Genomic DNA, 122,092 nt, shown 5'->3' on the forward strand with positions numbered 1-122,092 from the left:
CCTCTTTGCCTCATGCCTCAACATCATCCTTCTACTAATATACTCTCTATCCCTCCTCAATAAAAACTCCTCCAAACCATCTCAATCTGACCTATCTCACTTAGTTCCCAAAACGTCTGACCAGAGGTGTCCCTCTTATGTGCTCATTCCTAACCCTGTCCATTTCTGTCGCTCCCAAAGAAAATCTCATCATCTTCAGCTCTACCTCATGTCTTTTGGTCAGTCCTAATACACAAAGACAGTACCTAGCATTAGCATTAGCTATGACAATCAGCACACAGTATACATTAGGAACAGTGAGCTGCCATTGAAAGTGCTCAGGGACCAACCCCAGACCTTCATCAATTCCTTGGTCAGGCTGGGTTTTCTTATTATTTCTATTAATAAAGTAGTCTGAATCTGAATCTATTAGTACATATAAGGAATATACTGTACATTTCAAGACAATGGTCACTTTTGATGATATGATTGGAAATCTGTTATTTTAAAATTTAGGTTTGTAAATGTGCTTCTGATACTCATATGTCGATTCTGTTTTGACTCCATTATTACAAGCTTAAGTCTTTCAAAGAAAAAAAAAAATGTGATGAATACATTAACCCATAAAGACCCAAATATCCACCAGTGATCAAAACCATCTACTAATCTAAATGGTTTAGTAACTTCTGATCCACTAAACCTACCAATACATGTCAATAACTGGTGTAAAATACAGTTTGTCATCTTTTCATGGTCATCAGATATGACCCATTTGGACGTTCAGAAGCTCTGTAGTGAATGTGGAAACACCGTCATCTTCAACAAGATTGATTCACTAGTAAAACCCATGGAGTTGGATCAATGACAGTAGTTGGAGACACTTGGTTTATGTTTAGTTAATGATATATTTTGTTGGAAAAGTCACTTTTTCCTCTGTTTTCCCCTCATTTTTTATCCAATAACCTTTAAATTTACTCTGAGCTTTTGTGACCATCTACATGATCCGCAAACTAATGCAAGAAAATATCAGATTTTCACTGAAATAACACAAAACAAGTAAGATAACATTACAATAAATTGTGATAAATCAATTAAGAAAGGTTATATATAGAGAAAAATTGATTTGGAACTGCCACAAAAGTAGCACTGGGTCTTTATGGGTTAAATACTGTAGGAGTACATCACAAGTGTGTTTATCGTAGATGTTATTGGGAAAATGTTGATGAGCGTAGCTATAAACAATGTACATGCGTAAACTGTGATAGAATAAGTTGCCTTTGCAGAAATTTTTACTGTTTAATGTTTACTACTTACCAGCACCCCATCTTCTCTTTCTCCAGACCACATAACCTATAACCACCAGAAGAAGCAACACCACTATGGCAATCACAATTCCAGACACCGCTGAAGAGGATGAGGCAGCTGCAATAACGAAATCAGGGTGAAAAGATTAGGGATATTTGAATAAAGAAGACAATACCGGCAAAAAAAAAAAAAAAGAAAAAAAAATCCATGTAAGTAGTTCTTACCAACCACAGTGACTTGAATTGTTTTTGACGGAATTGAGCAGAAGTTCTTTGACGAGATGTTAACACCATAGACACAACTATACGCTCCTTGGTGTTCATACTCTATTGCAGGGAATTCAAAGGTTGCCAGATAAAAGATTTGGTGGCCAAACGCTGCTTTAGCTTCAGTGGAGCTGATGTTAGACTTTGTCAGATAGAAGTAACCTCCAGGATATATGGAATGAATAGAGCAGGTGATGGAGAAGCCGTCGCCTTGGGTGACTGATATTTCATTAGGGCTGTAGATCACCATTGCATGAGGCGATGTCAGGGAAATGCTGGGCTTGTCCAGTTTTACTGCAGTGCAGAAACAAATATTTACAGATTGCAATAAAACACAAAATAAGTACAAGTTGTTTTATTGTTTACTTTATTGTGTATTCATTTTGTGTTGCCTTCAAGGATGTATGTATGGATGTATTCATTTACTTTTCTGGTATGTAAATATAGGTGTGCATGTGTATGTGAAGATGATAAGTGAGATTAACCCTTTATCGGGCAAGTGAGTATTTTTGGTCATTTCCACATACATTACAAGACAGTGACAGCAACAGCTACAGTGAGGACAGTGAGTCAACAATCTCAGTTCTAATGTGGTCTACAGGGTCTGTAAGGACCACCTCTGCATGAACAGTGAGTGTACTTGCTTTGTTAGGTACCATGAAGTAATGGTACTAATGTAAGGAATGATGTTCAAAGGGATAATGTGGATATGGACAGGGGTCTGGATCAGCACTTATGTTGGTCTAATGTTCTAAAAGTGATATTCTAATGTTCTAAAATACATGTTCCTTTCACCTTACATGTGTTTTTCTTGTACTTTTTATATTTATTTCTTGTTTTTGTGTGTGTGTGTGTGTGTGTGTGTGTGTGTGTGTGTGTGTGTGTGTGTGTGTTTTGCCACTTACAGGTAAGGAACCAAATATGGTAACTTCACTGACCTTGATTTTCTGCATGACAGTACTTTTTTTTTTTAATTTCTCAAAAGCAATAAAGTCTTGTTCAGTCCAATAACACACTAAGGTTGAATTTTTTTTAATTTCAGAGAATTTCTATGAGTGCCTATAAAGGGTTAACTATTTACAAAAGATCCAAGGGAATTGATTTTCCATACATTATGCTGATAGGAAGCTAAAGGATGGACTGATGTGTGGAGAAAGACTGGGACTAATTAAGTTATACTTATTCCCACTCCTGTTTGAATATGTGAAGGAAGTCACATTCTGTTTTTATGTATATGTTTTTTCATGTTTTCTTGCAATCTGTTTTATTTCTAAGGACTAAGTAGGATTAGTTTTGTTTTGTTGCATATTCGAAACAAACTAAACTGAGCTAAGTATCAAAGCATGTGATTCCTTACCTGTAACAGAGACTTCAGCAACATTCCCTTGAGGAAAATAGATGACTTGATTTGGCAGTTTCTTCTTATATTCACAGAAGTATGACCCCGCTTGGCTGAAGTCAACTTTAAGGAAGGCAAAAGTGGCAGCTTCATTGTCAGAGTATCTTTCCATTTTAAAAGATCCTTCACTCTTCCTTAGCACAAATGTCCCACCCAAATGTTCTGTCACAACAGTGCAGGTGATTTCTAGTCTTTCTCCCCAGTTTACCTCTGAAGAGGGACTAAGACTAATCTGGGGCTTCACAAGAGCACCTGAGACAGACAAGAGGTGGAGATACATTTCATTACTCAACACTGCGGCATACAAAGATTAAATTGGTAAGAATTCATTGTAGATTTAAAATAAACCTCTTACTTAAACAGATAACACTTGCATCTTCACCATGCCCACAATTATGTTCTCCAAAACCATTGTGTGAACATTGCGTGAGAGCCGACTCTTCACCTGTGCACCCCACATTATCCAGCCATATTGGACCAGTGCCTCTTCCAAAGTGGGCACTTGAGGGTGCAGAAATCGCATGACCACATCCCAGTTGTCTACATACCACATCAGCATTACTCATTTCCCATTCGTCATCACACACAGTTCCCCATTGACCTTTATGAAAGATCTCCACTCGTCCAGAACATTCACTGGAGCCACCAACAACCCGAATCTGCGCTGCATATGAAAACAGAAATGACAATGATAAAAGTCAACCACTGATGATGATAACTGATGTTGGAAAATTTAAGTCAGATGCATCTACAGGGTGTATCAGAAAAAAGTAGACTCAGAAAAAACAACATAAAACCAAAATGCGAAGACATTTTGAAAATCTGGTCATATGTGTTTATTGACCATGTATTTCACCAGTATCCTGGGTCAGTTTTCATGCTTCAGTGAACAACGCTAATTTGAATTGTGCAAAATAAAAGTCTTTTGCGCATGGAAGTGTAAGGGTTAATATGAAATCTGTCGCCATGGACAACAAGTTCCATTGGTCTTTTACTTGCACATATAAAACAGGAAAAAAAATAATTACATGTTATCCCTCTTCCATCGATAGAAAGATTTCACACATCGGTGAGAAACTGAAAATTAATAGCAAAATTTACTTAGTGAGTCAAGATTTGGGTTTTATACTTCAGGATTTTAATTGAAGGCACACACCTCCGTTGGTCGAAGGATTCTAGCATGTTTAGTCTTCCATATGGGCCCTGTTACATGCCACGCAAATTTGTGCCCTCTTCAACATATCTGCAAAAATACGCCTAATCATGCCCCTGTCCTGTTTCTAACAAATAAAATTACCAAGAGGGAACACCCAGATGATGCAATGAATTGTGTATGCTGACTGAAATGTTTAAAATTTCAAATGGTCAGCTCAAAAGAAGCTTAAAGAATCCTCACTGACAGCATTAACCTTTTGCGTTTGGTATGATCGACTCAAATCTGTCAGTGTGAAATCTTTCTATCGACGGTAGGGTGTTAACATGTAATTATTTTTTTCCTGTTTTATGTATGCAAGTAAAAGATCAATGGAACTTGTCATACATGGCGACAGATCTCATATTAACCCTTACACTTCCATGCACAAAAGACTTTTATTTTGCACAATTCAAATTAGCGTTGTTCACTGAAGCATGAAAACTGACCCAGGACACTGGTGTCAATCAAGGGAGAATTACATGGTCAAGAAACACATATGACCAGATTTTCAAAATGTCTTCGCATTTTGGTTTTATGTTGTTTTTTCAGAGTCTACTTTTTCTGATACACCCTGTAGTGTGTGTTAATTCACACGAATAACATATATGCAACCTTTATAGTTTACATTACAAGTAGATTACATGTTGCAATATTGGATTATAACAGCACAAATGGAATATTTGTCTCTCTTCCTAAAAACTAGCTATGTGAAATATGGCTAGGATACATTGTAGGTAACTTTTGGCATGAAAAATAATAAATTAAAAGAGGTAAATTGAATAATTCTGCATTACTCAGAATATACTAGTGCAAACCAAGTACAATCGAGAAACAATGCACGGTGAAATAACTGAACACATCATTTTCTTGCATTTACCTGCACAAACAACAGAAGCGCTGCTGTTTTCATGTCCACATGCTGAAGTTCTGAAACCTCCCACTGAGCATTGTTGAAGAGTTGTCACATTAATAAAACATGAATCAGTTACTTCCATCAGTGGTCCAGTGCCTTGCTGAAATTGGGCAGCCTCAGGAACACTGACAGCATGTCCACACTCCAGCAGCTCACACACCACTTCAGCCTTATTCATGTTCCAGTCTGTGTCACACACTGTTCCCCACACTTCACCATTAAGAACCTCTACTCTGCCAGAGCAGTGATCCGAACTGCCGACCAGTCGAACTGCCAAACTTTCTGCAAAGTAAGAAATAAGAGATAAAAAGCAGAAAGCAATGAGAAAATGAACTCAAATAGATCAAATGAAGCATGCTGTACAAAATTTTAACTTTAGGCCATAGACAGAATGAAGGAAATGGATGAAGCCATCATGACATCAACCATTTATTTTAGGTTACTGCTTTACAGTATCAATCCTAAAGTTTTAGAGACAAAAATTACCATATTTGAACAAAACGTTGGTTGTGCGAAAGCATAAGGAGAGATGCTCACATAGTAAAATGTCCCATAACACTTGTATGACAAATGTTTATGATGTCAATAATGTAACAGTTCTCTTAAAGGAAGTTTGAAAGTCCTATTTCGGAAGTGAGAGAGATAGCAGATAGCAGATATTAAAGCCGTCCTTCCATGGCCCTTTTCATACCTGACATTAACATCCATTCTGAGCGATTTGGACATAATTGGAGAGTTGTAATGTATACTGAAGGTGCTTTGAGGATGCATTCAAATCCAAATTCTGAAGACACATTCTCTTTTTAATAGTCTGAACAGGAATGTGTCCTGAGTTGGATTAAAGAACCGCCTATTGAACTCAAACCCTCCATCTGTGTGGTAACAGTATTGTATTAATATATTTTAAAGAATTGACAATTTAAGACCAGCAAATATATATCAATAGTGCTTTATAAGTTTGATATTACCCAAGAGCACAAATGATGCTGACTCACTTTTTTCTCAGAGGAAATAACTTATCCACAGTTTTTGTTTGTTGTTTTTTTTTTCTTTTTTATGTCTGTAAGCCTTTGCATGATGTTAAATTATTTGTTTGGATGATTTTTGTTTTTTTCATGTTGTTCAAAATTTCTCAATGTTTTGTATACATATATTTTTTCAATAAATTTGGGAATTAAAAAAAAAAAATCTAAAGTTTGCATCATCCAGTACAAACATCTAAATTCTTGAAGATTCAATCATCATAAAACCTATACCATGCATGAAAGCAAATAAAACCACTTCTATGGTCAAAGTTGTACCATCGGAATGTAAGATTTACTAATTAATTTGAGAATATTAGCTAATGCAGTGAGTAAAAGGCAAGAAAACACATACAAGATGCCACCGGTAGCTTTCAAACCTAACAATGAAAAAAATTAGCAAAGATGCATTTCAAATCCAGCCTTGTTAACTTGAAATGAAAATTCTGGTATGTTTTAGGCATTTTTATTTGTCGGGTGAGGAAATCAGATCTGATCAGAAGTGATCAACCAAAACACATTTGGAGATGTGTTTTTATGCAGGGATGAGGCTAACTCAGGTTATATATCTTGAAATAGATTTTAATTCCAGGTCTGAACAGGGTCCATTTGTCATAAATTTAAGTTTTTATTTCTAGAGGTCATCAGCAATATTATGTTTTCAGATATTTCCATGTTCCCTTTTGATTCTACAAAATACAACAACATGTAGATAATAAAGCCAGAAATCCTAATGAATACAATAATAATAAAAATGAGGTTTCTCATACCTGTACAAGTGACCCCAGCAACCGAGGTGACATTGCAGGTTTTATCTCTAAATGGCCTTTGTTGGCATTGAGAAAGTGTCGACTCCCGTCCATTGCATTCAATCTGATCAATCCAGACCTGTCCTGTGCCATGGCCATAGTCGGGCATGGTGGTGATTTTGTGAACTCTCCCACAATTCAGTTGTTGACACACCACTGCTGCATCATTCATATCCCAGGATTCACCACAAACTGTCCCCCACCGACCTTTGTCGTAGAACTCCACTCTTCCAACACAGCGGTTGGCTCCATCTGCCAACTTTACATTGCCTGTAAATCACATTATGTGGGCATACGCATTAAAAATGTCCATCAAAAAATGGAGGACTGGATAGAGGTTATATGAGATATCTATAGGATAGAGATGTTGACTTTCTCTGTCAGACTTGATTCAGACAAATTCACCAATTACTGGAAAAACTGGGTTGATTTTCTAACACTATAAAGAGCTGATTTTACTTGATAAGAGAAACGTGCATATGTAAACCCTTGGTTCATGCTACACACTTTAAATGTTCGGTGTTAACCTTATACAGGGGAAAAGGGTTTCTGGAAGGAAAAATGGAATGGAAAAACTACTCGTTATTTCCCATTAACTCTATTTTAGGTTACTGTATATACAGTCATGGAAAAAAATATTAAACCATCAAAAGTCCAAATCAATGGTTATGCAATCAAGTACTAACTCCTCACTGATTCTTGAGATTTTGGATAAAACAGGATTTTTTTTGTGAAAAAAGTTTAATTTTTAAAAAATCTTAAGTCTTATGGTCATAGAACTATTTCTTGGCCACCAAGTTTTACAGGGATGCAACCTCCCCATTTTGTAATTTTTTTCATAAAATGTGTTTTTCCTGTCATTACTTTGTTTTTGTCAACACCGTCAGACACAACAAAAAGCTAATTATTCCTATGTATTTAGTCAAGTATGGATTTTGAACCTTTAAATAATTGTGTCTGACACCATATGTACACATATATGCTGCTAAATGATGAATATTCAGTTTTGTTAATTTTTTTACCACTTCTCTCGTCCTCCTTAATTGTGCAACAGCATCATGCAACTTTCATCTTTACCTTTAAACAGACAAAGTAACAATATTGTAATTAAAAAAAACACAGGACTGTGTGACCAAAACAGACAGAAAAGAAAACATGGAATGCCTAAAAGTACTGTTTTTGTCGGTACAGTGCCATAGATATTGATGTAAGAACTGAAGTGATTTTGGTTATTATCAAGAAAACATGGAAAATGGTTAGATATCAGCTCTGAAATTAAACTCTTATGAGCTATTTTTGTTGTTATCATTATATTTGTCCAAACAAATGTACCTCTAGTTGTACCAGGCATTAAAATGAACAAGAAATTGAAGAAAACAAAGGGTGGTCTAATAATTGTATAATATTATATTAATTATTAATTAATTTATTATTATTGTTGTTGTTGTTATTATTATTATTATTATTATTATTATTATTATTATTATTATTATTATTATTATTATTATTATTATTATTATTGCTATTTGAGTCATTGCTCCCCTGTATGAGTATGTTTTTGTATTTTGTTTGTTTTTCTTTACATATATAGAAGTTATATAAATGATGTTAAATGCTGATAAGATAAGGCTGCCTGAAAAAAACGCATTAAAAGATAATTACAAAAAAAAATGTCCATCAGTTGCTCTCTTCAAGATGTGTCAATTCTTACCTGAACACACAACACCTGCGTCATCAATATTATCACTGCTGGTCCTCACATATTCTCTGAGTGTGCACCGTGTCAGAGACGTCTCCCTACCGGTGCAACTGACTTTATATCCTGTCACCTGTGGTCCTTGAGGAGATGATCCTGTGACCTTTACAGCATCTCCACAGTTCATCTCTCTGCAAACCACCGCAGCTTCATTCATTCCCCAGTTTAAATTAAGAGCTGGTGACCACTGACCACCATAGTAGAACTCCACTTTGCCTGCGCACTGGTCAGTCCCATTTATTAGTCTGATAGTAGCTAAAAAAACAAAACAAAAGGAGTTAAGATCAGGAGATATTAAACTGGTACCTGGTATTTAGAGGACAGTTATGCAAATGTAGATGTTGGCGGTTCAACAAGTTAACCCATAAAGACCCAGTGCTACTTTTGTGTCAGTTCCTATATTAATTTTTCTCTCTATTTAACCTTTCCTAAGTGATTTAATACCATTTATTATAATATTATCCTCTGTATTTTGTGTTTTTTAGTAAAAATCAGGTATTTTCCTATTTTTAATTTACTGATCATGTAAGTGTTTATAAAAGCTCAGATTAAAGTTGAGGGTTATTATTTCAAAAACAGATAAAATTGCACAATCTATCATTAACTGAACATAAACCCAGTGTCTCCATCCACTGTCAATGATCGAACTCCATGGGTTTTACTGATGAATTAATGTTGTAGAAGATGACGGTGTTTCCATATTCACTACAGAGCCTCTGAACGTCTAATTGGGTCATATCTGATGACCATGAAAAGATGGCAAAGTGTATTTTACACCAATTATTTACATGTATTGATAGGATTAGTGGATCAACAGGTATTAAAAAGTTTACATCAGGGTCCGATCAAGCGGTATCACATGGACACATTTCGTGTTCAACAGTTTCCTTCATGTAAGCAGAGTAATTTATATGCATGTATTATACATATTTGAGTAGGTATTTATAAGCACTTTAACATTATGTATAAGAAAATTTGGGGAGATCAAATTTTTAGGTGAAAAATGTCAAATTACTGCTCGGTAACACATGGACTTGAAACGGACATCAAATTTTTAAGCTTTACGCAAACAATCAAAACATGCGGTTCTCGACAGAAATTGTTATCAAGCAGGACAAAACCTTTTAGATACTATGTTCAACTATGCTGAAAATAAATTTTGGAGTAAAATATTGAAAAGTCTCTGTTTTATTGAAATGCATTGCCCAAAATGTTGACTTATTTTTTAAAACAACAAGCCAGACATAATCACAATGCTTTATTTAATGTATTTAATACTAACAGTGTTATTTACAACTTGTGGTGGTCCACACTGATATAGATAAATTACAAATAAAGAGTCATTTCTCTGTAACAGTTCACAGATAGTCTTTTTAAATATGACCACTGTATGAATTCACTTCATCACTCAGAATTTTAATCTCTAATAGACAGTCTTTTGCATGTCTTTTTGTTAATTTAATGCAGCCTATAGCAGAAGATTCAGAACTTCTCCTGTACTGTGTAAGTGGTATTTTAAAAAGGAGAACAGCTCCATAAAATAGAGATCTTTAGCTAAAAAATGAGCCGACTTGATAAATGATGTGTGCAAATGAACTTTTTCATGTTGACGCTCACTTTCGCTTCATCGGACCCAATGGTGAATGTTTGGGTCTTTATGGGTTAACTTGAATATGACTGAGTGATATTCTGAGAGTTACAATATCAAGTTCAAGTATGTTTTGAGTCAAATATGAAAAGCAGATAATAAATAGTGTAATGTACCTGAACACACCACACCAGCATCTTCACTATGTCCACAGTTATTTTCTCCCATCGAGGGGCGCTGGCAATGAAGCAGTGACGATTCATTACCAAAACAGTTGACGTCATCCAACCAGATGTTTCCTTCTCCTTCACCAAAGAATCCACCAGATTTGGCTGTCTGAGCTGTTCCACAGTCCACGGCTCTGCAGACCACCTGGGCATCTCTCATGTCCCACTCATCATCACACACTGTTCCCCACAGACCTGCATGCAGAATCTCCACTCTGCCTGAACATCGGTCAGTACCATTGACAAGTCTTAATGGTGGATTACCTGAAGAAGAGAGGCACAATAGTGTTAGAAGTGCTGACAGACTAAACCAGTGGTTCCCAAACTTTTTTGACTTGTGACCCCATTTTAACATCACAAATTTCTGCCGACCCCAGACTTTCAAAACTGAGACTTTCTTTTGCTAAAATTAATTTGTTTTTGATCATGTAATAGTTTGCTTTACTATGTTAATTTTAGACGACATTTAGTCTATATAATGTATATTATTATGGACAATGGCAGAAAATCCAGGTGTAGATTATGGCACAAAGTGAGGATTTTATTTTCCTTGGTCAGGATATGTACAGTCAGTCCAGCTGTGATTTACAAGGCTGACAATTAATACTGAACCAACAATAACTCAAACTATGAATTATGAAAGAGCTGCAGCATCTGAAACCGACCACAATGAACATTTGACAGATAAACTGTACCACAGTGCTTCAGTTTCAGCTTCAAAGTTTGTCATGTCTTTTATGCATTGGGATTGTCTCTCTTAACTCACCATATATTTTTTATTAGTAAGTTTTTATTTTTATCAATTACTAGAAATTTCAGGTGACCCCATTTGAATTCCAGGCAACCCCACATGGGGTCCCGACCCCAACGTTGAACAACACTGGACTAAACTCATATAATTCATCTCCAGTTTTTGGCTACTGGGCCAAATGAGTTTATCATATTCAATCTTGCAGTGAAGCTGAAATTGTTTAGAGTTGACAGGGTTTCTGCAGGTATCAGCAAATCTAATGTAATGCTTTTTAATGCAATTTTAAATACCACTTTAAACAAATTTAATGCCCATGTCCAACTGCAGATACAGTTTCATATATAGTTTTATGTTTCGACAGGCTTTAACCGGGTTCTGAATAGTTCCTCCTCCAACCACTTCTGCCGAAACTTGCATTTTCCCATTTTTCTGACATTTGCTAATATCCCCTCCACTCTTTTGCCACAGCATGTGCACGCTCACAGCACGTTGCATTCCAAGCATCCGGTGTTGTGACTTCGTGTATCGGCCATAAACGATAGTCAATTAAAGGGTTCTGCCTGTAAATTACACGATACTTCCGATTAAAGTTATTAAGTGTTTATAAAATCAAAATAAATCGTGAATAACAATGCTTTTTGTGCATCCAGTGTATTTAATTTAATATCTCTGGACTTTTTAATGCCATTTAAGGCCTTAATTTTCACAAAATCTATTTAATGACTTTTAATGCTTCTTAATGACCTGCAGAAACCCTGGTTGAAGAAATATATATCTCATCAAAATAACTGGAAATCATAAATAAATGAGCCTAGTCAATATAGTTTAGAATTTAGGCCCAAAAACACAACTTTGGAAACACATTCCAAGTCTGATTGTTCTGAAACTGGCCACACATGTGTAACTCATTGTGCTCTAAAACGATGATGTGCGCACTTTTAAAAATCATCAAGTGACATCTACTTGTTGGATTTAAACTTGATGAACTTATGTAATTCTATACATATAGAAATTCGGTATTAAATATAGCTACCATTGATCAAATGTCTTTTCAACGGAACTTAGCAAAAAATTAAAACTCAGTGACCATCAGAAATCACTACAAACGTTGGTATATACAGTTGGAAAAAAAATTAGTAGACCATCAAAAGTCATCAAAAACAATGGTTATGCAATCAAGGACTAACTCCTGTGTGTGTCATGTGACTAAAACAGACAGAAAAGAAAACATGGAATGAATAAAAGCACTGTTTTTGTCAGTACAATGCCATAACTATTGATGTAAGAACTGAAATGATTTTGGTTATCAAGAAAACATGGAAAATGGATAGATATCAGCTCTGAAATTAAACTCTATTGAGCTATTTTTGTTGTTATCATTATGTTTGTCCAAACAAATGTACATTTAGTTGTACCATGCATTAAAAAGAATAAGTAATTGAAGAAATGGTCTAATAATTTTTTCTGACTGTATCTACACCAAAAATCTAAATTTTACCTTTTACTCTTAATTGTATTTTTCTCATTTCTAGTCAAAATATCTGATCACACTTACAATAAGACGTAATCACTTAAAGAGTAACTTGTCAGTGAGATATAAGAACTTAGTTTTAGACAATAGATCTTGGAAATCTTATTTCAAGAAATCTTACCGAGATAATTTTCACTTGATCCATTGGCAGATTTTGTTACTTAACTCACGATTTTTTTTTTTTTTTTGCTTAATTCAAACAAAAAAATCTGCCAGTGGAACAAGTGAAAATTATCTTGGTAAGATTTCTTGAAATAAGATTTTCAAGATCTATTGTCTAAAAATAAGTTCCTATATCTCACTGAAAAGTTACTCTTTAGGTGATTATGTCTTATTTTAAGTGTGATCAGATATTTTGACTAGAAATGAGAAAAATACAATTGGTAAGATTTAGATTTTTTTTCCAGTGAACAGCGAGAGGTAAAACAATCACAAGTAAACTATTTAAAAGGCCAGTCCACCAGTATTATCAGTCATCAGGACTCAACTCAGTGTAATATGCCCAGTGTGAAATACAGTAAATTGAGTGAAACCATCACTTCCACTGACCAGTAAAACTCAGCAAAAAACAAGATTTGGCAGGGACTCAGCCAGACTCACTGACCTTTATTTTGCCATGTCATGATACATTTTATTAGATGCACTCAAGAAATTATCATAATTAAAAAGTGGTGTATGTGAGCAAGATATATTTTCACTCTTCAAATTTGACCCAAATATACAACCAGACATGCTCTACAGAAAGGTCTCAAAGGATAAATGCCAACATGATGGACCTTTAGTTAATTTGCATTCAGTTAAATAAAGTCTACATCAGAAGTATAGTTGTACTTTGTGGGTTTCAAATCTAGTAATGTAAATTTGGTATAGTGCCGTGCAGCACTGAATGACACAATTTTAGGAAAATGCTGATAACTGGTCTGTCTTCGATTAATCCTTATTAAAGTGGATTTTGGTCAATCATTAAAAACAAACTTGTATTTGACAAATATTATCCAGCTGACTGAAACATTGAAAATCTGCAGGTAAATTCATAACTACACTGTTCATATTATCTTGCACCGTGGAAAAAGTGGAGAATGAGTTAACTCCAGTCATGCTAGAAAATAAATGGAGTTAATAAGTTCAATTGATTAAGATTATTTTTACTCACCTGTACATGTAAGAGAAACCCCTTCACATGCCCCTAGGCTTTCTTGAACCACACACTGTGCAATGGAGCTCACATTTCCAGTGCAGCGACTCAAGTATCCTCTTTGTCCACTACTTTCACCGTAAAAGGGCCTGTCTAGTGTCTTTTTAGGAGAACCACAGTCAAGTTCTTTACAAACCACTTTTGCTTCATTTAAGCCCCAGTTATTGTCACAGACTTTTCCCCATCTGCCACCATGGAAGACCTCCAATCTGCCAGAGCACCGATCAGTCCCATTGAGCAATCTGACTGTCTCTGGATGGGAAGGCAGTAAAAAGGACATTGACGTTAGAAGTTTGTGAACACCTTATAGAAAAAAAATCACTTGAATTTTCCTCATATAAAAGATGCAAAATGTTAGAAATATTGCACAGTTTGAAATACTCTATTGAAATGGAACACATAAACTTGAAAAACTGTACTTTACTTGGTGGAAATTTGAGGTACTATACTATACTGTTGGTGTACTGTACTTGAATATTTGCACTTTAAGCAACTTTCTTCTATCTTGTTCTTACAGATAAAAAATACATGAACTTAGTGTGTGAAAAATCACATTGAGTTCACTTGATCACATGACTCCAGGCATATGTGAAACATTAAGCTGTCCTGTTTTACTGTTTTTCCATAACTACCTTTTCTGCATTTTGTAATTCCAGTGGCTTAGACGAAACTCTACCCCTTTCTATAAACTCTTTTTAGCTGTAGAAAACATAACTGGATAATTATAGGTGTTTCTAGACAGGTAGACAGATTGAATACACTGCAATAATCAAAATCTTACCAACTTAATTCAAGATTTGTTTTTTTGCTTAATTCAAGCAAAAAAAAATTGCCAATTGAACAAGTGAAAATTATCTTGGTAAGATTTCTTGAAACAAGATTTTCAAGATCTATTGTCGAAAAATGAGTTCTTATATCTCACTGAAAAGTTACTCTTTAGGTGATTTTGTCTTATTTTAAGTGTGATGAGATATTTTGACTAGAAATGAGAAAAATACACTTGGTAAAATTTTGATTATTGCAGTGTATGTAATGGTCATTTAAATCACTGTTCAGTCTGACAGGACTGCACTGTTGTACCCCACGGCTCAACACAGAAACTTTTAAAACTGACGTCAATCCTACACAGCACTGTGAAACAGCTTCAGGTCATGTAAATGAATATTTAGTCTTTTGGTTGAAACCAAGAGAACAGAGCTGCAGAGGACAATTGTGCATGAATGAGAATAAGATGAAAAATAAATCACGTGAAATCCCAACATCTCGTCATGTTTCTCTGGTTTTTTACCCTGCTTTTGGTTCAGTTTTTTCTTTGTTAACACTTTAGCAGCAAAACTATTGGTTGAATTCATAACAAATTGGGTTTATAGATTGCCAGTGACCCAGAATAGATCTGATTACATTTTGGAAAAAGTAGGTCAAAGTTCAAATTTTTTATGACTTTTTAAAATCTTTTTTTTTTCTTCCCATTTACTTGGAACAGCCTGTCTTGTACTTTAGAGACATATTGATGTGTTTTGCCCATATGAACACTTATTTTAGACCTGTACTTTACATGATCTCATGTGCATTTCGTCATTTCTTTCTGTGGAGTACATGTGTATTTTCTGTAAAACGAGACTAAACTGATAAGGTTTTTGAGAATACGTTCAACTTTACTTATCCTTAGGAAAGGAAATTTGGTGTGCAGCAGGGATTATAAACACGTAAGCACATACACAAAAACACATACACAGAAACAGCACCACCAGATGCCACCCCAAATAAAATTACACAATACTGGACAGTACAACCCATAGAGAAACAACAAAGCAAGGATGTTATCATTACCCCAAAAAAACACATTTGATTATGCCGTTGTGTGTTGTGCTTGCTGATAAGTATGTAACTTAATCTAAAAAAGCTTGGAAAACTGCAGGACATATTACCTGAGCATATAACACCAGCGTCTTCATTGTGGTCACAGTCATGTTCTCCAAAGCCTCTGTGTCGACACTCAGAAAGGGATGCCTCATTGCCAACACAGTCAACATCATCCATCCAAACCTGATCCTTGCCCATGCCAAAAAAGGCCCTAAATTTCACTGTCAGAGCATTCCCACAGTTCATCTCTTGGCATGCGACAGTTGCTTCCTCCATCCCCCATCTGTCATCACAGACTGTTCCCCATTGTCCAGCATGGTAAAGCTCCACTCGACCAGAGCATCGATTAGTCCCATTGACAAACCTTATTGGTTTACTACCTAAAGCATTGCCAAAATAAGATGTCAATTATTTGAGAAAAAAAACAACTCAACAAAACTAGCAAAAAATACAAAAACTGGCAATAAAATATTACAAAGTGTGTGACTTACTGGAGCAGACAACAGTGGCATCAACACAGTTTGATGGGAATTCCTGAAGACTACATTCAGAGAGAGAGCTCTCATTTCCAAAACAGTTGGTTTTGACTCCGGACAGCCCATGTGCTTCTCCAAAAGGTATTATTTCAGTCTGAGGAAGAGGAGGGCCACAGCTGATCTCCCTGCAGACCACGTCAGCTTCAGCCGTACCCCAGTCACTATTGCACACTCTTTTCCAACGACCATCATGATAAACTTCAACTCTGCCACTACACTTCGAGCTTCCATTCATCACCCTTACGTGTTCTGGAAATTGGAGAAGAATAATATTTAGAAGGTCACAAACAATATAAAAAAAATGTTGTCAAGTTTGTTGCTTAAAACTTAAAATGTATGTGGCAGTAAATCCACAATCATAAACAAATCTTTTACTTTAAAGTAAAAGACATTAATCAAAAGCAGATGCTCATTTATAAGAAGTTACTACTCTGAAATATTACTCACATCTGCTTTGATCTAAATTCTGTCCAGGAAGTCACTTGGGCATCTTCAGAATTTTGTCGCGATGTGCGCTGTGGGAAGCAAAGGCTCGTGCAGCCACCTGACAGCGGCAGCTGGAACAGACGCTGAAACGGCAGGAGCTCCCTTCCCTCTATGCATATTCCTCCAGCCGTTTCCGCGTTTCAGCTTTTTCTGCGTCGTGTTTATTTCATTCATATAATACCATATGATTGCACTCCCACTGCTGCTGTCAGGTGGCTACGCAAACCTCCCTTTCCCACAATGCATGTCGCGACAAAATTCCGAAGATGCCCGAGTTACCTCCCGGCTCGGTTTGTAAACAAATGGTTTGTTTATGGTGGATGGCACTTCGAAATTGTTCACCATAATGCAAGAGATTCAGGTGAGTAACCACAGACAGACTTACAGATTCATGATACTGAGGATATAACTGAGGTTTTACAGATTTGATTAAAAAGTGGTCATGAAAGTCTCCCGCGCCTTTAAGGGAAGTACAGATTTCAAAAATTTTGATTGCCTTTCGCTTTTCAGTGTACTTAATTGAGATAATGTATTGTTTGAAATTATTACATTCCCGGGAACGGCCTGCGTGGACCCCCGCACGGTACGTTGTCGTATGAAAGCGATCCATGCACGAGACCGGAAATGACCTAAACACCACCCCGACATCGGAAGTGACCTAATCACCATGAGCCCATAGACAGCGCTCCTGCTATCTCCTGAAAAAGCACCGGATTCGTGCAGCACGGGCTCACCTTATCGACCAAACCACTTAGTGATATATAAGAGACAAAGCAGGACGCTCTGCTTCACTTCACCTCAAACAGGCTAACAGGTGGAAAAGTATTACCGCCATTGTAGACAAATGCACAGAACAGTCGCTCGGTTGATGACGTAAGGGTTTGTCTTCTTCTGACTTCTTCTGGCGTTTGATGGATAATGACAGAATTCCTTCCACACCGCCACCTACTGTTTCGGCCCTGTAAGCGAATTTGCGAAACGTAGGACGGTAGAGGAATGTACCGCCTTTCTTGCCTCTGATTGGTTAGAAAGGCTCCTCTCTGATTGGCTAACACTAGGTCAATTTAATATCAAGACATTCTGTTTTATTGTGTTTTGAAATATATGAGGAACCAACAGACTGACAGACAAATGCTATAAAGATGTGTCAGAGAAAGAATAATAAGAAGAATAAAAATGGTTCTTTAAAGTTAACATCTATGATTAGGTCAACTAGTGATTTCCACATTTTGGTTTATCACACATCTTTGCCACATCCACATGCCCTTTGCACTTTACTTTTGCAGCTGCAGGTCGTGTGCTGAAGTGACTGGTTTTCCTCCACTGCAACAGGTGACAGTGAGAACAAATTGGGTAACAAATAGCCATTTGTTTATGGTATTGCAATGATACAATCAGTTATTAATGGAAATGGTGTGTAAGGCTGGGTATTTACAGGGCTCCCACATGTCCTGGAACACCTGGAAAATGATCAACCATTTTCCAGTCATGGTAAACATGGAAAATGAAAAAAAAAAAAAAAAAGTCAAATGTCCAGGAAACAGTTAAGTTATCCTGGAAAATTATTTAGCCTCCCCCTGCCTTGTGACCTTGTGTACCTAACCTGAGATGAAACAAAGGAAATAGTTTTTCAGTGATTTATTGAAACTATCCTAATATTTTTAGAGAAAGTGCAGAAGAGAATAAGAGAGAAGAGAAAGTTGAGTTGGGAATTGTCCAGTTGAACATTGTAACTCCAGTTTGTCATAGTAATGAAGTGCTACGCTGTAATCTGTGAATGTGTTTGCATTATTCTATGATAGATTTGTCATTATTATTTTTCATAGATAAATTTTAGCCATAGACTGCACATCAAATGTCTGAGTAATAAACATAGAAACAATCTGGGTAAATGCAAGTTACAACTGTAGAAAAGAACACTTCCAAAGTATAAGGAGACACACTGGAAAAAAAAAATCAATGAATTAAGCAAAAAAAAAAATCTTGAATTAAGCAAAAAAAAATCTTGGTTTCAAATTTCAAATCCTGTGACCACAGATCAGTTTTCCTCTGTATTAAAATGATCTTTGGCACAGAGTAGATGCACTGCAAAAATGAAAATCTTAACAAGTGTATTTTTCTCACTTTTAGTCAAAATATCTGATCACACTTAAAATAAGATATAATCACCTAAAGAGTAACTTTTCAGTGAGATATAAGAACTTATTTTTAGACAACAGAGCTTGAAAATCTTATTTCAAGAAATCTTATGAAGATAATTTTCACTTATTCCATTGGCAGATTTTTTTTTTTTTTTTTTTTTTTTTTGCTTGAAATAAGCACAAAAAAAAATCTTGAATTAAGCAAAAAAAAAAATCTTGAATTAAGAAAAAAAAAATCTGTCAGTGGAACAAGTGAAAATTATCTTGGTAATGTTTCTTGAAATAAGATTTTCAAGATCTGTTCTCTAAAAATAAGTTCTTATATCTGACTGAAAAGTTACTCTTTAGGAGATTATGTCTTATTTTATGTGTGATGAGATCTTTTGACTAGAAATGAGAACAATACACTTGGTAAGATTTTGATGTGCAGGGGAATGGATTAGTGTATGACGTGATAATTTGTCTCTGTAGCGGCTGAAAATGTCCAAGAAACTAATTTCAGGGAAAAAGTGGGAACCCTGATTTAGGTTATTTCACATAATACACCAAGTACAAGTAAGCTGAAAAATACTAGTAGTGGTCTGTGGTCGAGAACCTGAAAACACAACAGATAAGTAAACATTTACCGAGTCTTACCTGAGCAGACCACCCCAGCATCTTCCCCATGTCCACAGTTGTTGTCTCCTGGAGGTTTGTGCTCACACTTGAAAATGGAAGACTCATGACCAGCACACTGTACATCATCCAACCAGATCTCATCTTTTCCTTGTCCAAAGAAGGCACCACTTTTGGCCTCATGAGCTGTTCCACAGTTTGCCTCTCGACACACCACCTCAGCGTTCTTAATGCTCCAATGGTCATCACAAACCGTCCCCCAAGAGTCTCTGTGGAAAACCTCCACCCTACCAGAACACCGTGAAGGCCCCACCAGCCGGACTTTGTCACATTCTGAATCAAAAAGGAAATCATCATATCTTAGAGCAAAATAAACACACTTACATAACATTTACTACAATATCACAATGCACTGACCTGTAACTCGTGGTAAACTCAGCAGACCTACAGCAGAAATATAACAAATATGTAAATATTTTATAGTCATTAGTCACAAATTTGTAAAGAAGTTTGTCCATCACTTGTCTGTATTTACAAAATATTTTTATAGCCACACTGGTGATGAAATAAAAACTCACCTACTGACAAATAAAAAGCAAATTGAAGTTTTTCTGCAGAAACGAAGATCATTTTGAATCTTCTCAGCAGGTGAAATCCTGTCCAGGTTAAAAATATACAGAAAATTTTGAACTGCTGTGTTGTTTTATCTATGTATAACAGAGCAAGAGATTTTTTTTTTTTTTTTAACTAAATGTCAAGATAAAACCCTTACCTTTTCAATTCAATGAGCCCACGTGGCTATTTAAGTAAACTCACAGTTCAATGTAAAAAATGATCATATCTGAAACATTCGGTGCTTAAGCGGCAGAGATCCGCTTTGGACTAACACTACGGCTTGGACTTGGACTACAGACTGGACACATGTTGACTTTTTGATCAATCATTAAAAACAACAGATGAGAAGGGATTTCATTTGGTAACACACAGAACGGTATCTACATGACGGAAATATAAAACTATCAAACAGTTCTTTACGATTTTTTGTTTGCTGACAGGATAAAAAAAAATCTACTGTATTTTCCAAGGAGAGCTATTGCCTTGTGTTTTTGGCCTTCCATGGTGAAACAGTGAATATTATCATGGATATTATTTACTATTATGGCACCTGAAGGCATTGTCAAGCACTGTAAGTTCTTTTTCAGTATATGGGACTGCTGCTGCTAGATTTTAGGCTGCCAGCTCACTCATAATGACATATGTCTTTTTTTTTTCATATCTTTTTATTTTATTTTTTTTACATAATTAACAAAAATACCTATTCCAACATACCCATTCCCCACCCATTCCCTACCCTTGGGGAGAGATAATAAATAAGATAAGATAAGATAAGATAAAAAAGAATTCCATATATGTACATACAAACATACATATACATAAATATATATATACGTACAGTACATACATGCAGACACATACACACGTATATGTGTGCGTTCACATTTGCATACATACATATACATACGTGGCATACGTCTTATAGCAAAATGAATATAAATTAAGATTATGCATTGAAAACACGGTGATGATCTCAGATTTATTCAATACTCTCAAGTTTCATTTCATGCTCTAATTACCTCCACCGGAGGTTATGTTTTCATATGGGTTTGTCTGTTTGTTTGTTTGTCTGTTAGCAAGAGTACTCAAAAAGTTATGGAAGGATTTTGATTAAATTTTCAGGAAATGTTGATACTGACACAAGGAACAAACAATTACATTTAGGTCATGATCGGGGGGTGGGCTGATCTGCCTTGGCGGAGGTCTGTGCTTTCCAAGTGCTTTTCTAGTTTTTAACTGATATTTACCTCCACCAAGTGTAACAGCAGAGGATATGTTTTCATGTGGGTTTGTCTGTTTGTTTGTCTTTCTGTTAGCAAGATAACTCAAAAAGTTATGGACGTATTTTAGTGAAATTTTCAGGAAATGTTGATACTGGTACAAGGAACAAATGATTAAATTTTGGTGGCGATGGGGGGGACTGATCTGCCTTAGCAGAGGTCTGTGTTCTCTGAGTGCTTTTCTTGTTTCAAACTGTCATTCAAAATATTAAAGCCTTGTTGTCTATATTTTTAGTATTTCAGCTCATATTTAAATAACGTAAGTGTGGAATCATTTTAGTTCCCCTGATGCTGTGTAAGTTGTCTTTATTTGACTGAAATTAAGGCTCCTTTATAATACTCACACATGATACTGCCCCTTCAATCTTTGCCATTTTTTCCTCACAATTCTCACATAATTTCATGTTTACTTCTTTGCACAATGTGTCCTTTGAGTACAAATATTGCACAGTACTTATATATGCAGTTCTTATAGTTCGTAATTGTAATGTCAATCAACAGAATTGTCTCATGTTTTTCTTTATATGTTTGGGAGTGCACAGTATATCTATGGTGCTTGAGATTCACTGTGATTTGACAATAACAGAAACAATACATTCAATTCATTCAAAACAATTCAACAAGTCATTCTAGACTCCAACAACAAGGCCAGGGGTCCTAAAGGTAGACCTAGTGACCCAGTCACTGTCACTCTTCTTTTAATACTCTTTTCATGAAAGAGTCTCTGGTTTCAGCAGGACAGCGGGTTAAACACATATTTGTGTTGGGTAAATCATTACAAGAACAGAGACATGATATACTCTGATGGTAAATGACATTACAATGCATCCTGGGCAAGAGGGCACTGTCTGTGGCCTGACGAACACCATCAAATTCAATAACAATGAGGTGCAAATACAACCTCAATTCAAAAAAATATTTGAATATATGGAGATAAATGCTGTGTAGAATGCTGTGATTGGCAAATCTCATAAACCCATATATTCCTAAAAACAGGCCATAAAATGCATATCAACTGTCAACTGAGGAAATATACCAGTAAAAACAAGAAAAGCACTCGGACAGTTCTGCCCCCCCCCCCAATCACCACCAAAATTTAATCAGTTCTTCCTTGTGCCAGTATCAACATTTCCTGAAAATTTCATGAAAATCTGTCCATAACTTTTTGAGTTATCCTGCTAACAAACAAACAAACAAACACACACGCATGCATGCACTCACGCATGCAAACACACAAAGCAAAGTGATCACAATACCTCCTGGAGGTAATAACAAACAAAAACAAAGTGGGACAGGGCCACAATCAATACTGTGTAGTATCCTCTCTTAACAGTCTGTAAATATAAAAGAGACCAGTTACTGGAGTCAAGGAAAGGTTAACATCTGGTCGAAAAAATTTATATATAATAATCTACACCAAACATATATTTTTGGGTAGGCAATGACTTATATTTTTAGGAAAATGTATTTTGAAATGAGAAAAAATGTGTGAGAAAAAATTTGAGGAGTTTTATGAGTGTGAATGTTTGGAAAAAGTGACAAAGTTTTCTGTCATCATTCTGGGTTCATTTTAGAAACTCTCATAAATAAACTAAATAATAAATGCATAAATCTATGCAAAATACATTTGAATATAATGTTAACATTAATTGTATGTTGTAAATATTGTTAAAAAAAAAAGTATATCATATTGATAATTGAAATAAAAAATGTTTAATTTGATATTTACTTTTGTTGTCCATCCGTGACGCTGCCATCTTGCTATTTAGGTATGATAAAACATTTTTTTCCTCTAACCAATTATTAGGTTGTAAAATAGAGGGTTTAACATATACACTGAATAAACTTTAGGGTGAAAATATCATAGCAACTTCACTTTTGAGAACTTTGTAATTCTTGCAAAAAAATAGACGTTAATTTTTTGTCCACCCATGATGCAGTAGTGTTTGGTATTTTTCATTTAAAAATATTTGAAACTACATTTTGCCCTTTGAGTATGTTTAAGATGGTTTTTAGACCTTTGCAATTATGTGTAATATTTGTCTTAAACTTGTCTGGTTCAAAAGTTATGAATCAAAAAGTAATGGGCGGTCCATCCATGACACCCTTGACCTCACCCTGGAGTTTTGGAACATGAATGTTGCCCTATTCTTGATATAAGATTTTGGCTGCTCAACATTTATGGTCTTCTATGTCATATTTTCTGCTTCTTCTGGACTGCAGAAAGGCCACTTCAGCACCGAGACTCTTCTACTACGAATACTCGCTGTTGGAATAGATGCAGTATGTGGTTTAACACTGTTTTACTGAAATATGCAAGAGTTTCCCTTCAAAGATGTCATCTGGAATGGTACCTTTCCAAATGTAAAAGCCGCTCACAGGGTCCATAGGCACTAATGCACCCCCATACCATCAGAGATACAGGCTTATAAGAAGTTGGATGGTCCCTGCGCTGCAAAAAATGATTTCAAAGAAAGTGAAAAAAGCCTTATTTCTAGAACATTTGTCTTATTTTTCATCTAAATAGAATAAAAGCTTGCCCCCCCCCCCCCCCCCCCCCCCATTCTCCAGCATGGTAGACTTCCAATAGGCCAGAGCATCGATTCCTCCCACTGACCAATCGTATCAGTTTAGTATCTACAAGATTAAATGAATAATGAAGTAAGAATGATATTGAACCTACCTCTTGTGTTAGTTTTCTGTTACCATCTCTTATGTTAATGGGTCGGTTTTGACCCATGATCTGCTATTTATTATGAATCATTAGAGAGCAATCATTAAAGCAACAGATGACAAAACTTTTCATTTGTTGACACATTACTACCAATAAAGAAATTTACAAGAGGGCAATATACTTCTTGCTTAATTTGTGAATACCAAAATTTGATTTTTAAATTATTTACTAAAATAAAAATAGCCTAAATAAAAAACACTAACAGTGACCATCCACACAGCATCATATATTTAATAGAAGATAAAACATGACAGTCTATTAATGACTATCTTCTGTATTCTTGTGTCTCTTCTTTTGAGAGGCACGTACATAATCATATTTGTCATACAATAAATTAGGTTGTTTAACAGTATGAATATTAATTTTGACCAAACAAATACACTGTGGCCCATAAAGTTGGAATTCTCCTTGTCATTATATGATTTTGACAATGGGATTTATTTTTAACAGATAAAAATGTAACAGATACTTTGTATATGATCATTTTATCTGGTCAAAGGTGATTACTGATGTGTATGAATGGGAATAAAAAGAGGAATGTGTCTGAAAACAAAATTATTCCAGCTCTATGGGGAACAGTGCATATACAAATATACAAATAATAGTATGAGAAGCTCGATTTTCATCAAAATGTCACCTTAACAGCAGATTTTGGGTGACATACATATGGCTGTGTTCCATTCCACTAAATAAGTTTCTGTTTACATCAGATTTGGAGAACATGCTAACTTATCATACACATGTAGGTTAAATTCCCCCACACACAACGGCTGAGTGTGCTGATGCATGAAAAACCATGGAAAAGTGTTTGATGGTCTGGCATCGATACGCACAGTTACAGGTACTTGTTTGCTTGTGGACTGGTACAATTGTCCTGTCCTTTCCCACTCCTGTCTTTTTCTGCTGACAGTAGTAAACTTGTTTCAGTGAAAACTTCAGTTTCCTCACCATAGTTCATAAAGAGTCATCTTCAATTCTAAAGACAACTACAGATTGACTTCATCAATAGATTTTTTTTTTCTTGCCATTATGAAGCTACAAACACTACACAAGATGTGAAAGTGCCTTATACACTGACCTGTATCAATCCTGAACTATCCAAGCGTTCGTCATTGTTTTTCATGTATCCATGCAGTCAGTCATGGTCTATAGAATATTTAACCTACATGTACATGATGTATTGACATGGTCTCTAAACCTATTGTGAATGTAAACTTGTGAGGTGGGACATAGCTACATGTATTTCATCCAAAATGTACAATTATTGCTTCAGGTGTTTTTGTACCAATGTCTGTATATTTATATATTTAACTGATCAAGATCAATTTTTGGACTGTTAAAATACCTCTTTTGTTGCATATAAATAAAAACTCACATCACAGATTAAAGCTTAGTGTCTACTAAATTTGAATGTATACCGTTTACATCAAAGCAGTGAAACAGACGCTTCCTTACCTCACAAAAATGACTGTTCTCAGAAGCTCTCAGTTGTTCTGACACAGCTGGAGGTTCTGCTACATATTATGGTCTTGTCCTCCTGTTCAATGGGTTGCGAGAAAATGCAGAGTTTGCTCATTTTGCTGTAGGAACAAAAATTCATCCCCACCCCTTGATGGTCAAGTGATCCCAAAGAAGACATGTAACAGCACAAAACCAAAAGCATTTGTCATAAATTCTTGCAGTTAACTGTTACATCAGATTTACAGGGTTTCATTCATCGGTGGTAATAGCTGATATGTTGTATATATTTACTATATCATGTTAAAGATGGTCAGTATCTCCATTGTATTGTACAGTCACAGACTACATTACATTTTTCTGACAAGCCATTGTCACCATTACTGTATTATTTACCATATCTCTGATGTTTTGTTATTTTTTTTTATGTACACCTAGGGTATGAAGTACAAAATTAAAAGAACCAAATTTTACAAGCTTATGAAAGATGAACATGATGTTGCATAACTGACATGTCCATTCAGCATTTATACAGGGTTAATTTCGTGGTTAAGTGTTAACACATGCACTTTATTTCCTAAAAGTTCTTCCGGTCATAGCTCTATCCAAACTCCCTCTAACCACCAAACAATACACTTCCCCTTTTTGTAATTTCTTCTCACATTCCTTATTTAATTTCACACTTTTACATATAAAATTAAAGGTAAAACTATGAATGGTTAATGTTAGAACATTGTGTTAAATGTTAAAAATTGGTTGTTTTGATTGAGCACTAAGAAGAGATTTTTCCATGTTCACTGACCTACTTAATTGGATTTTGTAAATATACAGATATGTGAAATGTACAAGTTAAGATGGCTTTGCAATGATACGTCAGATGATTAGTAGTAGTAGTAGTAGTAGTAGTGCTTTGTTTGTTGTGGTTAATTTTACTGTCCAACCAGTCTTTCTCTATGTCCACATTAACATCAATATTTTTCTATTTTAATATTTTAACAAATGTTTTCTTCCCCATATATGTGTCTACACAGTCTTTATTGTATAAAATGTCCCTGTCCATATTACAACTACAGACTGGTTCAAATTCACTTGCATCTGTTGGACTTAAAACTATGGACACTGTGGATAATAGAAGATGCAGAGACTGTAATCTGTCATGATGGTGAAGCAGCAAGTTCAGTTACAAACTTAAGTTACCTTAACTGTTGGTTGGGGTTATGGATGTGTATGTAAGTGGATTTGTCCATGACGCCGGTCTGGTCCATCTTCCCAAGGCATCCATCCTGGCCTCCATCTACTGCAGATCATACACTGATTTATACACCTGGATTTGATGTTTCAGGTGCAGCTTCATCACACAAAGACAGAACAGACGTGCAGAATAGGTAGTGACGCTATCATTTTCCAATCTCTCCATTCTGCCAATGCACTGTCAATATAAATGCTTGATCTGTAAAGTACAGTTTAGTATTAGTTCATCCACCACCCTTCATAGCTCTGATTCCTTAAGTTCCCACAGCTCTACCCTGAGGTGGCAAAGGTACACACATTATTTAGTCAAGCAGACAAACAGATAATAGTGTCAAGTAATACTCAGATAAAAGTTGAAGTACTGATTCAGGTACTTTACTCAAGTAGTTATGTTTTGTCAGACATGACAAGAACACTGATCCAGAGTATTTCTCGGGGTCAGCAGCAACATAGTCTACAAATTGTCATTCAATTCATGATCAGATTTTTCTATCAACACACACATACACTGATCAATTAATACTTTTCTTTTTTTTCCCTTTTGTTGCGATGGGCATATAAGCATTTATGTGACATCACTGCAGAATACATATTTTAACAGTTTAGGTTGTCTTAAATAGTTCAGCACAACTGTATTTATACTGTGGTTGTACAAGCATTAGCTAGGTTTATGGACTGAGCAAATATCTGGAAGTTACACACATCTTGGCAAGACCACAAGAAAACATTCCACCTGAAAAGCTGCTGCCAATAGTGTTCGTGCACCACAGTGAATTAAACTTGCAACTATCAAGCAGGAAATTCACATCCAGTCAAAAGTGATGGTTTGAGACACATCTGGTGATGCTTTTTAAAACCTAAGTGTGAGCAAAGTTTTAACCAGCCACTTGTGTCCAGATATCTCAGGACATGTTATTGCAAGGTCTGAAATATTCACATAAATATGGAAGCATGTGCAAATGATACTGTACATATTAGACTTTTAACATGTGTGCTGCTGTAACCTCTTACATTCCCTCCATGACATGCAGGGTAATAAATACACTTCTTAAACCAGGTGAAACAGATTGGGGCTTTTTTTGAACAAATTTATTAATCATGCCATGCAAAAATCATCTTCAAGGCAATCTGCACAGCCAGCAAATCTACTATTTGTTATTCGTATCTCACAGATGTCTACAAATATTTGTGATTTAGAAGAAAAATGATAATCATAGCAAATAAACAAATCATGTTAAAAGTTGCTTTTGTATCAATTCATAAAGAAGCTCTAAATCTGACACATTTCAGAATAAATGGTTTACTGTAAAAATATCAATAAACATTTGTACAGATCCCTGTCAGGTGTGGTTACATGTACAGCAGACTTGAACCTGTCAGCAAGTAAGGTCAGTGATACATGGCCTTTAAGCCTCACTGGGTTCCTCTGATGGTGAAGGGACGTTATTTCTTGAGTTTGTTCAGCATCAAGAGAAGACAAGTGGCTCATGATCATAACACAGTTTCCCAGTCAGGTCTTGGGGGATTTTCTCAACACCTTCTGAGTCATAATTAGGATTCTTACCATCCACTTCTTGACTGACTCCATGCTGCTCATTGCCTTGAGTATTGTGGTCTCTGAAAGGGAAAAGGAAGGTGACTGCTGATCCACTATCAACATCTCTATACTATGTGAACATTCATACATCACAGCTAGTGACTTACTTGTCATTGTATCCCATAAGTTGTTCTATTGCTCCTCCAAATCTGCTGGTAAACCTAACAGTGGTATCTGGAAGATGAAGACAAACAGAAAAAGGCATTTTCACAATTGTAAAATACTAGGACACGTCATGTCTAAACTCATAAGATGTCCTGTTCATGCTGATATGAGATATAAACATCAGTATTAATAATCAAAATGATATTTACCACAATATAAAACTATACTAACATCTGTCATTATTATTTTGTATCCTAGACTCCCGTTAGACAAAAAACACCTGAATTCAACGTGTCCCTATACTTTTGCCCACATAGTGTATGACTTAGGCAATTGTGCTATGAAGCTAACCACATGTAACAGACACGTGTGGCTGCATAATAAATTCAAGTTCACCTGTAAAAAAAAATGTCAACAGATTGTGGCAAAATAAAACACTGATGTTGCAGTGTGTTTCACATACCAGTACTCCTTCTTTTCTTTCTCCAGACAATGTAACCGATAACCAGCAGAAGTATCAACACCACAATGGCAATCAGTACTCCAGAAACAACTGAAGAGGACACACCACCTGTAATAATCAAATGTTAGATAAAGGTTAGTGAATTTCATACATTAAACAGGGTAATGGCTACATTTATTGTTAAAACCTAGATAATTGATCCAGGACTCTTACCAACAACAGTGACTTGGATTGTTTTTGATGGAACAGACGTGAAGGCCTTGGATGACAAATTAACACTATAGACACAACTGTACTCTCCTTGGTGTTCATGGTCCACTGAGGGGAATTCAAAGGATGCAACATAAACTAAACCACGACCAAACGCTGGTTTAGCTTCAGTGGTGCTGATGTTAGACCTTTTCAGATAGAAGTAACCTCCAGGATATATGGAATTAATAGAACAGTTGATGGAGAAGCTGTCGCCTTTGTTGACCAATTTTTTGTCAGGGCTGTTAATTATCATTGCATGAGGCATCGTCAGGGAAATGCTGGGCTTCTCCAGTTTTACTGTAGCACAAAGACAAGTTTTTAGTTTTCAGCCACGCACATTTTACTAACCTTATCAACAGTTTTGTTCAACTAAAAGCTTTAAGTTATGTACCAGTAACAGAGAGCTTAACAACATCCCCTTGAGGAAAATTAACCACTTGATTATACATTTGCTTCTTATATTCACAGAAGTATGACCCAGCCTGACTGAAGTCAACTTTAGGGAGGAGAAATGTTGCAGCTCCATTTTCAGCGTTCCTCTCCAGTTGAAATGAATCTTGACTTTTCCCCAACACAAACGTCCCACCTGATTGTGCTGTTGCTATAGTGCAGGTGATTTCAACTCTGTCTCCCCAGTTTACCTCTGAAGCAGGACTCAGAGTGATTCGGGGCTTATGAAGACGACCTGAGACAGAGAAGAAGTGAAAACATATTTTGTTAATCAAAACAGCTGCATCAAAACAGTAGATGTTGTGAACTAACTGCTTGATTTAAATATGTTTCTCACCAACACAGGTAACACCTGCATCCTCATCGTGCCCACAGTTATTTTTTCCAAAACCATTGTGGTGACAATGTGTTAGAAATAGTTCTTCACCTCCACACATCACATCATCCAGCCATATTGGACCGCTGCCTCTCCCAAAGCGGGAACTAGAATGTGCATAAATTGCATGACCACATCCCAGCTGTCTGCATACCACCATGGCATCAGGAGTACCCCAGTCATCATCACACACAGTTCCCCATTGACCCTTATGAAAGATCTCCACTCTACCAGAGCATTCACTGGCGCCATTGACCAACCGAATCTGTGCTGTATAAGAAAATGGAAATGACATTAAATTAAAGGAATGAAAACATTTAAAATCTTTCATTATTTAAATTATTTAATGTGATTTGAAATAAATACATTTTTGTTAATTCACATTATATTAATGCACAAAAGTTTTCAGTTTAGCTGCCACATATTTATGCAAAATGCTAATTCCCACTGGAAAAAAGACAAACTGGAAGTCAGAAGTAAACCGGAAATTTTTAATACATATTTTATTAGGTTTTACCTGCACAAATAACACCAGCATCCTTCTCATGTCCACATGTTGATGTTCTTAAACTTTTAGCTGAGCATTTGTCAAGGGATGTGGTATTAGTAAAACATGAATCAGTTGCTTCCATCACTGGTCCAGTGCCTTGATGAAAGTGGGCACCACCAGGAACACTGACAGCATGTCCACAGTCCAACAGCTCACACACCACTTGAGCTTTATTCATGGTCCAGTCTGTGTCACACACTGTTCCCCACACTTCACCATAACGAACCTCAACTCTGCCTGAGCACTGATCATTACCATTGACCAATCGGACTGTCAAACCATCTGTGAAGTGAAAAGTACACACACATGCATACATGTGTAGAACCTTTTATAATAATAAAGATGCAACAAAACACAATACAATAAAAGGTTATGGCTTTTTAGTACAACAATATAAGAACATGTGAAACAGGAATACTAGCAGATATTCAGGAAATATAAAGAATAGTTTTGACATAAAGGCAATTAAACATCAGTCAACATGCTGTTGAGCCTTTTCCATCGTTATGGGTTGGTTCTGCTGCCTGTCACTATAGGATCAACTCCCCATTTGTTAATGCGCGACAGTAACTCTACTTGGACAACTTGCACAAAATGCATTGGCAGAGACGTTCAGAGTCATTCTTTGCTGCAGATGCATTAATTGCATTAAAATTTTGAATCAGATGAATCATGATGATGACGTTAACGCTTTAATTTTGACAGCCCTAGTTTTGACATAAATGCAAATAAACATAGAGAGATGTGAATTTAGTGGGCTCAATTAACTGCTGATCGTTCTTTTACCTGTGCAGATGACACCAGCAATTGAGTTCATGTTACAAGTCCTGGCTCTAGATGGTCTTACTGCACACTGTGACATTGTGAACTCCCATCCATTACATACATAATCCTCAGTCCAGACCTGTCCTGTCCCAGTACCATAGAGAGGCGTAGTGGTGATTTTATGAAGCATCCCACAATTCAGATGTCGACACACCACTGCTGCATTATTCATGTTCAAGGAATCGCCACATGTTGTCCCCCACCGTCCATTCTCAAACAACTCCACTCTTCCAACACAGCGGTTGGGCCCACCACTCAATTTAAGAGTACCTGTAAATAACAAGACATCACTTAATGTGAATAATGTACAGTTTCCCCCTGTAAAATCCCCCTCAGTCCCTCTCTTCAAGATGTCTAGTGATCTATCCACAGCCGCCGCCCCCCCCCCCGCCAGCAGATCAGAATAAAACCTGGTCCTGTTAACCCCTAAATCAGCCTGTTCACACCAGGACAGTGAGGAGGTGGACATAGGAGGCTGCTGATGCACTTCAGGATCGCTATGAAACAACAGACTGGAATGTACACTGTGATCCACATGAGGAGGATATTGACCATATGACTGATTGTATCACAGAATACATCAGAATATCTGTCTATCTGTCTATCTATCTATCTATCTATCTATCTATCTATCTATCTATCTATCTATCTATCTATCTATCTAGTCTTGAAGTCTTACCTGAACAAACCACAGATGCATCGTTCATATGATCACTGCTGGTTCTGACATATTCTGTCAGTGTGCACTGTGTCAGGGAGCTCTCTGTACCGGTGCAACTGACTTTATATCCTCTCAGTTCTTCAACCTGAGAAGATGATCCTGAAAACTGTACAGCATCTCCACAATTCATCTCTCTGCAAACCACTGTAGCTTCATTTATTCCCCAGTTAAAGTTAAGGGCTGGTAACCACTGGTCATCATGGTAGACCTCCACCCTGCCTGAACACCGGTCTGTCCCATTGGCCAGTCTGATGGATGCTAATAAAGAACAAGAAATAATATCAGGAATTGGTGGTATTTGGATGGGACTGATGGCAATATAGATCCATATAGTTATATTAAATGACATGATGGATGTTCTGAAATGGAAAAAGTTGCAATATCAAATTGCATTTCTTAGAAAGAATCAACAAATAATTTATTAATTGTATCAAAGGTGAAAAGCTAATTAGCCATTTTGTGAAATAGACTGTGTAAATAAAGCAAAGACAAAAACACTCACGAACATTTCCAGAAAATAGTCTTCCATACCTGAACACACCACACCAGCATCCTCACTATGGCCACAGTCACTTCGTTCAAAAAAGATGAGTCCACAGTGTGAAAGGGAGGACTCATTACCAAAACAGTTGACATCAGCCAGCCAAATGGGTCCCTGACCTACTCCAAAGAAGGCACTGGACTTGGCTTTCTGGGCACTTCCACAGTTCTTGGCTCTGCAGACCACATCCACATCTTTGATGTCCCAGCCATTATCACACACTGTTCCCCACAGACCATTATACAGAACCTCCACTCTGCCTGAACATCGGTCAGTACCATTGACCAGTCGTAAGGTTGGATCACCTGTAGAAAAGTCTCATGTTAGTGGTGCAGTAGAATTCTGTGCAAAAAAAGTGTAGACAGTAATGACAATAGTTGGTCATACCTGTGCAGGTGACACCAGCAACTGAGTTGATGTTGCAAGTGTTGTTGCTAAATGAACTTCGTGGGCAAACAGACAGTATGGACTCTTGTCCACGGCAGTCAATCTGATCAGTCCAGACCGGTCCTGTGCCATGACCATATTTGGGCGTGGTGGTGATGTTGTGAGCTATCCCACAATTCAGCTCTTGACACACCACTGCTGCATCAAACATGTCCCAGGAGTCACCACACACTGCCCCCCACTGGCCTTTGTCATAGAGCTCCACTCTTCCAACACAGCGGTTAGGCCCACCAGCCAATTTAACAATACCTGTAAATAACAAAACATCACCTAAACTAAATATACCCAACAAATATCATCCCCAGTCTGTTAAAATGTCTGAAATCTTGTCTGAACAAACAACAGATGCATCGTTCGTATGATCACTGCTGGTCCTGACATATTCTGTCAGTGTGCACTGTGTCAGAGAGCTCTCTGTACCGGTGCAACTGACTTTATATCCTCTCAGGTCTCCAACCTGAGAAGATGATCCTGAAAACTGTACAGGATCTCCACAGTTGATCTCTTTGCAAAGCACTGTAGCTTGATTGATCCCCAGTTAAAGTTAAGAACTGGTGACCAATGGCCACCTCGGTAGACCTCCACCCTCCCTGACCACCGGTCTGTCCCATTGACCAGTCTGATGGAAGCTAAAACAGAAAAGAAGAGACTATCAAGCATCACCAGTATAGTCCTTCTAACACATTTATGTAAACCCTTTTAAGTCCATTAAAAATCTATATCTATATTCTAAAAGCCAAGTGGCCTCTGTGTGCATGCGTGCATGTACGTGTGTCTGGGGATTCACACAAAATCCACAAAGAGCTGTCTTCTGCAGTTGAGCATACATATGTATTTTTGGTCAAGGAACAGACTAGCGAAAATGACAACTTATTAGAACCAATATTTTGGGAGATATTAGTAATTATGGAGTACAATAACCTTACAATCACGCTGGTATATTGCTTTGGCGGTGACTGCTGGACAAATGTGGTACAGGATGCACAAACACACAACAGCATAAACTACGACATCTAGAACCCGTCCTGAATATATTGTCTATTGTGCAGTTGAATGCAGTTCAGTCAGGACCACTTTGATCATAAAAAATTTACACTTATTTTTTACCACGTAGTGTGTGTAAAGCCAAAAAATGTCCATCAGACAAGAACCAAGTTAAACTTTTTTTTTGTTTTTAAATACAACATCTAAATGAATTGTAATGCCTTATATTGAGGAACTTTTGCAAGACATTAATTCATGAGTTTGCAATTGTTAACAATTTTCTATAATTAAATTTGAGACGTAACTAATTTACCTATATGGTCATTCTTGAATTTCTTTTTTATCTCCCGAAGGTAAATACACACTTTATTATAAATTTTTTTATTTGGCATTCAATAGATGTTTTTGAGTCATCAAATATTTATCTCATATTAAATGCTTAAATCTGTGGGAGACTTTCGTCGCCAATTTTTCATCAAATCTGTCAAATCTGTTGCAACGTGCACTGTGAGAAGCGGAGGTTCGCATAGCCACCTGGCAGCAGCAGCTACAACAAACATGACACGGAAACGGCTTTAGCTCCACTTCCCTCCAGCTGTTTCCGCATTTCAGCCATTTCCGCTTCGTGTTTCTTGCAGCCATATATCATATGGTTACACTGACGCTGCCAGGTGGCTGCGCGAACCTCCGCTTCCCACAATGCACGTTGTGACAAAATTCCGAAGATGCCCGAATTACCTACTGGCTCTTTTTGTAAACAAATGATTTGTTTATGGTGGAGTACACTTCAAAATTGCGTACCGTGAGGGAAGAGATTCAGGTGAGAAATCACAGAAAGACTTACAGATTCATGATACTTAGGCTGTGACTAGGGTTTTACAGATTTGATAAAAACTGGTGACGAAAGTCTCCCGCACCTTTAAGTAGTTTAGTCACTGTGTTATGAAGTCATACTTACCTGAACACACCACACCAGCATCTTTGTTGTGACCATAACCACTTGATCCAAATGAAGAACGGTTGCAGTTCACAATGGAAGACTCATTACCCAAACAGTTGATCCTATTCAACCAGATACGTCCCTGACCTTCACCAAAGAAGGCTCCAGATTTTGCTGCCAAAGCCGTCCCACAGTCCATTTCTCTGCACAGGACATCGGCATCCAAGATGTCCCACCATTCATCAGTCACTGTTCCCCACTCACCGTTGTGCACAACCTCCACTCTGCCAGAGCATCGATCAGTGCCGTTCACAGTCCTAAATGGAGTACCTGAAAAGAGGTTCTATCAAGTTTCAATTGTTCACACACTGAATGCTTATAATAGTTGTATTATTTTTGAACACATTCAGCTTATGTAGGAACTTAGCAGAGGTGTAAATATTGAGACATTGAAAACATCATGGAAAAAGCCAAAGTTTAAACAAAAATGTATTGCATAAAATCCACATTAGAGCCTTTACTTTTCTGTCTGAACATGCTGTCTTACCTTTACAGGACAGAGAAACACCCTCACACCTCTCTGGGTTTTCTGTAAATATACAGTTTGCAATTGAGTTCACATCCACAGAGCAGTTACTCAAATAACTCCTTTGTCCACTGTTTTCTCTGTAGATTGGTGTGTCATGTGTTTTGATAGGAGCTCCACAGGAGAGTTCGTAACACAGCATCTTGTCTTCACGTGGGCCCCAGTTATTGTTACAGATTTTTCCCCATCTGCCACCATGGAGGACCTCCAAACTGCCAGAGCAGGGATCAGTCCCACCAATCAATCTGATTGATTCTAGGTAGGAAGGCAAAAAATTGAACTAAGATTCTTTATTTATCAGTATACATGCATCACACACTGAAACTGACCTTCTGCTTTTAACCCATCACTAGAACATGCAGGAACACACCACACACTGCAGACTAGGAGCAGTGGGCTGGCCATATCAAGCCCCCCGGGATTATTAAAACACCCAAAGAATAAGTAAATATCAAGTTAAGAAGAAGTAATAAGTTAATATCAAAAATCTGCATTCCATAGATTAAAACAGCTTAATTCTTTGCTTCAGTTTTAAAATCTTTTGCACATAACACCGTATATAATTAATGGACAGAGGAGCCATGTTGTCAACTATTGGTTTCTGAACTGCCATTCTAAGGCTGGTAGTTTGAGTTCAGACTGTTGCAGTGTTAACTGTTTTGGAGCTGGAGGTGACCATATTTGAATGAAAGAGGCAGAATTATGGGGTATGAGGGTGTCTGATAGGGTCATGGCCAGTGCAACTTATTAACCATAACTACAGTGGAGCTGTCTGTCAGGAGAAAAAAAAGTGTTTTAATTAAATAAACACAAGCTCCGACAGTCTGACGTACAGATCTGTCAGTTAAATCCCAAAACAGCAGACATGAAACCCTTTTATTCAACCTGAAATTTGATGGGGGGTTAGGAGAAAGAAAAAGAAATGCAAGAAGAAAAAAATGAATCACCAGGGCACTCATTAGAGGTTAAAAATAACACAAGAGAACTGAATGATCAAAACATAATTATATTAACTGTTTCTTTATAGAAATGTTGGGTATAAGTTTATGGTACTCAGGGCTTTTTGGAGCCAACCCCAGTCACCATCAGTGCATTGGCTTTATTTTGAAGCCCTTGCTCTTTCCATCAAACATTATTATTATTTTTTTATTTTTTTTTTTTCTACTTGTCTTGTCCAGCATCCTAAAACAGAATGGTAGTCTGGCTGCCTTTTGGTGCTGAACAAGTTTGCTTTGCCAAGGGTAACTTCATAAAGTATATGAAGCTCCACTTGATATTCTACTGTGTTTATTATGAGTTTTGTTGAACCACATTTCGATGCTGGACCTGACGTGTGTGTGTGTGTGTGTGTGTGTGTGTGTGTGTGTGGGGGGGGGGGCAAAGACCCTCACAAGGAAGTATCAACAATACAAACAGTAACAACCATGGTGATAATTATAATGGTAAGAGTAACTACAACCAGAACTGAGTAAACTGGGCAGAAAAGAGAGAAAAAACAAAACAAACAAAACTACAAAAAAATACAATAAAATACATAAGACCTATTAAATGATGAATATAAGAAAAGACAGCATGAACAAAATATTGTATACCACGTTCACACAAATAATACCTGTAACAAATAATACCAGTAATAAATCCACACAACATCAGTTGTTCACATTCATCTGTTGTGACAGAGTGAACAAGGCAAAGAGACTGAGGTGAAGAACACAGGCATGCAACCGCAACCGCACTCCCTCCAGGGATCAGGGACCGACCAAGAGGGCCCCAAGGCCCGGCCAACCGGCAGACACCACAAAGAGGGGGGATCCAGCCTGCCCCCCCGAGAGGCGACAGTGCACCCGCCCCGGAGATGGTCGAGGGAGGCCCCCGCCAGAGGCCCCACAGCAGCCGAGCCCAGGCCCCAGGGGGCCAGGGACGCCAGCCACCACCCCCACCAGGGGCCGGCCACCCAGGGGCAAGCGAGGCACCGGTCCCCAAGCCCCACAAGCCCAAGAGCCACCAACGTCCTCGGGCAGGGGGTCCCAACCAGCACACTGGGCGGCCGGGCCGGCCCAGACAACCACCCGCTGCGGGCCAGTGCACACCCCGATGCCATGGCCAAGTGCCCTGGGGACCCGGGGGCCCAGAGGCCCATCCCCCCATCCCTACCCCATGTCCCACCAAGCCCAACCCCCAAACCCCACATGCCCTCCAGTCCCCCACTCAACCACACAAGCATAAGCACACACACCCACTGACACCCAGACACACACGCCACCCATCCGACATGTTCGACCACTCACTCACACACACACCCCCACACAAACACCTCCTATACACCCACCTACCCACATGCACGCCCACACGCACACACACCTACAAAAGTACACACATACCCACATATGTACCCACACCCATCAACAGCCCCTCCCACCCACCTGCACACTCACCTGTACACACCAGACACAAGTATCCGGAGCGCCGCCACACCCCCGGCAGCGAGCAACACCACCGGGAGTCCCCCCAAGGCGCGGCACCCGAGCACAGCCCCAGCGCCAACCATGACCCAGAGCAGCAACACCAGCCGCCAGGAATCCCACCGCGGTCCACCACCCCGCCAGCAAACCCCACACCCCCAGTGCCCACACACACACATCTTTCCCAGTCCCAACACGTCCTGCGGCGGGCAAGAGGGCAGCCAGCCCAGCCCCCCCCCACCTATCAGTGTATTGAAGTGTGAGGTGTGTATGCAAGTGGTTAAAATTGAGGAGCATCAACTTCCATCAAACATTATAATGACTGTCATGAAATCTGTATGAAAAAAAATTTTTTTAAGTGTTTTTTGGAGTGTTGACAGATATTAATTTTGATGCAGGCCATTCTTAAAGGTGGGGTATGAGATCTTAGGAAAACAGCTGGAACAAGTTACATTTTGAAAATACTCAATTCAAAAGTCCAAACCCCTTTCTTCAGACATCCCGCCTGAAGCCACACCTCCAGAGTACTAGCACACGCAATGCTTGTTCTCGAGGGTTCACGAGCGCTGCACAGCAACAATTCACCTGCCTCCGGCGGCTCCGATCCATGCATACCTCATTCAGTCTCCTCCAACACCTCCACTCTTACAGAACAGCCCCAGTTCATACCTATCTGGCTAACGTTACATTTCCTAGGGATTTATGTTGGTGACAAAACAGTTTGCCAGTGAACTTTCCATCCTAATATAACTAACATAGCCAAGCTCTGGCTTCGTTTCCTGTTCAAATGCTCCATACCACTGAGAATGCACAATTCATGCACAAAGAGGGGTACGCGCAGAGGGGGGAGGGACAAATGGCAGTTGAGTTTGATAGACAAATCACTGTTCAATCATTTCAATTGGGAGCTCAAAATGATTGGATGGTGTGTTTTCAGTCCTGTCCGTTCCACAGGTGACTAATTTTTTTTTACTTTTTGTGTTAGAGCATTTAATTAATTGGTTGTAATCGGGGTGTGAAGGGGATTTTAAGCAATATAGTAAAACATGCTCCTGGAAAACATCTCGCACCCCACCTTTAAGTAGTGAAACCAGTATAAAATGTCAAACCCTTTCAGGACTTCATAGGTCTCTGCAGCATTGTCTTTGATTCTCAGTCATACAGATGTCCAGAACTACTCCTCTCACACATTCACACCTGGACATTCAACCAGCAATTTTCCCCTACACTTTGTAACAATTTTTCAGAATCACGCAGTGGGTAACAAAACTGTCATCCCTGTCAGATACATTACCTGTGCATATAACCCCAGCATCTTCAGTGTGCCTACAGTCATGGATACTGAGACCTCTATGACGGCAGTCAGAAAGGGATGTCTCGTTACCAATGCAGTCAATTTCATCAATCAAAATTCTGCCTCCACCGCTGCCAAAAAAGGCACCGGATTTTGCACTCAGAGCATTCCCACAATTCATTTGTCGGCATGCAACCATCGCATCTTCAAACCCCCATCCGTCATCACAAACTGTTCCCCATTCTCCCATAGCATACATCTCCACTCGACCCGAGCATCGATTATTCCCACCGACCAATCGAATTGGTTTAGCATCTATGACATTGAAAGAATGAAAATTGATGTTATATTTGATTTAAAATGAATGGACAACAAAGACTGTACATTTTGAAGACAAAAAGAAAATGTGTAACTTACTTGAGCAGACAACAGTGGCATCAACACAGCTTTCCTGAAATTTCTGAAGAGTGCATTCAAAGAGAGATTCCTCATTTCCTGAACAGTTGGCTTTGACTCCAGATAACCCATGTGCCTCTCCAAAATCTAACACGTCACTCTGATCCACAGAAGAGCCACACTCGGCCAATCTGCAGGCTAGATCAGCTTCTTCCTTACCCCAGCCGCTATTGCACACTCGTCTCCACTGATTATTGTGGTACAGTTCCACTCTCCCACTGCAACGATTACTTCCATTGACCAGCTTCACATTGTCTGCAAATGATGGAGAATAATATTGTAGTTGTCAAAGATAATGCTAAATTAATGTAAAAGCTGAGGCTGCACTGCAGTGGGTCATGCATTTACTACATTGCTTCAAGCTGAAACACAACGGTATGAAAGACTGGTAGCATGATAATGAAAAACCCCCATTAGACAAGAATTAGAAAAAATATGCTAAGTGGTGCACAGTTTTTCTCAGCATCCCAGCTCCTTTAAACCACTGAGAAAACCTTAGGGGGTTTGACTGAATTCAGTAATACTGTTACTGTGGTCATGACAGACCCCATCACTGACAGTAATGAGCTGAAAATGACACAGATTTTCAGGTCATAAACATGCACCAGGGGATTCTGCACCTACTCAGATTCCAGAAATAATTACATAATTTTTTAAAATCAGGACTATGCCAAGGCACTGAGACAACAAATACATCAAAAACTTGTTAGCAAACAAGAAAATGATTTGGTTTAAGGTCCGACTTCACCACATGCCCTTTGTGTTTTACATGTGCAGCAGCAGGTTCATTTGCTAACGTGACTATTAAGCTTCTGTTGCAACAAGTAGGCAACTTGGTAAAAACTATTTGTGAACTGACTTTGCCCTCTTTTTATTATTAAAGCTGCAGGGCCTTAGAGTTTGTTTTTTAGCATCTGTGGGCAAAAATTTCTCAAGGACCTGAATACAAGTCCTCTGAGCAGACACAAGACTTCTGCACTTACTCTTTAGGCTGGTGTGGATCAATCTCTTTCAGTGCCATAATGTTTCATATGTCACTGGAAAAGCGCAAAGTCTTTTCCTCCAGCGGCATTTGGAACTTTTCTGATTGCACAAATTGTAACAGAGTTACGGTCATTGAAAACCGGATATTTTTGCTCATTTATAAACCCTGCCCAGACCGTACGGAAAGGAAAAGAGGAAATGTCCAGGCAGCAGAGGACGTTCGATCACCCTATTTATATTTAGTTTTTGATTTGGAGCAAGAGAAGAGAGCTATAAGAGAAAGGTGTGACATCCCCCAAGTTCAGCTCCTGCAGATACAATTCTTAATTTTTATTTTTATTTTTTTTCAACAGATGCATTATTGGTCTTGGCTCTGCTTCTTGGTTGCTAGAGCTAACCCAGTGCTTTCAGGTTATTTTAAATGTAGGATACCAGGCACAATTAAGCTGAAAATCATGACAGGTGGTCAAACAAACAAAGAAACAAAGAAACAAAAATAAATAAATAAATAAATAAATAAGTAAATAAATATATATATATATATATATATATATATATATATATATACACACACACACACACACACACACAGAACGGTACCTGAACAGATAACACCAACATCTTGTCCATGGTGACAGTTATGAATCCCTACACGACTGTGTGGACAGTTGAGGATGGAAGACTCATTACCAGAGCACTGTACATCATCCAGCCAGATGAGGTTACTTCCTTGTCCAAAGAAGGCGGCTTTTTTTACTTCGACAGGTGTTCCACATTTAAGCTCTCGACACAACACTTCAGCATTGCTCATCTTCCAATGGTCATCACATACTGTCCCCCAGCTGTACCTGAGGAGGACCTCCACTCTACCAGAACAGCGTTCAACTCCTACCAGCCGTACTTTTCCACAATCTGGATCAAAACATAAATAACTGCAGATTTTTAATGAAGGCAGGACTATGGCAAAATCTGAATCAGATGCTTCAGTCATTAAACCTAACTGTAACATACTGACCTGTCAACAGTGGTAGACTCAGCAGACCTACAGGTGAAAAATCACAACCATCAGTCAAAACATCGATTCTGTATTTAGAGAATTTTAAAGGCGAAATTTTTAAGGCGAAATTTTTAAAGCCAAACAAAATGAGAAACTCACCCATTGACAAATAACATGCCAAATGTAGCTTTTTAGCAGAAATGAACGTCATGTTGTTCTGAAGTGAAATTCTGTCAAAAAAGTAACATAGTAGAAAGTATTTTTACAGAATTAACAGTTGTTTTACTTTTTGGCTATGTTGTTTCACCATTTTGTTCTATGCTAGAATAATAAATTCCTGCAGTAGAATAGTTTATAATGGTCGCATAACTGTCACTGTCATTGTTGAACTTAGACATACAGTATGTTAAACTATCTCCATTCTTTTCTGTCACATTATGTAGACGAAATTTAAGTCTCAGTGACCATCTGCACAGAATCATAGTGTTAACAGAGCACAACACATGATTTGAATCCAAATCCATGCCATCTCATAATTACATTAAATACTAGAGGCACTCAGAGAGCGCAGACCTCCGCCAAGGCAGATCAGTGGCCCGCCCACTCCCCCAATCACCACCAAAAGTTAATCATTTGTTCCTTGGGCCAGTATCAACATTTCCTGAAAATTTTCACCCAAATCCGTCCAGAACTTTTTGAATTATCTTGCACACAGACAGACAAACAGACAAACCAACACCAGTAAAAACATAACTTCCTTGGCGGAGATAATAAAATTAGCAACATATTATTGATTGAAACTCGAGCTCTTAAAATGACCTGCATTTGTGGTCTGAATTTACTGAAATAACATTAATTTTGAGTCAAAATGTGGTATAGACACTGAGCTCTAATCAGCAAGAACAGGTTATTAAACAGTGGTACAACAGTGGTGAAAGTATTTTCCTTACCTCACAAAGTCTGAAGCAGGTTTTTTCACATCACAAAAGTCCTTGTCTGGCAGCAGCTCTCAGTCCTTCAATAAGGGACAGAAGAAGTGATTTATTACTCTCTTGTCTTCTGGTTAAATGTGTTGTAAGTTTCTTCATTACACATTTGGAGCTAAAACTTATACCCACCCCTCCCACCTCACGTGTTTCATAATAAGACATGAAATGGCACAGTGCACAGTAGGTCCTAAGACCTAATATGAACCGCTCTGACAGTAGAGCCTTTCCTAATGTTTCAGTTCAAGCTAACAGGTGTTTTGCACAGATTCATTTATAAATGGACATGACTTGCAGTTTGTATATATTTATTCTCTTGTTTACAGTATGTGATGTGATCAGTGTTCATTAACCTCTACCAAATAAAATAACAAACAGCAAGGTGCATGCACATGGCACATGGATGACACACTTTTATGCTCAACATAATCATCACTGGACCCTCTATTTGATATTGATGTTAATGAAACGTGCATGTGAAGGTATGGTAATATGAATTATATAAAAAAAAGTGTTGCAATTGTGTTAGGGATGAGCACGATGTTGCATAACTGGTCACTGTCCATTCAGCATTTTTATATGATCCACTTCACTATTTGTTACCACATGCACTGTATTTCCCAAATTTGCTCCAGCTACATCTTCACACCAACCCCCTGCTTAAACACCACATGGTGTATTTCCCCTTTTTTCCATTTTATTCCCAGTTCCTGAAATCTTGTGTTGCTCCCCTGGGTAGCGGTCCAGGAGGGGGCAATGTATAGATATGAAGTCAGCACACCTGGAATAGAAGTATACACACAGCACACATTTCGAGCTTTTACTTCACACAGAGGATTTTTATTTGTTCTTTTTAAATCATTGAAATGACCAACATTGACTAACGTTACTATCAATGTCCATAGTTTCTCTCTTACTATCTAATCACATTACTGTCAAGCAAAAACCAATCATGTTCATTTCCCACAATTTTCACTGACATGAACTGTATACATTTACCTTTTTAACAAATGGCCTTTATCATCAAATGAATTACTATTTTTAAATCTCTTCTAAATGTATGTAGTTTTTAACTTGTTCAAATATTTATATTTTTAACAATAAAGCATGAATTAATATTTAAACTAGAAGCACTCGGAGAGCGCAGACCTCCGCCAAGGCTGATCAGTGGCCCCCCCTGTGGGCCCCCCCACGCCAAGGAGGTTATGTTTTTGCCAGGGTTTGTTTGTCTGTCTGTCTGTTTGTCTGTCCGTTAGTGTGCAACATAACTCAAAAAGTTATGGACAGATTTTGATGAAATTTTCTGGTCTGCGCCCCACCCCCCACCCCCACCCCCGATCACCACCAAAATTTAATCATTTCTTCCTTATCCCATTTCCAACAAACCCTGAAAATTTCATCAAAATCTGTCCATAACTTTTTGAGTTATGTTGCACACTAACGGACAGACAAACAAACAAACAGACAGACAGACAGACAAACAAACCCTGGCAAAAACATAACCTCCTTGGTGGAGGTAACTAGTCATTTTGAGCACTATCATAAATGTCCAGCATTGTTCTTAACCATGGCATTAAAGATAGGGTACGAGATCTTAGAAAACCGGTTTGAGCAAGCTACATTTTGAAAATACTTAATTCAAAAGTCCAAACCCCTTTCTTCAGACATCCCTCCGAAACCACGTCTCCAGAGTACTGGCACACACAATGCTTGTTCCTGAAGGTTCATGAGCACTGCACAGCAACAATTCGCCGGCTCCGGCTCCATCCCTGGCTCTGGCCTCATAAGGCCCCTGCTCGGGCACCAACCCTGGCTACGTCCCAGCCCCAGGTCCAGCTCCAACACCGGCTGAGGTTCTGGCCCCAGCTCCAGCTTGTAGATCCAAGCATACCTCATTCAGTCTCATCCAACACCTCCACTCTTACAGAACAGCCCCAATTCATACCTATTTGACTAACGTTACATTTCCTAGTGATTTTTTATGTTTGTGACAAAACAGTCTGCCGGTAAACTTTCCATCCCTATATAACTAATAGAGCGAAGCTCTGGCTCTGGCTTCCCTTCCTGTACAGTTGCTCCAAATCTCTGAGAACGCACGATTCACACTCGAACAGGGTGACGCACAAAGGGGGGAGGGACAAATGACAGTTGAGTTTGACTGACATATCACCGTTCAATCATTTCGAGCGGGCTCTCAAAATGATTGGATGGTGCTTTTTCAGTCCTGTCTGTTCTACAGGTGACTTTTTTTTGTTTTTTTTTGTTAGAGCATTTAATTAATTTGTCGTAATCAGTGTGTGAAGGGGATTTTAAGCAATATAGTAAAACATGCTCCAGGAAAACATCTCGCACCCCACCTTTAACGTGACTACCCTGTATTTAATACAGTGTTACAATAGCATTTCTGGTATATGGCAATAAACCCAAAATATGCACATTTGGTGGCAAATAAAAACCAGTCAATGTCATATCGCATGAAAAACGTTTCATAAATGTCTTTAGATAACGTAATCAAACAGTTCCTGACATCTGGGTGAACTCTTCCCCTGCTGCACTCCCCATACTCTTAACCGTTAGCATTAGCAGGTTAGCTTATAACAGGATCTCAAATTTAACACAAACACCTTTACATAAGCCCGTTTCTGGCCTCGCATTCCCCACAATATAATCTCCGATATCTTACAGTTTATATTGCACTCTTGAATCATTCGTGTTTACAAACCTGTGATAGAAGAAGACAGAGCACAGGCTTCGTTCTGTTACTTCTCAAAGGATTACTACTCTACCATTGTGTGACATGCGCCATCTATTGGTCGGTATAATGAATTGCACTCAACTCAAATGAGTTATAATGGAACCAGATGAATTACAGATGAATTGCAGAAAAATAAAGATTTTTTTTTTTTTAATTATAGGGGTACCTTTCTTATTGAGTCATGACCATGGCAGCCACAGTCTCGTTTCTTTTTTGTCACACCTCGTATGTGGTAAAATGTATTATTTTACATTATTTAACTGTTTTTTAATCATTAATGGATACAAGCTGATGTCTTTATGAGTTCAGTTACTTAATATTGTTCCACTGAGGCTGGGATAGTCGATGTTAACGTTAGCTACCTTCTTAGCAAGGAGATAAACCGTGTTTCCATTTTATCGTGAATAAATTGTGCTGTGGAAGTACAATCAGTGAGTGTTGTACAAGTTTACACATCACATGAACTACTTCAAAGTTCAGTTCAAGCAGAAAAAAATTAATTCTTTCAACATTTGTTTTAACTGAAGAAAAACTAAGTATTTCTGTGCTTATCTTTCTAAATACACACTCTACATATTATTAACCATCACTACTATCCCCAACTGTTGTGAATATTATTTAGACCTGTTTTATTGATCACAGCTAAGGCAGTAACCCCATTTTACCAAGATTTTATCTGGACCTAAAACATTCAGAATCTCATAAATAGACTGAGGGACGCCAAGCTGCTGGAAGAAGTGAAGGGAGTCCCCCCCAGTTATGGAGGGGTAATTCACACTCTGGTTTAAATCTATAGATGACCTTTTAATTTGGATATCAAGCAGGAATTTAACATGCAATCACAAGTGATGGTTTGAGACACATCTGGTGATGCTTTTTAAAACCCAAGTGTGAACAAAGTTCTAACCAGCCACTTGTGTCCAGATATCTCAGGACATATGTTATTGCAAGGTCTGAACGACTCACATAAATATGCAGACGTGCAAATAATACTGTACATATTAGACTTTGAACTTATGAACTTCTGTAACCTCTTACATTCCCTCCCTGACATGCTGGGCAATAAATACACTTCTTAAACCAGGTGAAACAGTGTGACACATTTATTAATCATGGACAAATCATCTTCCATATATAAAGACAATCTGCACAGCCAGATGTATTAATGAAATATTTGTGTTCACCAGGATTTGCAAGAAAAACAAAAATAAAAGCAAATAAACAAATCTTGTCAAAAGTTGCTTTTGTATATATTCAAAAAGAAGATCTAAACCTGATACATTTCAGAATAAATGCTTTACTGTAAAATTACCAATAAACATGTCTGTCTGTGGGTCATTTGTACAGATCCCTGTCAGGTGTGGTTACATGTACAGCAGACTTGAACCTGTTGACAAGAGAGGTCAGTGATACACGGCCTTTAGGCCTCACTGGGTTCCTCTGATGGTGAAGGGACGTTATTTCTTGAGTTTGTTCAGCATCAAGAGAAGACAAGTGGCTCATGATCATAACACAGTTTCCCAGTCAGGTCTTGGGGGATTTTCTCAACACCTTCTGAGTCATAATTAGGATTCTTGTCATCCAGTTCTTGACTGACTCCATGCTGTTCATTGCTTTGAGTATTGTGGTCTCTGAAAGGGAAAAGGAAGGTGACTGCTGATCCACTATCAACATCTCTATACTATATGAACATTCATACATCACAGCTAGTGACTTACTTGTCATTGTATCCCATATGTTGTTCTATTGCTCCTCCAAATCTGCTGGTAAACCTAACAGTGGTATCTGGAAGATGAACACAAACAGAAAAAGGCATTTTTATTATTGTAAAATGTGTTGAACTGAAAACAAGCTCTTGTGAAATTACTCACAATATTAATGAATGTGTTTCACTACTTGTGAACTGTGCAATGAACGTCATGCCACATATGAATGTATTATTACCTCATACAGTTTTCAGTTGAATATTTACACATCGTTAGCCTCGTAGCATAATTGCCTAAGTCACACATTATATGGACAAATGTATTGGGACACATTGAATTCAGGTATTTCTTTTCTAACAGGGGTCTGGGATATAAAACAATAATGACAAATTCATACTATAGTTTTATATTGTGATGAATATCATTGTGTAGGTTTGTTTTGTTTAAACTGTTATCTTTGCGATAACAGTCACTCACTTACCTAGTGAGTGAGAGCTTGCTGCAAAACAAATCTACCCATGGGTATAAATAAAGTAACCTTGAACGTTGCTTCTAAAATGCCTGAGACTGATTTTACTTTCTCAACTCCATACTCAACATTTTTTCCATGATTATGATTATGAATGTTCTACCTTTAAATTTCTAAAATATTTTTAGTGTTTTGAGTGTAAATAATAATTTTGTAACAGAACTAACCATCTACTTTCTTCACATCTCACTTTGGAAGAAAAATCTCCCATTAAACTCAAAAAGGAAATGTTTTGATGTTTATAAACTATGTGAACAAAAATAGTGAAACACATCATGTCTAAAACTCATAAGATGTCCTGTTCATGCTGAGATGAGATACGAATATCAATATTAATAATCAATATGACATTTACCACAATTAGGGATGGGAATCGATCAGAATTTAATGATTCCGATTTCATTATCAATTTTGCTTATCAATCCGATTCCTTATCGATTCTCATTGGGTGAAGAAATAAAAGAGTACAAAAGGGTGTGTTTGCATTAACTGTCTTATATTTTCATCTCTGGACAGAAAATATAACATATTCAGTATGCACAAATAGTAATAACAGATGACGCCGGGCCTGGTTTGGGGTGCAGTGAAAGTGAAACTGAAGACGCCTTACTAATTCCTCTATTGCCGCATGTCCACTACGTGAAACCAGTTCGACTCGGCTCGGCTCATATCCCATTGTTGTGCACCTCATTTCCTTTCCCCTACCTTCGAAAAATTGTATTTGAGGAGACACAACATTTGTTGCCCGCACTAGAATGGAAACCGAAACTGGGCCCAGTGTTCACTCTGCCGCTACATTCACAAGTGTCGGTAAGTAGCGTATCAAATACGTGACATTCCTGTAAATGAATCACATGCTGTGAACAAATGTTTGAGCATACTGGAGGGATTCCACCCTTTTGAAGAAATGGAAGCTTTGCAAGTGTTACAAGTGGACCTGGTGTTGTCTTTTTAGACCATTTCTGCCTCAACACCATGTTGGCTACGTTCTGACCAAAACAATACAGCGTACACGTGACGTCACCGCATATGCGCAACGAAGGCAGAATTGATAAGTAGAATTGTTAAGCAGACAGGCAAACGATTTCAAGGAATCGGGCTACTGGAATCCGGTTCACAAAAAGAACCGATTCTCGATTCCCATCCCTAACCACAATAAAAAACTATACTATAACATTTGTTGTTATTGTTTTGTATCCCAGACTCCTGTTAGAAAAATTCAACGTGTCCCAATACTTTTGTCCATATAGTGTACGACTTAAGCAATTATGCTATGAGGCTAACCACATGTAACAGATACGTGTGGCTGCATAATAAATTCAAGTTCACCTGTAAAAAAAAAATGTTGACAGATTGTGGCAAAATAAAACACTGATGTTGCAGTGTGTTTCACATACCAGTACTCCTTCTCTTTCTCCAGACCACGTAACCGATAACCAACAGAAGTATCAACACCACAATGGCAATCAGTACTCCAGAAACAACTGAAGAGGACACACCACCTGTAATAATCACATGTTAGATAAAGGTTAGTGAATTTCATACATTAAACAGGGTAATGGCTACATTTATTGTTAAAACCTAGATAACTGATCCAGGACTCTTACCAACAACAGTGACTTGGATTGTTTTTGATGGAACAGACGTGAAGGCCTTGGATGACAAATTAACACTATAGACACAACTGTACTCTCCTTGGTGTTCATGGTCCACTGAGGGGAATTCAAAGGATGCAACATAAACTATACCATGACCAAACGCTGGTTTAGCTTCAGTGGTGCTGATGTTAGACCTTTTCAGATAGAAGTAACCTCCAGGATATATGGAACGAATAGAACAGCTGATGGAGAGGCTGTCGCCTTTGTTGACCGATTTTTTGTCAGGGCTGTTAATTATCTTTGCATGAGGCATCGTCAGGGAAATGCTGGGCTTCTCCAGTTTTACTGTAGCACAAAGACAAGTTTTTAGTTTTCAGCCACTCACATTTTACTAACCTTATCAACAATTTTGTTCAACAAAAAGCTTTAAGTTATGTACCAGTAACAGAGAGCTTAACAACATCCCCTTGAGGAAAATTAACCACTTGATTATACATTTGCTTCTTATATTCACAGAAGTATGACCCAGCCTGACTGAAGTCAACTTCAGGGAGGAGAAATGTTGCAGCTCCATTTTCAGCGTTCCTCTCCAGTTGAAATGAATCTTGACTTTTCCCCAACACAAACGTCCCACCCGATTGTGCTGTTGCTATAGTGCAGGTGATTTCAACTCTGTCTCCCCAGTTTACCTCTGAAGCAGGACTCAGAGTGATTTGGGGTTTATGAAGACGACCTGAGACAGAGAAGAAGTGAAAACATATTTTGTTAATCAAAACAGCTGCACCAAAACAGTAGATGTTGTGAACTAACTGCTTGATTTAAATATGTTTCTCACCAACACAGGTAACACCTGCATCCTCATCATGCCCACAGTTATTTTTTCCAAAACCATTGTGGCGACAATGTGTTAGAACTGGTTCTTCACCTCTGCACATCACATCATCCAGCCATATTGGACCACTGCCACTCCCAAACCGGGATCCAGAATGTACATTGATTGCAGGACCACATCCCAGCTGTCTGCATACCACCATGGCATCAGGAGTACCCCAGTCATCATCACACACAGTTCCCCATTGACCTTCATGAAAGATCTCCACTCTACCAGAGCATTCACTGGCACCATTGACCAACCGAATCTGTGCTGTATAAGAAAACAGAAATAACATTAAATTAAAGGAATGAAAACATTTAAAATCTTTCATTATTTAAATTCTTGAAGGTTATTTGAAATAAACACATATATGTTTATTCACATTATATTAATACACAAAATTTTCAGTTTATGTGTAATATTTATGCAAAATGCTAATTCCCACTGGAAAAAAGACAAACTGGAAGTCAGAAGTAAACTGGACATTTTTAACACATATTTTAAAAGGTTTTACCTGCACAAATAACACCAGCATCCTTCTCATGTCCACATGTTGAAGTTCTGAAACCGTTAGCTGAGCATTTGTCAAGGGATGTCATATTAGTAAAACATGAATCCGTTGCTTCCATCACTGGTCCAGTGCCTTGATGAAAGTGGGCACCACCAGGAACACTGAAAGCATGTCCACAGTCCAACAGGTCACACACCACTTGAGCTTTATTCGTGGTCCAGTCTGAGTCACACACTGTTCCCCACACTTCACCATAACGAACCTCAACTCTGCCTGAGCACTGATCATTACCATTGACCAATCGGACTGTCAAACCATCTGTGAAGTGAAAAGTACACACACATGCATACATATGTAGAACCTTTTATAATAATAAAGATGCAACAAAACACAATACAATAAAAGGTCATGACTTTTTAGTACAACAATATAGGAACATGTGAAACAGGAATACTAGCAGATATTCAGTAAATATAAAGAATAGTTTTGACATAAATGAAAAAACATAAAGATGTGAATTTAGTGGGCTCAGTTAACTGCTGATCTTTCTTTTACCTGTGCAGATGACACCAGCAACTGAGTTCATGTTACAAGTCCTGGCTCTAGATGGTCTTACTGCACACTGTGACATTGTTAACTCCTGTCCATTACATACATAATCCTCAGTCCAGACCTGTCCTGTCCCAGTACCATAGAGAGGGGTTTTCGTGATTTTATGAAGCATCCCACAATTCAGATGTCGACACACCACTGCTGCATTATTCATGTTCAAGGAATCGCCACATGTTGTCCCCCACCGTCCATTCTCAAACAACTCCACTCTTCCAACACAGCGGTTGGGCCCACCACTCAATTTAAGAGTACCTGTAAATAACAAGACATCACTTAATGTGAATAATGTACACTTTCCTCCTGTAAAATCCCCCTCAGTCCCTCTCTTCAAGATGTCTAGTGATCTATCTACAGCCACACCTCTTCCCCCCCTCAGCAGATCAGACCACAGCCTGGTCCTGTTGACCCCTAAGTATGTCCCTCTTGTGAGAAGGCAGCCTATTAACACCAGGACAGTGAAGAGGTGGACACAGGAGGATACTGATGCATTTCAGGACCACTATGAGACGACAGACTGGAATGTACATTGTGATCCACATGAGGATATTGACCATATGACTGACTGTATCACAGAATACATCAGAATATCTATCTATCTATCTATCTATCTAGTCTTGAAGTCTTACCTGAACAAACCACAGATGCATCGTTCATATGATCACTGCTGGTTCTGACATATTCTGTCAGTGTGCACTGTGTCAGGGAGCTCTCTGTACCGGTGCAACTGACTTTATATCCTCTCAGTTCTTCAACCTGAGAAGATGATCCTGAAAACTGTACAGGATCTCCACAGTTGATCTCTTTGCAAAGCACTGTAGCTTGATTTATTCCCCAGTTAAAGTTAAGGGCTGGTAACCACTGGTCATCATGGTAGACTTCCACCCTGCCTGAACACTGGTCTGTCCCATTGACCAGTCTGATGGAAGCTAATAAAGAACAAGAAATAATATCAGGAATTGGTGGTATCTGGAAGGGATTGACGGAAATATAGATCCATACAGTTCTATTAAATGACATATGATGTTCTGAAACGAAAAAAATTCCAATATCAAATTGCACTTTTTAGAAAGAATCAACAAATAATTCATTAGTTGTATCAAAGGTGAAAAGCTAATTAGCCATTTTGTGAAATAAACTGTGTAAATAAGGCAAAGACAAAAACACTCACTAACATTTCCAGAAAATAGTCTTCCATACCTGAACACACCACACCAGCATCCTCACTATGGCCACAGTTACGTCGTCCAAGCAAGATGTGTCCACAGTGTGAAAGGGAGGACTCATTACCAAAACATTCGACATCACCCAGCCAAATGGGTCCCTGACCTTCACCGAAGAAGGCTCTGGACTTGGCTTTCTGGGCACTTCCACAGTTCTTGGCTCTGCAGACCACATCCACATCTTTGATGTCCCAGCCATCATCACACACTGTTCCCCACAGACCATTATACAGAACCTCCACTCTGCCTGAACATCGGTCAGTACCATTGACCAGTCGTAAGGTTGGATCACCTGTAGAAAGGTCTCATGTTAGTGGTGCTTGAGCATTAAGCTTAACTAACTGGTATTACACTTACACAGTAAAAACGTTGTAAACTATAAACCAAATACAATGAAAGAAGAAAGGCTCATTATGTTTGTTTTTTTTCCACATAGTTTATAAGGTTTTACCTGCACAAACAACACCAGCGTCCTTTTCATGTCCACATGTTGAATTTCTGAAACCTCTGACTGAGCATTGTTCAAGAGATGCCACATTGGTAAAACATGAATCAGTTGCTTCCATCACTGGTCCAGTGCCTTGAAGAAACTCAGCACCCTCAGGAACCTTTGCAGACCTTCCACACTCCAACAGCTCACACACCACCTTCGCTTTAGTCCTGGTCCAATCTGTGTCACATACTGTTCCCCACACTCCACCACTGAAAACCTCTACTCTGCCAGCACAGCGATTGTTACCATTGACTAATCGGACTGTCAAACCCTCTGTGAAGTTTAAGAAAAAAAAATCACTTGCATCATTAGAAATATTGCATTCTTTGAAAATACATCAAAAGAATTCAAGTGCATGGCAAAACAATTCTTGTTCATTGTATACAATATAAGTTGCAACAGAACACAATTGCAGGTTGTGCATTTTGCAATTCAATGAAAACCTTGTAAAATAGGATGAGAATTATTAAGTGCACATGGATATGAATTTACAATTCCGTGCAAAACAGTGTAGACAGTAATGACTATAGTTGGTCATACCTGTACAGGTGACACCAGCAACTGAGTTGATGTTGCAAGTATTGTTGCTAAATGAACTTCGTGGGCAAACAGACAGTATGGACTCCTGTCCACGGCAGTCAATCTGATCAGTCCAGACCGGTCCTGTGCCATGACCATATTTGGGCATGGTGGTGATTTTGTGAGCCATCCCACAGTTCAGCTCTCGACACACCACTGCTGCATCAAACATGTCCCAGGAGTCACCACACACTGCCCCCCACTGGCCTTTGTCATAGAGCTCCACTCTTCCAACACAGTGGTTAGGCCCACCAGCCAATTTAACAATACCTGTAAATAACAAAACATCACCTAATATAAATGTACCCTACAAAAATCATCCCCAGTCTGTTTGTTAAAAATGTCTGAAGTCTTACCTGAACAAACAACAGATGCATCGTTCATATGATCACTGCTGGTCCTGACATATTCTGTCAGTGTGCACTGTGTCAGAGAGCTCTCTGTACCAGTGCAACTGACTTTATATCCTCTCAGGTCTCCAACCCGAGAAGGTGATCCTGAAAACTGTACAGGATCTCCACAGTTGATCTCTTTGCAAAGCACTGTAGCTTGATTTATTCCCCAGTTAAAGTTAAGAACTGGTGACCAATGGCCACCTCGGTAGACCTCCACCCTCCCTGAACACCGGTCTGTCCCATTGACCAGTCTGATGGAAGCTAAAACAGCAAAGAAGAGACTGTCAAGAATCACCAGTAAATTTCTTGGAACACATTAAAGGAAACCATTTTAAGTCCTTTAAAAATCTATATCTATATTTTAAAAGCCAAGTGGCCTCTGTGTGCATGCGTGCATGTATGTGTGTCTGGGGATTCATACAAAATCCAGAAAGAGCTGACTGCTGCAGTTTAGCATACATATGTATTTTTGGTCAAGGAACAGACTAGCGAAAATGACAACTTGTTAGGACCGATATTTTGGAAGATATTAGTAATTATGGAGTACAATAGCCTTACAATAACACTGGTATACTGCTTTGGCGGTGACTGCTGGACAAATGCGGTACAGCATGCACAAACACACAACAGCATAAACAACCACATCTAGAACCCGTGAATCCCCATGGATCAGCACACTAGTTTCAAGGTATTTATTTAGTACTAGGAGCATAATAAACATGTTTATCAGCTTTGTATAATTGATTGTTAAAATCACAAATCTACTGAGATTAATTAACCTATTCATGTCATTGTTAAACCATTACTAAGCAATTTTCAGGCTTCATCCTGAATATATTGTTTATTGTGCAGTTAAATGCAGTTCAGTTAGGACCAATTTGATCATAAAAACTTTACGCTTATTTTTTTTTTTTTACCAGTGTGTGTAAAACCAACAAATGTCTATCAGTCAATAACCAGGTTAAACTTTTTTTTTGTTTTTAAATAAAACATCTAAATGAATTCTAATACTTTATATTGAGGAACTTTTGCAAGACATTAATTCATGAGTTTGCAATTGTTAACAATTTTCAATAAATATATTTTAGGGCTGGGCAAGTTAACGCATTATTACCGCGTTAACGCATTCATTAAATAATGCTGACAATTTTTTTTAATCTCACGTTAATGCTGTTTTATTATAACTCATATTATTCTGCCTCTGCTTGTGTGCGTGTAGCGATTAGCTCGGCAGATAGACAACAGGTGGGCCTTTCTAAACTAAATGACGAATGACATGGAATAACGAATGACCACGTAACATTTGGCGTAACAACTGCTCCTTTGTCATTCAGAATAGTTTGAATGGAATGACAGCTATAACGGGAACGACGGATGACTTCGAGTAACGGAAAACGACGTGTCGGTTTACTGGCTGGCTAGCTGGCCTCTAGTAAATACAGTGAACAGAATATGGAAGTAAGAGCATATATCCCCTTAAGTTAGCTGTCGGTGTAGCCCTGGCCTCAGCTGTAAGTGAAGCGCCAGAGAGCTGCGCGAGCCCATCTAACTTGATTTTCAAAATAAAAGCGTTTCCGTATCAACTTGACGGGACTAAAGCATCCACTGTCGTCTTCCTGATATATTAGAGCCAAGGCATCACGCATGTTGTTCTAATGTTTAATAGGTACACAGAAACCTTTTAGACAGAGACGGAGTTCAGCCATGTTCAAGTTAAGCACAGAACCCTTTTATTCCCCTCCTCTCCAGGAACATACCAGGAACAAAGGTTCCTACCCAGCCTATCACTACATCCCCCTTTCTTTTCTTTACAGGAGCAAATCATAGGGTAGAAATGCATTTGCTAAAACGTTAAAGTAGTGTCTAATCACATACATTTTACAGTTGGATTGTATGTATATGCACATTCCAATTAGTAAACTCTGTAAACAAGAGCTTATAACTGCTTAACACTTTTTTTTTTTTTTTATTAAACACAAACCTTTTTTTTTCTTTACCCGATGACCACTATAACAAAACTGACATCTTTAGTAAAATTTGGCATGAATGAGGGAATGGGGTAGACTACCCAAACCCTATACTGAACAAGGGGATTATTCTGCCCCACAGTCATTTCAACTCAAGTAACATAGTCTTTTAGGTACTCTGGTGTTTTTCTGACTCGAGCAGGATAGCGTCTCTCAGACTCTGGTGTCTGCTGGTTAGAGTCATTGAGTACTCCAGGTAAGACTGGTCCGTTCACAGTCTCAGCAGGGTTGTTTTCAGAAGTATCCGGGATGGTAATATGTGGCTCAGGAGCTAGAGGGGTGCATGAGAGGTGGTACCTGTTTCTCCGGAGGATGTAGCTTGGTGTTTCCACGATGTAGGATCTGGGTGTGTCTGCTATGGACACCACAGTTCCTCTCTGCTGCATGTCCTTGACCCACACATGATCTCCAGGAAGCAAACTGGACATGTTGTGAGCTCTGTGTCGTTTGTCGTAGTTCAGTTTTTGTTTTTGTCTGTAACTCTGTTCTCTCTTCTTCACCTTTCCTAAGTCAGCTCCCCTTGGATTGAGCTGAGAAGGAATGACAGGAACAGTAGTACGTATCTTACGCCCCATGAGCAGTTCCGTAGGACTATAACCATTGGCTAAAGGTGAGGCACGGTAAGCCATTAATGCTAAGTAGGGATCACTAGACTTCTTTAGTAAACTTTTGATAGTCCGTATCACACGCTCCCCCGCCCCATTACTCTGTGGGAAGAGTGGACTGGATGTGACATGTGTAAAACCCCACATTTGTGCAAACTTTTGGAATGCTTCAGATGCAAATTGTGGACCATTATCTGAGCCCACTACCTCAGGTATAACCGTGTCTAGCAAAAATAGACTTACAGTGTTCAATAACAGCTTCTGAAGTTGTACATGAGAGTTTGGCTACCTCAAAAAACCTCGAGAAATAGTCTACAATGGTGAGGTACTGGTTTTTACCAAACTGAAACAGATCTACACCTACTGTACACCATGGTCTGGAAGGAAACTCAGTTCCTAACATAGTCTCTTTGTTGTGAACTCGCTCTCGGGCACATGTGTCACAGTTTTCAATGAGTTGTGTTAGTTCTTTGCTAAGACCTGGCCACCATACAGATTGTTTAGCACGCTCTCTGCACTTTGTTATGCCTAAGTGGCCCTCATGAAGTTTGTTCAGTATGTTACCCCTGAGTGTTTTTGGTATGACAAGCCTACAGCCTAGTAACAACAAACCGTTCTGAACAGTCAGTTCACCTGCAAAGGGTAAGTATGGTTGAAAAGACTTTTCCAATGAAAACTTGTCTAGCCAACCATCTGCACAAAACTGCTTGAGCTGGTGCAGTACTTCATCCTTGTCCTGGTGAATCTGTATTTCCTTGAGTCTCTTTTCAGTTGCAGGGAGGCTGGCAACGATGGTGTTGGCGTAGAGGTCGATTTCCTCCTCGCGCAGTCGCTCCTCTGAACATGCCATTGGTGCTCTTGACAGCACATCGGCTGTTGCGATCTCTTTGCCGGCCATGTGTGATATAGTGAATGAAAATCGCATGAGACGCATTTTCAGACGTTGGATACGTGGAGGCAGTTCATCCAGGTTTCTTGAGCCTAGCAGTGGGACTAGAGGTTTGTGGTCGGTTTGAATGTGAAAGTCATTTCCGATCAGAAAGTCTGCGAATCTCTCACAAGCCCATGTTGTGGCCAGCGCTTCTCTCTCGATTTGTGCATAGCGCTGCTCTGTGGTGCTCAACGCTCATGATGCATATGCCACTGGTTTCCAGTCTGTACTGCTAGATTTCTATAAAAGAACAGCACCCAGTCCATAGGAAGATGAATCAGCTGAGACTAGTGTGTCTGCAGAGGGATCATACAGTGCTAGTCCTGGGGGTGTTGTCAAGTCCTGTTTTATGCTTTCAAAAGCTTGCATTTGCTGAGGTCCCCATGACCACATGTTTGTTTTCCTCAAGAAATCTCTGAGTGGACGTGTCTTCTTGGCTAAGTGTGGCAAAAATTTTCCCAGATGGTTTGCCATTCCCAGTAAACATCTCACCTCGGAAATGTTGGTTGGCTCTTTCATGGCTGTTACTGCGTTGACTTTATCTGGGTCTGGGCTGACTACAGACACCTGAATAATCTGACCCAGGAACTTGATTTTAGTCTTTGAGAATTCACATTTGTCGTTCAGCGTCACTCCTGCAGATATGTAAGAACTTTCCTTAGCCCTTCATCGTGCTCTTTTTGATCTGCTCCCCAGATGAGAACATCGTCCATTTGGCATACAACTCCTTCCAAGCTCTCCAGAATCTGCTGCATGCGCTTCTGGAAGTGTTCTGGTGCTGAAGAGAGTCCAAAGCACAGACGATTGTATCAGTAGCGACCAAAGGGAGTGATAAAGGTTGTGAGCAGTGATGATTCTTTAGAAAGAGGAATCTGCCAGAAACCAGCACTGGCATCTAGCTTTGAAAATACCTTGGCGCCTGAGAGCTGTCCAAGCGTGTTTTCAAATGAAGGAAGCTGGTGTCTCCCTCTTAATACAGACTTGTTGAGTTGAGTGTGGTCTGAGCATATTCTCACTCGTTGTCGTGCAGGTTTGGGTACCACTACCATAGGTGCGCACCATTCTGTAGGCTGCTCCACCTTGGAGATGACTCCTTGTTGCTCCACGCAGTCCAATTCCTCTTTGACCTTTGGTAGTGGAGGGAGAGAGATGTGCCGTGGCATTGAGATGGAGAATGGTTGTGCTCCCAGTTTCAGTACAATGTTGTATTCTCCTTTCATTTTTCCCAGTCCAGTGAAGAGCTCTGGATACTCCTTTTTGACAGTTTCTTTAGAGTCCAAAATAGCTGTATCCAGCCTAACTATTAACTGTAGTACAGTTGCTGCTTGCCTACTTAGTAAAGCTGTATTTAGTCCATCTACAACATAAATGTCTTCAATAATGGTTTTGTCCTTTCTCTTTAAAGTTGCAGCAAACTTGCCTTTGACTTTTAATGGTGACCGGCCCGGCCCCATCAGCACTTTCTTTGTTCGCTCTAGTTCACTAAACTGTCCTTTTTCAGACATTTTTGTTGGGACAGCTGTCACATCAGCACCTGTGTCAATTTTAAACACAGCATTGGAATTGTCCATTTTGATTTCTGTCATCCATGGGTCTGAAGAATCACTTGAAAGTGAGCCCAAAAATGCAATATCCTCTGATGAAGAATCTTCTGTTAATTTTTCTACATTAACTTCATGCACTTTCTTAGATCTGCATACCCTAGCAAAATGTCCTCTCTTTTTGCAGCTATTGCATGTAGCATATTTTGCTGGACATTACTGAAATGCGTGACCTTTTGCGTCTCCACATCTTGTGCACTGTTAGGCTTTGTTGTGTCCAGTCTTGGGCTGTATTTTGTTTTCTTTGTGTCTGGCGCCCCCTTGTGGCTTTGCGCGCACATTGTCAAGTTGAGCGTTTACAACATCTCCTTTGAAGTTAGCTTTCAACATTTCTTGTTGTTTCTTGACCATTTCACTTTGTTTTGCTTTTGTAACTGCTTTTTCCAGTATAAGTTCCGGATCCATTTGCAACTGTTCTGATAAAAGTTTGTCTCTGAATCCAACAACTAGTCTGTCTCTGACCATCTCGTCGTGTAGTGGGCCGGTGTGGGATAAAATACGGACCTTGTAAAATTTGGACCTATTTGGAATTTGCGCATGCGCGAGCGCAGCCTTACCGGATGTCAGGTTCAGCGACCCCTAACCCCTACCCCTACCCCGACCCAAAAGCGCACAATTCTACTCGCAAGGTACTTATTTCATAAGCCTCGCTGAACCTGACATCCGGTAAGGCTAAACTCGCGCATGCGCAAATTCCAAATGGGTCCAAATTTTACAAGGTCTGTATTTTATCCCAAGTTGTGCTGTGGGATAAAATACGGACCTTGTAAAACCGTATCCACAGTGTTCAGCTAAACAATGTAGTGGTGATAAAGCTGTCAGCCGACTCGCCCATCTCTTGCTGCCGCTGATTAAACTTAGCTCTTTCAAATGTTATATTCCTCCGAGCTACAAAGTGAGCATCTAGCCTCTGTTTGACTGTACTGTACTCACTCGTTTGTTCTGGTATGAGATGTAGAGACTAAAATGTCCTCAGCTTCTTCTCCCATACTGTAAATCAGGGCGTTGACTTGGTTTTCATCGGCTTGGGTTTCCAAACCTGACGCGATTCGAAACCTCTCAAAGCGTTTTATCCATTTGGTCCAGTCTTCTGCCTTGAACGAAAACTTTTCCGGCAGCTTTACTCGATATTGTGCCATTTTAAGCCTTGTTGACGGTGCCGAAACTTAGCTTGTTGACGTTAGCTTCCGCCTAGCCGTACGATGCTAGCTGCCCGGACTGAAGTTATTTTTAACTTTTTCAGTCTTTACGTCGTGGCCATTTACTTTGTCCATTATCTCCTCGTCTGGAAGCTTTTGGCACCACTTCTGACACCATGTTCTAATGTTTAATAGGTACACAGAAACCTTTTAGACAGAGACGGAGTTCAGCCATGTTCAAGTTGAGCACGGAACCCTTTTGTTCCCCTCCCTCCAGGAACATACCGGGAACAAAGGTTCCTACCCGGCCTATCACTACATATGTGACGTGACATTTCTCTACGCACTGTTGTCGATCAAGTTGGAATAAAATGTTTTTATCTCTTCCCATGAAATTAATGTGGTATTGTGACTCATTCTTGATAAAGTGTAACTGAATGCAGTCGATATGTAATCATTGCAGCTGATCAAAGCCCAGATAGCAATTACCTTTGGGCCGGATCCGCATGAAAGCCTTTACATCCGTTTCTAGCTCACATCCGTTTTCTGACTTTGGACCAAATCTGCATCGGATCCGTCTTCCAGCTCTCTCTAGCAGTTCTGGAGTTGTGCTGGCTTACGGATTCGGCCCAGAACAGTCTCCCATCACACAACCAAGACTGATTTTCAAAGTAGTAATACTGATCTGGACCAGAATCGTAATACGAATCTGGACCAGAGTCGTAAAACAAATCTGGGCCAGCATGATTCTCGTGTATATTCTAGATGTGATTGAACGGAACTGAGCCAGAGCCGGACCATTAGAAGATCCGTTTGGCGGAGCAGTACCTGTTTTGGCCTGATGTGCATTTGGACACCAGGCCAGATCCACCAAACGGTTTCGGGCGTTTCTGTTCCAGATCCGTCCCAGTATCTCTTTGCCATCTGAGGAATCACAGTAAAACTTTAAAGCCCATGTTAGTTCAATATGTAAAGTGTTCAGATGCAAATCTGTGGCCACTGCGCCTCATTTGACTTTTACACATAATTTTTAAAGGCTCTGCTGAATATTCAAATGAAATATTCTATTAAGATGAAAAGCACAAAGGCTATAGAAAAGTATTGTATTTTCCTTTGTCGGACTGGGGTGGGGGTGGTCAGCAAACGGAGGGGGGGGGGGGGGGGGGGGCACCAGTCAGCTGTCACCCCCGCCATCATCATCATCATTAGCTGGATCTGATGTATCTGTTTGAGCCGCTCCAACCCGACCCCAAATAAAGTGACATTTTCTTAACCCACCCCAGCCCCACCCACGGGTCCCACAGGTTACCCCCATCAATGATCTGGGATCTGTGATCACTGATGATCAATAATGACAATTGCGGCCACATCCCCAAATCGCTTTATCCCTTGGAAGTAACTCAATGGAAATGTGACATTCCTGCCAGTCCGCTGAAATGCCGTTTGACGGAACTCAGCCGAAAGCGCCGAAACTGTGTAAGAGCGGGATTTGGTTCCGTCTCAGGACAGGTACACGGACCTGGCCCACATCAGTGTTACAGGTTTACGCCAGAAGCGCTGGAATTTAATGGAATGGAACAAATAAAAAAAAATCACGGGGGTGTATGTCCTCTGATATGTCTGAACCTTTTGGAATTAACAATAGTAAATAAATACATTTAAATATAAAAAGTGTCATAATTGAATAATTAATTATAAGTAATCATATTTTTGAATAAAGGAATGAGAAAAAAAAAATCTATTAGTTGTTTCATTAAGTCTACCCCATTCAGTGAAGTTGACTGGTCCAGTTAGTCCAGCTCCACTGTCGTCCGGATGCAGATGTATGGACACACTCCACATTACAGGTGAGTACTCTGATTTTTTGTTCTGATTTGCAGTATTTGGTTCAAAGTATGTCAAACTAGTATGATGATTGGTGTAACAGTTTTTCCAAACATAACTCTGTTCACCTCAGTCAGTTGTTTGTCTGTTTTAATAGAATAGTCGGTTGTTACAGTCTGGAAAGGGGAAGGCTGCCGTGACTGTGTCTGATGAAAAAGAATGATTAAATAATGTAAATAAATTGAATAATGATTGAAAATAAAAATTATAGTAATGTTGTGTAGTGAATTTTGAGGCGCATATGGATGCCAAACGCTAGTTAAGAGGTGAACGTCAGTCACACATTACACGGTAATGTAGTGGCCAAACTATTAGCATCCGTTATATTAGCTAACATGCTATGCTAAGCTAAATGATGGTCATATAACAGGCTGCAGACGAACAGTCTAAAACTGTGAAAGTAAAAAAAAAAAAAAAAAAGCTTAAGGTGGATTAATGTCTGAAAACTATGATCAATCGTCACCAAATTTTGTGTGAACATATCTAATCATGTCAACTCTCACCTCTTCTAAAATCAAAACAAAAACCCTAATATTATGGATGTTGTCCCGTTAAGCTTTAGCAGGCACACATTAGAGAAAAAGCTTAATGTAGTTTCATGTCAGAAAACAGCAGCGGATCAACAGATTAGAGATGGACTTGTTCTTATTCTATTCTATTTTTAAAGGTTACTTATCATTACCATTTATTAGATGGATTTTTCATTTTTCATATTTTAGAGACGCGCACACACACACACACACACACACACAGACAAACAAACGGACAGACAATTTATTAAATAAATTTGTTGATGATTGATCGCAGTTTTTGGACATTAAGGGCCAGATCTACGAAGATCATAATTTGCGTTTAGTAATTTGCTTGCACAATTTTGTGTATGGGGCTGGACCGCGGTTTGTGGGTGATTTACAAAGATTGCGCAAATAACAACAGGTGCAAAGTCTTGCAGACAGCCCTATTTAAATGAGGGTTTTGTGTATGCTACTGGAGACAATACGCTGTAGAAACTGCTGTGGGATACACCAGCACTAATGGTAACTGCGCTGAATGATCCAGATGCATGGAAATGTAACGTTGGAGGAGTCTAGTCATAGAAGGTATTGCATGACTCATTCATTCACTCATTTTTCATTTTAAAGGTGTGTGTGTAGGGGGGGTGGGGGGTTTGGATTAACTGTGAATAAACTGTATTTACATTTTCTCCTCCCAGCACACACACAATTGCGTGTCAACGCCCCATATTACATATTCATTCAATCTGTTCTGTCATTTATGCACTCTTCCCACTGTCACATACTCACAGGCAGCTATGGGCTTACCTAAAAAATTATTTGAAAAAATATTCACTCTGTTTGTGTCTATTTTACATTATAGGTACTGTGAGAAAATGCGGCTCCACCAGATCCGCCACCAGTGGAGTCAGCAGCTGTAAGATGGTTTGGATGGAGCGGGCATCAGGAGAGGGAGAGAGGCGTCAACGCTGAGCCAGGCATTAAGTTTTTGTTTTCGGGCTTTTCCAGTCAGTTTGACAGTCAGTTCAGTTTTTGTCGCAATTTACTGTGTTCTATCAGTTGTTTAAATTTTTTCATACATGTGTTTGTTAATATGGCCTAGCGTTAAATAAAACTGTTTCATCTATATGCATTGGTTCTTGATTGAAGATCTAGTTGTACAGACAAACACGACTCAGACTAAAAAGTAAGCCATGTTAAACAGATACATAGACTACATCCTTGATTCAGCTTCAAACATTCATTTGCGTGTAGATATTTTTGGTCTTAATTTTTCCACAGTCAGGTATTAGCCCCTGCAAATTCATGACCTGTCTAGACTGGTCTGATCTTGGTATTTTACATATAGCCTAAACAACAACTACAGCATTAGGCCAGTTAATGATGATAGTTATAGTAATAATAACAACAACAAAAGCAATAATAATGCCATACATAATTCAGAGAGCAAAGAGATGCTGGTGTAAGTAATGTTTCTGTGCTGCCGATTTATAGAATGATTTATTCATGCGGTCTGACAGGATGTAAGACAGAGTGCTTTTATTGTGAAGGCAGGAAGTGTGTTATGTGTGTAAAAACGCAGGTTCATGCTGATGTTGAAGACAGTGCTGTGAAGAAATAAAGTGCCTCCAAAGTTAAAACTGTCATCCTTTTTACACATCGTGCCGTCAGGGCTCATCTTCCACACGCTCGGTTACGCTGGGACGGATCTAGAACAGAATCGCACCCCGACACGGCCTGAAACCGTTTGGCGGATCTGGCCCAGTGTCCAAACGCACATCTGGACAAAACAGGTACTGTTCCGCAAAACAGATCTTCTACAGGGCTAACGGGTCTGGCACCGATCTGGCAAACGGGTCTGAAATGCATCTGGAATGCGGGAGACTCCGGCACAACGGAGCTGGGCCAGAACCGGGCAGGTTCTGTACAAGATCTGTTTCGCGGAGCCGTACCAGTTTTGGCCCGTTGTGCGTTTGGACACTGGGCCAGATCCGCCAAACGGCTGCGGGCCGTGTCGGGGTGCGATTCTGTTCCAGGTCCGGCCCAATATCTCTTTTTGCTATTTGGGACGGAGCTGGGCCAGAGTCGGGCCGCTTCTGTACCATATCCGTTTCGCGGAGCCGTACCAATTTTGGCCCGTTGTGCGTTTGGACACTGGGCCAGATCCGCCAAACCGTTCCCGGGCCGACTCGGTCAGCGATTCTGTTCCAGATCCGGCCCAGTGTCTCTTTGCTATCTGGGAGGTGATTACTGATGTGTATAAATAGGAAAAAAGGGGGAATGTATCTGAAAACGTAATTATTGCAACTTTATGCACAGCGGTGTACTTCTTTTAAGAACCTAATTATAATATAATTCTTATAAGTCCATTTGTTGGATCTGTAAAATTCTGTAAAGCACGAGTTTACTTCTAAATATGAATAACGTCTTTGGTTTTTGGCCATAACAAATGTCATACAATTCAAATGGCCAAAAAATTTGATTTTTGATTAGTCTTCTTAGTCAATATCCCCCTCTCTAAAGCAAATGACACCAATATCCCATGGAATGACACTGTCATTCTGGAGAATGACAATGTATTATCCATTCTTATGACCACCTTCTCCCTTGACAAATGGAATGACAATTATACTCAGTGGAATGACACTGCAATTCATAAGAATGACAGTGTTTTCTCCTTGTTATACTCTCTATTTCCCTCTCTAAAGCAAATGACATCAATATCCCATGGAATGACACGTAAACCGACACGTCGTTATCTGTTATTCAAAGTCATCCGTCGTTCCCATTATAGCTGTCATTCCATTCAAACTATTCCAATCCATAGACACGCTAACAATTAGCCTTTACAAATTAATTTAAGATTTACAAAGTCTTTTTATCCAGCAACAAAGGTTCACATCAGAGATATTTTATGCTATTCATTCTTACAACAACTGAACATAAAATACTCACAGGAAAATGTTTGTTGGGCCATACAAACAGAGTGAAAGAAACGTGTCTGTTAGTTCCTTGTTATGTCCAAACTTACTACGGGAACACCGCAAGGACAAAACATAAGTTAGTGCAACTTATTCCGACCACTAGAGGGCCCCCTTTGCTTGCTTTTAACAACTGAACATCACATATTATTGGGCTTATTAGTATTAGTACTTATTAGTGGGCTTAAGACTCCTGTCAATCACTCACAACCGGAAATAAACTGGCGGGGACATAAACATGGAGAGAAGTACCGGCCTTTTCCATGGACATTTTCATTTTAAATGTCTTCAGATGGTGGGGTTGAGAAGGCCAAAGCTGTTTGTAAGCACTGCAATGTGGAATTATTTTTTATCACCGGAGTACTTCCAGTCTGAAATATCACTTAAAGGCAATACACGTTGTTGATGCCGGTGACCCCCCCCCCAATATAACTATGTGATTAATCATGATTAACTGCAGAAATCCATATGATTAATTGCGATTAAAAATTTTAATCGCTGCCCAGCACTAATATATTTATGATATGCAACCACTTCACCTATGTTGTCATTCTTGAATTTCTTTTTTACCTCCTGAAGGTAAATACACACTTTATTATACGTTTTTTTATTTGGCATTCAACAGATGTTATTGAGTTATCAGATATTTATCTCATATCAAATGCTTAAGTAGTTTAGTCACTGTGTTATGAAGTCGTACTTACCTGAACACACCACACCAGCATCTTTGTTATGACCATAGCCACTTGATCCAAATGAAAAATGCTCACAGTTCACAATGGAAGACTCATTACCCAAACAGTTGATCCTATTCAACCAGATACGTCCCTGACCTTCGCCAAAGAAGGCTCCAGATTTTGCTGCTAAAGCCATCCCACAGTCCATTTCTCTGCACAGGACGTCGGCATCCAAGATGTCCCACCATTCATCAGTCACTGTTCCCCACTCACCACTGTGCACAACCTCCACTCTGCCAGAGCATCGATCAGTGCCGTTCACAATCCTTAATGGAGTACCTGAAAAGAAGTTCTGTCATGTTTCAACTGTTCACACACTGAATGCTAATAATAGTTGGATTATTTTTGAACACATTCAGTTTATGTAGGAACTTAGCAGAGGTGTAAATATTGAGACATTGAAAACATCATGGAAAAAGCCAAACCTTAAATAAAAATGGATAACAAGAAATCCACCGATTAGAGCCTTTTCTATTATTTCTGAACATGCTGTCTTACCTTTACAGGACAGAGAAACACCCTCACACCTCTCTGGGTTTTCTGTAAATGTACAGTTTGTGATTGAGTTCACATCCACAGAGCAGTTACTCAAATAACTCCTTTGTCCACTGTTTTCTCTGTAGATTGGTGTGTCATGTGTTTTGATAGGAGCTCCACAGGAGAGTTCGTAACACAGCATCTTTTCTTCACGTGGGCCCCAGTTATTGTTACAGACTTTCCCCCATCTGCCACCACGGGACACCTCCAATCTGCCAGAGCAGCGGTCAGTCCCGCCATTGGATCTGATTGATCCTAGGTAGGAAGGCAAAAGAAATTAATTAATTCAGATTCTTTATTTATCAGTATACATGCATCACATACCGCAATTGACCTTCTGCTTTTAACCCATCACTAGAACATGCAGGAACACACCACACACTGCAGACTAGGAGCAGTGGGTTGGCCATATCAAACACCCAGGGAGAAAATGAGGAGGTTAAGTGCCTTGCTCAAGGACGCATCAGCCAACAATTTTCTGGCAGTCCAGGGAAATTGAACCAGCGACCCTTCGGTCACAAGCCAACTCTCCAGCCTTCTAGGTCATGGCTGCCCCCAAAAGTGAAGCCAGAGCTATTAAAACAAGTTAAATAACTTCATATTAACACCAAATGTATATTTTCATGTGTTCTTATGAATATCAACATTTTGGACGATGAAGAAGAGAGTGTATTTACTGTAAATTGATGGTAAACACTGAAACATATTTTAAGCAGTAAACAGACTTGTATGATTTAGTTTAATTGGGATGAAATAAATAAATGAATATTGGTGATGTATAAAAATGACAAATGGAATCTGCATTCTACAGATTAAAACAGCTTAATTCTTTGGTTCAGTTTTAAAATCTTTTGCATATAACACTGCATATAATTAATGGACAGAGAAGCTCTGTTGTCAGCTATTGGTTTCTGAACTGCCATTCTAAGGCTGGTAGTTTGAGTTTGGACTGTTGCAATGTTAGCTGTTTTGCACCCTGAAGTGACCATATCTGAATGAAAGAGGCAGAATTATGGGGTATGAGGGTGTCTGATAGGGTCATGGCCAGTGCAACTTATTAACCATAACTACAGTGGAGCTGTCCGTCAGGAGAAAAAAAAGTGTTTGAATTAAATAAACACAAGCTCCGACAGTCTGACATACAGATCTGTCAATTAAATTCCAAAACAGCAGACATGAAACCCTTTTATTCAACCTGAGATCTGATTATGGTTGAGGGGTTAGGAGAAAAAAATAAATATGAACCACCAGAACTCTTATTAGACGTTACAAATAATGAAAGAGACCTGAATGATGAGAGAAAATAATTATGTTAACTATTTTTTATAGAAATGTTGGGTGTATGTTTCTGGTACTCAGGGCTTTTTGGAGCCAACCCCAGTCACCATCAGTGCATTGGCTTTATTTTGAAGCTCTTGCCCCTCCAATCAAACATGATGACTCTGTCATGAAATGTGTATGAAAAAAGAAAATAAAACTTTTTTTAACACTGTTTTTTTTAGAGTGTTGACAGATATTCATTTTGATGCAGGTCTTTCTCAAAGGGGTCATATTTTGCTAAACCCATTTTTGTTAGTCTTTGATATATTTATTTGTGTATTTGGACCCTAATAGTTTAAAACGTTTGAATTTGAATCCTCCAGGTGCTGCAAAGGTGTCTTTATATTCATTTTGGCAAAAAATTTAGTGGATTTCTACAACCCATTTTAATTCCTTCTTAATTTGTTACGTCTATAACTAGTTATGTCACGACATTTGCACATATAAGGTGAAGACTTCCGACGAACATTTCTCTGAGTACGCCATAACTGTTTATCAGCAGATGCGGTTATTGTCCATACTGAAAATATGTCCAAACTTCAAGCCGATTACCTAAATGTTCAGTTGTTGGTTGTATTAACAAACACAAGTGGCTGAATGGGACAGAACAGCACAGCCAACAACCTGGAGGGAGTGGGGTGTAAAGTGGCTCATGTGTATTTAAAGGGCCAGCGCTCAAAACAACATTTCTGGTGTCATTACTCAGAAATAGGGTTGAAGATGGATCTGTGGAGTTGAATTAATGAAGATTTCAGACCCAAGAACAGCATTTACAGTTTATGTAGACCACAGGGAAATGTTTTAAAATGTATAATTCCATATAAAAAAAAAGCAAAATATCACTCCTTTAAGTAGTGAAACCAGTACAAAATGTCAAACTAACAGTCTCAGGACTTCATAGGTCTCTGCAGCATTGTTTTTGATTCTCAGTCATACAGATGTCCCTGAACTACTCCTCTCACACATCCACACCTGGACATTCAACCAGCAATTTTCCCCTACACTTTGTAACAATTTTTCAGTATCATGCAGTGGGTAACAAAACTGTCATCCCTGTCAGATACATTACCTGTGCATATAACCCCAGCATCTTCACTGTGGCTACAGAAATGGATACCGAAGCCTCTATGACGGCAGTCAAAAAGGGATGTCTCGTTACCAATGCAGTTAATGTCATCAATCAAAATTCTTCCTCCACCTCTGCCAAAAAAGGCACCGGATTTTGCACTCAGAGCATTCCCACAATTCATTTGTCGGCATGCAACCGTCGCTTCTTCAAACCCCCATCCGTCATCACAAACTGTTCCCCATTCTTCCATAGCGTAGATCTCCACTCGACCCGCGCATCGATTATTCCCACCGACCAATCGAATTGGTTTAGCATCTATGACATTGAAAGAACGAAAATTGATGTTATATTTGATTTAAAACGAATGGACAACAAAGGCTTTACATTTTTAAGACAAAAAAGAAAATGTATAACTTACTTGAGCAGACAACAGTGGCATCAACACAGCTTTCCTGAAATTCCTGAAGACTGCATTCAAAGAGAGACTGCTCATTTCCTGAACAGTTGGCTTTGACTCCAGACAACCCATGTGCCTCTCCAAAATCTAACACTTCACTCTGATCCACCGAAGAGCCACATTCGGCCAATCTGCAGGCTAGATCAGCTTCTTCCTTACCCCAGCCGCTATCACACACTCGTCTCCACTGACTATTGTGGTACAGTTCCACTCTCCCCCTGCAACGATTACTTCCATTGACCAGCTTCACACTGTCTGCAAATGATGTAGAATGATATTTTAGTGTTTTAGCCCGAAAGGACCCATGGTGACATGGTGGGTGTCTCACACCTTATAAACATTCTGGATGGTTCTATGTTAAGCTAATTCCTTGATTTTTTACTCATGAAGTCCCAGAGTGACACCTATAGCGCATTTATGATAGGTCATGTGACCAGTGGGGTGATCATTTGATCCCATACCAAACAACAGAACTTGACCAAAAGTTGCATATGGAAAATCCAGCTAGCCAGCTAATTTTAACATAGGTTGTTCTGAGTCTAAAAGGTAAGATTTTTCTAATTGAAGGATTGCAATGTTTAAATATCATGCTGTTTGTCAAAAATAAGCTATTGTTCACACACTTTGTATAAAATTATCACGTAAATATTGGTGTGACACAGATGTCACATCGGGCAATTAGCCTAAAAACAGTTGAAAAAAATTGTTGTGACATATGTGTCACAATAAGAAAACTAATCATGATCTGATCAGTTTATTTTGCTGATTCAATAATATTTAGTTATATATTGTATAAATGTTTTTTTTTATCTTTATGGAACCAATATTAGTTAAATAATTTTATTCATGGGTTGCAATAAGACCTGTTTGGCACCAATTAGCTAGCTATTAACAACATGGCAGGTCTAGGACTCTGTCATGACATGACATCAGCTGCAAGACATGAATAGTTAACTTTTTTTTTCTCTAGATGGATAGGAAAAAGAGATGGGATTGGAATAAGCACAGACAGTTGATTTTGGACATGATTTAGAATGGAGATGAAAGTGAGATTGAGGGATTTGGTGATACCAGCTCAGATGAAGACGATCCTGTTGGAGGTCCCAATTACACTCCCTTGAATCAGGAGTCAAGTGAGTCTGAATGTGAGTCAGATAGGGAAGTGCCACAACCAGTGGGGGAAATATCTCAACCAGAAGGGGAAGTGTCTCAACCAGGAGAAGCACCTCAGCCAAGTACCTCAACCAACAAACACCCTCTTGGCCAAGAAAAGTTCACATGGAGAAAGAAACCTTTTGAAGCCCCTGACTGCAAAAGGAGAGAGTGTCATACCTCCAGATGTGCTCCCCACTCCCCTGCAGTACTTTAGGAGGTTTATTACAGAGGAGATGATTGAATCAATGATGGTGCAAACCAATCTGTACAGTGTCCAAACCTCTGGCACACTCAAGAATGTGTCCACCACAGTCAAGGAGCTGGAAATCCTAATTGGCATGTACCTACGCATGGGTCTTTGCCAGCTTCTGGGAAACCGTGCCTACTGGGAAAACGACACAAGATGTGCCATGGTAGCTGATAACATGTCACACAATCGGTTTCAGACTCTGCTCACATCTCTTCACTTCACTGACAATATGGATTTGTCAAACAGGCAAGAAGGGGACAAGTGCTGGAAGATCCGTCCATGGCTTGATAGGTTCCGCAAACAATGTCTTGAGATCACTCCAGAAGAGTAAATCAATCGATGAGCAAATGGTGTCTTTCAGAGGAACATGCAGCCCAATAAGGCAGTATGTCAAGAGCAAGCCCCACCCCTGGGGATTCAAGATCTGGGTCCGTTGCACTTCCACAGGAATCCTCTGTGATTTTCAGGTGTATGAAGGTGGCACTGGGAAAAGAACCACACTTGGCATGGGAGGCGACGTGGTGCTCAAGCTGTGTGAAACTCTTCCACCAGGCCAGAACTACAAAGTGTTCGCCGACAACCTGTTCTCTTCAGCAGCACTAGTGCATCAGCTTCTTCAGCGGCAGAACTTCTACACAGGTAACAGATGCAAACACACACACATACTAACATGCACACTGACACTTACTGACACACACATGTACACTGACACACACACACAGTTAATAACAACAAAAACATTTCACGCTCTGCATAATATTCTCCATTAGCCTCTCTTGTTTTTGTTTGTAGTTTTGTCACTCATCTTATCTTATTGTTTATGTATTGCAGGAACACTCCGCAGCAATCGCTTGTCTGGATGTCTGCTTGAGGATGACAAGAGTCTTGCCAAGAGAGGCAGAGGATCTTTTGATGCCAGGGTGGAGAAAGGGGGGTCCATGGCTATTGTAAAGTGGCATGACAACAGGTCAGTCACCTTGATCTCCTCTCACGCTGCAGTGGAACCACAAGACAAAGCTCGCCGCTGGAGAAAACAAGAGAAGGCATTCCTTGACGTCAACCAGCCACACGTCGTCAAAGAGTACGACACCTTCATGGGGGGGGGGGGTTGACCTCAATGATGGATGTATTGCCAGGTACAAGTACAACATGAGATCATGGCGGTGGTACATCTACCTCTTCTGGCACAGCATCATGCTAGCCTTGGTCAACGCATGGCTGACCTACCGCCGTGACTGCAAGCTGCTTGGTGAGAGGCCACTGAATCAAAGAAGATTCCAGGCAGAGGTGGCAACTAGCCTCATCCTCATCCAGGAAAAAAGGGGGCGCCCATCACTCAACAGCAACACCACACCTCAACCAGCAACTCCCAAGAGAGTCCGTGTTAGAGTTCCTGATGATGTTCGTCTGGACCAGGTTGCACACTGGCCTGTGAAATGCGCAAAGCGTGGCCGCTGTACAGTCTGCAAACAGAATGCAACCACCACCCTCTGTCAGATGTGTGACGTGCGTCTCTGCTTCACTGAAGAGAGAAACTGTTTTAAAGCACACCATTTTGCCTAAGCACACATAAACCTCTCTGCTACACTGGCAATCACCCAGTAGTTGTTGAGATCCTAGGTTATTTGTTGTGGAGTTAAAAATGTTATGTTCTGGTAGGATCTTTGTTTGAGAGTAGAAATGAATGTGATTGGTGGTGTAAAGAGGAAGGTAGGGAGAGTATTAATGATATTGGATGTTGATCTGATGATATACAAATAAAAAAACAAAGAAATACATTCTCATGCTGATTTATTTTTAGAAATTCAAGATTAAGGTTTAACAAATAATTTAACTCTTGAAGGCCCAAAGTGGCAAATAAGTCACTTTTGAGATCTCTGCCACCTAGTGGTGGAATCAAACTTTTTTTTTTTAGAAACGTGTTCTATGTGCTCTATTTAACCTGTGTTGTGCCCCCCTTAATTTTCCTTGAAGTAGAAATGGGTCCGGGTCTTTATGGGTTAGACCACAAATCCCAGGTATGCCATTCTGCACTGACAGCACAGCACCCTAATACACTCTAAAAAATGATAAGTTGGCTCAACATAAAAAAAATTGGTGTAACAATTTCCATTAATCTTTTTAAGTTATTTCAACTTGGCCATAATTGCTTAAATGCCACAAAATTTCTCTAGTTAGGTAAACTCTATTACTTTAGTACGAACAACATGATTTGCTTTCTACTCTACAAGCTTAATTAAGTTGAACGAACTTAATTTTAATTGTGTAAAAACTACTCCATTTAGTTATACTGACTTATTGTTTTACTTTTATTCTACTCAAAAATGTCCATACAAGTAGTAACCTTAATTTTTTGAATTGGCCTAACTTATTTCTGTACATCAGATCAAATTCCACACAAAAAAATGCAGTTATATGATCAAACTGCTTATTATTTTTCTATGCATCTCAATTACTATATCTGTCTACATGTTGATACCCCAATTGTACACAACACTATCGTCCCCATTCTATTAAGAACATTTAATTATATTTGTCAAGCAGTGAAAAGTTACATTGACCAATATAACTACAGTTGACAATAAACAGGAAAGGCATCGTTTGGCCTATGGCTCTTACTCATGGTGCAGTTCTATAAAAATACAAAAATAAACACAAAAAGGCCAATAAACATTACCATGCACACATTAACTCAAAATTAACACCAACACCACAACCCTGCTGAACCCCTGCACATCAAATAACACATTTTCAACAATATACCCAATACCTACAATGCAATGCGACAAACACGCCACAATATATACTACAATTTTAAATTAGAAAGTAGCAAAATGTGTATTATTCAGTCCTCGAACAATTAAAACTACTGCTGTAGAAATTCAGTGCCAATTAACAACCATAACACCATTCGGCTTCCATAAAATAAAATCTAACAAGACTAACGTTATGGTGGAATTGCTACATCAGTTAAATAAAAGTCTTACATTACTAGCTTAAACGTTACCACCTCTAGCTGAGGAAAAGACTTTAGTGTGGTGTAAAAATGATGTCTTGTTGTGTGTGTTGATAGTTATTCGCTGAATAAAACAAAGCTAAATTCTATCAAGCCTTAAAGTTTAGTAAAGTTCTGCGCAAAATCATGTTTCTCCCTTTTTTTTCCCTGTACTTCCCTCCATTTCTTGTGGTAGGTGTGGTCTGTCAGCAAAACATATCCAGGCTCGTCAGCTTTGTACTCAGCTTTTGAGGAAGCTTCCAAGATTTTTAAGTGATACTAACTTAATATACTGCTTTGTTAAGTTAAGGCCGAAATGTCTGTTCAAAATCGATATATTACTAAGTTACGACTGTTTCCTTTACTTTTCATATAGACCAACTTCATAAAATAACTTATCAACTGATTACAATGTGTACATGTAACAAACTTATTTTTTTAAGCAGAAAAAACTCTTGATTTTAAGCATAACTTACTAAACCATGAACCGTTTCTTGGAGTGTACGAATTAACCAATAGGCAAAGAGCTGACCCCAAGACAGGCCTTTAAAGACCACCCTCCCTCATTTGCCTAATGAAGCAGAAATGCATACAGAAATGTAAAAAGGACACGCAGGAATAAATAGGCTTGGAGAAATAAATAGAGGAAGAAAATGCAAGAGAGAGAATACTGGGGAGGTAAATATGACTATGAATTTAAAAAAAAAAAGCCAATAAATTAATAAGCTGTCAGATGAAAATAAAAGATAGAAATAAATGAAAAAAAGAGATAAAGACAATGTAAATAGAAAACAACACAAAATAAATGCAAGGATAAGGATAAAATAAATAAATAAATGGTATGGAAAATGAAATGTTAAAGTAAATAAATGCCTTCTAAGTTTTTTTGTATCATGTATTGGCACACAATTTAATTTATCGAGCCATTTTTATATTTCTGTACATATTATTAAATATGGCAGGGTCAGTCCTCGATAGCCTGGACCTTCCGGACAGGAAAAGAGGACATGTCAAGGTAAAAGAGGATGTTGGATCACCCTATTTATATTAAGTTTTTGATTTGGAGCCAGAGAAGAGAGCTATAAGAGAAAGGTGTGACATCCCCCAAGTTCAGCTCCTGCAGATACAATTCTTAATTTTTCTTTGATAGATGCATTATTGGTCTTGGCTCAGCTTCTTGGTTGCTAGAGCTAACCCAGTGCTTTCAGGTTATTTTAAATGTAGGATAGGATAAGATAAGTTAAGTTAAGATATTCCTTTATTGATCCCACAATGGGGAAATTCACAGTGTTATCAGCGGCAAACATATACATAAACATACACATACGCGTAAAACAAACAGTCATATAAATTTGAATTTAAAAAGTGTTTAAAAGGAGAGTGCAAATACCAGGCATGATTCAGCTTAAAATCATGACAGGTGGTCAAGTAAAAAAAAGATACACACAGAATGGTACCTGAACAGATAACACCAACATCTTCTCCATGGTTACAGTCGTGATCTCCTAGACGATCGTGTTGACAGTTGAAGATGGAAGACTCACTACCAGAGCACCATACATCATCCAGCCAGATGCTGTTACTTCCTTGTCCAAAGAAGGCCTTTTTTTTGACTTCGATAGCTGGTCCACAATTAAGCTCTCGACACAACACTTCAGCATTGCTCATCCCCCACTCGTCATCACATACTGTCCCCCAGCTGTTCATGTAGAAGACCTCCACTCTACCAGAACACAGTTTACCTCCCACCAGCCGTACTTTTGTACAATCTGAATCAAAACATAAATAACTGCAGATTATCACAGCATACTGTAACATATCCTTTTTTTTGTGAGGGCAGGACTATGGCAAAATTTGAATAGGATGTTTCAGTCATTAAACCTAACTGTAACATACTGACCTGTCAACAGTGGTAGACTCAGCAGACCTACAGGTGAAAAATCACAACTACAAGTCAAAACATTTTTGATTCTGTATTTAGGGAATTTTAAAGGCAAAATTTATCAGGCAAAATTTTTAAAGCTAAACAAAATGAGAAACTCACCCACTGACAAATAACATGCCAAGTGTAGCTTTTCAACAGAAATGAACGTCATGTTGTTCTGAAGTGAAATTCTGTCAAAAAAGTAACGTAGAAGAAAGTATTTTTACAGAATTAACAATTGTTTTACTTTTTGGCTATGTTGTTTCACCATTTTGTTCTATGCTAGAATAATAAATTCATGCAGTACAGTAGCTTAAAATGGTTGCATAACTGTCACTGTTATTGTTGAACTTAGACATACAGTACGTTAAACTATCTCCATTCTTTTCTGTCACATTATGTAGATGAAATTAAAATCTCAGTGACCATCTGTACTGAATCATAGTGTTAACAGAGCACAACACATGATATGAGTCCAAATCCATGCCACCTCATAATTACATTAAATAAAATTAGCAACATATTATTGATTGAAACTCAAGCTCTTAAAATGACCTGTATTTGTGGTCTGAATTTACTGAAATAACGTTCATCATTTTGAGTCAAAATGCGGTATAGACACTGAGCTCTAATCTGCAAGAACAGGTTATTAAACAGTGGTACAACAGTGGTGCAAGTATTTTCCTTACCTCACAACATTTGAAGCAGGTTTTTTCTCATCACAGAAGTCCTTGTCTGGCAGCAGCTCTCAATCCTTCAATAAGGGACAGAAGAAGTGATTTATTACTCTCTTGTCTTCTGGTTAAATGTGTTGTAAGTTTTTTTGTTACACCGTTGGAGCCAAAACTTATACCCACCCCTCCCACCTCAAGTGTTTCATAATAAGACATGAAATGGCACAGTGCACAGTAGGTCATAAGTCCTAATATGAACCGCTCTGACAGTAGAGCCTTTTCTAATGTTTCAGTTCAAGCTAACAGGTGTTTTGTACAGATTCATTTATAAATGGACATGACATGCTGGTTGTATATATTTATTCTCTTGTGTACATTATGTGATGTGATCAGTGTTCATTAACCTCTACAAAATAAAATAACAAAGAGTAAGGTGTATGCACATGGCACATGGATGACATTACACTTTTACGCTCAACATCATCATCAGACCCTCTATTTGATATTAATGTTAATGAAATGTGCATGTGAAGGTCTCAGTGTGTATTATATGAAAAAAGTGTTGCAGTTGTGTAATGGATGAGATGTTGCAACTGACCAGTGTCCATTCAGCATTTTAATATGGTCCATTTCACCATTTGTTACCACATATATGCACTTTATTTCCCACTTTTGCTCCAGTTACAAATTAACACCAACCCCCTGCTTAAACACCACATGGTGTGCTTCCCCTTTTTTCCATTTTATTCCCAGTCCTAAAATATTGTGTTTACTGGCAAACTCTTGAATGTGCTTAACTGCATGTCTTTTTGCTTTGAGTGGATTGAACCCAAATGCAATACAGTCAGAATGCAGGTAAAAGTCAGTAACAGTCTTTATCATGAGTATAACAGCAGGAAACAAATGAGGAAGCTCTTGAGTGAGCAGGTGCATGAGCTGGATTTGTACCTGGGTCACAGATCAACTGTCGCTGTGGTTCCCCACTATGAGAGACAGACCCCCCACCCCGAGGCAATATTTCTCACAAGCCAAGTGTGATGATTTTTGTGTGTCTCCAATATACGGATAGAGCATGAATTCTGGAAGCAGCAAGAGACTCAGCCCTGAACATCGAAAGGAAGGAGATCCGTTTCACAGTGGACTACAGCGCGGCAACCAGGAGCCAACGTAAATCCTGCTGTGCTGCCATGGAGGAGGCTCGCCAGGCTGGTTTCCATGCTTTTCTTATCTATCCGGCTACTACAAAAATATCTAAGGGCCATGAACACAACTTCTTTGATGATCCTGTCAAACTGGAAGGCTTTCTCAAAAGTTGGGAGCCGAACTAGTCCAGTGTGGGAGTGAAAAGAATGAGTGGAGGATAAGCCATTTTCAAAAACAGTGTTAACGACTGCTGCACAGGAAAATACTAAATGTGGTAATCATTACACCTTCTTTTGACCTACTTTTCTTTACCTTTTCTTCTACTTTAACTGAACTGACTGCTGCAGAGATTACTAAGAGAACTTTGTTTTTGTTGACAACTTTTGCTCATGTGATGTAGATGCTGCTGACTGGGTGGTCTCTCTCACATGACAGTACTGACTAGTTGTGTTGGGTGAGATCCACTTAGTTTAAGAATCGAGTCAAGTTTTCCTAGGTCAAAAGGGCTCTTCGGTTGGATTTATTACTATATCATTGAAGTTAATAATTATTATTTGCTGCTAAAGCGTGAGTAGGGAAAACAGGACACTGCTATTGTTTTTCACAATGATCACTGATCATCGGGACTGCAAGGGTGTTTTGTGTTTAATGTGGATGAATGTATGTGGGTTTTGTTCTTGTCAGAGGATGTCAATCTCTCGAGTTGTGGCTGGGCCTAGATATGTCCTAATAAATAGTTGTAGAATTAGCATCAATCAAATGGTTCCGGTTACAAATGTGATGAATGACATCAATGAGTTTGGATAATGATTTCAATTAATTTACCTAATAAGGGATGAAAGGTTGCTCATATCAATATATGTAGCCTAATAAATAAATTAATTGATATTACTAGCATTCTCTCACAGGGAAACGTACATATTCTAGCGATTTCAGAAACTCATCTTGACTACTTTTGATGATTCAGATGTAAGTATGTAGTAAATATATGAGGGACAGAAATGAAAATGGAGGTGGGGTCACTATTTACATTCAAGATCGCATACCGGTAAAAATTAGGAGGGACCTAATGTCAAGTGAAATTGAAGCAATATGGCTGCAAGTGTACATCCTTCACTTAAAATTCCTATTATTTGGTTGTTACTATAGGCCTCCTAATACGAATTCCAGTTGTTTGGATAAAATTTGTGATATGATTGACAAAGTATGGGACTTGACTAATGAAATGTATCTCCTGGGAGATTTAAACATAAATTGGAATGCAACAGACTGTCCACTGAAAAATAAGCTTTGTTAAATCACAGATGCACGTAATCTAACACAAGTGATAACTGAGCCAACAAGAGTGAGTGTTAAAAGAGATGGGTCTAGAACCTCAACCTGCATAGATCACATCTTTACTAACTCAGCCAAATTAAAGTAATATCCATACCAATGGGCTCTAGTGATCACAACCTGGTAGCAATTCTGAGGAAAACAAAAGCTCTTGGAGAAGGACCCAAAATCATTTTTAAAAGATCATATAAACACTTCAATGAAAACAACTTTATTGAAGATGTGAGGAATATTTGTTGGGACTGTGTGCTAGAGAAAAATGATCCTGATGATGCAGTAGAAAATTTCAATAAACTCTTTGAGGAAATAATTAATAACCACAAACCAAAGAAGAAAAGATCCATTAGAAGTGTTAAATCACCTTGGACTGATAATAAATTAAAGGGATGTTTGGTACAGAGAGATAATGCAAGGAAAATGGAAATTAGCTCTAACTATGAATCGGATTAACAAGTTTATCGCAAACTAAGAAATTATGTAATCAAACTGATTATAAAGAAGAAGAAAATTCATACGGAAAATGTATTTAATAACATAAGGTATGACAGCAAGAAAATGTGGAATACTTTAAATAATATAATGGGCAGGAAATCTAAATCTACTCCATCATTTCTAGAATCAGAGGGATGTTTTTTTAACCAAGCCTCTGGATATTGCGAATTACCTTATAATTATTTTATCAATAAAGTAAATAAACTTAGGGATGACATGAGCCTAGAGGATAACGAACAATCACATTCACTTATAACAGATCAAATTATGGCAGACAAAAAGTGTGAGTTTAGTTTTACTACAGTTTGTCACTCAGGTAGAAAAATTATTACGTGCATGTAAGGATAAACCAACCAGAACAGACAACAGACATGAAACTATTCAGACTGGTAGCAAACTTGATTTCTACCCCAATTTGTCATGTATTTAGTTTAAATATAAAGAAATGTATTTTTCCTCAGACATGGAAAATGGCAAAAATTATTTTAGACACTCCTAAAGTGAACCGTACCATTTTTAAACACCACAGCATGAAAAGCAACTGAGAAATTCAACTTGTTTATTCATTCTCTAATGCTGATGTTGAGTGACATGGACTGCCTGCTAAATTTGGCTCACCTGTCATGATACTGACACAGAATTGGTAAAAGTATGTGGTAAAATGTATTATTTTAAAACCTTATTTAAGTGTTTTGTTTGTTTATGGATACAAGCTGATGTCTTTATAAGTTCAAATCAGTGGAGTAGGTTTGATTTTGACATTGGCGGGGACACAAAAGTGCTCCAAGGCAGCACACCTGAAAGTTGATGTTTTTTTTGCATTTGCAATCATAATTTCACGTCATGTAGAGCTGATCAAACAAGCAAACAATCAGTCAGAAAAAACTTCAGTAAGTGACATGTTTATAATGCATATCTGAATATCTAAAGACAATACAAGAATTTAATGCATTCTGCAATTTTATTCTCATGACTAACATATCCATCATTATTTAACTTCACCTGTGAATTTACAGCCTCTCCTCCTTTATCTCCTCCAGCTTCACCTTCTCTACCTCCTCCTCTGCCTCATCCCTCCTCTTTACTGTCTGTCACCTGACAAATATGTTGATGCATGACATATGAACAGATTATGAATACAACAATCATAGAGTTTGATGGTACAGTTACTGCCTGAGCAAAAAAGGCTTTCATTTTCAATTATTATTATTGTAATTTATTCCCCAAAAATATGGATAAAATCACATCAGCATCTGGAATCTGAGGTTTTATTGTATTTTCCCCACAATTTTTCTTTATTTGTGTTTTTAAAACAGGTGTCTTCCATACAAACATGTGAAAATAAGTAAAAATAACTTTTAAAAAAGTGTGTCTGTTTGGCATTAAATAGTGTCTTTTATTTAATATTTGTATTGTTGAGCCTCTACAGTTCTATACCCTTGAACTAACTTACACTTTGACTCCTAAAGAAGTGTCTTTTGTCCAGTTTTCTTTTCTTTTACATTCTTCAAATCCTAATTACCAAGCACACTTGCATGCAGGGCCAGGTCTAGCCATTTAGGCACCCGAGGCAAGATATGAAGTTGGCGCCCCCCCTTAAAAAACACACACATGCACACAAACACACACACACACACACACACACACACATATGGGGGGGGGGGGGGGTACGAAGGGGAGATACATGAAGCATGAGAGGAGATGCACAAAGCAGTCAGCAGTAAACCACATACAAACATATATAAAACAGCCAACCAGCAGTAAACCACACAGAAACACAAATAAATCAGATAGAAACATATAAAACACATAGAAACCAGACAGAAACATATGTAAACCAGCCAACTAGCAGTAAACCAGATAGAAACATATATAACCCAGTTCAGAATCAGTAAACCACACACCTTAGCAGATATCTCATATCTTAATCATCTACAGTTCCATTATTAGCCAACTTTGCTTCATTTCAGTTCAGCTAGCTGTTGCTAGTAACATAAAATGTTTTATAACATTATAAAAGGTTATATACCTCTGTAATTGGATTATTTTTCTGCCTCCTGTTCTCTCCTCTTCTAAACTGTGCAGTTAAGGCCTTGGAAGGCCTTTTCATGGTGATAAACTCTCCATCCTTTACCTGGATGCTAGTTCAACACCTGTCTGACTGTCATTCAGCTCTGCTCAGTCTCTGTCACACACACACAGTGAGCACTGTTCTGGAAGAGCTCACCTGGGAAATTACAGGGGGGGTTGCTGTTGTTTTTTTTTAATTCTCATTTCATTATTTTGAAGACTATTAAAGAGAAATTACTTTGTTATCAGCCTATGCCGCTAACTGACACTGCACGCACGGACACACATACGCACGCGCACGCATGCAGGCAAACACACATGTACAAATGTAAATGTTAATGACACCTCAGATATTCAAATCCGTCTAGCTGACATGACCCAGGCAGAACAAATGTAGACAGGTTGACAACTTACGCTAAGTGGTTGGAGATACGAACTGCCTCCTGTCCTGTCCTGTCCAACTAGCGGATAACTGTAGCTTTTACAAGTAGATGGAGTAACAGCGGGGACAGCCAATCATATGTACTATAGCAAAACCGCAGAGCCAATCGGACAATGATAATTAGGTTAGAGGAGGGACTTCTAGCAGAGACCGACTGTTAACCCTTTGTGTGCCATAATCATTGCCTAAACACTACAGACAGTGGTTGTATTGATAGAGACAACATAGTAGTGGCTGGAAATTGGTAGGGGTGTGTCCCTAGCGTCCCTACGCGATTTTACGCTCCTGGTTCAAATACTTAATGTTATTCCACTGAGGCTGGTACAGTCAACGTTAACGTTAGCTAACTTCCTAGCAAGGAGATAAACTCTGTTTCCATTCTATTGTGAATAAATTGAGCTGTAGAAGTCCAATCAGTGACAGTGCTGTGCAAGTTTGCACATCACATGAACTACTTCAAAGTTCAGTTCATGCAGAAAAAAATAAATACATTCATTTAACTTTTTTTTAAGTGAATAAAAACTGAGTATTTCTGTGCTTATCTTTCTAAATACACACTCTACATGTTACTGCCCATCACTACTATCCCCAACTGTTGTGAATATTATTTACACCTGTTTTATTGATCACAGCTAAGGCAGTAACCCCATTTTACCAAGATTTTATCTGGACCAAAAGCATTCAGAATCTCATAAATAGACTGAGGGACGCCAAGCTGCTGGAAGAAGTGAAGGGAGTCCCCCCCAATTATGGAGGGGTAATTCACACTCTGGTTTAAATCTATAGATGACCTTTTAATTTGGATATCAAGCAGGAATTTAACATGCAATCACAAGTGATGGCTTGAGACACATCTGGTGATGCTTTTTAAAACCCAAGTGTGAACAAAGTTCTAATCAGCCACTTGTGTCCAGATATCTCAGGACATATGTTATTGCAAGGTCTGAACGACTCACATAAATATGCAAACATGTGCAAATAATACTGTACATATTAGGCTTTGAACATATGAACTTCTGTAACCTCTTACATTCCCTCCCTGACATACTGGGTAATAAATACACTTCTTAAACCAGGTGAAACAGCATGTTTTTTGTAGACACATTTATTAATCATGGACAAATCATCTTCAATATAAAGACAATCTGCACAGCCAGATGTATTAATGAAATATTTGTGTTCACCAGGACTTGCAAGAAAAATAAAAATCAAAGCAAATAAACAAATCTTGTCAAAAGTTGCCTTTGTATATTTTCATAAAGAAGATCTAAACCTGATACATTTCAGAATAAATGGTTTACTATAAAATTACCAATAAACATGTCTGTCTGTGGGTCATTTGTACAGATCCCTGTCAGGTGTGGTTACATGTACAGCAGACTTGAACCTGTCGACAAGAGAGGTCAGTGATACACGGCCTTTAGGCCTCACTGGGTTCCTCTGATGGTGAAGGGACGTTATTTCTTGAGTTTGTTCAGCATCAAGAGAAGACAAGTGGCTCATGATCATAACACAGTTTCCCAGTCAGGTCTTCTGGGATTTTCTCAACACCTTCTGAGTCATAATTAGGATTCTTGTCATCCAGTTCTTGACTGACTCCATGCTGTTCATTGACTTGAGTATTGTGGTCTCTGAAAGGGAAAAGGAAGGTGACTGCTGATCCACTATCAACATCTCAATACTATATGAGCATTCATACATCACAGCTAGTGACTTACTTGTCATTGTATCCCATATGTTGTTCTATTGCTCCTCCAAATCTGCTGGTAAACCTAACAGTGGTATCTGGAAGATGAACACAAACAGAAAAAGGCATTTTTATAATTGTAAAATGTGTTGAACTGAAAACAAGTTCTTGTGAAATTACTCACAATATTAATGCATGTGTTTCACTACTTGTGAACTGTGCAATGAACGTCATGCCACATATGAATGTATTATTACCTCATACAGTTTTCAGTTGAATATTTACACATCGTTAGCCTCGTAGCATAATTGCCTAAGTCACACATTATATGGACAAATGTATTGGGACACACTGAATTCAGGTATCTCTTTTCTAACAGGGGTCTGGGATATAAAACAATAATGACAAATGTCATAAAGTAGTTTTATATTGTGATGAATATCATTGTGTTGGTTAATTTTGTTTAAATTGTTATCTTTGCTTCCAAAATGCCTCAGAGACAGATTTTACTTTCTCAACTCTTTACTCAACATTTTTCCATAACTATGATTATAAATGTTCTACCTTTAAATTTCTAAAAGATTTTTAGTGTTTTGAGTGTAAATAATAATTTTGTAGCAGAACTAACCATCTACTTTCTTCACATCTCACTGTGGGAGAAAAAAATCTCCCATTAAACTCAAAAAGGAAATGTTTTGATGTTTATAAACTATATGAACAAAAATAGTGGAACACATCATGTCTAAACTCATAAGAGGTCCTGTTCATGCTGATATGAGATATAAACGTCAATATGATATTTATAATAATCAATATGATATTTACCACAACATAAAACTATACTATATCATTTATCATTATTGTTTTGTATCCCAGACTCCTGTTACAAAACATTCAACGTGTCCCAATACTTTTGTCCATATAATGTATGACTTAGGTAATTATGCTATGAGGCTAACCACATGTAACAGACACATGTTGGGCTGCATAATAAATTCAAGTTCACCTGTAAAAAAAAATGTCAACAGATTGTGGCAAAATAAAACGCTGATGTTGCAGTGTGTTTCACATACCAGTACTCCTTCTCTTTCTCCAGACCACGTAACTGATAACCAGCAGAAGTATCAACACCACAATGGCAATCAGTACTCCAGAAACAACTGAAGAGGACACACCACCTGTAATAATCACATGTTAGATAAAGGTTAGTGAATTTCATACATTAAACAGGGTAATGGCTACATTTATTGTTAAAACCTAGATAATTAATTCAGGACTCTTACCAACAACAGTGACTTGGATTGTTTTTGATGGAACAGACGTGAAGGCCTTGGATGACAAATTAACACTATAGACACAACTGTACTCTCCTTGGTGTTCATGGTCCACTGAGGGGAATTCAAAGGATGCAACATAAACTATACCATGACCAAACGCTGGTTTAGCTTCAGTGGTGCTGATGTTAGACCTTTTCAGATAGAAGTAACCTCCAGGATATATGGAATTAATTGAACAGCTGATGGAGAGGCTCTCGCCTTTGTTGACCGATTTTTTGTCAGGGCTGTTAATCATCAGTGCATGAGGCATCGTCAGGGAAATGCTGGGCTTCTCCAGTTTTACTGTAGCACAAAGACAAGTTTTTAGTTTAGTTTTTAGCACATTTTACTAACCTTATCAACAATTTTGTTCAACAAAAAGCTTTAAGTTATATACCAGCAACAGAGAGCTTAACAACATCCCCTTGAGGAAAATTAACCACTTGATTATACATTTGCTTCTTATATTCACAGAAGTATGACCCAGCCTGACTGAAGTCAACTTCAGGGAGGAGAAATGTTGCAGCTCCATTTTCAGCGTTCCTCTCCAGTTGAAATGAATCTTGACTTTTCCCCAACACAAACGTCCCACCCGATTGTGCTGTTGCTATAGTGCAGGTGATTTCAACTCTGTCTCCCCAGTTTACCTCTGAAGCAGGACTCAGAGTGATTTGGGGCTTATGAAGACGACCTGAGACAGAGAAGAAGTGAAAACATATTTTGTTAATCAAAACAGCTGCATCAAAACAGTAGATGTTGTGAACTAACTGCTTGATTTAAATATGTTTCTCACCAACACAGGTAACACCTGCATCCTCATCATGCCCACAGTTATTTTTTCCAAAACCATTGTGGCGACAATGTGTTAGAACTGGTTCTTCACCTCTGCACATCACATCATCCAGCCATATTGGACCACTGCCTCTCCCAAAGCGGGAACCAGAATGTACACTAATTGCAGGACCACATCCCAGCTGTCTGCATACCACCATGGCATCAGGAGTACCCCAGTCGTCATCACACACAGTTCCCCATTGACCTTCATGAAAGATCTCCACTCTACCAGAGCATTCACTGGCGCCATTGACCAACTGAATCTGTGCTGTATAAGAAAACAGAAATGACATTAAAGTAAAGGAATGAAAACATTTCAATCTTTCATTATTTAAATTCTTGAATGTGATTTGAAAGAAATACATATATGTTTATTCACATTATATCAATGCACAAAAGCTTCCAGTTTAGCTGCCACATATTTATGCAAAATGCTAATTCCCACTGGAAAAAAGACAAACTGGAAGTCAAAAGTAAACTGGACATTTTTGAACACATATTTTAAAAGGTTTTACCTGCACAAATAACACCAGCATCCTTCTCATGTCCACATGTTGAAGTTCTGAAACCGTTAGCTGAGCATTTGTCAAGGGATGTCATATTAGTAAAACATGAATCAGTTGCTTCCATCACTGGTCCAGTGCCTTGATGAAAGTGGGCACCACCAGGAACACTGACAGCATGTCCACAGTCCAACAGCTCACACACCACTTGAGCTTTATTCGTGGTCCAGTCTGTGTCACACACTGTTCCCCACACTTCACCATTACGAACCTCAACTCTGCCTGAGCACTGATCATTCCCACTGACCAATCGGACTGTCAAACCATCTGTGAAGTGAAAAGTACACACACATGCATACATGTGTAGAACCTTTTATAATAATAAAGATGCAACAACACACAATACAATAAAAGGTTATGACTTTTTAGTACAACAATATAAGAACATGTGAAACAGGAATACTAGCAGATATTCAGGAAATATAAAGAATAGTTTTGACATAAATGAAAAAACATAAAGATGTGAATTTAGTGGGCTCAGTTAACTGCTGATCTTTCTTTTACCTGTGCAGATGACACCAGCAACTGAGTTCATGTTACAAGTCCTGGCTCTAGATGGTCTTACTGCACACTGTGACATTGTTAACTCCTGTCCATTACATACATAATCCTCAGTCCAGACCTGTCCTGTCCCAGTACCATAGAAGGGGGTAGTGTTGATTTTATGAAGCATCCCACAATTCAGATGTCGACACACCACTGCTGCATTATTCATGTTCAAGGAATCGCCACATGTTGTCCCCCACCGTCCATTCTCAAACAACTCCACTCTTCCAACACAGCGGTTGGGCCCACCACTCAATTTAAGAGTACCTGTAAATAACAAGACATCACTTCATGTGAATAATGTTCAGTTTTCCCCTGTAAAATCCCCCTCAGTCCCTCTCGTCAAGATGTCTAGTGATCTATCCACAGCCCCCCCCAGCAGATCAGACCACAACCTGGTCCTGTTGACCCCTAAGTATGTCCCTCTTGTGAGAAGGCAGCCTGTTCACACCAGGACAGTGAAGAGGTGACCATATGACTGACTGCATCGCAGAATACATCAGAAATATCTATCTATCTATCTATCTATCTATCTATCTATCTATCTATCTATCTATCTATCTATCTATCTATCTATCTATCTATCTATCTATCTAGTCTTGAAGTCTTACCTGAACAAACCACAGATGCATCGTTCATACGATCACTGCTGGTTCTGACATATTCTGTCAGTGTGCACTGTGTCAGGGAGCTCTCTGTACCGGTGCAACTGACTTTATATCCTCTCAGTTCTTCAACCTGAGAAGATGATCCTGAAAACTGTGCAGCATCTCCACAGTTCATCTCTCTGCAAAGCACTGTTGCTTCATTCATTCCCCAGTTAAAGTTAAGGGCTGGTAACCACTGGTCATCATGGTAGACCTCCACCCTGCCTGAACACCGGTCTGTCCCATTGACCAGTCTGATGGAAGCTAATAAGGAACAGGAAATAATATCAGAAAATGGTGGTATCTGAAAGGGATTGATGGAAATATAGATCCATATAGTTATAATAAATGACATATGATTGATGTTCTGAAACGAAAAAAAATGCAATATCAAATTGTTCTTCTTAGAAAGAATCAACAAATAATTCTTAATTGTATCAAAGGTGAAAAGCTAATTAGCCATTTTGTGAAATAAATTGCGTAAATAAAGCAAAGACAAAAATACTGACGAACATTTCCAGAAAATAGTCTTCCATACCTGAACACACCACACCAGCATCCTCTCTATGGTCACAGCCAGTTTGTTCAAAAAAGATGCGTCCACAGTGTGAAAGGGAGGACTCATTACCAAAACAGTCGACATCATCCAGCCAAATGGGTCCCTGACCTTCACCGAAGAAGGCACTGGACTTGGCTTTCAGGGCAGTTCCACAGTTCTTGGCTCTGCAGACCACATCCGCATCTTTGATGTCCCAGCCATCATCACACACTGTTCCCCACAGACCATTATACAGAACCTCCACTCTGCCTGAACATCGGTCAGTACCATTGACCAGTCGTAAGGTTGGATCACCTGTAGAAAGGTCTCATGTTAGTGGTGCTTGAGCATTAAGCTTAACTAACTGGTATTACACTTCCACAGTAAAAACTTTGTAAACTATAAACCAAATACAATGAAAGAGGAAATGCTCATTATGTTTGTCTGTTTTTTCACACATAGTTTATAAAGTTTTACCTGCACAAACAACACCAGCGTCCTTTTCATGTCCACATGTGGAATTTCTGAAACCTCTGACTGAACATTGTTCAAGAGATGCCACATTGGTAAAACATGACTCAGTTGCTTCCATCACTGGTCCAGTGCCTTGAAGAAACTCAACACCCTCAGGAACCTTCGCAGACTTTCCACACTCCAACAGCTCACACACCACCTTCGCTTTAGTCCTGGTCCAATCTGTGTCACATACTGTTCCCCACACTCCACCACTGAAAACCTCTACTCTGCCAGAGCAGCGATTGTTACCATTGACTAATTGGACTGTCAAACCTTCTGTGAAGTTTAAAAAAAATAATAAAAATCACTTTCATCATTAGAAATATTGTATTCTTTGAAAAAACATCAAAACAATTCAAGTGCATGGCAAAACAATTCTTGTTCAGTGTATACAATATAAGTTGCAACAGAAAACAATTGCAGGTTGTGCATTTTGCAATTCAATGAAAACTTTGAAAAATAGGATGAGAATTATTTCGAGCACATGGATATGAATTTAGAATTCTTTGCAAAACAGTGTAGACAGTAATGACTATAGTTGGTCATACCTGTACAGGTGACACCAGCAACTGAGCTGATGTTGCAAGTGTTGTTGCTAAATGAACTTCGTGGGCAAAGAGACAGTATGGACTCCTGTCCACGGCAGTCAATCTGATCAGTCCAGACCGGTCCTGTGCCATGACCATATTTGGGCGTGGTGGTGATTTTATGAGCCATCCCACAGTTCAGCTGTCGACACACCACTGCTGCATCAAACATGTCCCAGGAGTCACCACACACTGCCCCCCACTGGCCTTTGTCATAGAGCGCCACTCTTCCAACACAGCGGTTAGGCCCACCAGCCAATTTAACAATACCTGTAAATAACAAAACATCACCTAATATAAATGTACCCTACAAAAATCATCCCCAGTCTGTTTGTTGAAAATATCTGAAGTCTTACCTGAACAAACAACAGATGCATCGTTCATATGATCACTGCTGGTCCTGACATATTCTGTCAGTGTGCACTGTGTCAGAGAGCTCTCTGTACCGGTGCAACTGACTTTATATCCTCTCAAGTCTTCAACCTGAGAAGATGATCCTGAAAAATGTACAGGATCTCCACAGTTGATCTCTTTGCAAAGCACTGTAGCTTGATCTATTCCCCAGTTAAAATTAAGAACTGGTGACCAATTGCCACCTCGGTAGACCTCCACCCTGCCTGAACACCGGTCTGTCCCATTGACCAGTCTGATGGAAGCTAAAACAGCAAACAAGAGACTGTCAAGAATCACCAGTAAATTCCTTGTCACACATTATAGCTGTGTATGACATTCGTCAACAATTTTTCATCAAATCTCTAATGAAGCAATGAAGCTGTTTCCTTGTTTGTTGCTGCTGTGGCCATACTGAGGCTGAGTGGAATTCTGAAAAGGATTGAGTGACAGTTTGGTTTAGGTTTCAGTTTGATGTGTTAAACAATTATTAAACAATGTTCTTCCTTCATGCTGAATATATTGTTTATTATGTATTTAAATGCAGTTCAGTCAGGACCACTTTGATCATAAAAAATGTAACGTTATTTTTACCAGCTCGTGTGTGTAAAGCCAAAAAAAAGTCCATCAGACAAGAACCAGGTTAAACTTTTTTTTTTTTTTTTTTTTAAACATCTAAATTGGAATGCCTTATATTGAGGAACTTTTCACAAATTGAAAGACTATTTAACTGTTAAAACACTTTTCCTTGAAAGACATTAGTTCATTGTTAACAATTTATTTATAAGATGCAACCACTTCATCTATGTTGTCATTCTTGAATTTCTTTTTTATCTCCCGAAGGTAAATACACACTTGATCAATTTTTTTTTTTTTTTGGCATTCAACAGATGTTCTTAAGTGAAAAAAATAGCTACATTTTTTTGAGTTATCAAATATTTATCTCATACCAAATGCTTAAGTAGTTTAGTCACTGTGTTATGAAGTCGTACTTACCTGAACACACCACACCAGCATCTCTGTTATGACCATAATCGCTTGGTCCAAATGAAGAACGCTCACAGTTCACAATGGAAGACTCATTACCCAAACAGTTGATCCTATTCAACCAGATACGTCCCTGACCTTCACCAAAGAAGGCTCCAGATTTTGCTGCTAAAGCCATCCCACAGTCCATTTCTCTGCACAGGACGTCGGCATCCAAGATGTCCCACCATTCATCAGTCACTGTTCCCCACTCACCACTGTGCACAACCTCCACTCTGCCAGAGCATCGATCAGTGCCGTTCACAATCCTAAATGGAGTACCTGAAAAGAAGTTCTATCTTGTTTCAACTGTTCATACACTGAATGCTAATAAGAGCTGGATTATTTTTGAAATACTGAGGCACTGAAAACATCATGGAAAAAGCCAAACCTTAAATAAAAATGGATTACAAGAAATCCACCGATTACAGCCTTTACTTTTCTTTCTGAACATGCTGTCTTACCTTTACAGGACAGAGAAACACCCTCACACCTCTCTGGGTTTTCTGTAAATGTACAGTTTGTGATTGAGTTCACATTCACAGAGCAGTTACTCAAATAACTCCTTTGTCCACTGTTTTCTCTGTAGATTGGTGTGTCATGTGTTTTGATCGGAGCTCCACAGGAGAGTTCGTAACACAGCATCTTTTCTTCATGTTGGTGCCAGTTATTGTTACAGACTTTCCCCCATCTGCCACCACGGTACACCTCCAATCTGCCAGAGCAGCGGTCAGTCCCACCATTCAATCTGATTGATTCTAGGTAGGAAGGCAAAAAACTGAATTAATTCAGATTCTTTATTTATCAGTATACATGCATCACACACCGAAACTGACCTTCTGCTTTTAACCCATCACTAGAACATGCAGGAACACACCACACACCGCAGACTAGGAGCAGTGGGCTGGCCATATCAAACACCCAGGGAGCAAATGAGGGGGTTAAGTGCCTTGCTCAAGGACACATCAGCCAACAATTTTTTGCCAGTCCGGGGAAATCGAACCAGCAACCCTTCGGTCACAAGCCAACTCGGTTCGGTCTCCAACCATCTAGGCCATGGCTGCCCCCAAAAGTGAAGCCAGAGCTATTAAAACAAGTTAAATAAGTTTATATTAACACCAAATATATATTTTCATGTGTTTTTATAAATATCAACATTTTGGACGATGAAGAAGAGAGTGTATTTACTATAAATTGATGGTAAACACTGAAATATATTTTAAGCAGTAAACAGACTTGTATGATTTAGTTTAATTGGGATGAAATAAATAAACGAATATTGGTGATGTATAAAAATGACAAATAGAATCTGCATTCTACAGATTAAAATAGCTTAATTCTTTTGTTCAGTTTTAAAATCTTTTGAATATAACACTGCATATAATTAATGGACAGAGAAGCTCTGTTGTCAGCTATTGGTTTCTGAACTGCCATTCTAAGGCTGGTAGTTTGAGTTGTTTCAGTGTTAGCTGTTTTGCACCCTGAAGTGACCATATTTGGATGAAAGAGGCAGAATTATGGGGTATGAGGGTGTCTGATAGGGTCATGGCCAGTGCAACTTATTAACCATAACTACAGTGGAGCTGTCTGTCAGGAGAAAAAAAAGTGTTTGAATTAAATAAACACAAGCTCCGACAGTCTGACATACAGATCTGTCAATTAAATTCCAAAACAGCAGACATGAAACCCTTTTATTCAACCTGAGATCTGATTATGGTTGAGGGGTTAGAAGAAAAAAAATAAATATGAACCACCAGGACTCTTATTAGAGGTTACAAATAATAAAAGAGACCTGACTGATGAAAAAAAAAAAAAAAAATGTTAACTATTTTTTATAGAAATGTTGGGTGTATGTTTCTGGTACTCAGGGCTTTTTGGAGTCAACCCCAGTCACCATCAGTGCATTGGCTTTATTTTGAAGCCCTTGCCCCTCCAATCAAACATGATGACTGTCATGAAAAGTGTAGGGAAAAATAAAATAAACCTTTTTTTTAAACATTGTTTTTAGCTTACCGGCCAACAGGCCGTAAGCTGTTGTCGTCATGCGGCGTCCGTCGTTGTCATCGTCGTCTGTCGTCGTCTGTCGTCGTCTGTCGTCGTCTGTTACAAAAACTTCAATCGTCTTCTTCTCCGAAACTACAATTCTGATTGACTTCAAACTTGGTATACAGCTTCTTTATGATGATGTCAACAAAAGTTAGTGAAATTATTTGGATCCGGATCTGATTCTGGATTTTGTGCGACTTTGAAAAATGTCCCCATTATAAGACATAGGAAGTGGATCGATGCAATAACTCAGTAAATATAAATGATATCAAGTTGAAATTTCTACAGTCCAGCCCTGATGGGGAGATGACCAAAACATAATGGCCACATGCTGATCAGGATCTTCTTCTGGATCCGGGAACTTATGAAAAATTTTACATGGGTTCTTATGGGGAAAAATTTTCAATTCTCTTCTTCTCCAAAACTCCAGTTCTGATTGACTTCAAACTTGGTATACAGCTTCTTTATGATGATGTCAACACAAGGTACTGAAATTATTTTAATCTGGATCTGATTCGATTTGGTGCAACTTTGAAAAATGTTCCCATTATAAGCGATAGGAAGTGGATTGATACAATAAATCAGTAAGTATCAATGATATCAAGTTGGAATTTGAATTTTTTACAGATCTGATTGGAATATGACTAAAACTTGGGCTATTTCTGTAATATAATAAATACACAGAACTGGGTGATAATAAATGGCATCTGGTTACATTTCCCAAAGCTTTTAATTTGGCCAGTAAGCTACAGGTCCATCGGTCCTATTTTTTTTAGAGTGTTGACAGATATTAATTTTGATGCAGGTCTTTCTCAAAGGGGTCATATTTTGCTAAACACACTTTTATTCGTCATTGGTACATTTATTTGTGTATTTGGACCCTAATAGTTCAAAAAGTTTGAATTTGAACCCTCCAAGTGCTGCAAAGCTGTCTTTATATTCACATTGGCAAATATTTAGTGGATTTCTACAACCTGTTTTAATTCCTTCTTAATTTGTTACGTCTATAACTAGTCACATCATGACATTTGCACATATAAGGTCAAGACTTCTGACGAACACTTCTCTGAGTACGCCATAACTGTTTATCGGCAGATGCGGTTGTAGTCCATTCTGAAAATATGTCCAAACTTCAAGCCGATTGCCTAAAATGGTCAGTTGTTGGTTGTATTAACAAACACAAGTGGCTGAATGGGACAGAACAGCACAGCCAAAAACCTGGAGGGGGTGGGGTATAAAGTGGCTCATGTGCATTTAACGGGCCAGCGCTCAAAACAACATTTCTGGTGTCATTACTCAGAAATATTGTTGAAGATGGACCTGTGGAGTTGAATTAATGAAGATTTCAGACCCAAGAACAGCATTTGAAGACCACAGGGAAATGTTTTAAAATGTATAATTCCATTTAAAAAAGGAAAATATCACTCCTTTAAGTAGTGAAACCAGTACAAAATGTCAAACTAACCCTTTCAGGACTTCATAGGTCTCTGCAGCATTGTCTTTCATTCTCAGTCATACAGATGTCCCTGAACTACTCCTCTCACACATTCACACCTGGACATTCAACCAGCAATTTTCACCAACACTTTGTAACAATTTTTCAGAATCATGCAGTGGGTAACAAAACTGTCATCCCTGTCAGATACATTACCTGTGCATATAACCCCAGCATCTTCACTGTGGCTACAGTCATGGATACCGAAGCCTCTATGACGGCAGTCAGAAAGGGATGTCTCGTTACCAATGCAGTCAATGTTATCAATCAAAATTCTGCCTCCACCGCTGCCAAAAAAGGCACCAGATTTTGCACTCAGAGCATTCCCACAATTCATTTGTCGGCATGCAACCGTCGCATCTTCAAACCCCCATCCGTCATCACAAACTGTTCCCCATTCTTCCATAGCGTAGATCTCCACTCGACCCGAGCATCGATTATTCCCACCGACCAATCGAATTGGTTTAGCATCTATGACATTGAAAGAATGAAAATTGATGTTATATTTGATTTAAAATGAATGGACAACAAAGGCTTTACATTTTGAGGAAAAAAAGAAAATGTGTAACTTACTTGAGCAGACAACAGTGGCATCAACACAGCTGAAATTCTGAAATTCCTGAAGACTGCATTCAAAGAGAGACTGCTCATTTCCTGAACAGTTGGCTTTGACTCCAGACAACCCATGTGCCTCTCCAAAATCTAACACTTCACTCTGATCCACAGAAGAGCCACATCCAGCCAATCTGCAGGCTAGATCAGCTTCCTCCTTACCCCAGCCACTATCGCACACTCGTCTCCACTGATTATTGTGGTACAGTTCCACTCTCCCACTGCAACGATTACTTCCACTGACCAGCTTCACACTGTCTGCTAATGATGTAGAAAAATATTTTAGTGTTTTAGACCACAAGTGCCAGGTATGCCATTCTGCACTGACAGCGCAGTACCCTAATACAAATTAACCAATAGGCAAAGAGCTGACCCCAAGACAGGCCTTTAAAGACCACCCTCCCTCATTTGCCTAATGAAGCAGAAATGAATACAGAAATGTAAAAAGGACACACAGGAATAAATAAGCTTGGAGAAATAAATAGAGGAAGAAAATGCAAGAGGGGGAATACTGGGGAGGTAAATATGACTATGAATTAAAAAAAAAAAAAATGCCAATAAATAAATAAGGATTCAGATGAAAATAAAACAGAAATAAATAAACAAAAGAGATAAAGAAAATGTAAATAGAAAACAACATGAAAATAAATGCAGGGATAAGGACAAAATAAATAAATACTACAGAAAATGAAATGTAAAAGTAAATAAGAAAAGCATTCAGAGAGCGCAGACCTCCGCCAAGACAGATACTGCCCCCCCGATCACCACCAAAATGTAATCATTTCTTCCTTGTGTCAGTATCAACATTTTCTGAAAATTTCATGAAAATCCGACCATAATTTTTTGAGTTTTCTTGCTAACAAACAAACAAACACACACGCACGCACACAAAGCAAAGTGATAACAATACCTCCTAACAGAGATAATAAATGCTTTTTGAGTTTTGTTTTTTTTTTGTATCATGTATTGGCACACAAGTTAATTTATCGAGCCATTTTTATATTTCTGTATATATTATTAAATATGGCAGGGTCGGTCCTCGATAGCCCGGACCCTCCGGACAGGAAAAGAGGACATGTCCAGGCAAAAAAGGCCATTTGATCACCCTATTAATGTTTAGTTTTTGATTTGGAGCAAGAGAAGCGAGCTATAGGAGAAAGCTGTGACATCCCCCAAGTTCAGCTCCTGCAGATACAATTCTTCATTTTTCTTTGATAGATGCATTATTGGTCTTGGCTCAGCTTCTTGGTTGCTAGAGCTAACCCAGTGCTTTCAGGTTATTTTAAATGTAGGATACCAGGCATGATTCAGCTTAAAATCATGACAGGTGGTAAAGTAAAAAAAAAGATACACACAGAATGATACCTGAGCAGATAACACCAACATCTTCTTCATGGTGACAGTCATGATTCCCTAGACGATTGTGTGGACAGCTGAGGATGGAAGACTCACTACCAGAGCACCGTACATCATCCAGCCAGATACGGTTACTTCCTTGTCCAAAGAAGGCAGCTTTTTTGACTTCGATAGCTGCTCCACAATTAAGCTCTCGACACAACACTTCAGCATTGCTCATCTCCCAATGGTCATCACATACTGTCCCCCAGCTGTACATGTAGAAGACCTCCACTCTACCAGAACAACGTTTACCTCCCACCAGCCGTACTTTTGCACAATCTGGATCAAAACAGAAATGACTGCAGATTATCACAGCATACTGTAACATATCCTTTTTTTTTATGAAGGCAGGACTATGGCAAAATTTGAATAGGATGTTTCAGTCATTAAACCTAACTGTAACATACTGACCTGTCAACAGTGGTAGACTCAGCAGAACTACAGGTGAAAAAAATCACAACTACCAGTCAAAACATTTTTGATTCTGTATTTAGGGAATTTTAAAGGCAAAATTTATAAAGCAAAATTTTTAAAGCCAAACAAAATGAGAAACTCACCCAGTGACAAATAACATGCCAAGTGGAGCTTTTCAGCAGAAATGAACATCATGTTTTTCTTAAGTGAAATTCTGTCAAAAAAGTAACAGTAGAAAGTATTTTTACAGAAGTAACAATTGTTTTACTTTTTGGCTATGTTGTTTCACCATTTTGTTCTATGCTAGAATAATAAATTCCTGCAGTAGAATAGTTTATAATGATCACATAACTGTCACTGTCATTGTTGAACTTAGACATACAGTATGTTAAACTATCTCCATTCTTTTCTGTCACATTATGTAGACGAAATTAAAATCTCAGTGACCATCTGCACTGAATCATAGTGTTAACAGAGCACAACACATGATATGAGTCCAAATCCATGCCACTTTATAATCACATTACATAAAATTAGCAACATATAATTGATTGAAACTCAAGCTCTTAAAATGACCTGCATTTGTGGTCTGAATTTAATGAAATAACATTCATTTTGAGTCAAAATGTGGGATAGACACTGAGCTCTAATCTGCAAGAACAGGTTATTAAACAGTGGTACAACAGTGGTGCAAGTATTTTCCTTACCTCAGAATTTTTGAAGCAGGTTTTTTCTCATCACAAAAGTCCTTGTCTGGGAGCAGCTTTCAATCCTTCAATAAGGGACAGAAGAAGTGCTTTATTACTCTCTTGTCTTCTGCTTAAATGTGTTGTAAGTTTTTACGTTACACCGTTGGAGCCAAAACTTATACCCACCCCTCCCACCTCAAGTGTTTCATAATAAGACATGAAATGGCACAGTGCACAGTAGGTCATAAGTCCTAATATGAACCGCTCTGACAGTAGAGCCTTTCCTAATGTTTCAGTTCAAGCTAACAGGTGTTTTGTACAGATTCATTTATAAATGGACATGACATGCTGGTTGTATATATTTATCCTCTTGTATACAGTATGTGATGTGATCAGTGTTCATTAACCTCTACCAAATAAAATAAGAAACAGTAAGGTGCATGCACATGGCACACTGATGACATTACACTTTTACGTTCAACATCATCATCACTGGACCCTCTATTAGATATTAATATGTTAATGAAATGTGCATGTGAAGGTCTCCGTGTGTATTATATGAAAAAAGTGTTGCACTTGTGTAATGGATGAGTGCGATGTTGCAAGTGACCATTGTCCATTCAGCATTTCTATATGGTCCGCTTCACTATTTGTTACCACATACATGCACTGTATTTCCCTAATTTGCTCCAGTTACAAATTCACACCAACCCTACTTCAACCCTACATGGTGTTTCCCTTGTTTTCCATTTTATTCCCACAGTCCTCAAATTTCGTGTTTACTGACAAACTCTTGAATGTGCTTAACTGCATGTCTTTTTGCTTTGAGTGAAACAGGTAGTGGATTGAACCCAAATGCAACACGCTCAAAATGCAGGTAAAAGTCAGTAACAGTCTTTATTATGAGTATAACAGAGGGGAAACTAATGAGGAAGCTCTTGAGTGAGCAGGTGCATGAGCTGGATTTGTACCTGGGTCTGAGATGTGGCAAGTAGGACAGAAACCTCAGAGCCAGAGAAGCAGGCTGGTTTAACTCACAGATCCTGACACAGAACTCTGGACTCTGACACAGATTGGAACATGGACGAGAAACAGACTCCGACACAGACAGGTACACAGGCAGGGAACAGAACCCAGGGAAACTGAAAACTGATCTCTTAATCTTAAGGCAGACCGGGGCAGAGGTGAGAAGACGTTGTCAGAATCAGGCGGGGTTGGAACCAGGAAAATGGGTACAAAGAAAAAAAGGCCGGATAGTCAGACATGAAGTAAGAACAACCTGGCAGAGAGTATTCTTGTTCTTCTAGTTTACTGGCAGGTGGCAAACCAGCTTAATGGTGCATTACTGCCACCAACTGGACTGGAGTGTGGAACAAAAGCTTGGCAGAAAATAAATAAATAAATCCTTCCTATAATATCGGTATCCCTTAAGAAATTAATAATATATCTACTGACCCTTTGCACCAATGTCATAGTTATCATGTAGGGGTGCAGCGCCATGGTGGATGGCAAAAGCGACACAGCAAACAAACGAATGAGTGACGGATTATGGCTACCAGCACTGAAAATAATGTTTTGGAGTTTTCCTGCGAAGTGACTAACCTTACTGGATGGCACAAAGAACGCTATTTGGAGAAGCTAGTGATAGCAGGGCTAGCTACCGACCCATACCTTCTCCCTCCTGATGTGTCTATGCATCTAGTAAAATACTCCAGTCTACCAGAGTTTGAAGCACACGATCTGTACCATTCTGTTCTAAATGGAGTGTTCTCATACACAGGTGCTGATCTAAAAGCATACAAAAGTCTGGATGCTTACCAGTTCTTAGTCTCAGGTTAGATTACCAAGACGCTGTACTGCACTCACTGCAGACGAATGTATCTCATAATGGTAAAGGAAAGATACAGCTAACGTTAGCTAGCTAGCTGTATATGTTTTTAACATGTTTCCCCCAGCATGCCATCAAAACTCAAATAGACTGTAACCAACAGCAGCTCTAATTAACTAACATTGTGTAATAATGTTATTGGCTGTCATAAGTAGCTTACAATATTAGCTCTGTTGTTGCAGTGGCTGCCTTTCTACTATCTACACACACTAATATGTACAGTTCCACTATAACATATGGCACAGCATGAGGACAATAACAGCAGGACATATAACATAGTGTAGCTGGTAGAAAGGCAGCCACTACAACAACAGAGCAAATATTGAAGGCTGCTTATGACAGCCACTGGAAAATAGTGGCTCATAGTTGTTAACCCACTCTAGCCACCTAGCTAGCATTTGGTGGAGCTAATATGCTATTGACAAAACAAAACCAGAGCCTGCTCTATCTGTAATATCAGGTCCATCAGAGCCAGGCTCTGTCTGGAACCCAGCTGAAACCATGGGTGTCTGTGAAGAAGGATGGAACTGTTGTGCGTGACCACTGTACGTGTAAAGCAGGGTTAAAAAATGAACAAAAATGAGTATGTTCAGTTCAAATTCAATATTAGCCGGTTTGCCGTCCAGTGTGCAGTCCGGCACTTCCGCCGTCCATCATGGCGTTCATTTGCGGCGCAAACAGAGCGTGACGTAACGTGCAAAGGGTCAATAAGTGCTTCCAACCAATTTCCCAAGAAGAGCCTGTAATGAAAAATTATCATGTTTCAGTTTCTTAAGTGATGTAAATAATTTAATTACATTGCTCAGTATGTGCCTTGCACTCCAGTAATACATGTGTAACTGTTTCTGACTCATTGCATTTGCAGCATAATCCTGTTGGATGCTTTCATATTTTATGTCATGACTGATTAATCCAGGTGTGTCTGCTACTTCTTGTTGTGACTTCTGATTAATCAGGCACACCTGGATTAATCAGTGTGTCCAATAATGAAAGACCAGAAATAAAGGACCCACCTGAAGATCAGGAAGTAGTGAGGCTGTGCGTAGAGCCCATTCTTTCTTTTCCTACCTGAATATATGTTATACAGATCTAGCAAAGTGTAGTTGAGCCAGAGCTGCTTATATGCCGGCCAGCTGATTAGACACACCTGTTAGCAACAGGTGGACCTGGTGTTGCTGATGAGTTGTGGTGAGGTGAGGAGGAGACAGAAGGAGGGCAGACTGTGACACTGAGTCCATAAAAAAGCACAAATAAGACTTCCGGTGGGGCGGTAGAGCAGCATGGACGAGTAAAGCATGAGCTCCCGCATGCCAAAACATTAAACTCTGCCAAACTCGAAACAAAGACGGTGATAAACCTTCAATTGAGAATATGAGTGGAGTTCCAACAAAAACAAAGAATAAAAAGAACCCGGACACTCAGGGTAAAGAAAGAAAAAAATAGGACCAATGGCCCTGTAGCTTACCGGCCAAATTAAAAGCTTTGGGAAATGTATCCAGATGCAATTTATTATCACCCAGTTTGTGTATTTATTGTATTAAAGAAATAGCCCATGTTTTGGCCATATTCCAATCAGATCTGTAAAAAATTCAAATTCCAACTTGATATCATTGATACTTACTGATTCAATCCACTTCCTATCTCTTATAATGGGGACATTTTTCAAAGTCGCACCAAATCCAGAATCAGATCTGGATCAAAATAATTTCAATACCTTGTGTTGACATCATCATAAAGAAGCTGTATACCAAGTTTGAAGTCAATCAGAACTGGAGTTTCGGAGAAGAAGATGATTGAAATGTTTTCCCCATAAGAGCCCATGTTAAATTTTCTGTAAGTTCCTGGAGCCATAAGAAGATCCTGATCAGCATGTGGCCATTATGTTTTGGTCATCTCCCCATCAGGGCTGGACTGTAGAAATTTCAACTTGATATCATTTATATTTACTGAGTAATCGCATCAATCCACTTCCTATCTCTTATAATGGGGACATTATTCAAAGTCGCAACAAATCCAGAATCAGATCTGGATCCAAATAATTTCACTAACTTTTGTTGACATCATCATAAAGAAGTTGTATACCAAGTTTGAAGTCAATCAGAATTGTAGTTTCGGAGAAGAAGACGATTGAAATTTTTGTAACGGACGACAGACGATGAAAACAGCTTACGGCCTGTCGGCCAGTAAGCTAAAAACTCGATCAGCGATAACAAGCTAGCACCTGAAGCTAACATGGTGTATGTCAAGGTAGCCCGGAAGGCATGAGCCAACAAGTTCAAGTCCTGCACAATGATATGAAGACAGACCTGAAGGCGCTCAGAGACGAAATTACAGCGCAGATGAGGAGTGAGCTGACTGCATTCAAGACGGACATCGATCAGAAACTAACAAAAATAACTACAGATATCGGAGAACAAAATGAGAAGATAAATGCTGCTTTAGAACGCACAGAGGAAATCGAAGCATGGAGTCATGAAGCGAACTGTACACTGCAAGAAATGATACAAGAGCAGAAAAAGATCATAGACAAACTAGACAATTTGGAATCAAGATCTAGACAAAATAAACTTACAGGTCTATGGCATACAAGAGGAGGCTGGATCTAAGAGTGACTCGGTTGCACAGTTTATAGATAATTGGCTCTATGAAGAATTTTCTATTAACTTTGATCTCCAGATTCAACGCGCTCACCGAGACTCAGCTCTAAAGCCTAAATCCGGTCAGCAACCCAGATCGATCGTCATCTTTTTCCAGCAGTTCACTGTAAAGGAGATGATTTTAAAGAAAGCGTGGGAAAAGAAAACAATCACCTTCGATGGTCACAGGATTTATTTTGATCACGATTATTTAGAGAGGACACTGCAACAACGGAAAGCGTATGCTAACACTAAAAAGATTTTAAAGAGAGAAGGCATCTGCTTCCAGACCCCTCTGAACAAATTGAGCATCCACATGACCAGCGGGGTAAAAACGTATGGCAGCACGGAAGACACATCCAGTGACCTGCGAGAGAGAGGATACCAGGCGGACAACGTGGCGAGGCTGGTTTATGCCTGCCGCACGAACGTGACGTGCGGAAAATAGACGCGGGGAGTCGGCACGAGTACTCCGCACTGCGTCTATTCCCTAACTGCAGGGGGCAGTGTGCCACAAACGCATGTCTATCACAGTACAAAAACTAAAGAAGAAAATTCATCAGTTCGTTTTCTGTTTTCACATAGTTATAAATAAACTTACCACCTCCGGAGGGAAATTTGTGTCTGTTTCCCTGTGTTTAATAAAATTCCAGAGCCAGTTCAACTCTTTCAGAATCCGTGGGACATTTGGGCTCTCCCCTGGGTCTCCACTCCTCCCTTTGGCGGCCTTTTTTGCCTTTACATATCTGTCCCGAATGTTTTTCCGGTTTTTTTTTTTTTTTTTTTTTTTTTTTTTTTGCTCATTCCTCCCCTTTGCTGACTGTAGCTGCAATTTCCCTCCACTCGGCTGTGGCGGTGGTCTCGGAGTGACGAATCATCCAAGTGCCTGTACTTCTGTACTTCTACCACCAGGAGCTCCTGAATGTCGGCCATGTTGTCTGCCTGTCTCTTACAAATTTTCTGAGGTGCGCCACGTGGAAAGTTTCCGCTTGAGATGAGCCGCACGAAGGGGCGGGGCTGTGAAAATGACGTCAATTGACCACGTGAAGCCCCGCGGAGCTCGCTGACGCGGGATCCAAAGGGATACAATTTGTAAGCCAACTTCTTTCTTTTTCTGGAGTAATTTATATACTGATGTGGAATGGGGAAAAGTATGGTTATTACCAAGGAAGTTTTTTTATTTCGAATAAGGTGAGAGAGGTATATTTAAAACTGTTACACAGGTGTTATCCAACTAATTCAGCTTTAGTTAAGTATAAGATCAATGTCAACCCTCTTTGTTCATTTTGTCATAATTCGGATTAAACATTAACTCATTTGTTTTGGGAATGTGCATTCTGTCAAATTTTTTGGTATGATATCAATCTTTTTTTAAATAGCCGGATATTTCTTTTAACTTCAAAACTGAAGATATTTTATTTGGTTTCTTTATTACTGATCTACCTGCTCAGAAATTGTTTATTCTTAATCTCATTTCCTCATTAGCCAAATTTCATATACATGCCAGCAAATTTGCCAATGAGAAACCCGGCTTTGTGGTTTTTAAATCTTACTTAGAATCCTACCTAGACACACTTAAATTTTGCACTAACCCGAAAGCTGTGAAGACTAAAGCCTTATGTGATGAATTTAAGTTGTAATTATTTATTTATTTATTATTAGTGCTATTTTTTTCTCTTCTTGTTTATTCCTTTACTTTTATTTATTTAATTTACTTACCTATATATGTATTTATATTTAATTTCTTTCTGCCTTACCTCGAACATTATGTTTTCTCCATGCCATGTTCTGTTTTATGTGTATATGGTATTATGTAAATAAAGCATGAGGGAAAAAAAATGATTAGACAAGACTCTGCTATAGAAAGGATTGAAATTAATAAACAAAAACATGTATTAAGCCTGTTTGCGGATGATATAATGGTTTATTTAAAAAAAAAAAAAACCCAGTAGATTATTTGTACACCTTACACAAATTCTCAAAAGATTTGGTCTATACTCTACAAAGTAAATATACTTAAAACTCAGATCCTCATGTTTAATTGCTCACCAACTCAAGAATTAAGGGAATGGCAATTAAAATGGGAGGCAAAATCAATCAAATATTTGGGCATAAATATAACTAAAGACCTTTCCAAATTACATAGAAGTAATTATGAACAAGTTGACAAAATTTTAAGGGAAGATATTGAAAGATGGTTTACATAACCATTGGGAATAATTTACAGGATTAATGTAGTAAAAATGAACATCTTGCCACGTATATTATATATATTCGTATCTCTGCCTATAAATATTTCAAAAGACCAATTTCTAAAATGGGATAAGTGCATATCAAGATTCTTATGGGAAGGTAAACGACCAAGGATATGCTATGCCACATTACAATTGCCCAAAAACAAAGGAGGTCTGTCACTTCCAAATTTGAAATATTTTCATGCTGTGCAATGCGTCATTTGATCTACTGGTGTGATAAGGCATGTGTTGCTCAGTGGAAAGATATTGAAGTTTCAACATTAAAATATCCAATTCAGACAAGCATTGGAGCAACAGAGACCCCAACTTACATTAAAGAGAAGTATAATCTCATCCCAATGATTTCCTTTACACTAGATGTATGGTACTCCACAGCGAAACAACTAAAAATAGGAAAGGAAATTGGACTATTAAAATGGATTTCATTTGATTCATTCCAGGAAAATTTGATGATAGATTTACAAGTTGGGCTGACAAGGGAATTACAGCCATATGCACGATTATTAAAAAAGGAGAAATGAAAAGCTTCCAGGAGTTAAAAAACACATGTAAATGAACTAATCAGGACTTCTTTAGATACCTGCAAATGAGGGACTGTTACATCAAAGATATTAAAACAAGTGAGGACAAAATACATCCTATTATAAAGCTACTTATACAAGCTTATGGTAAAGCTGTTCCAAAAACTGTGTCAGTTCTGTATGGTTGTTTGATGGATTCCAGAAATGATTCGAGATTTTATGTCAAAACCAAATGGGAAAGAGAGCTGGGTGAGGAGATCCCAGAGGGGATATGGTACGATATGTGGGAAACACCCCAATCAACATCACACTCACTTAAATGGAGAGAATTTTATTGGAAAAATCTAATTTGTTATTTCATCACACCTAAAATTAAAAGTAAACAATTGAATACTCAACACCGTGTTGGAGACTATGTAATCACATGGATTCAGATCACACACGTTTTGGAAATGCTCAAATATCCAACCCTTCTGGGGGAAGGTTCACTTAGCTCTCTATGAAGTGTTGGGCTATGCAATCCCAAATTCTTGTCTTGTTCTGTACCTCGGACATTTGGAAGAATCAGTGCATAAAGAAGACAGATATCTTTTCAAGATCCTCCGGGTGGCCGGGAAGAAGGTCATAACAAAGAACTGGCTTAAGACTGATGCTCCGTCTTATAAACAATGGATTTCAATTATAGATGATATACTTGTCATGGAACATCTGACATATAAACTGAAGTTAAAAGAAAATCTCTTTCTGAAAAACTGGGGAAAATGGCTGACATTCAGAAACAAATGTATCTATTAAGGGTCCTTAATATTCTGACACCATCACAGGCTGTTCTTTTCATCTGTTTGTTTTTCTGTTCTTTTGCTTTTTTTCCTGCTCCTCAACCTAAGGAGATTGTATTACACTGCAAAAAACTGAGAAATAAAAATTGTAAAAAAAAAAAACAAACAAACAAAAAAAGCACAAATACATCTTACGTGGTGGGCTAAGTCAGTCTGTCTCATTTCGTTCATGAGTTGATCAATAAGTTTTTGCTGTGAAGCTGATTTTTTTGAAAAAAAAAATTGCTAAAATAATTGAATAGACTAACTAACTGGTTGTTTCCCAGCTGACTGTTTGCTCCGTAAAGAACAATAATATGCAATTCTTTACGGGCAGATTACAAAAGCATGTCGGGATAAGATCCAATCAGAATTCATGTTGTTACCTCATGTAACTGTTTTGGCCAATCGCAACATTCGCTGAAAGAGCGTCATCCCAGAGCCAGCAAAGTGTTAAATTATATAGTTACATAGATGGTACCGGTTTCTATTATTTGTACTAACAGTTACAGTAGTAGTATATCCACTGTTAATACTTGTATTTGTAGTAGTAGTCGAGGACATTTGTTCTAGGTATTGGTAGTTATACTAGCACCAGCTGTTCCACTTTTCAACAGTTCTAGTTCAGTTTGCTGTGCATCCACTACATCCATGTCTCCCCCTATTTCCCCCCTTCTCCCTCCCTCCCCCAATCTCTCTCTCTCTCTCTTTTTCTCTTCCTTTACCCTCTCTCTTTAACCCCATCTGCTCACCACTCCCCAGTTGCAGCTTCCTCACCACTGTCACCAAGTGTTTGCTCCAGGTGGATTCTGTTGGGTTTCTGTAAATTGGCTTGAGAGTCTGGTTTTGACTGCCTCTATATTAAAAGTGTCATGAGAAAACTTTTGTTATGATTTAACACTATATCAATAAAATTTGATTGACTGACCCACCAGGAAAATGACCGGTACTCCATATGGCCAGTCCAGCCCTGCCTATAACCAGCAGAAGTAGTAGTAACACCACTGTTACAATCAACTACAGACACAGGAACACTTTAATGTAAAACCATTAGACACCCCTAATGTGAACCGTACCATTTTTAAACACGGCAACATGAAAAGCAACTGAGAAATTCAACTTGTTTATTCATTCTCTAATGTCGATGATGACTGACATGGACTGTCTGGTAAATGTGGTTCACCTGTCACAATACTGACACAAACTGGTACATGTATGTGGAAAATGTATTATTTTAAAACCGTCCCCACGCGTTTACGGGTTACCTGACCCTTTCTTTTTTTTTTTTTTGGGGTGGGTGGGTTGCCCGGCCCGATTCAGGACTTTACTCCCGAGTCATTCTATGTTTCTTCTTAATTTTTGTTTGATCACGTTTGATAACGTGACATTTCTGGCTTGGAGGACTAGATTCCAGATCGGTGGTGGGACAGAGTCGTTCTGTGTGTGGTGTGCTGGGTTGAGATTATTGGAGCAGACCACACACAGTACGATCAAAACTGTTCAATGCCTGATTTTTTGTCTTCATGTGTGGGGTCTGTAACAGATAAAAAATCACTTCAGATTTAGAAAATCCTTAGGTGTGTACCTCTCCTAAGGCAGTAACTCCTTATTACCAAGATTTTATCTGGACCTAAAACATTCAGAATCTCACAAATAGACTGAGGGACGCCAAGCTGCTGGAAGAAGTGAAGGGAGTCCCCCCCAATTATGGAGGGGTAATTCACACTCTGGTTTAAATCCATAGATGACCTTTTAATTTGGATATCAAGCAGGAATTTAACATCCAATCACAAGTGATGGTTTGAGACACATCTGGTGATGCTTTTTAAAACCCAAGTGTGAACAAAGTTCTAACCAGCCACTTGTGTCCAGATATCTCAGGACATACGTTATTGCAAGGTCTGAACAATTCACATAAATATGCAAGCATGTGCAAATGATACTGTACATATTAGACTTTGAACATGTGAACTTCTGTAACCTCTTACATTCCCTCCCTGACATACTGGGTAATAAATACACTTCTTAAACCAGGTGAAAAAGTGTGACACATTTATTAATCATGGACAAATCATCTTGAATAGAAAGACAATCTGCACAGCCAGATACATTTATGAAATAGTTGTGATCACCAGGATTTGCAAGAAAAATAAAAAATCAAAGCGAATAAACAAATCATGTTAAAAGTTGCTTTTGTATATATTCATAAAGAGGGTCTAATCCGATACATTTCAGAATAAATGCTCTAAAAATACCAATAAACATGTCTGTCTGTGGGTCATTTGTACAGATCCCTGTCAGGTGTGGTTACATGTACAGCAGACTTGAACCTGTCGACAAGAGAGGTCAGTGATACACGGCCTTTAGGCCTCACTGGGTTCCTCTGATGGTGAAGGGACGTTATTTCTTGAGTTTGTTCAGCATCAAGAGAAGACAAGTGGCTCATGATCATAACACAGTTTCCCAGTCAGGTCTTCTGGGATTTTCTCAACACTTTCTGAGTCAAAATTAGGATTCTTGTCATCCAGTTCTTGACTGACTCCATGCTGCTCATTGTTTTGAGTATTGTGGTCTCTGAAAGGGAAAAGGAAGGTGACTGCTGATCCACTATCAACATCTCTATACTATATGAGCATTCATACATCACAGCTAGTGACTTACTTGTCATTGTATCCCATATGTTGTTCTATTGCTCCTCCAAATCTGCTGGTAAACCTAACAGTGGTATCTGGAAGATGAACACAAACAGAAAAAGGCCTTTTTATAATTGTAAAATGTGTTGAACTGAAAATAAGTTCTTGTGAAATTACTCACAATATTAATGAATGTGTTTCACTACTTGTGAACTGTGCAATGAACGTCATGCCACATATGAATGTATTATTACCTCATACAGTTTTCAGTTGAATATTTACACATCGTTAGCCTCGTAGCATAATTGCCTAAGTCACACATTATATGGACAAATGTATTGGGACACATTGAAGTCAGGTATCTCTTTTCTAACAGGGGTCTGGGATATAAAACAATAATGACAAATGTCATAAAGTAGTTTTATATTGTGATGAATATCATTGTTGGTTAATTTTGTTTAAACTGTTATCTTTGCTTCCAAAATGCCTCAGAGACTGATTTTACTTTCTCAACTCTTTACTCAACATTTTTCCATGACTATGATTATAAATATTCTACCTTTAAATTTCTAAAATATTTTTAGTGTTTTGAGGGTAAATAATAATTTTGTAACAGAACTAACCATCTACTTTCTTGACATCTCACTTTGGGAGAAAAAAAATCTCCCATTAAACTCAAAAAGGACATGTTTTGATGTTTATAAACTATATGAACAAAAATAGTGGAACACATCATGTCTAAACTCATAAGATGTCCTGTTCATGCTGATATGAGATATAAACATCAATATTAACAATCAATATGATATTTACCACAATATAAAACTATACTATAACATTTATCATTATGGTTTTGTATCCCAGACTCCTGTTAGAAAACAATTCAACGTGTCCCAATACTTTTGTCCATATAATGTATGACTTAGGTAATTATGCTATGAGGCTAACCACATATAACAGACACATGTGTGGCTGCATAATAAATTCAAGTTCACCTGTAAAAAAAATATTGACAGATTGTGGCAAAATAAAACACTGATGTTGCAGTGTGTTTCACATACCAGTACTCCTTCTCTTTCTCCAGACCACGTAACCGATAACCAGCAGAAGTATCAACACCACAATGGCAATCAGTACTCCAGAAACAGCTGAAGAGGACACACCACCTGTAATAATCACATGTTAGATAAAGGTTAGTGAATTTCATACATTAAACAGGGTAATGGCTACATTTATTGTTAAAACCTAGATAATTAATTCAGGACTCTTACCAACAACAGTGACTTGGATTGTTTTTGATGGAACAGACGTGAAGGCCTTGGATGACAAATTAACACTATAGACACAACTGTACTCTCCTTGGTGTTCATGGTCCACTGAGGGGAATTCAAAGGATGCAACATAAAATGAACCATGACCAAACGCTGGTTTAGCTTCAGTGGTGCTGATGTTAGACCTTTTCAGATAGAAGTAACCTCCAGGATATATGGAATCAATAGAACAACTGATGGAGAGGCGCTCGCCTTTGTTGACCGATTTTTTGTCAGGGCTGTTAATTATCTTTGCATGAGGCATCGTCAGGGAAATGCTGGGCTTCTCCAGTTTTACTGTAGCACAAAGACAAGTTTTTAGTTTTCAGCCACTCACATTTTACTAACCTTATCAACAATTTTGTTCAACAAAAAGCTTTAAGTTATGTACCAGTAACAGAGAGCTTCACAACATCCCCTTGAGGAAAATTAACCACTTGATTATGCATTTGCTTCTTATATTCACAGAAGTATGACCCAGCCTGACTGAAGTCAACTTTAGGGAGGTGAAATGTTGCAGCTCCATTTTCAGCGTTCCTCTCCAGTTGAAATGAATCTTGACTTTTCCCCAACACAAACGTCCCACCTGATTGTGCTGTTGCTATAGTGCAGGTGATTTCAACTCTGTCTCCCCAGTTTACCTCTGAAGCAGGACTCAGAGTGATTCGGGGCTTATGAAGACGACCTGAGACAGAGAAGAAGTGAAAACATATTTTGTTAATCAAAACAGCTGCACCAAAACAGTAGATGTTGTGAACTAACTGCTTGATTTAAATATGTTTCTCACCAACACAGGTAACACCTGCATCCTCATCATGCCCACAGTTATTTTTTCCAAAACCATTGTGGCGACAATGTGTTACAACTGGTTCTTCACCTCCACACATCACATCATCCAGCCATATTGGACCACTGCCACTCCCAAAGCGGGAACTAGAATGTACACTAATTGCAGGACCACATCCCAGCTGTCTGCATACCACCATGGCATCAGGAGTACCCCAGTCATCATCACACACAGTTCCCCATTGACCTTTATGAAAGATCTCCACTCTACCAGAGCATTCACTGGCGCCATTGACCAACCGAATCGGTGCTGTATAAGAAAACAGAAATGATATTAAATTAAAGGAATGAAAACATTTAAAATCTTTCGTTATTTAAATTCTTGAATGTTTTGAAATAAATACATATATGTTTATTCACATTATATTAATGCACAAAAGTTTTCAGTTTAGCTGCCACATATTTATGCAAAATGCTAATTCCCACTGGAAAAAAGACAAACTGGAAGTCAAAAGTAAACTGAACATTTTTGAACACATATTTTAAAAGGTTTTACCTGCACAAATAACACCAGCATCCTTCTCATGTCCACATGTTGAAGTTCTGAAACCGTTAGCTGAGCATTTGTCAAGGGATGTGGTATTAGTAAAACATGAATCAGTTGCTTCCATCACTGGTCCAGTGCCTTGATGAAAGTGGGCACCACCAGGAACACTGAAAGCACGTCCACAGTCCAACAGCTCACACACCACTTGAGCTTTATTCATGGTCCAGTCTGTGTCACACACTGTTCCCCACACTTCACCATTACGAACCTCAACTCTGCCTGAGCACTGATCATTCCCATTGACCAATCGGACTGTCAAACCATCTGTGAAGTGAAAAGTACACACACACGCATACATGTGTAGAACCTTTTATAATAATAAAGATCCAACAAAACACAATACAATAAAAGGGTATGGCTTTTTAGTACAACAATATAAGAACATGTGAAACAGGAATACTAGCAGATATTCAGTAAATATAAAGAATAGTTTTGACATAAATGAAAAAACATAAAGATGTGAATTTAGTGGGCTCAGTTAACTGCTGATCTTTCTTTTACCTTTGCAGACGACACCAGCAACTGAGTTCATGTTACAAGTCCTGGCTCTAGATGGTCTTACTGCACACTGTGACATTGTTAACTCCCATCCATTACATACATAATCCTCAGTCCAGACCTGTCCTGTCCCAGTACCATAGAGAGGGGTAGGGGTGATTTTATGCAGCATCCCACAATTCAGATGTCGACACAACACTGCTGCATTATTCATGTTCAAGGAATCGCCACATGTTGTCCCCCACCGTCCATTCTCAAACAACTCCACTCTTCCAACACAGCGGTTGGGCCCACCACTCAATTTAAGAGTACCTGTAAATAACAAGACATCACTTAATGTGAATAATGTACAGTTTCCCCCTGTAAAATCCCCCTTAGTCCCTCTCTTCAAGATGTCTAGTGATCTAGCCACATCCACACCTCTCCCCCCCTCAGCAGATCAGACCACAACCTGGTCCTGTTAACCCCTAAGTATGTCCCTCTTGTGAGAAGGCAGCCTGTTCACACCAGGACAGTGAGGAGGTGACCATATGACTGACTGTATCACAGAATACATCAGAATATCTATCTATCTATCTATCTATCTATCTATCTATCTATCTATCTATCTATCTATCTATCTATCTATCTATCTATCTATCTATCTATCTATCTATCTAGTCTTGAAGTCTTACCTGAACAAACCACAGATGCATCGTTCATATGATCACTGCTTGTTCTGACATATTCTGTCAGTGTGCACTGTGTCAGGGAGCTCTCTGTACCGGTGCAACTGACTTTATATCCTCTCAGTTCTTCAACCTGAGAAGATGATCCTGAAAACTGTGCAGCATCTCCACAGTTCATCTCTCTGCAAACCACTGTTGCTTCATTCATTCCCCAGTTAAAGTTAAGGGCTGGTAACCACTGGTCATCATGGTAGACCTCCACCCTGCCTGAACACCGGTCTGTCCCATTGACCAGTCTGATGGAAGCTAATAAAGAACAGGAAATAATATCAGAAAATGGTGGTATCTGAAAGGGATTGATGGAAATATAGATCCATATAGTTATATTATATGACATATGATTGATATTCTGAAATGAAAAAAATTGCAATATCAAATTGCACTTCTTAGAAAGAATCAACAAATAATTCTTAATTGTATCAAAGGTGAAAAGCTAATTAGCCATTTTGTGAAATAAATTGTGTAAATAAAGCAAAGACAAAAACACTCACTAACATTTCCAGAAAATAGTCTTCCATACCTGAACACACCACACCAGCATCCTCACTATGGCCACAGTTACTTCGTCCAAACAAGATGCGTCCACAGTGTGAAAGGGAGGACTCATTACCAAAACAGTCAACATCATCCAGCCAAATGGGTCCCTGACCTTCACCGAAGAAGGCACTGGACTTGGCTCTGTGAGCAGTTCCACAGTTCTTGGCTCTGCAGACCACATCTACATCTTTGATGTCCCAGCCATCATCACACACTGTTCCCCACAGACCATTATACAGAACCTCCACTCTGCCTGAACATCGGTCAGTACCATTGACCAGTCGTAAGGTTGGATCACCTGTAGAAAGGTCTCATGTTAGTGGTGCTTGAGCATTAAGCTTAACTGATTGGTATTACACTTCCACAGTAAAAACTTTGTAAACTATAAACCAAATACAATGAAAGAGGAAATGCTCATTATGTTTGTCTGTTTTTTTACACATAGTTTATAAGGGTTTACCTGCACAAACAACACCAGCGTCCTTTTCATGTCCACATGTTGAATTTCTGAAACCTCTGACTGAGCATTGTTCAAGAGATGCCACATTGGTAAAACATGAATCAGTTGCTTCCATCACTGGTCCAGTGCCTTGAAGAAACTCAGCACCCTCAGGAACCTTCGCAGACCTTCCACACTCCAACAGCTCACACACCACCTTCGCTTTAGTCCTGGTCCAATCTGTGTCACATACTGTTCCCCACACTCCACCACTGAAAACCTCTACTCTGCCAGCGCAGCGATTGTTACCATTGACTAATCGGACTGTCAAACCCTCTGTGGAGTTTAAAAAAAAATCACTTTCATCATTAGAAATATTGCATTCTTTGAAAAAACATCAAAAGAATTCAAGTGCATGGCAAAACAATTCTTGTTCAGTGTATACAATATAAGTTGCAACAGAACACAATTGCAGGTTGTGCATTTTGCAATTCAATGAAAACTTTGAAAAACAGGATGAGAATTATTAAGTGCACATGGATATGAATTTAGAATTCTGTGCAAAACAGTGTAAACAGTAATGACTATAGTTGGTCATACCTGTACAGGTGACACCAGCAACTGAGTTGATGTTGCAAGTGTTGTTGGTAAATGAACTTCGTGGGCAAAGAGACAGTATGGACTCCTGTCCACGGCAGTCAATCTGATCAGCCCAGACCGGTCCTGTGCCATGACCATATTTGGGCATGGTGGAGATTTTGTGAGCCATCCCACAGTTCAGCTGTCGACACACCACTGCTGCATCAAACATGTCCCAGGAGTCACCACACACTGCCCCCCACTGGCCTTTGTCATAGAGCTCCACTCTTCCAACACAGCGGTTAGGCCCACCAGCCAATTTAACAATACCTGTAAATAACAAAACATCACCTAATATAAATGTACCCTACAAAAATCATCCCCAGTCTGTTTGTTGAAAATATCTGAAGTCTTACCTGAACAAACAACAGATGCATCGTTCATATGATCACTGCTGGTCCTGGCATATTCTGTCAGTGTGCACTGTGTCAGAGAGCTCTCTGTACCGGAGCAACTGACTTTATATCCTCTCAGTTCTTCAAACTGAGAAGATGATCCTGAAAACTGTGCAGCATTTCCACAATTCGTCTCTCTGCAAACCACTGTTGCTTCATTCATTCCCCAGTTAAAGTTAAGGGCTGGTAACCACTGGTCATCATGGTAGACCTCCACCCTGCCTGAACACCGGTCTGTCCCATTGACCAGTCTGATGGAAGCTGAAACAGAAAAGAAGAGACTGTCAAGAATCACCAGTAAATTGTCACACATTATAGCTGTGTATGACATTCGTCAACAATTTTTCATCAAATCTCTAATGAAACAATGAAGCTGTTTCCTTGTTTGTTGCTGCTGTGGCCATACTGAGGCTGAGTGGAATTCTGAAAAGGACTGAGTGACAGTTTGGTTTAGGTTTCAGTTTGGTATATTAAACAATTATTAAACAATTTTCTTGCTTCATCCTGAATATATTGTTTATTATGCATTTCAATGCAGTTCAGTCAGGACCACTTTGATCGTAAAAAATGTAACATTATTTTTACCAGCTAGTGTGTGTAAAGCCAAAAAATGTCCATCAGACAAGAACCAGGTTAAACTTTTTTTTTTTTTTAAACATCTAAATTGGAATGCCTTATATTGAGGAACTTTTCACAAATTGAAAGACTATTTAACTGTTAAAACACTTTTTCTTGAAAGACATTAGTTCATTGTTAACAATTTATTTATAAGATGCAACCACTTCATCTATGTTGTCATTCTTGAATTTCTTTTTTACCTCCCAAAGGTAAATACACACTTGATCAATTTTTTTTTTTTTTTTTTGGCATTCAACAGATGTTCTTAAGTGAAAAAAATAGCTACATTTTTTGAGTTATCAAATATTTATCTCATACCAAATGCTTAAGTAGTTTAGTCACTGTGTTATGAAGTCGTACTTACCTGAACACACCACACCAGCATCTCTGTTATGACCATAGCCACTTGATCCAAATGATGAATGCTCACAGTTCACAATGGAAGACTCATTACCCAAACAGTTGATCCTATTCAACCAGATACGTCCCTGACCTTCACCAAAGAAGGCTCCAGATTTTGCTGCTAAAGCCATCCCACAGTCCATTTCTCTGCACAGGACGTCGGCATCCAAGATGTCCCACCATTCATCAGTCACTGTTCCCCACTCACCGTTGTGCACAACCTCCACTCTGCCAGAGCATCGATCAGTGCCGTTCACAATCCTAAATGGAGTACCTGAAAAGAGGTTCTATCTTGTTTCAACTGTTCACACACTGAATGCTAATAATTGTATTATTTTTGAACACATTCAGCTTATGTAGGAACTTAGCAGAGGTGTAAATATTGAGACATTGAAAACATCATGGAAAAAGCCAAACCTTAAATAAAAATGGATAACAAGAAATCCACCGATTAGAGCCTTTTCTATTATTTCTGAACATGCTGTCTTACCTTTACAGGACAGAGAAACACCCTCACACCTCTGTGGGTTTTCTGTAAATGTACAGTTTGCGATTGAGTTCACATTCACAGAGCAGTTACTCAAATAACTCCTTTGTCCACTGTTTTCTCTGTAGATTGGTGTGTCATGTGTTTTGATCGGAGCTCCACAGGAGAGTTCGTAACACAGCATCTTTTCTTCATGTTGGTGCCAGTTATTGTTACAGACTTTCCCCCATCTGCCACCACGGTACACCTCCAATCTGCCAGAGCAGCGGTCAGTCCCACCATTCAATCTGATTGATTCTAGGTAGGAAGGCAAAAAACTGAATTAATTCAGATTCTTTATTTATCAGTATACATGCATCACACACCGAAATTGACCTTCTGCTTTTAACCCATCACTAGAACATGCAGGAACACACCACACACTGCAGACTAGGAGCAGTGGGCTGGCCATATCAAACACCCAGGGAGAAAATGAAGGGGTTAAGTGCCTTGCTTAAGGACACATCAGCCAACAATTTTTTGCCAGTCCGGGGAAATCGAACCAGCAACCCTTCGGTTGCAAGCTAACTCCCCAACCATCTAGGCCATGGCTGCCCCCAAAAGTGAAGCCAGAGCTATTAAAACAAGTTAAATAAGTTCATATTAACACCAAATATATATTTTCATGTGTTCTTATAAATATCAACATTTTGGACGATGAAGAAGAGAGTGTATTTACTATAAATTGATGGTAAACACTGAAACATATTTTAAGCAGTAAACAGACTTGTATGATTTAGTTTAATTGGGATGAAATAAATAAATAAATGAATATTGGTGATGTATAAAAATGACAAATAGAATCTGCATTCTACAGATTAAAACAGCTTAATTCTTTGGTTCAGTTTTAAAATCTTTTGCATATAACACTGCATATAATTAATGGACAGAGAAGCTCTGTTGTCAGCTATTGGTTTCTGAACTGCCATTCTAAGGCTGGTAGTTTGAGTTGTTTCAGTGTTAGCTGTTTTCCACCCTGAAGTGACCATATTTGGATGAAAGAGGCAGAATTATGGGGTATGAGGATGTCTGATAGGGTCATGGCCAGTGCAACTTATTAACCATAACTACAGTGGAGCTGTCCGTCAGGAGAAAAAAAAAGTGTTTTAATTAAATAAACACAAGCTCCGACAGTCTGACGTACAGATCTGTCAATTAAATTCCAAAACAGCAGACATGAAACGCTTTTATTCAACCTGAGATCTGATTATGGTTGGGGGGTTAGGAGAAAAAAATAAATATGAACCACCAGAACTCTTATTAGAGGTTACAAATAATGAAAGAGACCTGAATGATGAAAAAAAATATTTATGTTAACTATTTTTTATAGAAATGTTGGGTGTATGTTTCTGGTACTCAGGGCTTTTTGGAGCCAACCCCAGTCACCATCAGTGCATTGGCTTTATTTTGAAGCTCTTGCCCCTCCAATCAAACATGATGACTGTCATGAAAAGTGTAGGGAAAAATAAAATAAACCTTTTTTTTAACATTGTTTTTAGCTTACCGGCCAACAGGCTGGATTTCTACAACCTGTTTTAATTCCTTCTTAATTTGTTACGTCTATAACTAGTCACATCATGACATTTGCACATATAAGGTCAAGACTTCCGACGAACATTTCTCCGAGTACGCCATAACTGTTTATCAGCAGATGCGGTTGTTGTCCATACTGAAAATATGTCCAAACTTCAAGCCGATTACCTAAAATGTTCAGTTGTTGGTTGTATTAACAAACACAAGTGGCTGAATGGGACAGAACAACACAGCCAACAACCTGGAGGGAGTGGGGTGTAAAGTGGCTCATGTGCATTTAACGGGCCAGCGCTCAAAACAACATTTCTGGTGTCATTACTCAGAAATATTGTTGAAGATGGACCTGTGGAGTTGAATTAATGAAGATTTCAGACCCAAGAACAGCATTTGAAGACCACAGGGAAATGTTTTAAAATGTATAATTCCATTTAAAAAAGGAAAATATCACTCCTTTAAGTAGTGAAACCAGTACAAAATATCAAACTAACCCTTTCAGGACTTCATAGATCTCTGCAGCATTGTCTTTGTTTCTCTGTCATACAGATGTTCCTGAACTACTCCTCTCACACATTCACACCTGGACATTCAACCAGCAACTTTCCCCTACACTTTGTAACAATTTTTCAGAATCATGCAGTGGGTAACAAAACTGTCATCCCTGTCAGATACATTACCTGTGCATATAACCCCAGCATCTTCACTGTGCCTACAGTCATGGATACCGAAGCCTCTGTGACGGCAGTCAGAAAGGGATGTCTCGTTACCAATGCAGTTAATGTCATCAATCAAAATTCTGCCTCCACCGCTGCCAAAAAAGGCACCGGATTTTGCACTCAGAGCATTCCCACAATTCATTTGTCGGCATGCAACCGTCGCATCTTCAAACCCCCATCCGTCATCACAAACTGTTCCCCATTCTCCCATATCGTACATCTCCACTCGACCCGAGCATCGATTATTCCCACCGACCAATCGAATTGGTTTAGCATCTATGACATTGAAAGAATGGAAATTGATGTTATATTTGATTTAAAATGAATGGACAACAAAGGCTTTACATTTTGAAGAAAAAAAGAAAATGTGTAACTTACTTGAGCAGACAACAGTGGCATCAACACAGCTGAAATTCTGAAATTCCTGAAGACTGCATTCAAAGAGAGACTGCTCATTTCCTGAACAGTTGGCTTTGACTCCAGACAACCCATGTGCCTCTCCAAAATCTAACACTTCACTCTGATCCACAGAAGAGCCACATCCGGCCAATCTGCAGGCTAGATCAGCTTCCTCCTTACCCCAACCGCTATCGCACACTCGTCTCCACTGATTATTGTGGTACAGTTCCACTCTCCCACTGCAACGATTACTTCCATTGACCAGCTGCACACTGTCTGCTAATGATGTAGAAAAATATTTTAGTATTTTAGACCACAAGTGCCAGGTATGCCATTCTGCACTGACAGTGCAGCACCCTAATACAAATCAACCAATAGGCAAAGAGCTGACCCCAAGACAGGCCTTTAAAGACCGCCCTCCCTCATTTGCCTAATGAAGCAGAAATGAATACAGAAATGTAAAAAGGACACACAGGAATAAATAAGCTTGGAGAAATAAATAGAGGAAGAAAATGCAAGAGGGGGAATACTGGGGAGGTAAATATGACTATGAATTTTAAAAAAAAATGCCAATAAATAAATAAGGATTCAGATGAAAATAAAACAGAAATAAATGAACAAAAGAGATAAAGAAAATGTAAATAGAAAACAACACAAAAATAAATGCAGGGATAAGGACAAAATAAATAAATAAATACTACGGAAAATGAAATGTAAAAGTAAATAAGAAAAGCATTCAGAGAGCACAGACCTCCGCCAAGACAGATACTGCCCCCCCGATCACCACCAAAATGTAAACATTTCTTCCTTGTGTCAGTATCAACATTTTCTGAAAATTTCATGAAAATCCGACCGTAACTTTTTGAGTTATCTTGCTAACAAACAAACAAACACGCACAAACGCACACAAAGCAAAGTGATTACAATACCTCCTGGCAGACGTAATAAATGCTTTTTGAGTTTTTTTTTTTTTTTTTTTGTATCATGTATTGGCAGACAAGTTAATTTATCGAGCCATTTTTATATTTCTGTATATATTGTTAAATATGGCAGGGTCGGTCCTCGATAGCTCGGACCCTCCGGACTGGAAAAGAGGACATGTCCAGACAAAAGAGGCCATTTGATCACCCTATTTATGTTTAGTTTTTGATTTGGAGCAAGAGAAGCGAGCTATAGGAGAAAGGTGTGACATCCCCCAAGTTCAGCTCCTGCAGATACAATTCTTCATTTTTCTTTGATAGATGCGTTATTGGTCTTGGCTCAGCTTCTTGGTTGCTAGAGCTAACCCAGTGCTTTCAGGTTATTTTAAATGTAGGATACCAGGCATGATTCAGCTTAAAATCATGACAGGTGGTAAAGTAAAAAAAAGATACACACAGAATGATACCTGAGCAGATAACACCAACATCTTCTCCATGGTGACAGTCATGATTCCCTAGACTACTGTGTTGACAGTTGAAGATGGAAGACTCACTACCAGAGCACTGTACATCATCCAGCCAAATGCGGTTACTTCCTCGTCCAAAGAAGGCCCCTTTTTTGACTTCTAAAGCTGCTCCACAATTAAGCTCTCGACACAACACTTCAGCATTGCTCATCTCCCAATGGTCATCACATACTGTCCCCCAGCTGTACATGTAGAAGACCTCCACTCTACCAGAACAACGTTTACCTCCCACCAGCCGTACTCTTCCACAATCTGGATCAAAACATAAATAACTGATGATTATCACAGCATACTGTAACATATCCTTTTTTTTATGAAGGCAGGACATTGGCAAAATTTGAATAGGATGTTTCAGTCATTAAACCTAACTGTAACATACTGACCTGTCAACAGTGGTAGACTCAGCAGAACAACAGCTGAAAAAAATCACAACTACCAGTCAAAACATCGATTCTGTATTTAGGGAATTTTAAAGGCAAAATTTATAAAGCAAAATTTTTAAAGCTAAACAAAATGAGAAACTCACCCAGTGATAAATAACATGCCAAGTGGAGCTTTTCAACAGAAATGAACATCATATTTTTCTTAAGTGAAATTCTGTCAAAAAAGTAACAGTAGAAAGTATTTTTACAGAAGTAACAATTGTTTTACTTTTTGGCTATGTTGTTTCACCATTTTGTTCTATGCTAGAATAATAAATTCCTGCAGTAGAATAGTTTATAATGATCACATAACTGTCACTGTCATTGTTGAACTTAGACATACAGTATGTTAAACTATCGCCATTCTTTTCTGTCATATTATGTAGACGAAATTAAAATCTCAGTGACCATCTGCACTGAATCATAGTGTTAACAGAGCACAACACATGATATGAGTCCAAATCCATGCCACTTTATAATCACATTACATAAAATTAGCAACATATAATTGATTGAAACTCAAGCTCTTAAAATGACCTGCATTTGTGGTCTGAATTTAATGAAATAACATTCATTTTGAGTCAAAATGTGGTATAGACACTGAGCTCTAATCTGCAAGAACAGGTTATTAAACAGTGGTACAACAGTGGTGCAAGTATTTTCCTTACCTCAGAATTTTTGAAGGTTTTTTCTCATCACAAAAGTCCTTGTCTGGCAGCAGCTTTCAATCCTTCAATAAGGGACAGAAGAAGTGATTTATTACTCTCTTGTCTTCTGCTTAAATGTGTTGTAAGTTTTTTCGTTACACCATTGGAGCCAAAACTTATACCCACCCCTCCCACCTCAAGTGTTTCATAATAAGACATGAAATGGCACAGTGCACAGTAGGTCATAAGTCCTAATATGAACCGCTCTGACAGTAGAGCCTTTCCTAATGTTTCAGTTCAAGCTAACAGGTGTTTTGTACAGATTCATTTATAAATGGACATGACTTGCAGTTTGTCTATACTTATTCTCTTGTGTACAGTATGTGATGTGATCAGTGTTCATTAACCTCTACCAAATAAAATAACAAACAGTAAGGTGCATGCACATGGCACACTGATGACATTACACTTTTACGTTCAACATCATCGTCACTGGACCCTCTATCAGATATTAATATATTAATGAAATGTTCATGTGAAGGTCTCCGTGTGTATTATATGAAAAAGTGTTGCAGTTGTGTAATGGATGAGTGAGATGTTGCAACTGACCATTGTCCATTCAGCATTTTAATATGGTCCACTTCACTATTTGTTACCACATACATGCACTGTATTTCCCTAATTTGCGCCAGTTTCATCTTCACACCAACCCCCTGCTTAAACACTACATGGTGTGTTTCCCCTGTTTTCCATTTTATTCCCACAGTCCTCAAATTTTGTGTTTACTGACAAACTCTTGAATGTGCTTAACTGCATGTCTTTTTGCTTTGAGTGAAACAGGTAGTGGATTGAACCCAAATGCAACACGCTCAAAATGCAGGTAAAAGTCAGTAACAGTCTTTATT

The 122,092-nt window shown here is 38.7% G+C and overlaps 2 protein-coding genes across 3 annotated transcripts; both read right to left on the bottom strand.

The window, feature by feature from the left end:
- Positions 1-25,423: 25,423 nt before the first annotated feature.
- Positions 25,424-97,926, bottom strand: LOC115415093 (deleted in malignant brain tumors 1 protein-like). Of its 2 annotated transcripts, XM_030128541.1 has the most exons (27): positions 77,020-77,181; positions 76,451-76,521; positions 76,307-76,333; positions 75,864-76,175; positions 69,968-70,261; positions 69,550-69,864; positions 67,122-67,415; positions 66,591-66,902; positions 54,165-54,464; positions 53,770-54,078; positions 53,188-53,502; positions 52,714-53,028; positions 52,143-52,442; positions 51,460-51,768; positions 50,908-51,222; positions 32,786-33,100; positions 32,213-32,512; positions 31,495-31,803; positions 30,676-30,990; positions 30,120-30,428; positions 29,724-30,017; positions 29,294-29,629; positions 29,081-29,188; positions 28,620-28,686; positions 28,480-28,532; positions 26,862-26,961; positions 25,424-25,786 (listed from the first exon to the last, which is right to left on the bottom strand). In XM_030128541.1, exons 2-27 carry the CDS (start codon positions 76,500-76,502, stop codon positions 25,681-25,683), a joined length of 6,381 nt encoding a protein of 2,126 aa, XP_029984401.1. In that variant the 5' UTR covers positions 76,503-76,521; positions 77,020-77,181; the 3' UTR covers positions 25,424-25,680. The 2 variants fall into 2 exon arrangements, with proteins under 2 accessions (XP_029984401.1, XP_029984402.1); XM_030128542.1 differs by lacking the exons at positions 25,424-25,786; positions 26,862-26,961; positions 28,480-28,532; ... (22 more) ...; positions 76,451-76,521; positions 77,020-77,181 and adding exons at positions 83,920-84,117; positions 84,205-84,271; positions 85,247-85,351; ... (16 more) ...; positions 97,245-97,315; positions 97,809-97,926.
- Positions 97,927-107,943: 10,017 nt separating this feature from the next.
- LOC115415094 (deleted in malignant brain tumors 1 protein-like) lies at positions 107,944-121,333 on the bottom strand. Its single transcript, XM_030128544.1, has 21 exons — positions 121,209-121,333; positions 120,645-120,715; positions 120,502-120,534; positions 120,059-120,370; positions 118,651-118,950; positions 118,234-118,548; positions 115,991-116,284; positions 115,463-115,774; positions 114,442-114,741; positions 114,047-114,355; positions 113,468-113,782; positions 112,991-113,305; positions 112,417-112,716; positions 111,746-112,054; positions 111,194-111,508; positions 110,639-110,947; positions 110,243-110,536; positions 109,813-110,148; positions 109,603-109,707; positions 108,570-108,636; positions 107,944-108,482 (listed from the first exon to the last, which is right to left on the bottom strand). The coding sequence occupies exons 2-21, from the start codon at positions 120,694-120,696 to the stop codon at positions 108,332-108,334; spliced, it is 5,043 nt and encodes a 1,680-aa protein (XP_029984404.1). The 5' UTR covers positions 120,697-120,715; positions 121,209-121,333; the 3' UTR covers positions 107,944-108,331.
- Between the last annotated feature and the right edge of the window lie 759 nt (positions 121,334-122,092).

Source organism: Sphaeramia orbicularis, chromosome 24, assembly GCF_902148855.1.
Source record: "Sphaeramia orbicularis chromosome 24, fSphaOr1.1, whole genome shotgun sequence".
NCBI classification, from domain to species: Eukaryota; Metazoa; Chordata; class Actinopteri; order Kurtiformes; family Apogonidae; genus Sphaeramia; species Sphaeramia orbicularis.

Bases quoted from the DNA above. Each gene is read 5' to 3' on its own strand.
- LOC115415093 (XM_030128541.1), bottom strand. From the start codon at position 76,502: ATGACGTTCATTTCTGTTGAAAAGCTACACTTGGCATGTTATTTGTCA. The intron at 52,443-52,713 runs GTATGGAAGACT...GTTCTTTATTAG, and splicing joins TGCTGGTGTGGTGTGTTCAG to CTTCCATCAGACTGGTCAAT. The intron at 25,787-26,861 runs GTAACTTAAGTT...TTGTTCCTACAG, and splicing joins AACCCCAACCAACAGTTAAG to CAAAATGAGCAAACTCTGCA.
- LOC115415094 (XM_030128544.1), bottom strand. From the start codon at position 120,696: ATGATGTTCATTTCTGTTGAAAAGCTCCACTTGGCATGTTATTTATCA. The intron at 114,742-115,462 runs GTAAGTACGACT...TTTCTGTTTCAG, and splicing joins TGCTGGTGTGGTGTGTTCAG to CTTCCATCAGACTGGTCAAT. The intron at 110,537-110,638 runs GTGAGAAACATA...TCTCTGTCTCAG, and splicing joins TGCAGGTGTTACCTGTGTTG to GTCGTCTTCATAAGCCCCGA.